We start from the raw sequence: 144,179 nt of genomic DNA, 5'->3' as shown, positions 1-144,179 counted from the left end.
GGTATCCTTGTGACATAGTACTTTTGTTCTCTATTGTACCTCTGAGGACTAAATACCTCCCTCTGCAACTGGATCCTGGACTTCCTGGTGGGCCGCCCCCAGGTGGTAAGGGTACTGTGGGTAACAACAAACCTGCCACGCTGATCCTCAACACGGGGGGCCCTCAAGGGTGCATGCTCAGTCCCCTCCTGTACTCCCTGTTCACTCATGACTTCATGGCCAGGTATGACTCCAACACCATTAAGTTTGCCGATGACACAACAGTGGTAGGAATGATCCCTGATAATGGCCGTGTGGTGCCAGGACAACAACCTCCCTCAACGTGATCAAGACAAAGGAGATAATTGTGGACTACAGGACTAGGAGGACCGAGCACGCACCCATTCTCATAGACTGGTTTGTAATGGAGCAGGTTGAGAGCTTCAAGTTCCTTGTTGTCCACATCAACAACAAACTAACATGGTCCAAGCACACCAAGACAGTTGTGAAGGGGGCACGACAAAACCTATTCCCCCTCAGGAGACTGAAAAGATTTGGCATGCATCCTTAGATCCTCAAAAGGTTCTACAGCTACACCATCGAGAGCATTCTGACTGGTTGCATCACTGCCTGGTATGGCAACTGCTTGGCCTCTGACAGCAAGGCACTACAGAGGGTAGTGCAAACAGCCCAGTACATCACTGGGGCCAAGCTTCCTGCCATCCAGGACCTGGAATTGTCAAAAATTGACTCAAAGACTCCTGCCACCCCAGTCATAGACTGTTCTCTCTGATACTGCACAGCAAGCGGTACTGGAGCTCCAAGTCAAGGTCCAAGGGGCTTCTAAACAGCTTCTACCCCCAAGCCATAAGTCTCCTGAACAGCTAATCAAATGGCTACCCAGACTATTTGATTTGCCCCCCTCTTTATGCTGCCGCTACTCTATTTATTATCTATGCATAGTTACTTTTATAACTCTACCTACATGTACATATTACCTCAAATACCTCGACTAACCTCTTCCTGTATATAGCCAAGCTATAAAAAGCCTCTCTTTTTACTTAGCAGGTATTTTGCTTAAAACTGCATTGTTGGTTAAGTGCTTCTAAGTAAGTATTTCACTGTAAGGTCTACAGTTGTTGTATTCGGCGCATGTAACAAATACAATTTTATTTGATTTATTGTTCCTCAAGCAGAGGGAGGCAGATGACATCACAAATCCCCATCAGACCAACTCCATGAATGCCCTTTCCTTGAAATGTGCAGTTGTGTCTATTTTGCCCCAAAACTGTTTTTTTTCCCTCTTTAGTGTGTGTACCACTAATATACTGTATTTATACTTGGGATATCGCTTTTCTACAGTAAAAGTTTAAAAAAATCGCTGGAGGTTGTCTTTAAATGACACAAACTGTCACTCATTAATCTATGTTTAAACATAAACGCACACGTTCTGCATCATCTTTTATACATGTCGAGAAATTACATTAGATAGACATGATCGAAATGGTAAATCCCGTTAACAACTAATGTTTTTATTACTGATGACTACTGAAGTACGGATGGTTATCTTAATTTGATCACTATTGTCGCAGAGAATTTTCCCTGCACAGCAGGAAATTCAAACTTGTATTGTATTCAAGGTTTAAAAAGGTTTCTAAAATGTGTAATTTCCACTTAAAAATGTCAGACAAAACTGTCCATTAATTATAATCCACATAATAATTCACATGTCCTGTTGCTGTAGGATTATTTTCCTGCTGTGAGAAACTGTTTTTTTTTTTTTTAGATATTACACCTGTACTGTTTTTTTAATCCCAGTAACAAGACACAACATGGGGGTGTGCATGTTTTAGTGGAATTTATTCAAAGATAACAAGCAATTATGATACATTATTGATCAGGGGAGTTATTACCTTCGGTTTCTGATTTAGGGATTTGACGTGAAAAGGAACTAATTGGAGCTATCTCCATACCACATGCACTAACGAGCAATCAACAGGAAAATAACATTTGATGGGATGAATACGATGAGAGGATGGGGACTATTCTGAAACAAAAACATCCACATGCAGTACAACCTGTCTCATGCAGTACAGTATAGAAGAAAAGGGAGTCGTTTTTGTCATTTGGATAGGTTCACTCAAATTTCCATCAAAGCTTCACCTGATAACACTTTATACAAGAAGACCATTTAACAACAATTTCCACTTAACAACCAAAGCAGCACCTAAGGACAATATCTAACATGACACAATTATTACAAATAGCTCGAAACTCTGTGTGAGGTGGATGTCAGTCTTATTTAAACTGAAAGCTACGAAACATACTTATCTAGAACAGTCCACCGACAAACTGCAATCTGGTAATGCAAACGTATCTCAAGATCACTTCTATACTATAGACAACCATATCATCGTCTTGCACTATTTTAGGTTACACATTATTTGGATAGTACATGGGTAGATGCTTTACAGACTATCAGTACATTTCAGCTAAGTATCTAGTCACTCGAACCTTAACCCTTACCCTTATTCTAAAACTAACCCTAACACTAACCGTAACCTTAGCTAGTAGCTGCTTATCAATAGATAGTTTGTTGATAATATCACCATCTGTAGATGCTATCCGGACTATCCGAATAAGCGTGACCCTCTTTTACTACTCCAATAGTTAAAGCAACATTCTGTAGAAGCTGCAAAAATAAATACACAAAAATATAGTGAGAATCACAAACACAGATAAAAACCTTTTTCACATTGTCAACACAACACTTTGATCTGTATTCATACACAGTCCACACCAACATCAACCTGTTTATGATTCAAGTTTACAAGCCCCCTGTTAGTGCAAGGGTTCTCAAACCTTTTGGTTCCGGGGACCCATTTTGTGATAGCAAATTCATCAGGGACCCCTCATAATCAGAATACAACTCAAGTAAATAATTACTCTGACTTTGGCAGTGCATGGAGAAAAAAAAAAACAAGTCTCCGGCCCTGTAAAGAAACATTTGAAAGGCCCACCTCTTGACATTGTAGAGAACATTTAGCAGTTGTCAACTAATTTCCTGCAATTCTGCACATTTAGCCATGGGCAGAGAGATTTTTTGTTGCTGCAGCTTTAAAGCTAATATCCTGAATTTCTACACGTTGCCATGAGGCAGAGAGAAAACGTTGCCGTTTTAAAGCCTAAATTACAGTGCATTTATGTCCCCCCAAAACTTGGAGGACTACAAGAAGTATTGAGTTGAAAATGCTATAACTGGTGGAGTACAGTGGATACCAACATCCCTGTAAGCCTCCCAGGCCTATGTTGCCCAGGGTTAAGAACCTAAATTGTAGATTCATAATATTATTAAGAACATCAATTTTAGATTCATAATACAACATTGTATAGTATTACACCCTCTAAACGTATTCCACTAATCCCTAAAATGTGTTTAATCTGTTGCTGTAGGTAATATTCATATAAACATTTGATCTGGTCGCGGACCCCCTGCAGTACCTCTGTGCACAGGAGGTTGGCGGCATCTTAATTGGGGAGGACGGGCTCATGGTAATGGCTGGAGCGGAATTGGTGGAATTGAATCAAATACATGGTTTTCATGTGTTTGATGCCATTCCATTTGCTCCATTCCAGCCAATATTATGAGCCGTCCTCCCCTCAGCAGCCTCCACTGCCTGTGGCCCCCACTTTGAGAACCCCTGTATTAGAGCATGTAAGGTTACACCAAGAAAACACACAATTGCATTACCGTTGCCAGTTAATTTCAGTTACTTTCTCGGCTTCATATCTGCTCTGCATTCTACCATCTGGAATAGGCTCATATATGGTTCACAAGACATCAATATTCATGCAGTAAGTAACAGCAAACATTGTGAACAGAATTTGTATAGTTTAACTCAAAGAAATGTTGCTATCATGGAATGTCATTCCTTGACCAGAAGAAATCAAACAACGTGCTATTTGCATGTGAAAATGTGATCTCCATTGTCTTTTTTTGTGGCCAACTCTTTCTTGGCTCTCTGGGGGAGTGTATTGGATATCAGCCATGAGGTCAACTCAAATGGTTAATGAATGTCAGTAATACCCAGTTAGTAGTAACATATGAATGTCCTCCTACATTACCTAAAGATTTCCCTAGACCATTATTTATCTAAGCAACCTGTAGAGAACAACTCCGTAGCTGGAGGACAATAAGCTGAGCTGGAGGACAGTAAGCTGAGCTGGAGGACAGTAAGCTGAGCTGGAAGACAGTAAGCTGAACTGGAGGACAGTAAGCTGAGCTGGAGGACAGTAAGCTGAGCTGGAGAACAGTAAACTGAGCTGGAGGACAGTAAACTGAGATGGAGGACAGTAAGCTGAGCTGGAGGACAGTAAGCTGAGATGGAGGACAGTAAGCTGAACTGGAGGACAGTAAGCTGAGCTGGAGAACAGTAAACTGAGATGGAGGACAGTAAGCTGAGCTGGAGAACAGTAAACTGAGCTGGAGGACAGTAAACTGAGCTGGAGGACAGTAAACTGAGATGGAGGACAGTAAGCTGAGCTGGAGAACAGTAAACTGAGCTGGAGGACAGTAAACTGAGCTGGAGGACAGTAAGATGAGCTGGAGAACAGTAAACTGAGCTGGAGGACAGTAAACTGAGATGGAGGACAGTAAGCTGAGCTGGAGGACAGTAAGCTGAGCTGGAGAACAGTAAACTGAACTGGAGGACAGTAAACTGAGATGGAGGACAGTAAGTTGAGCTGGAGGACAGTAAGCTGAGCTGGAGGACAGTAAACTGAGCTGGAGGACAGTAAACTGAGCTGGAGGACAGTAAACTGAGCTGGAGGACAGTAAACTGAGATGGAGGACAGTAAGCTGAGCTGGAGGACAGTAAACTGAGATGGAGGACAGTAAGCTGAGCTGGAGGACAGTAAGCTGAGCTGGAGGACAGTAAACTGAGCTGGAGAACAGTAAACTGAGCTGGAGAACAGTAAACTGAGCTGGAGGACAGTAAACTGAGATGGAGGACAGTAAGCTGAGCTGGAGGACAGTAAACTGAGCTGGAGGACAGTAAACTGAGCTGGAGGACAGTAAACTGAAATGGAGGACAGTAAACTGAGATGGAGGACAGTAAACTGAGATGGAGGACAGTAAGCTGAGCTGGAGAACAGTAAACTGAGCTGGAGGACAGTAAACTGAGATGGAGGACAGTAAGCTGAGCTGGAGAACAGTAAGCTGAGCTGGAGAACAGTAAACTGAGATGGAGGACAGTAAACTGAGATGGAGAACAGTAAACTGAGCTGGAGGACAGTAAACTGAGATGGAGGACAGTAAGCTGAGCTGGAGGATAGTAAGCTGAGCTGGTGGACAGTAAACTGAGCTGGAGGACAGTAAGCTGAGCTGGAGGACAGTAAGCTGAGCTGGAGGACAGTAAACTGAGATGGAGGACAGTAAGCTGAGCTGGAGAACAGTAAACTGAGCTGGAGGACAGTAAACTGAGCTGGAGGACAGTAAACTGAACTGGAGGACAGTAAGCTGAGCTGGAGGACAGTAAGCTGAGCTGGAGAACAGTAAACTGAGCTGGAGGACAGTAAACTGAGCTGGAGGACAGTAAACTGAGCTGGAGGACAGTAAACTGAGATGGAGGACAGTAAGCTGAGCTGGAGGATAGTAAGCTGAGCTGGAGGACAGTAAACTGAGCTGGAGGACAGTAAACTGAGCTGGAGGACAGTAAACTGAGCTGGAGGACAGTAAGCTGAGCTGGAGGACAGTAAACTGAGATGGAGGACAGACATGGAGGTGGTTCACTTTATTCTTCCCTCACATGTATTATATTATAATGGGTCTCTGTAATGACAGTTGATTTGAGGGCTCCTGTATAGGACATATCTAGCATTACAGTCAGGTGGAAAGAGCTCTTTCACAGTAAAATGTCTTATCCCCAACCTGTTCATTATCCAACTTCACCATGTATACACCCCACTATTGTTGTCCACCCCACTGTTGTTGTCCACCCCACTGTTGTTGTCCACCCCACTGTTGTTGTCCACCCCACTGTTGTTGTCCACCCCACTGTTGTCCACCCCACTGTTGTTGTCCACCCCACTGTTGTTGTCCACCCCACTGTTGTTGTCCACTCCACTGTTGTTGTCCACCCCACTGTTGTTGTCCACCCCACTGTTGTCCACCCCACTGTTGTCCACCCCACTGTTGTTGTCCACCCCACTGTTGTTGTCCACCCCACTGTTGTTGTCCACCCCACTGTTGTTGTCCACCCCACTGTTGTCCACCCCACTGTTGTTGTCCACCCCACTGTTGTTGTCCACCCCACTGTTGTTGTCCACTCCACTGTTGTTGTCCACCCCACTGTTGTTGTCCACCCCACTGTTGTCCACCCCACTGTTGTCCACCCCACTGTTGTTGTCCACCCCACTGTTGTTGTCCACCCCACTGTTGTTGTCCACCCCACTGTTGTCCACCTCACTGTTGTTGTCCACCCCACTGTTGTTGTCCACCCCACTGTTGTCCACCCCACTGTTTTTGTCCACCTCACTGTTGTTGTCAACCCCACTGTTGTTGTCCACCCCACTGTTGTCCACCCCACTGTTGTTGTCCACCCCACTGTTGTTGTCCACCCCACTGTTGTTGTCCACCTCACTGTTGTTGTCCACCCCAGTGTTGTCCACCCCACTGTTGTCCACCCCACTGTTGTCCACCCCACTGTTGTTGTCCACCTCACTGTTGTTGTCCACCCCACTGTTGTCCACCCCACTGTTGTTGTCCACCTCACTGTTGTTGTCCACCCCACTGTTGTCCACCCCACTGTTGTCCACCCCACTGTTGTTGTCCACCTCACTGTTGTTGTCCACCCCACTGTTGTCCACCCCACTGTTGTTGTCCACCTCACTGTTGTTGTCCACCTCACTGTTGTTGTCCACCCCACTGTTGTTGTCCACCCCACTGTTGTCCATCCCACTGTTGTTGTCCACCCCACTGTCATTGTCCACCCCACTGTTGTTGTCCACCCCACTGCCTTTCAATGCTCCCACGCCTGACACACAGCAACCCCTATTGGAGAGAGTCCATCGACATCCTCCGCATGAACACCCCTTTTTATTGACACTCCACCGTTACTGTTACTTCCCTCTGCCTCTGAGCCCCGCCAGCCTCCTGCCTCAGCCGAGCACTCTGCCTTCCTCTGCTCCATCTCTAGACACACGCAGCCAGTCAGGTCGCTGTCGGTGTGGATGCGGTTTCTCACCCCCCGGATGGTGAGAGGGTTGGCACTGAGGGCTGTGTCCCTGGTGGTTCTGGCCTTGCACCCCTGATGATCCTTGCTCACCGCCTGCTCCTGGGGGACCACGCTGCAACAGGATCCAGGACGACAGGCAGCCTGGAAGCCCTTCTTAAAGTTTTCATTGAAGTAGCCATAGATGATGGGGTTGATGCTGGAGTTGGAGAAGGCCAGCCAGTGGGAGAAGGGGAAGATGTAGCCTGTCAGAAGGTCCAGCTGGTCCCCTTCAGGTCTGGCGTAGTCTGTGAGGAGCATCAGGGTCCAGAGTGGCAGCCAGGACAGCATGAAGAGGAGAGCCACCACGATTAGCATTTTAACTACCTTGACCTTCCTCTGGGAGATAGGGGACTTAATATCTGGGTGCCCACTGTTGGATAGAACAGCTGTAGCAGAAAGCTTGGCTCCGATGCAGCCATACATGATCATGATAAGAGCTAAGGGCATCAGGTAGATGTGCGTAAACAGGACCATGGTGTAAACTTTCCTCATCTCAGGGTCAGGCCAGGTCTCATAGCAGTAGTAGAGAGGGTAGATTTTGTTGTCACTGGATACCATGAAGTGACCCTTCTCTTGATCCACCGTCAGCATCACAGCCGACGGAAGCATGATCACCAGTGCAAGAGCCCACACCAGCCCTATAGTTGCCTTAGCAACAAGAAGGGTTAGCTTGGGCTTAAAGGGGTAAACAATACAGCGGAATCTAATGGGAGAGAGAGAGAGAGGAGAGATAGGTGAGAAGTGATGAAGCGATTCATTTCACTAAGGATTCTTGCCGCATACAGATGTAGGATCTTCATTTGATCACTATTTTGTTGCTGAGCAGGAAATGCAAACTTGTAGTGTATTCAAGGGTTAAATGGCTTCTAAAGTTTGTAATTACTGCTTTAAAATTTCAGACTTGATTTTCCCTAATGAAAAATGTATCAACAAAAAAATGTTGATTCATTATAATTCATATTTCCTGTTGCTGCAGGATTGTTTTTCTGTTGTAGCAAACCGGCTCAAATTAAGATCCTAAATCTGTAGATTAAACAATTTACTGTAAAACACGAAGTGTTTAACATGCATACATGAAAGTGTTTCTTTCCCCTTCCAATTCACATGTGCAGATACTAACAAGTACCCTGCATGCCTAAAGGAGACAATGGGGGAGGGAAGAGGTGGGGGACTTACCTGTCCACGGCGATGGCAACCAAGGTGAAGACAGATGCAGCCACTGATATCCCCTGTACCAGGCCACTTAACTTACACACTGCATTGCTAAAGGGCCAGCCTGCCAAACAACAATAGCAACAATAACACTTTATTGGTGAGCTGCCAGACATGTCAATGAGAGTCAATAGCCATACTGTGAACAGGTGTTTTTGTCATTTTTGGTACACATGAGTGAGTTTGGTACACATGAGTTAGTTTGGTACACGTGGGTTAGTTTGGTACACATGAGTTAGTTTGGTACACGTGGGTTAGTTTGGTACACATGATTTGGTCACAAATAATAAACAACTTCAGGAGTACTGTACATTTAAAACCTGCATGAAAGATGCCAAAATACCTTTTTGCACAAGAGTGGATCAAGTATTTATATCTACCCAGCGTGAATATGTAGCCAACAAAAGCTGTGTTTTGAAAAAGTAATTACTGTAAGTTAAGACTTCCCGTCTGAGTGATTTTATGGCAATGATTATTTCACACTTTTGTACATTTGGGGTTTTCTAAAAGCACTTTTACTGCCTGGACTCAACTAATGTCTGTATTGAAGAGATGAAGAGATCGTGAAGAACTGTCTAAAAATGTAAAGCTATTCATCAGGCTGTCAAATGAAAGACAGCTGAAATCATCATGTTCAGACCTACTATTTTTCTCTCAGTTCTGAACTATTCAAACATGAATCTGCAATATCCAATTTACATTTACATTTTTGTCATTTAGCAGATGCTCTTATCCAGAGCGACTTACAGTTAGTGCATTCATCTTAAGATAACTAGGTGGGACAACCATATAGCACAGTCATGGTAAGTACATTTTCCTCAATAAAGTAGCTATCAGCAAAGTCAGAAATGTAAGTTTGAAAAGAGTCATGTGCGAGTGTTTTTTTTTTCAAGACAATGTTAAAAAGGATTGCTATTAATAATAGTACAAATTAAAATAATACCATTTAATAACAGACTGGCAATTCAGCTTGTGAGATGTGTGAAGATGTATTACTGTGATAATTAATTGAACTTATCTAAACCATTGCAAAGCTGGCTAGGCTGGGGCATGTGCAACTTCAGACATATATAAGACCCCTGCTGAAACAGAGTCATACAATACATGTGAATGACTACTGGGGATAGCTAGAATTATGTTTATTTCAAGGCACAAGATGAGTTTATGCTAATAATTGTTTGTAATCAATAGCTAAAGGAAACTGGCAAATCAGTTATAGAAATAACTGTCTTTTTCTAAAGGTTGCATCATTCTTTTCGTCAAAGCTAACAGCAATGAATACAGAGTATGGTGTTTTATTAATTTACAGAATCATTATAGCAGTAGGGTAAAACCAACTCAGTGGCTTTGTGGTAAGAGTTTCCTCCCTGAGATTGGAAGGTCATACCAAAAAGACTGAAAAATGGTAGGACTCTATGCCTCTCTGCTTGACACTCAGCATTAATGAGATGGATTGGAGGTAAGGCCCTGCGATAGACTAGCCTCCTGTCCAGTGGGTGTACTTGTCTCTGTAGTGTGAGGCAGCTTGATGTACAAGAGATTTGCTATGCTTCTATAAGGTATTACTGTACCTGTGATGAGGTTGTCCACCAGCGTGGTGGGGATGCAGAAGATGCCCACCAGCAGGTCACTGATAGCCAGGTTGAGGATGAAGAGGTTGGTAACTGTCCGCATGTGACGGTTCTTAACCACAATGAGGCACACCAGGCAATTACCCACCATGCATGGCATGAAGATGAACAGGTAGGCTAGGGTAAAGCTGGCTGCTATAGCCAAAGAGTGTTGGTAGTAAGGGGAGAGCTTGATGCTAGAGACGGTGCAGCTGGAGTTGGTGTTGGTGCAGTCGGTCAGGTTGGTGAGGTTTGTTGAGAGAATAAGGTCAGAGGTCATGTAATGAGTAGTGGTCAATTGAAGTTCCAATGTGTCCTCCATCTTGAACTCCTCTTATTAGACCAGGAGAACAGTCAGGCTAAAAATACCCCAAAAAACAATAACATATTTATTACACGGGAGTAAATCATTACAAATATTTGGCATCTTTAAAAAAAAAAGCTAAATCACATTAAGTCTTTCGTCACTTTGGTGAATTATATTTTTTGTTGACTTGTTTTATCGACTTCTGGTAGGTAGATATATATGGTTGTCCAGGTGATCAATTGAGAATGCAGTTTATGGTTTAGGCCAATCCACTGTAGGACCTCAGAATCCTGTATACAGTATGTTTCAGTAATCCACCAAAAAAGGTATGTTTGTTAGCTGTCTCCATGAAGCGACAATGATATGCATAAGAAGCATTACAATTAATTATGGGTAGTGAGGTGACAATGTTGTTGTAAGTATAGCAAGATGGTGAATGTCGATTAATGAATATCAGAACTTCTCTATGACAACCACTCAGCTTGGAGCGCTCAACAACCATTCTATTTGCCTGAATATATTCTGTTTTTCAAATGGGATGAGAGATGTTTGTGACAGTCATTGGCATTATGATAATATCCCAATGCCAATGATTGTCATAAGTAATACCAATGACTGTCACAAACATCTTTCATCCTCTTTGAAAGCAGACTGTCAACAAAGATGTTTTACATTCAACAACTCCAGTTAGTTCTGATATCTCTTATTTATTCAGCTTTGATAATGCTCTTTATACTATCATGTTTATGATATGCTTATAATGTGTATAAAGATTTCTAAACATACACAGCCAATGTTAAACCTTATTAAATACGGCAGTTTTGTACTTTTTTTGTACACCCTATACTATCATGCAAAAGCATTTAATTTAAATCAAACAATAAATAATACAATTAATTAATTATTTCTCACGTTATAATTTTAAAAATGCATAAAAGATATACAATATCATTATTTGGGGTTATTTATTAACACATTATCGAAACAAGTATTCACAGATGTTCTGATAGGAATGAATCTCAAGTCAATTTCAATTGAACTTTTAAATGGAATGGGATTTTTAAAAAACATCCTAATTAATTTTATTCGGATATACATTTGACATTCCAATAACGAGAATCTTACAGAGTTCTTTCATACTCTTTATTATTTCATTAACCTTACATTTCCCGAAATAAAGTGAAGGCGATCTCTCTATCTTATCAATGTCATTCAGTTGAGAAAGAAATCCCTATAAAGACTAATTGTAATACGTAGATTTGTAGAAGAAAGCCCATACCTTACGTGCCTTTTTAAAGACCTCCACGTGTTCGGTGAAATAAGAAGAAAGACAACAACATCTCAGATAGTCCCCACACTAAATTATGAAATAGATACAGAGAGAGCGACTGAACTTTTCCCAATGCACTAAAAGACCTTCAAATACTATTTAGCTTGTTTCATTCTCACATCCGATCCATACCGGTCTACGCATCCGGCGAATGAGGAGGCGTGCACCGTGCGCATGAACTGCTTTTATAGCTACAATGGCAGTCGCGCGTGCTCCACATGGAGACATTCTAGAGACCTCATACTCATGTGTTTTCGAAAATCTATGATCTAGATTATTACTTTACTTGACAATACCAATAAATCCCAACAATGAAATCAGCCTACCATGTCAGAATACTGTAGGCCTATAAAGATTGCTTCAAATAAGGAATTAATTGTGTTAGTTAGGCATACAGGGTTTACTCCACTGTCAGCATCAATAGGGGTCACAAGTCAACACTGATACTATATTTTTTTTTTAACCTTAGCTGTGACCCTAGCCATGACCCATGACAAGTGATAGTCTGCTGCTACTTGTGGTTGCACTTTTAAGAGCTAGTCTTAGCCTAAAACCCTTTCTACATCCAACTAAGATCCCCCTTTCCCCATGAAACCCAAGGCAATTGATTACCATGAGATCATATATACAGAAAGTATTCAGCCCCTTGACTTTTTCCATATTTTGTTAGGTTACAGCCTTATTCTAAAATTGATTTCTGATCAATATACATACAATACCCCATAACGACAAAGGTTCGCCCCAGTTTGAGGTCCTGAGCACTCTGGAGCAGGTTTTCATCAAGTCTCTCAGTACTTTGCTCAGTTCATCTTTCCCTCGATCCTGACTAGTCTCGCAGTCCCTGTTGCTGAAAAACATCCCCACAGCATGATGATGCCACCACCATGCTTCACCATAGGGATGGTGCCAGGTTTCCTCCAGACGTGACGCTTGGCAATCAGGCCAAAGAGTTCAATCTTGATTCATCAGACCAGAGAATATTGTTTCTCATAGTCTGAGAGTCTTTAGGTGCCTCATGGCAAACTCCAAGTAGCCTGTCGTGTGCCTTTTACTGAGGAGTGGCTTCCGTCTGGCCACTCTACCATAAAGGCCTGATTGGTGGAGTGCTGCAGAGATGGTTGTCCTCCTGGAAGGAGGAGAACTCTAGAGCTCTGTCAGAGTGACCATCGGGTTCTTGGTCACCTTCCTGACCAAGGCCCTTCTCCACCCAATTGCTCATTTTGGCCGGGCGGCTAGCTCTAGGAAGAGGCTTGGTGGTTCCAAACTTCTTCCATTTAAGAATGATTGAGGCCACTGTGTTCTTTGGGACCTTTAATGTTGCAAAAATTCAACACAATCCTGTCTCGGCGCTCTACAGACAATTTTTACTCTGACATGCACTGTCAACTGTGGGACCTTATATAGACAAATGTGTGCCTTTCCAAATCATGTCCAATCAATTGAATTTACCACAGGTGGACTCCAATCAAGTTGTAGAGACATCTCATGGATGATCAATGGAAACAGGATGCACCTGAACTCAATTCCGAGTCTCATAGCGCAGGGTCTGAATACTTATGGGGTATTGTGTGTAGATGGCTGAGGATTATTATTTTTTGAATAAGGCTGTAAAGTAACAAAATGTAGAAAAAGTCAAGGGATCTGACTACTTTCCGATGGCACTGTATATACACTGCATGAAAAGTATGTGGACAGCTGCTCGTCGAACATCTTATTCCAAATCATAGGCATTAATATGGAGATGGTTCTCCCTTTGCTGCTATAACAGCCTCCATCCACTCTTATGTGAATGATTTCCGCTAGATGTTGGAACATTACTGCAGAGACTTGCTTCCATTCAGCAACAGTAGCATTAGTGAGGTCAGGCACTAATGTTGGGTGATTAGGCCTGGCAACATTCCAATTCATTCCAAAGGTGTTCGATGGGGTTGAGGTCAGAGCCATGTGCAGGACAGTCAAGTTCTTCCACACTGATCTCAACAAACCATTTCTATATGGACCTCGCTTTGTACTGAAACAAGAAAGGGCCTTCCCCAATGTCACGCCCTGACCTTAGTTATCTTTGTTTTCTTTATTATTTTGGTTAGGTCAGGGTGTGACGAGGGTGATGTATGTGTTTTTGTCCTGTCTAGGGTTTTTGTATGTTTATGGGTTTTTCCAGTATAGGTGTTTTTATGTCTATGTTTGCCTAGATTGGTTCTCAATCAGAGGCAGCTGTTTTTCGTTGTCTCTGATTGGGGACCATATTTAGGTAGCCATATGCCTTGGATAGTTTGTGGGTTATTGTCTATGTATGGTTGCCTGTGTCAGCACTCGTTGTGCATAGCGTCACGATAGTTTTGTTGTTTTGTATAGTTTGTCAAGTGTTGTTTGTTTATTAAAAAAATGATGTATTCTAATCACGCTGCGCCTTGGTCTCCTCACTATGACGACCGTGACACCCAAACTGTTGACACAATGTTGGATGCACAGAATTGTCTAGAATGTTATTGTATGCCTTAGCATTAAGATTTCCCTTTACTGGAACTAAGGGGCCAAGCCCAAACCATGAAAAACAGCCCCAGAGTGTAGTGAGTGTTGCAACCGAGGACGCTCAGAGGTCCCGTTCTGTGAGCTTGTGTAGCCTACCACTTCACCATAGTTGCTCCTAGACGTTTCCACTTCACAATAGCAGCACTTACAGTTAACCGGGGCAGCTCTAGCAGGGCAAAAAAACTGACTTGTTGGAAAAGTGGCATCCTATGACAATGCTACGTTTAAAGTCATTGAGCTTTTCAGTAAAGCCATCCTACTGCCAATGTTTGTCTATGGAGATTGCATGGCAGTGTGTTCAATTGTATACACCTGCTAGCAACAGGTGTGGCTGAAATAGTGTGTCTACATACTTTGTACATATAAAAATATATATTTTATTGTCACATACACCAGATCTGTGCAGTGAAATGTGCTGTTTTATAGGGTCAGCCATGATAGTACTGCACCCCTGGCGCAAATGTGGGTTAAGTGCCTTACTCAAAGGCACATAGACAGATTCTTCACCTTATCTCAGTTATTAAAATCAGCAACCCTTCGGTTACTGGCCCAGCACTCTAACTGCTAAGCTACTTGCGCCCTATCATCAACTCATAGCCTATATCAATGTCTATTGCACAAACAGCTTCAGTGTAGGCGTCACGCATAAAGGCACAGTAACATGCTGACGAGACCGGACACATCGCAAAATAAATGTAAACATCCATGTTATTCAATTATTGCACCACACTGCTCGCTCACGCCAACTAGTGTCTGCGTTGCCAAGGGCTAAAATATAACTCCTTTCTATTTCTGAAGCAGATCGCGCTGAAAGTCCTGCCTCTCCCATCTCCTCATTGGTTTATAGAAGCAGGTACCCACGTGCCATCTCCTCATTGGTTATACCCACGTGGTAGATTGAAAGACGAACTGTTTTGACGGATGTTGTGGTAATACTATGAACGTTTAGATGCCAATCACCATATAAATTCAAAGATGAAAAAGCCTGGAAGGAGGAGAGATGACTAGAAACGATTCGATTGGCCGTTTTATGTGTGGATTGATTGGCGGAGTAGAGGAGCTTGTGCATTTCACGTAAATTAACAACTCAATGTTTATATCCCGGGACAAATTAGCTAGCAACAGCAAGCTAGCTAAATAGGATAAATTACCTAGCAAGTGCAAGCTAACTAGCTACATTTCCATGTTTAATGCTTTTCGACGTGTCCCCAAATTAATGTCATTGGTTCAGAGTTTGTTTTGATATTTTAACCTGCCTGTGGTGATCGCGTTTGGTGTAGGGGGACAAAATAAATGCATGATAGCGCACGATGGCGCATGCGCGCAGCTGGTTTTAAGAACGTACTGTCATACATAGTATGACTGGGTGATGAAAGTTGTTCAAATACATGTAGCCATTAGTTTCCAAATGAGAAAAACAGTTGTGTGGGCTATTCTTCAAGGGGAATTCAGACCTGAGTAATGCACACAACTGAATTCCCTTTTTATGCACCTTTTTCTCTACCCTTATTCTGACCTTCAATTTAAGCATGTGGTAAAGTATATGCCAGCCAGCTATTCGTTTGGGGTGGAGATCATTACAGTTTTTCTCAGTCACTTTGGTGCATTTTTCACATCATCCCTAACATGTGCAAAATAATAAGTGCATTTCTCAGAACAATTTGTACAAACTGCAATATACAATAGATATGTTTCTAAAGCTAGTCAGTCACTAAAAATCCTTAGTACATCTCTCAAAAGTAAATATTCATGCCAATGATCATGTCAGTGTCATCAGAATGATAAGTCATTGAGTCATTGTTCACGAACAAGGTCATCAAAATGTTTAGGCATGTTGTCAATGTAACTGTGTACTTTGACAGTATTACCTGATGTAAACTTAGGCTACAGTTTGGATGACAGTTACTGTATTGAAAATGCACAAGGCTGCACTTCTATGGCATATATCAATTTCAACAGTACTATTTACATATTACTGTATGTGGGTTATTGATTGAAAGAGACTGGACAACCCAAGGGACACAAAGGGGAAAAAAACTCAATTAGAAAGAAACACAGGAAACCACACCTAAGGCACAACTTTGCCCGCAGCACTGTTGTGCTGTCTCTACACATCCAGACATTCCTGTCTGTCAGCCCACATATTCTCATCCACATCACACCAGATATTTTCCCTTCCAATGCAACTTGGAAAGAATCTTTTGGAATGCCTTATCCATCCTCTGCAGGCGTCTACTGTGATGTCCTCACATGCTGCATCCATTGCAGCCAGCAGGGTCATCTGTGTGTGTGGCTGACGATCGTACACCTTCCACCTCCATGCTGAAAATAACTCCTCAATTGGGTTAAGGAATGGTGAATAAGGTGGGAGGAATTCTATGAGCGTCCTCGGGTGGGTCACAAACCAATACCTTATGATGTTTGATCGATGGAAACTCACATTATCACAAATGACCACATACTTTGGCAAATCCTCTCTAAACAGACCCCTCTCATCATCAGGGATGAGAGCCCCGTAGAGAGTCTCTAAAAAGTTGAGTAGATGCTGGGTGTTGTATCGCCCTATAAGGGGGATATGGATTAGGACACCATGCTCCGAAATAGCAGCACACATGGTGATATTTCCTCCCCGTTGGCCTGGCAAATCCACAGTAGCTCTGTGACCGATGATATTCCGACCCCACCTTCTGCATTTGGTCAGGTTGAAGCCAGCCTCATCCACGTATACAAAGTTGTGAGAGGGTTCACTTGATTCCAACTCCATTATATGCTATATCCCAGAACACACAGTTGAATTTGTTTTGGTAAGGAAGAGTGACATAAAATGTACATATATTGCATGTTCCTTCCACAGCAATGGAAATGTGTGCAGTTTATGCTTACTGTACTATGTATCACTATAAAATGTTGCTGTAAAGTAGTTACATAGATATATGTTTTACCTGTACATACTGGTACCGTAGCGCCTTAATTCTGTCCTCATTCCTTTGGAATGGTACACGGTACAGCTGTTTCATACTCATCTGGTTTCTATGCAGCACCCTGTCGGTGGTTGAGATGCTAACCGTATGGATGTTTTCAAAGACATCGTTGTCTTCTATAATGGTCCTTTGTATTTCCCTGAGTCTCGTGGCATTGTTTACTCGGACCATGGTGCAAATAGCCTCCTCCTGTTGAGGTGTGAAAAGGCGTCCTCTGCCACCGGTTTGAGGTAATCTTGCACTCCTATGTGGGGAAAAATGCAGTGATGCATCGCACACTTTCACATAGATTTTATAAAAACTATGCGAACACACATTTTACTGTAAAACAGGCAGGTGGGTGCATGTAAGGTGCAGTATGTATCTGTATAGAGTATATTTCTGTATGCTGTGAAATACAAGTGGACTACTGTAATATGAAGCATTGTAGGAAGTATACAGTATACTGCTTATATACAGTAACAGTGCACTGGACATTGATGGACATATCTGTTCTCTCTTCGAAACGTTTGAACTATTGAGGACACGGTTGATCTCCCAATATTCGGCTGCACCCTTCGACCCGCCTCAGCCATTGTAAGGCCATGATTGACAACATGGTCTACAATAGTGGCCCTTATGTCATCAGATATGCGCCTATGTCATCTTCTGCCTCTTCCTCTGTTTTGCCTTCCACCACGCATCCTTGCTCCTCTTCTTCCTCCTCTTGGCTGTTGACCCTGTTCGTTTCCTGGTCCATCCATTATTGGAAAATTGCAACTCTGTGTTGTGGTATGTCTATACTGTATATGCTTGCCAATTGATTCTTCATGAGATGCAACTTTGAGCAATTTAGACAACTGGTTGATTGTTGGTTGAACTAACACTTTACATTCCTTCATGAGTGAGGGTCAATTTCACCTGCAAGATTCATCAATTCACGTTTTTGTACAAAAGGTCTAATAGAAATGTGTAAAACTATGCTTGACAGTTTATGACAAATAGTTCAACAATTTTGCATGTAATGGCTTATGCAAGGATCTAATGCCTAGATGTTTTGAGGGGTAAGACTATTCAACAGAGAACCATCTACTATATTTTGATCAACATGACATGAGCAATTGATAATGTGGAAAAAAGCTGACACTTGTACATTATCAATTGCAATTTGTTCAAAGGAATAAGAAATTGCTTTAATGGTGTGCACAAGTGACTAGATGATTTGGAATTTGTACAAGTAGTATCAAGAATTGCACTTTTGATCTAAGAAATGCACCAAAGCGACTGAGGAAAAACTGTAAGATTGAGGTGTGGCAGAGATGTGTCTACAGATAAACTGTATTTTGACCTTGACTTAATTCCCTCATAATTCCATAACATTTAAGCCCAGGAAACCATGAATAAGGTCGCGCAAAGTGGAAAAGCTCAACTTTATTTTTTCCAAATAAAAATAACACCAATCTCCATGCACTGTAATTGATAATTTGATAAAAGCATGTCAAAATGACAGGTATTTCGGCCTCTTTCCCACAGTGAAGAAATGCACCAAAGCGACTGAGGAAAAACTGTAAGATTGAGGTGTGGCAGAGATGTGTCTACAGATAAACTGTATTTTGACCTTGACTTAATTCCCTCATAATTCCATAACATTTAAGCCCAGGAAACCATGAATAAGGTCGCGCAAAGTGGAAAAGCTCAACTTTATTTTTTCCAAATAAAAATAACACCAATCTCCATGCACTGTAATTGATAATTTGATAAAAGCATGTCAAAATGACAGGTATTTCGGCCTCTTTCCCACAGTGAAGTATAAATAGCTGTGTCTTTATTGTAGGACTATGGTTTCATAATTTGTCATTTGACATTTGGAGACACAAGCCTATGCTGTAGCCTATGGAATTGGATTGCTGAAATAGGCTGGGTTTAGCCATTATTATGACTTTGCGGCAGTGATGACCAATAATTTGAGACATGTAGCCTATTTGAATCATTATGGAAGTTAGACCATACATGCTGCAGCAGATTGAACTTTGAGCCTGGACCACTGTTCATGACAACTGGACAATTGTCATCACAGTTCCGTGATTAATGAGGATTAGGGTAGATATATATATATAGGACTATTATTCAACCCCTATTGTACACATTTCTCACCTTCCAATATTTCATGGCTTGAACAATTGAATATGGCAACTTTCAGGATGAATCAAAACGCAGTGTTTTTTGATTCCTTCAATACATTTTGTGCTTAGAGGATCTCCCACCCTGTTCATGTATGATTCATACATACTTTCTTAAGACTAAGTAATCTACAAGATCAGATAATTTTTTAAATCTACCAATTGGTCCTGAAATTGAGTCAAATATGCGCGTATTTAGATGGCTTTCTTTCCTTGATGCCTATTCTGAACCTGTCTCTCGATATATATTCTAGTGAGTCTGTCGAGAAAATTCTAATTAAAGGTACACCATATTTAAAGATTTAGCTTTAGATGAGTAAATATTATATTTATTGGCTGGTCCCCTCTTAGGACCTGCTAAGTCTGTGTGTGTGTGTGTGTGTGTGCCACCTTGTCAATGAGGTTGCTGTGCTTTGCTGCCTGATTGGTGATCTTCATCATGTCTGTTTCCGCCAACCAGATGGACCTGGAGAGAGGGAGAAGGCACCATGTCCTTGACAGGTTAGAAACTGAGATGATTCCCTGCACTTTTGACATTAACTCATTATATACACCTGACCTTACACATATTATCTTCCATCATATTTTTTAAAGAAATAGTTATTTTACTTTACTCTTAAGTTTTATTGGTCCTAAGGGTTTAGAAGAGAGGGGTAGAGGAGGAGGGAGACAACCATTTGAAGACAGGATGAGGTTGAATGAATGAATACTCACCCTGGCCAGTGAGCAGAGGTAAGCAGAGTAGCTCAACTCCAGGAAGGCAATGTGAGGGAGAGGTCCTAGACAAACTTTCAGCCATCAGGCTCTCCTCCATTAGGGACATGTTGGCAGTGACCTCATCAGGGAGGAACACAGACATGCTGAAATCATACTGCATCAGAACAATCTGCAGAGAGAGGGAAGAAACAAGAGGCAGGGCGAAAATGGAGAAGAGGAGAGATCAGATGAATTGGAAAGAATGTTTATGAAAAATATTACGTTTTTTTTAAACTTTTTATACCAGGTAGTGGGAACAAAATAACTGTGTACTTACTGTGGAGCTCAGGTCTGAGTTGATGCCCAATTTCACTGGGTAATGGTCCTGGTTCATCATGGCAATGCAGGTGTGTCTCCCCATCTAGCTGAAAGTTCTCCATCCCTCCACCTTGACTGAACACGCTGCTGCTAGTGCTAGCCGCTACTAATGATGATGCAACAAAGGCAGTAATGAATGTGAGAGAAAAAATACATATTTTGCTGATTTGTTTGATATTTAACAATTATATATTTAACAATAGTAAGACATTTCTGTTCTACTAATGCTGTGTTTTTTTGGTCTCTACTCTAGCTCCCTGCAGCTAATCTGGGCGTATGGTCAAGAATAGGTTTTACTAGAGATAGTTTAGGAGAAGAAAAATCCTTAATTGTCGCAAAATCATCCTTGGATCTGGGAGACTAAACCGGGTGGGAGTTAACCACAATATTAACCCAAAGTTGCTTATGATGCCCCCGATCTGCATGGGTGGGGTGGAACCAGCCATGACTAAGCATTTTTAGTGTCCGCTATATAAGAACCAATATTTTCTGTAAAGGTTAGGCTCTCGGTCCAACACTCAAGAGTGTGGGGTCGACCAGTCTCATTATGGCATTAATTAATCAATATTAAATTAAGATAATTGTTTGAAGAAATGACAAAGTCTCTCTCACTTGATTAGAATATTCCACGTCATGCTACTGGTTGAAGTGCAAGCCAGGCTAATGCTAGTGGTTGTTGAAGTTCTAGCTAGGCCTGGAACTGTCTCTGGCCTCGTCGCCTTTATGGCTTATGTCCTCTGCCTCGCTGACGATGGAAGTATTATCAGCGGCCCTGTCTCTTTACAAAATAAATGTGTTAACTGTGGTAATTTTCTGAAAAAATGTAATTTTCTTTCTTATTTGTTTTCTCTTCCCTGCTCTGAAAGTGCCTCATTGCTGCAGCATTACTTTCAATGAGAGGGTGGAATCGTCCATTGTTAATATTAATGACACTTGTTTCTGCTATTATGAGAAAAATGTAATTATATTGATATGAAACATATATGTATGGAAATAAATTATTGATTTATTAAATAAAATATAATAAAAGTTTATGGGTTGCCTACACAGTTTTGCAGGTGCAGCAAAATGCTTATGTTTCTAGCTCTAACAGCGTAGCAATATCGAGCAGTACAATAACAAGAGAAAGAAGACTAACATTTTTCACAACATGGTCCAAACTTTGCATAAATACAGTATATCACAAAAGTGAGTACACCCCTCACATTTTTGTAAATATTTGAGTATATCTTTTCATGTGACAACACTGAAGAAATGACACTTTGCTACAATGTAAAGTAGTGAGTGTACAGCTTGTATAACAGTGTAAATTTGCTGACCCCTCAAAATAACTCAACACACAGCCATTAATGTCTAAACCACTGGCAACAAAAGTGAGTACACCCCTAAGTGAAAATGTTAGACTCTAGACTTGGTATAGAGACATTGACTGGAATCTAAATATGTATTTACATTTTTAAGTAATTTTTTTGTTAAAGTGGCTGCCTAAGGGCCAAATCGTGGGTGGCTCCATATCAATATATTTTCAGGGTACATACAGTTGAAGTCGGAAGCTTACATACACTTAAGTTAGAGTAATTAAAACTTGTTTTTAAACCACTCCACAAATACCTTGTTAACAAACTATAGTTTTGGCAAGTCGGTTAGGACATCTACTTTGTGCATGACACAAGTAATTTTTCCAACAATTGTTTACAAACAGATAATTAAACTTATAATTCACTGTATCACAATTCCAGTGGGTCAGAAGTTTACAAGTTTACATTACACACTAAGTTGACTGTGCCTTTACACAGCTTGAAAAATTCCAGAAAATGATGCCATGGCTTTAGAAGCTTCTGATAGGTTAATTGACATCACTTGAGTCAATTGGAGGTGTACCTGTGGATGTATTTCAAGGCCTACCTTCAAACTCAGTGCCTCTTTGCTTGACATCATGGGGAAATCAGCCAAGACCTCAGAAAAAAAATCGTAGACCACAAGTCTGGTTCATCCTTGGGAGCAATTTCCAAATGCCTGAAGCTACCACGTTCATATCGACAATTTCAAAGACAGGGAATTTTTACTCTGATTAAATGTCAGGAATTGTGAAAAACTGAGTTTAAATGTATTTGGCTAAGGTGTATGTAAACTTCCAACTTCAACTGTACATCTACCTCTGTGCAAAATGTGGTGCTTTTATCACAAAGTAAACCATTGAGTCAACATTTATCGCTTAGCAGCACACCACTAACATATACGAGAGGTGATTTTTCATTCCTCCGTAGTAACACAAAAATCATCGTAAATTGTAAACTAGTGGCTTGACAAATTCCTACAATTTCAGAAGGTCAAAATGTACCCCTGTTGGGCTTTTAGGATTCAAATGAATTTGTTTGCAATCAACTTGAAAATTGGTATATACCGGTACATAGCTAAATAATGTATGGAAAATTGTATTTACCCTCTATTATTCCTATTTAGCACTTCAAAATGATCCATTATGAAAATGATTTATTGCTAACAAAATGTTGTCATGGTATGTCAAACTTGAATGACTCGGAAGTGAAAGATGCGTTCAACTCCAATGTAAGGCGCTGAACATAAGACATGGTTCATTATCTGTAATGAGCTTTGTGTTGAGTTTTGAAAATATAGCACTGACATCTGAAAAATGTGCCAAAGTGATTGAGAGAAACTGTAAGAAAAGACAAAGCAGAACCCGTGTGGTATGTGTGTGTGTCCATTGCGCTATCTGACATAAGGAAATGTAGTGGACTCATGACTGAATGGTTAATAAAGGAACCTCTGACAAGAGTCTGTCTGTGCTGTAGGGTAAGCTTGCCATGTGGTAACTTTTATTTTACCAGGCAAGTCAGTTAAGAACAAATTCTTATTTTCAATGACGGCCTAGGAACAGTGGGTTGTTCAGGGGCAGAACGACAGATTTGTACCTTGTCAGCTCGGGGGTTCGACCTTGCAACCTACCGGTTACTAGTCCAACGCTCTAACCACTAGGCTACCCTGCCACTTATCATGCAAGCAAACAAATCTAAACAAAATGTTGCATAGATTTAGGGTCCTCAATAAGTCAAAAGTTTTATTGATGTTCAAAATTCACATAGAAATGATAAAAAATCAGTGTTTTGTACATCTGATTTCCTTTATCCCGTTTCATTATGACTAGGTCATGACATCTTTAGGTTGGCATGAGACTGCCCTCGTGTGGTCACATGTGCAACATTCAGCATGCCCAGTGTACTGTATTTTGAGGACAGGAAATAAAACATTATACTCTTCAGACTGCTTGTTAAAATGAAAGCAAGATCAAATCCGATCTCAAACTAAAGCAGTATCACAAGCATTAAAAGCATACATTCAAGGTGAACAACCAGTCCAGTGGAAAATATATAATTACAAAACATATTTGACTCTGCACTTATTCAATTATTCTATCCAAATACATCTCAAAGAACAGGTTAGAAACACAACCCAGGTGTATGAGCAGATGTTCAGCCTGTTGAAGTGAACTTCTTCTGTTTCCACCAGTTAGTCAGGCAAGTCCTGTCTCTGAACAGCTGCTTTCTGAATCCTTGCAGCTCCGCAGTGCTGCATGTTGTAGTCTTATCTTCATCCTAACCTCTCTCACCTGGGAATTCACAAAGACAATACTCCCCAAAAGATGAAATAAAGCTATGGTGAACACAGGGTTCATAGTCTATACCGTGTGGGTCTGCATGCACTACACCAGGGAAATATCTTACAGCCAGGGGTGGCTGTGTGTGTGTGTGTAAACATGTTTTGTGCAGCTAAAAGGCAGCATGTGTGACTCACATCTTTGTATTATTTTTCGGTGGTGGTGCCATTGATTGTGTCGATGTCTCTTCCCTCTGTATAGAGGGGGATCAATGTGAAAGCACACTGTCAAATGATTCATTTCAACGTAAGGACACTCAGGGTTAAAACAAAATCAACATTAGAGCAGAAAAAAGTGAGCGAAACAAGCATGATCACTAAATGCCTTCTTTCACCTGTCCTGTGTGTGTCGTCTAGTCTGGAGGGTAGCTGTGTGTGGTTGGGAAACTAAGGGTTGAACCCTTGGCTAGGCCTACTGAGTCTTTGCCGGAGGAGTCGTAGTTCTTCAGTCCATGGGGGCTGGCCAGGGTCCAAATGAAAAGATGAGTCAGTGGTGGAGGATATACCAGGGTCTTCAGGTGAAGGGCAGAGGCCAGGAGATGAGGATGTACCGGGGTCTTCAGGTGAACGGCAGAGGCCAGGGGTGGAGGATGTACCGGGGTCTTCAGGTGAAGGGCAGAGGCCAGGGGTGGAGGATATACCAGGGTATTCAGGTGAAGGGCAGAGGCCAGGGGTGGAGGATGTATCGGGGTCTTCAGGTGAAGGGCAGAGGCCAGGGGTGGTGGATGTACCAGGGTCTTCAGGTGAAGGGCAGAGGCCAGGGGTGGAGGATGTACCGGGGTCTTCAGGTGAAGGGCAGAGGCCAGGGGTGGAGGATGTACCGGGGTCTTCAGGTGAAGGGCAGAGGCCAGGGGTGGAGGATGTACCGGGGTCTTCAGGTGAAGGGCAGAGGCCAGGGGTGGAGGATGTACCGGGGTCTTCAGGTGAAGGGCAGAGGCCAGGGGTGGATGATGTACCGGGGTCTTCAGGTGAAGGACAGAGGCCAGGGGTGGAGGATGTACCGGGGTCTTCAGGTGAAGGGCAGAGGCCAGGGGTGGAGGATGTACCGGGGTCTTCAGGTGAAGGGCAGAGGCCAGGGGTGGAGGATGTACCGGGGTCTTCAGGAGAAGAGCAGAGGCCAGGGGTGGAGGATGTACCAGGGTCTTCAGGTGAAGGGCAGAGGCCAGGGGTGGAGGATGTACCGGGGTCTTCAGGTGAAGGGCAGAGGCCAGGAGTGGAGGATGTACCAGGGTCTTCAGGTGAAGGACAGAGGCCAGGGGTGGAGGATATACCAGGGTCTTCAGGTGAAGGGCAGAGGCCAGGGGTGGAGGATGTACCAGGGTCTTCAGGTGAAGGACAGAGGCCGGGGGTGGAGGATATACCAGGGTCTTCAGGTGAAGGGCAGAGGCCAGGGGTGGAGGATATACCAGGGTATTCAGGTGAAGGGCAGAGGCCAGGGGTGGAGGATGTATCGGGGTCTTCAGGTGAAGGGCAGAGGCCAGGGGTGGAGGATGTACCAGGGTCTTCAGGTGAAGGGCAGAGGCCAGGGGTGGAGGATGTACCGGGGTCTTCAGGTGAAGGGCAGAGGCCAGGGGTGGAGGATGTACCGGGGTCTTCAGGTGAAGGGCAGAGGCCAGGGGTGGAGGATGTACCGGGGTCTTCAGGTGAAGGGCAGAGGCCAGGGGTGGAGGATGTACCGGGGTCTTCAGGTGAAGGGCAGAGGCCAGGAGATGAGGATGTACCGGGGTCTTCAGGTGAAGGGCAGAGGCCAGGGGTGGAGGATGTACCGGGGTCTTCAGGTGAAGGGCAGAGGCCAGGGGTGGAGGATGTACCGGGGTCTTCAGGTGAAGGGCAGAGGCCAGGAGTGGAGGATGTACCAGGGTCTTCAGGTGAAGGACAGAGGCCAGGGGTGGAGGATATACCAGGGTCTTCAGGTGAAGGGCAGAGGCCAGGGGTGGAGGATATACCAGGGTCTTCAGGTGAAGGACAGAGGCCAGGGGTGGAGGATATACCAGGGTCTTCAGGTGAAGGGCAGAGGCCAGGGGTGGAGGATATACCAGGGTATTCAGGTGAAGGGCAGAGGCCAGGGGTGGAGGATGTATCGGGGTCTTCAGGTGAAGGGCAGAGGCCAGGGGTGGAGGATGTACCAGGGTCTTCAGGTGAAGGGCAGAGGCCAGGAGTGGAGGATGTACCAGGGTCTTCAGGTGAAGGACAGAGGCCAGGGGTGGAGGATATACCAGGGTCTTCAGGTGAAGGGCAGAGGCCAGGGGTGGAGGATATACCAGGGTCTTCAGGTGAAGGACAGAGGCCAGGGGTGGAGGATATACCAGGGTCTTCAGGTGAAGGGCAGAGGCCAGGGGTGGAGGATATACCAGGGTATTCAGGTGAAGGGCAGAGGCCAGGGGTGGAGGATGTATCGGGGTCTTCAGGTGAAGGGCAGAGGCCAGGGGTGGAGGATGTACCAGGGTCTTCAGGTGAAGGGCAGAGGCCAGGGGTGGAGGATGTACCGGGGTCTTCAGGTGAAGGGCAGAGGCCAGGGGTGGAGGATGTACCGGGGTCTTCAGGTGAAGGGCAGAGGCCAGGGGTGGAGGATGTACCGGGGTCTTCAGGTGAAGGGCAGAGGCCAGGGGTGGAGGATGTACCGGGGTCTTCAGGTGAAGGGCAGAGGCCAGGAGATGAGGATGTACCGGGGTCTTCAGGTGAAGGGCAGAGGCCAGGGGTGGAGGATGTACCGGGGTCTTCAGGTGAAGGGCAGAGGCCAGGGGTGGAGGATGTACCGGGGTCTTCAGGTGAAGGGCAGAGGCCAGGAGTGGAGGATGTACCAGGGTCTTCAGGTGAAGGACAGAGGCCAGGGGTGGAGGATATACCAGGGTCTTCAGGTGAAGGGCAGAGGCCAGGGGTGGAGGATATACCAGGGTCTTCAGGTGAAGGACAGAGGCCAGGGGTGGAGGATATACCAGGGTCTTCTGGTGAAGGGCAGAGGCCAGGGGTGGAGGATATACCAGGGTATTCAGGTGAAGGGCAGAGGCCAGGGGTGGAGGATGTATCGGGGTCTTCAGGTGAAGGGCAGAGGCCAGGGGTGGAGGATGTACCAGGGTCTTCAGGTGAAGGGCAGAGGCCAGGGGTGGAGGATGTACCGGGGTCTTCAGGTGAAGGGCAGAGGCCAGGGGTGGAGGATGTACCGGGGTCTTCAGGTGAAGGGCAGAGGCCAGGGGTGGAGGATGTACCGGGGTCTTCAGGTGAAGGGCAGAGGCCAGGGGTGGAGGATGTACCGGGGTCTTCAGGTGAAGGGCAGAGGCCAGGGGTGGATGATGTACCGGGGTCTTCAGGTGAAGGGCAGAGGCCAGGGGTGGAGGATGTACCGGGGTCTTCAGGTGAAGAGCAGAGGCCAGGGGTGGAGGATGTACCAGGGTCTTCAGGTGAAGGACAGAGGCCAGGGGTGAAGGATATACCAGGGTCTTCAGGTGAAGGGCAGAGGCCAGGGGTGGAGGATATACCAGGGTCTTCAGGTGAAGGGCAGAGGCCAGGGGTGGAGGATATACCAGGGTATTCAGGTGAAGGGCAGAGGCCAGGGGTGGAGGATGTATCGGGGTCTTCAGGTGAAGGGCAGAGGCCAGGGGTGGAGGATGTACCAGGGTCTTCAGGTGAAGGGCAGAGGCCAGGGGTGGAGGATGTACCGGGGTCTTCAGGTGAAGGGCAGAGGCCAGGGGTGGAGGATGTACCGGGGTCTTCAGGTGAAGGGCAGAGGCCAGGGGTGGAGGATGTACCGGGGTCTTCAGGTGAAGGGCAGAGGCCAGGGGTGGAGGATGTACCGGGGTCTTCAGGTGAAGGGCAGAGGCCAGGGGTGGATGATGTACCGGGGTCTTCAGGTGAAGGGCAGAGGCCAGGGGTGGAGGATGTACCGGGGTCTTCAGGTGAAGAGCAGAGGCCAGGGGTGGAGGATGTACCAGGGTCTTCAGGTGAAGGACAGAGGCCAGGGGTGAAGGATATACCAGGGTCTTCAGGTGAAGGGCAGAGGCCAGGGGTGGAGGATATACCAGGGTCTTCAGGTGAAGGACAGAGGCCAGGGGTGGAGGATATACCAGGGTCTTCAGGTGAAGGGCAGAGGCCAGGGGTGGAGGATATACCAGGGTATTCAGGTGAAGGGCAGAGGCCAGGGGTGGAGGATGTATCGGGGTCTTCAGGTGAAGGGCAGAGGCCAGGGGTGGAGGATGTACCAGGGTCTTCAGGTGAAGGGCAGAGGCCAGGGGTGGAGGATGTACCGGGGTCTTCAGGTGAAGGGCAGAGGCCAGGGGTGGAGGATGTACCGGGGTCTTCAGGTGAAGGGCAGAGGCCAGGGGTGGATGATGTACCGGGGTCTTCAGGTGAAGGGCAGAGGCCAGGGGTGGAGGATGTACCGGGGTCTTCAGATGAAGGGCAGAGGCCAGGGGTGGAGGATGTACCAGGGTCTTCAGGTGAAGGGCAGAGGCCAGGGGTGGAGGATATACCAGGGTCTTCAGGTGAAGGGCAGAGGCCAGGGGTGGAGGATATACCAGGGTCTTCAGGTGAAGGGCAGAGGCCAGGGGTGGAGGATGTACCGGGGTCTTCAGGTGAAGGGCAGAGGCCAGGGGTGGAGGATGTACCGGGGTCTTCAGGTGAAGGGCAGAGGCCAGGGGTGGAGGATGTACCGGGGTCTTCAGGTGAAGGGCAGAGGCCAGGGGTGGAGGATATACCAGGGTCTTCAGGTGAAGGGCAGAGGCCAGGGGTGGAGGATGTACCGGGGTCTTCAGGTGAAGGGCAGAGGCCAGGGGTGGAGGATGTACCGGGGTCTTCAGGTGAAGGGCAGAGGCCAGGGGTGGAGGATGTACCGGGGTCTTCAGGTGAAGGGCAGAGGCCAGGGGTGGAGGATGTACCGGGGTCTTCAGGTGAAGGGCAGAGGCCAGGGGTGGAGGATGTACCGGGGTCTTCAGGTGAAGGGCAGAGGCCAGGGGTGGAGGATGTACCAGGGTCTTCAGGTGAAGGGCAGAGGCCAGGGGTGGAGGATGTACCGGGGTCTTCAGGTGAAGGGCAGAGGCCAGGGGTGGAGGATGTACCGGGGTCTTCAGGTGAAGGGCAGAGGCCAGGGGTGGAGGATGTACCAGGGTCTTCAGGTGAAGGGCAGAGGCCAGGGGTGGAGGATGTACCGGGGTCTTCAGGTGAAGGGCAGAGGCCAGGGGTGGAGGATGTACCGGGGTCTTCAGGTGAAGGGCAGAGGCCAGGGGTGGAGGATGTACCGGGGTCTTCAGGTGAAGGGCAGAGTCCAGGGGTGGAGGGTGCACCAGGGTCTTCAGGTGAAGGGCAGAGGCCAGGGGTTGAGGATGTACCAGGGTCTCAGGTGAAGGGCAGAGGCCAGGGGTGGAAGGTGCACCAGGGTCTTCAGGTGAAGGGCAGAGGCCAGGGGTGGAGGATGTACCGGGGTCTTCAGGTGAAGGGCAGAGGCCAGGGGTGGAGGATGTACCGGGGTCTTCAGGTGAAGGGCAGAGGCCAGGGGTGGAGGATGTACCGGGGTCTTCAGGTGAAGGGCAGAGGCCAGGGGTGGAGGATGTACCGGGGTCTTCAGGTGAAGGGCAGAGGCCAGGGGTGGAGGATGTACCAGGGTCTTCAGGTGAAGGGCAGAGGCCAGGGGTGGAGGATGTACCGGGGTCTTCAGGTGAAGGGCAGAGGCCAGGGGTGGAGGATGTACCGGGGTCTTCAGGTGAAGGGCAGAGGCCAGGGGTGGAGGATGTACCGGGGTCTTCAGGTGAAGGGCAGAGTCCAGGGGTGGAGGGTGCACCAGGGTCTTCAGGTGAAGGGCAGAGGCCAGGGGTTGAGGATGTACCAGGGTCTCAGGTGAAGGGCAGAGGCCAGGGCTGGAAGGTGCACCAGGGTCTTCAGGTGAAGGGCAGAGGCCAGGGGTGGAGGATGTACCGGGGTCTTCAGGTGAAGGGCAGAGGCCAGGGGTGGAGGATGTACCGGGGTCTTCAGGTGAAGGGCAGAGGCCAGGGGTGGAGGATGTACCGGGGTCTTCAGGTGAAGGACAGAGGCCAGGGGTGGAGGATGTACCGGGGTCTTCAGGTGAAGGGCAGAGGCCAGGGGTGGAGGATGTACCGGGGTCTTCAGGTGAAGGGCAGAGTCCAGGGGTGGAGGGTGCACCAGGGTCTTCAGGTGAAGGGCAGAGGCCAGGGGTTGAGGATGTACCAGGGTCTCAGGTGAAGGGCAGAGGCCAGGGGTGGAGGGTGCACCAGGGTCTTCAGGTGAAGGGCAGAGGCCAGGGGTGGAGGATGTACCAGGGTCTTCAGGTGAAGGGCAGAGGCCAGGGGTGGAGGATGTACCAGGGTCTTCAGGTGAAGGGCAGAGGCCAGGGGTGGAGGATATACCAGGGTCTTCAGGTGAAGGGCAGAGGCCAGGGGTTGAGGATGTACCAGGGTCTTCAGGTGAAGGGCAGAGGCCAGGGCTGGAGGATATACCAAGGTCTTCAGGTGAAGGGCAGAGGCCAGGGGTTGAGGATGTACCAGGGTCTCAGGTGAAGGGCAGAGGCCAGGGGTTGAGGATGTACCAGGGTCTCAGGTGAAGGGTGGAGGGTGCACCAGGGTCTTCAGGTGAAGGGCAGAGGCCAGGGGTTGAGGATGTACCAGGGTCTTCAGGTGAAGGGCAGAGGCCAGGGGTGGAGGATATACCAGGGTATTCAGGTGAAGGGCAGAGGCCAGGGGTTGAGGATGTACCAGGGTCTTCAGGTGAAGGGCAGAGGCCAAGGGTGGAGGTGGGTGGCACACCAAGCAGATAGCTTATCCATGTCATTGAGTGCCATGGGCTCTGGACTACTGGGGCCAGGTCTGTAGCAGGGGGACAGGAGAGAGGACACTGGCTCCTGAGGTACCTGCTGTGGGGGAGGGGGGGGATCTGATATTCTGAAAGCCTGTCTTCTCTCCTGGTACTTTAGCTACAGTATGGAGTGAACAGAGGACATACAGTGGGACAAAAAAAGTATTTAGTCAGCCACCAATTGTGCAAGTTCTCCCACTTAAAAAGATGAGAGAGGCCTGTAATTTTCATCATAGCTTGGGTACATTTGTCCAACCCTTGTGCGAGTTAGAGGGTTTTTGAGTTGGTGCATTGTATTTTGACTTTAGAACTAAAGTCCTCCTGTCCTCTAGCAGTCTTGTTTTCTTTCTAAAGCCTTCTGTGTGAGGGTGGACACCTCTCTCTCTCTCTTTCTTTCCCCCCTGTGGTAGTGTGGCAGAATATGAGGCTTTACTCTGAGATGGACAGTCATGGGAGGTTGCCAGGCCCCTAGAGGTATGGGGTAGTTGTTAAATCCCCCTCACTTCCCCGGAAAGGAGTACCAGTACCTCTATAATTCAGGGATATTTTTTTGAGGGGGGTAGCTATTTGGCCTGGGTTTGTCCGGTGTCTAGAAACCATTTTTTTGCTCTGAACAGGATTGGGGCTGCAGGTCTCCTTTCTGGCTTGTTGGTTGTGCTGGAGGTGGGCCGCATAGACGAGCTCTGATCCTGGATCGGCTCTTGGATCCTCTGATCCTGGGTAGATCCGTGAAGACCTCTACTCTGAATCTTGGGTGAGGGGTTATTGGGGAAGGGGGTCTTGAACAGCCTCTGTGTGTCAGTCGGAGCCCTAGACAATCCGCTGGAGAGTTTAGCTACTACAGGCTGTAAAAGGGCTATACTTGTCTCTTTCATGTCTCTAATGCTAGGAAGGGAAGGTCTCTCTTTCCTCCCACTGTCCTCCTTTGACTTTGGCTCACAAGCTGTGATTGTAGAACCTTAAGTATTAAGACAAATGTCACTGGGAGGAAAACAACTGTCAACCAACAAGAGTTAAGTTCCCCAGTTTCTGTGTTGGAGCTTGTGTGTTTCAGGAGACGGCTTCCTGAATTCTCCCCAAGCAGCTGATGGGTCGACTCCACAACTAATTGGAGCTGACCCCGCCCCCTCGTCAAGTTACAGCTGTATCCCATTAGACTCCTTCTCCAGTTATAAAAGCCAGTATTCTGTTGTTCAGTAGAGAGATCATTGCTGGGAGGTCATTGCAGAAAGATCATGGCTGAGAGATCATGGCTGAGAGATCATGGCTGAGAGATCATGGCTGAGAGATCATGGCTGAGAGATCATGGCTGAGAGAGGAGGCTGAGAGAGGAGGCTGATGGTCATATTATGTTTGTTGTTTCTGAGAGTGATACAGGCTCTCAGAAACAGCAGGGGGACAGGAGAGGCTCCATTGTACTGTGTTAATTTGTTGCATTATCAGAGAGCTTATTTGATGTCCTTTTGTTTCTTAGTTTTTGTGAAATTGTTTAATATTCTGTCTCATTTGTTCCCAGGGGGGAAGGGGAAGGCACCTAGGGAGTGTTTAGGCAAGAGGCCCGCGGGCATACATATACCCATAGTGTATTCACTGTCTAGGCACACTAGGTAAGACCTGGGCGGAACTCCCCCGGTATTTTGGTTAGGACACCAGGTGGTGCTAAATTAGGTAAGTAGTGGGTAGGCAGGTAAGGTAGCAGAGAGGGCTTTGATATTTACTTTCTTTGCTTTGGTTCCGTCCAGCCCCTTTCCCCCATATTACCTACCGTGTGACGGAATAAATTCCTTGTAAACGGTACCACTCTTTCTGCCTTTGTCATCCTTACTCGCATCTACAGTTTTTTTTTTTTTTTTTTCCAAAACCTACTGATTTTGATTTACAGTCCCATACCTCTTTCACTTCACGGAGAATTGAGTTGTAGCAGGGTGTTGTGTTCCCTCTTCATAGAGGCGTGCGTAACAACCGTCTCCCTCCAGCACTCGGATTTGGTATTTTTGGTGGACAGAGCATGTTGTGACGCTACAGAGCCTGCCTTCCTACTGACAACACTCTGAGGTGATGTATTGAAATGACACTCAGTTTTGTCTGTCTGCTTCTCTGAAGATTGTGCAGGTGTTAATTTAGGTGAATCAGAGGTCTTGGTTTTAGGACTTTTCTTATCTTGAGGAGACTTGTGTTCCTGACGATCTGTAGTTGACTGAGGAGATGACTTACATGGCAGTTTCGGACTTTTTGAAAATAGAAGAGAGCCGCACAATCTAGGAGCTCAGATGCAAAAATTGAATTACCAACGTTTCGACAGCCAAGCTGTCTTCATCAGGGTATAATCACAAACACTGCGGGATGACTCGTTTATATAATGTCAAAAGACACAGGTGTCTGGAATCGTGACCAAGAGTGGCCTAATATCATTGGTTAATAATCAAATATTAAAATGTCATACAAATGGATAGCATACGATCATAGATTAATTTGACTACATGAGCTTACAAACAATTACAATGGCAAAGTCACAATCACAAGAATGGCTTCAGATCAAAGTCTACGTTGAGACCAAAGGGCGCAAGGGTCTTTAAATTAAAGATCCAGGCAGCCTCTTGTTTTAACAATAAATTGTCGAGGTCACCCTCTCTCCTAGGGAGGGTGACATGTTCGATGCCGATATAACGTAGGGACGAAATCGAGTGGCCTGTCTCCAAGAAGTGGGCCGCAACTGGATAAGTAAAGTTTTTACACCTAATGGTGCTACGATGCTCTGAGATACGTACTTTTAATTTGCGCTTTGTTTTACCTATATAATTTTTACCACAAGGACAAGTTATAAGATAAATAACTGCCTTAGTGGAGCGCGTAATAACACATTTGATTGGGATCGATTTCCCTGTTTGTGGGTGTTTGAAGGATCTACATTTATAAGTGCCATTGCATTGAGCACAACCATTACATTTGTAATTTCCATCCAGTAGTGGCGCAAATAGACATTGTTCAGGAATATCTTGGGGTGGTAAATCAGAGTTTACCAATTGGTCTCTGAGATTTCTGCCCCGCGAGAATACGACCAAGGGAAGGTCCGAAAACGCATTACCGAGACTATCATCGGATTTTAGAATGTGGCAATGTTTGAACAATTCCCTTAATTTGTTCAGAGCACTTTGAATAGCGGGTAGTTAGAATGCAAGAATAAGTATTTTTGCGAGACTGACCTTGAAAAAGGTCATGTCTCGTTTTGTTTTGAATTTTCTCAATGGCAATATTAATCTGATCATTCTTGTAGCCCCTCTCCTTGAACTTTTTTTGCATCTCAGCCATATTTCTGTCAACCTGATTGCTTTTTGCAAATTCTTTTGATTCGACAGAATTGGCTGTAGTGCAAACTATTTTTCAAGGGAAGTGGGTGACAACTGTCAGCCCTCAACAAACTGTTACGATCAGTAGGCTTCCTGTAAAGATCAGTGTATAGAACATTATCTTCACACAAGATCAGAAGATCAAGGAAACTGATTTGTCGTGTGTCAGATTGCATAGTAAATCTCAGATGCTCAGAACAGGAGTTAAGAAAAGCATGGAACGCCTGGAGCTGTTTTGCATCACCCCTCCATAGAACAAAAATGTCATCAATATTCCGTTTCCAATAATGATGTGAGGCAAGAAAACATTTTTGAGAGGATTTAGGACTTTTACCTGGAAATCTCTTGGTCTGTGGTATATCATTAGTGTAGAAAAAAATGAAGGTGAGTGTTGGCTTACTGCCTGGGATGGGTGTCCCAAGGTCTAGCTCAGTTGACGCAACATCGGGTGAGGCTGGTGGTTTCATTGGTTTCTGTAGTCGTGGGTCAGCTGGTGGAATCTTAAGATTCTTTCAGAGTGGGACTGGCATGTGATGATACGGAAGTCTTAGCTATGGCAGGAGAACATTTCTCAGTTATTTTCTTTGGTGTTGAAGTCTTCTTCATTTCACTGCTCCTTATCATATCAGAATTAGCTTCGCTGTATCCTCTATAATATTGAACATGTCTGTGCATGGAGTGTGACATCTAGCTACTTGACATCTAGCTTTAGGGATGGTTACAGAGTCTTTAGGGTTGGCACAGTTACTGTCCCTTTAGCTGCTGGTGGACAGCTCTCCAGCCCACAACATGTAGTCTTATTTCCTGAGATGTCGCTCCTGGTGTGGAGCATTGACTCCCTTCGAAAAGTCCCATGTTGTCGGGGTACAAGGGGCTTTTGAGGTGAATAACAGTGTGTGTACTGGGGTGCCAAGGGCACTGGAAGACATACTGAGAGAGAAGGAAGGGGAAAGTATTGGGGTGTTGAGACATGTGCTAGAAAGAGGAGCAGGGAGAGGAGGAACGCTGGTATCTGTGGGGGAGGAGTGGGTGTAGGGTGGGCTGAACATGACACTCGCATTAGATGCTGTGTTGAACGCACTATGGTGTTGAAAGCTGAGCTGTAGTCAATGAATAGCATTCTCACATAAGTGTTCCTTTTGTCCAGGTGAGAAAGGGCAGTGTGGAGTGCAATAGAGATTGCATCATCTGTGGATCTGTTTGAGTGGTATGCAAATTGGAGCGGGACCAGGGTTTATGGGATAATGGTGTTGTGAGCCATTACCAACCTTTCAAAGCACTTCATGGCTACGGACGTGAGTGCTACGGGTCTGTAGTCATTTAAGCAGGTCGCCTTTGTGTTCTTGGGCACAGGGACTATGGTGGTCTGCTTGAAACATGTTGGTATTAGACTCAATCAGGGACATGTTGAAAATGTCAGTGAAGACACCTGCCAGTTGGTCAGCACATGCCCGGAGCACACGTAAAACTTCTTCCGGCGCCATTTTAACTTCACTCCTGGGCACGGTTTAAAGACAGACATCCCCTCCCCAGAATCCAGAGTGGTGGTGGGTCTTGCCTGGATACCAGAGGGTCCTGCTAACAAATGGTAGGACAGGGAATAGGTCATTACAATTTAGGGTTGCAAAATTATGGGAACTTTCAATAAATTCCTTGGTTTTCCAGAAATCTTGGTTGGAGGATTCTGCATTTCATGCTTATTCCCTCCTAACTATGTGAATCCTCCAACTGGGATTTCTGGAAAACCAGGGAATTTATTGATATTTCCCATAATTGTGTAACCCTAATTACAATCATTAGTAGAGGGTATCTTGCAAAAGAGAATCACATTCATAGATAGAAGGGAATAAATTCAGGGCCTCCCGGGTGGCGCAGCGGTTAAGGGCGCTGTACTGCAGCGCCAGCTGTGCCATCAGAGTCCCTGGGTTCGCGCCCAGACTCTGTCGTAACCGGCTGCGACCGGGAGGTCTGTGGGGCAATGCACAATTGGCCCTAGCGTCGCCCGGGTTAGGGAGGGCTTGGTCGGTAGGGGTGTCCTTGTCTCATCGCACACCAGCGACTCCTGTGCTGGGCGCAGTGTGCGCTAACCAAGGTGGCCAGGTGCACGGTGTTTCCTCCCTTCTGATGTCTCATAATGGGGTAAAGTGAGAAAAAATTGCTTATGAGAGCCGATATTCAGATTTTGTTGACAAACCCACTTCCTGTTAGCCTGGAACTTTTTAAAAAGGCCTTTAAAATGATTGAGCAAATACTGAGCATAGGGATTACTTTATCACAAAGCTGCTCAAGCTTCTTCTTATGATGTTTGGTCTTCTCATTGCGCACGGCCTGGTACCATTTCAAACTATTCTGATAGCGGCGGATGAGGAAAGCAGGGGTGGTGCATCAGAACAGAGGCTCAAAGATCCCTGAGAACGGGATAGGGAGCCACCATCTCCTCTCCCTCCCCTGTCCTCACCTCCAGCAGCATGCACCTTAACAAGGGATCTGTGAGAGGAAAACGTCAAGGGGGCTCTGGTCTCCAGAGGGGGGGTTGCTTGGTGGGCCCTGGTCTGAGTCACTGGCCTAACCAGCTGACCACCAGGGAGGGTTCTCTGCCTGGTGAGCTTCTCTAAGTCTGGCCTCACTGAGATTAAACGGAGTGGGGCCTCTGGATGTTTGAACCACTCTTATCAGTCAGGTTGGGGATGGGTTGTTTTATTGGACAAAGTCTACAGTGGCGCATTTCAGGTAACATGAATTTAGCTAGCCACACGAGATTGATTGATAACTACCATCCAATTTGGTGGACAGCAATGTGTTGCTAGCAAGCTGTTAGTAAACACGATGTGCTGAACTTGAGACGTGTACTCAAACGTAGCTACCTTTTTTCACCTTTGGCTGAGAATATTTTGGTTTCATCTTGTAACAAATGTGTCATTCATTGGCGAAAGTAAACAAAGAAGTGATATCATCAATGGTATAATAAACCAAAAAAATGCATTACCCTTCAAACTTGCTGCACACTTATGGTTGGTAAATTCACTCTGGCGATCTACTTCAATTTCAGAGCACTCTTGCCTGAGTGTAGCAGAGCGCAGAATAACTGATGAATTTATGAACTCAAAACACCCATTGAATATGACCGGTGTCAGTAAATGTGACAACAAAGTAATTAAATTGTTGCCAGCAGCACAGTTAGTCACTAACGCTCTAGATAACATGAAAACACCATCTCTGCTAGGGCATAAAATGTTCAGAGTAAGGTGTTTTCTCACTTGACTGTAAGTGGCTAGTAAGCTAGCCAACTTTAGGCAGTTAGCTTGGGTGTGAAATGGCTAGCTAGTTAGCGGTGGTGCGCGCTAGTGGCGCGCGCTAGTGGCGTTTCAATCGGTGACGTCACTTGCTCTGAGACCTTGAAGTAATGGTTCCCCTTGCTCTGCAAGAGCCGCGGCTTTTGTGAAGCAATGGGTAACGATGCTTCGAGGGTGACTGTTGACGTGTGCAGTGCATCCCTGGTTAGCGCCCTGGTCGGGGCGAGGGGTAAAGTCTATACTGTTACAGGTGCTTGACTGCCGGGTTGAACGGTTCGAGATTAGCTAACTAATAATGCTGGAGACTTTACCCCTCGCCCCGACCAGGGCGCGAACCAGGGATGCACTGCACACGTCAACAGTCACTTCTCGGCCTGAATTTATGTAAGGGTATGAACGGACAATCTGACAATGCTCTGAATTTACGAAAGCGCACTCCGAACACACCCTTCATTTCGTTCGTGTTTCTCGTCTCTGTTCCAAGCACTGTAGTTTAGCAAGACAGCGATCAATACTGAAAGTAAAATAATGCTGAAAGTAAAATAACCACAGGACAACTGCTAAGCAACATGCTGCGTCAATGATACATTCCCTATTAAACTGTATGTGGAATACACAGGCCCTTGTCCTAATAGAAAAAGACGAGAACAAATATGATAAATTTAAGTCCATACAACATTGAGAAATTATGGATTTTATTTGCTTACATTTTCAGTTCAACATCGCGATGCAAGAACAAACACTGCATATAGCAAGTTCATCATGTCAGCTCCTGATAAAATGGCACTATTACTTGGTAGTGTATAATGTTAACGTATCCATTCCATTTTTGGTTACAAGATAACGTTCACAACTGTTAATAAATAACATGAATATTACAATATAAATGCCTTCATTTAGAATATGAATATTTTATTACACATTTACAATCCCATTTCCAACTTGTCTCTCACATGAAAGTAATGCACAAGTTGCAGGAGTGAAACAACACAGTATGGAAATACTGGAGGAAAAGGCAGGTCAAGAAAAAAAATTGTTTTGACAAATCCTAATTTCATAGAAAGTGTTAGTATTGTGTTTTTCATCCTGCACTACATTCAGCTGTGTCACTCCACTCATCCCACTGTCCAGTAAGTATCAAATATAGTAGAGGTTATGTTCAACTACAGCCAGAGTTTGAATAACACTTTGAACATGTAAATGTAAGATCCTATATTCACTCCATTCTGATTTTCTGGCGGGAGAATAACCATGTTGTCCTGAATGGTGAATTGACCTACAGAAAGTCTGTCTAAAGAATAAACACCACAATGACCTCCACAAATGTTGATGTTCCACTTGCTCTTTTACTGCCACGTCTCCTGTAAAGAAAAAGAACAATGATCATTTTTTTCGTAATCTATGACTCCCCCAATAGCAAAAGCAATGAACATGTGTATAACATCAATCCTAAAATGGTTAAGTGAAATGTAATTTACCTGCGCTATAATCCCTTCTGCCAACCTCAGACCCAGGAATCGAGGGGTGGAGGTTTGCGTTCCACCAGACCCACCGCAGGCCTTCCAGCCCTGATGAAGTGCTTCCTTTCTGGGATACTCTGCAACAAAATAGAACCATTATTTAGTTAAAGGTCCAATGCGGCTGTTTGTATCTCAATATCAAATCATTTATGAGTAACAGGTAAGTACCACACTGTGATTGTTTTCAATTAAAATTGTAAAAAAAAAATAAAAAAAACACAAAAATAGCTTCTTAGTAAAGAGCCATTTCTCAAGGAACAATTTTGTTAGGATTGTCTGGGAGTGGTCTGAGTGGGGAAACTGAAAAATAGCTGTTATTAGCAGAGAGGTTTAGAACTCTTTCTTATTGGTCTAACTAATTTACCTTCTGGTGATGTCACTAGGCAAGCCAAACCTCCATCCCACCAAAACTGGTAGGACTTTCAGTCTTTTAAAACAGCTCTTACAATAAAATGGAACTACAACAGTGTTATTCCAACCTCATAGTGTGGAAATAGATATAAAACACAAGAAAATCACATTTTTCACTGCGCTGGCCCTTAAAATCTTGTGAGTCACCATTGAAAAACTCCTGACCTTAGGTATAGTAAGGAGCTCATATGTACCGTGTTACTGACCTGGAGTAACCCATCACCCACTCTGTCACTCTGCTCCACGGTGGAGTATCCATCTGTGGGAAAAACAGACAGGATACAATAAACAAAGGTCATTTTGTGTTCAAATGACAAGAAACAGGCTCACACACAGATGTAGGATCTTCATTTAATCACTCTTTTGTTTCTGACAATTTTCCTGCACAGCAGGAAATGTAAACTTGTAGTGTATTTGAGTTTTAAAAAGGCTTATAAAATTTAAGTTTGTAATTTCCACTTTGAAATTTCAGAATTGATTTGCCCTAAAGAAACACAGACAAATGTCCATTCATTGCAATCCACATAATAATCCAAATGTCCTCTGGCTGCAGGATTATTTTCCTACTGTAGAAAACTGGCTCAAATGAAGATCCTACATCTGCATGAACACACACACTTTCAACAAGTTCTCACAGTCTCACTGCAGAATTAGACATTCATCCACGTTCTCTAAATGAGGAAAATTTCGAATTTGCTCCAAAGATCAAATATTGAAGTGTTTTTGAATCCCTGGGTTGACTCCTGCTGCCCTGTATGTTCCATTTCTCCAAACCGGAGTTAAGGGTAAAGTTTAGGCACTCATTCCAAATGGTTAAGGTAAAGGTTATTGTTTGGGATATGACAAAAAACAGTGTCCACGACTGGGATCAAACAACTAACCTGATCCAGAGTCATGGGATTACTCAAGTCTACTTGATAGTAATAGCGCTCACTGTTGCCCCTAGTGGCCGATTTTGAAGACATTTCCCGATGTCTTCAGGAATGGATAGACTTCCAATTTCGATGTCAATCTCCCTACACACACACACACACACACACACACACACACACACACACACACACTTATGCTGAAGCTACAGTCTCATGCTGACCTTGGTTTTTCTCCATCAGAGGGAGTGTGATGTCATCATAGGCTGCCTTTCCGCTCTTAGTTTTTTTGGGTATTCCACTAGTGGTTGACTGAAGGTAAAAAAGAAAGAAGACTCAGTATGCCCTTATGAACTAATTGTGTCCCATACAGTGCTCAATATCAGACTGTGTTTGTGCAACCCATTTGGACTGTGTAGTGAATGGGGAATACAGCCTTCTACAGCATGCCATGTGAAACCTTAAAGTGGCTCTTGTTCCAGCCTCCCTTATAGAGGCTATTTCTCAGGTCCTTGTAGGCCCACACTGTCTGTAGGACATGAGATGCTGCTTTGGTCTCCCGCACAGATTGGCTAGCAAAGAAACAACAGAATAAACCAGAGCTAGCATAAAGGAGAGAGTACAACACGGTGAACTGAGCATCTCGCCAATTGAAAGCATCTCCCATAACCAACACCAAAGATACTATGCTATGATAATCTACCTTGTCTTGTTGATGGCCACCAGTTTCTGGATGCCGTGACCCTGTATGAGACCACGGGCATTCTCAGGGCTGTCTGAGATGATCTCATGGATAGTGTTCAGAATGGCCACCACTGTGTCCCCTTCCAGGTTCTTGGCTGGTCGCTGCTGACCACTGGGCAGGTTACTGACCAGGTCCCTCATGGCATAGCTTCCTATGGGGCAAAGGGTAAAATTATGTATCGTGTGTGTGTGTGTGTGTGTGTGCATGCATTGATGTGTGCATACGTGTTTATGTGCATGTACCTATGAGGTCTTTGTTCCGTCGATCTATGGCCAGGTTGCGTAGAGCAATAGCTACAGCCCGGACCACTTTATCACCATCTGAACGCAGTAGCTCCACCAGGACAGGCAGACCTTTCTCCTTCCTAACTGTGGCCCGGATGTAACTGGACCACTGAGAAAAGGCACAGAGAGAGAATAATAGAAGGATGTCATGTATAAATTGCACACCCCTATTGTGCTACTTGTGAGGATTCACATATCATACTTTTATATACATGCTAGCTTTTCAACCTAATTTCATTACACCCATCACACAGAGAGGGGGGGGGGGGGGGGGGTAGAGAGGGGATGAGAAACAAATATTCTGTTCTCCCACAGCCTCAGATCAACTTCTCCCCCTTTGCCCTTCACTCACAGCCCAGTGACCTGCAGCAAGGTTCTGCAGAGCTCCAGCTGCTGCCTCCAGGGTGTTGTGGTTTTGACTGCGAGTGAGGAGAGACAGGTACAGCCTCACCACCTCTGGCTGGTACAGCAGCTCCAGACCTACAGAGAAAGAGGGAGAGAAACAGCACATCTGCAACCAGTAGAGAACTCTCATACACATTGGAACTGATATGATGAGACACAGTGGATTCTCAAGCCACCAATCAGCAACCAAACAGCACATATAGCGCTTATAAAGCTAGCACAGTTCAGACTTCATAGTGAAAAAACGATGTGATAGAACTGACGACTTGCACCCTACTGTTTCTTCTATGAAGTGGTAGAGTATACTTTTTCTGACAGCTTGGAGTTTTTAGGCCGAAGTGTGAAAATTTAGCGCAGGATGATAAAAAAAATGCAATAGTTGTTTCCTATGACATCAAAGACAAAATCTCAAAACACCTCTTCTTTCATAGTCATGGTTTTATGGTCCAGAACCATGAACAGATCACTGCAAGACAAGGAGCAAATATTTACCATCTATCAGATGCCTCCTCTAGAGAATATAGATAGGCTATGAAGCGCAAAGTCAGACTATGAAGCACAAAATTATCATTGGATTAGTATTGCATAAAGAATATATAATGTACACAAAATAGATAATAATCCCAATTAAAAGCTCAGCCATGCTTGTGTGTGCGCAAATTCAATATTCACACTGGTTTTATGTTGAAGGAATGTTCTGCCTGGCTACGGGATTTGGACTGTGCTTGAAATTACAAAATGTTTTCCCAACTTTCATTTTGTACAAACACCCACACAGCATGTAAACATGGATGTCTATTCTATTATTAACAACTGAATGCTGTAGGCTCCACATCTTATCAGCTCTCACAGAGCTCTTCTCCGCTAACAAATCCATCTGTGTACATACGGTATCCCCCACTAACTTCAGCCATATTCATTCACAGACTACTATTTTACTGGAGTGAGAGGCTTCTAGCTATACCCACATCCCCAGCAGCCTGGCTAGAGTACATAAGGAGTGAAAATACACAGGAACTCTGTTACAAGCTGTCTTCCAGATGCTTTCCATCCATATTCAGCCAGCTGAAGCTGCTGGGAAGCTGCTGCTGGCTGCGAGGCTTACATGCCGTCTAATCCTTACATGGGCTTGTAACCTGATTATCACAAGGATTGCATCCTCTGGCAGGAGCGCGGGAAGGCTCTACATCTGGACGCACAGGTTCTGTTGAGGGTATAGACTTGTGCTACCTGGATGGCTACCCAGTGTCATCAGTAATCCTCATACACACTCAGATGGGCTCTGGTGGGCCATGACCGAACTTTCCATTTGAACCTGTCGACTTCTACATCAGAAGACATCTACAATGCTAAGGGATTTTTTAAATATCTTGCCTTACATTGTGTTTCACTTAAAAATATGTATGTATCTGAACATATTCAAACCACAGCGGCAGAGCTGCTGCGATGATGTCAACGTCATAAAGAAGTGAGTTGTATAATCAATTCAGTTCTAACTCTCTTCTTTCCTAAGGTGTCATCTTCTGTCTGATCTTCTGAATGTCAATGACTAGTATAGAATCTTATCAACAGTCTGGGATATCACACATGCCTGCATAAATCACACATTATATTTCATACACAAAAAAAGAAAAAAAAGCCATAGTGCCTTATAATCACATCATGACACAAAATACTTAAAATCCTCACTTAATTTGATGCTGAATATAACCTATAATAGCTGTTCACACCCCTCCCTCCCTCCCCCCACCTCAAACACAAAAGCACATACAAACACTACATAAGGCGTTCAGAGAGTATTCACACCCCTTGACTTTGTGTTACAGCCTGAATTTAAAATTGATTAAATTGAGATTTGTGTCACTGGCTTTCAGACAATTCCCTACAATGTCAATGTGGAATTCTGTTTTTAGACATTTTTTTAATTAATAAAAATTAAAAGCTAAAATGTCTTGAGTCAATAACTATTCAACCCCTTTGTTATGGCAATCCTAAATAAGTTCAGGAGTAAAAATGTGCTTAACACATAAGTTGCATGGACTCACTCTGTGTGCAATAATAGTGTTTAACATTACTTTTGAATAACTACCTCATCTCTGTACCCCACACATACAATTATCTGTGAATTTCAAAATCAGATTCAACCACAAAGACCAGGGAGGTTTTCCAATGCCTCGCAAAGAAGGGCACCTATTGGTAGATGGGTAAAAAAAAAGCAGACATTGAACAATGCAAAGTTATTAATTACACTTTGGATGGTGTATCAATACACCCAGTCACTACAAAGATACAGGCATCCTTCCTAACTCAATTGCCTGAGAGGAAGGAAACTGCTCAGAGATTTCACCATGAGGCCAATGGTCACTTTTTTTAAAACAGTCACAGTTTAATGACTGTGATAGGAGAAAACTGTCAATGGATCAACAACATTGTAGTTACTCCACAATACTAACCCAAATGGTAGAGTGAAAAGAAGGAAGCCTGTACAGAATAAAAACATTCCCAAAATGAATCCTGTTTGCAATAAGACAATACAATACTGTAAAACTGCAATAAATGTGGCAAACACAATACATTACAGTACCACTCTACATATTTTCAAGTAGTGGTTGCATCATGTTATGGGTATGCTTGTCATCGGCAAGAACTAGGGAGTTTTTTAGGATACAAATAAATGGAATAGGGCTATGCACAGGCAGAATTCTAGAGGAAAAGCTGGTTCAGTCTGCTTTCCAACAGACACTGGGAGATAAATTCACCTTTCAGCAGGACAATAACCTAAAACACAAGGCCACTGGAGTTGCTTACCAAGATTACTTTGAATGTTACCGCGTGGCGTAGTTACAGTTTTTACTTAAAATCAGCTTGAAAATCTATGGAAAGACTTGGAAATGGCTGTCTAGCAATGATCAATAACCAACTTGACAGAGCTTGAAGACTTTTAAATAGAATGTGCAAATATTGTTTAATCCAGGTATGCAAAGCTCTTAGATTTACCCAGAAAGACTTACATTGGTAATCGCTGCCAAAGGTGATTCCAACATATATTGTCTCTGGGGTGTGAATACTTATGTAAATAAATACATTTGCAAACATTTCTAAAAACATGTTTTCACTTTGTCATTATGGAGTACTGTGTGTTGAGGGGTGAGGGGAAAAACAACAACAATTTAATCCATTTTGAATTGTAATACAACAGCTGACCACGACTCCATTTTGTTGCTCCCAGCCTATAGACAGAAACTAAAACAGAAAGCACCTGCGCTCAGGTCTGTTCAAAGCTGGTCCGACCAATTGGATTCCACGCTTCAAGATCGCTTCGATCACTTGGACTGGATTATGTTCCTCATAGCTTCCAACAACAACATTGATGAATACACTGATTCGGTGAGCGAGTTTATTAGCAAGTGCATCGGTGATGTTGTACCCACAGCGTCTATTAAAACATTCCTCAACCAGAAACGTGGATTGATGGCATCATTCGCGCAAAACTGAAAGCGCAAACCACTGCTTTTAATCAGGGCAAGGTGACCGGAAACATGACCGAATACCAACAGTGTAGCTATTCCCTCCGCAAGGCAATCAAACAAGCTAAGCGTCAGTATAGAGACATGTATGTGGCAATGTCTACAGTCAATCACTGACTACAAAAGAAAAACCAGCCCCGTCGCGGACCACAATGTCTTGCTGTCGCGGACCACGATGTCTTGCTCCCAGACAAACTAAACAACTTCTTTGCTCGCTTTGAGGACAATATAGTGCCACTGACACGGCCCGCAACCAAAACCTGCGGGCTCTCCTTCACTGCAGCCAACGTGAGTAAAACATTTAAACGTGTTAAAACCTGTTAAGGATATGGCAGACATACGCCCCCTTTGGAGAGATTGGGTACCCCTAGTAAACTGGAAAAAAAATCTGTCAAAAATTGCTAATATATGCAAATAAAAATTATTATTGGATAGAAAACACTCTAAAGATTCTAAAACCGTTGGAATTATGTCTGTAAGTATAGCAGAACTCACAGGGCAGGCATTCTTCCAAACTAGTTTTTGTGGCCATGAAAGTTGGAGCAACTTTGACGTCATGGCCCCCACCCTTCCCAACCAGTTATGATTCTGGGGACACTTTCTATCTCTTCCGCTAGATGTCCTCTTTCAGTAGAGCTTTGAATCGTTCAAATCCCGCGAGAATTGACCCTGAAATTAGTGCGTGCCACGAGAGAATAGGCTGTGCGTATGGGCGCGAATTGGTCCCAGCCATTCCTTTGTTCCAGCACTCAGGAGAAGGGCAGACGATGGCCGATTGAATTGAAGTTTGTTTTGCGTGTCTAAAACATCATAAAGCTTGCTTCTGCACTTAGTTTGACCTGTTTAGTCGACATATAATATGTAATTTTGAAGTTTTGATGCGCAACTTTACCGGACCAGAGGACGTTTTGGGTGCATTTCAGCTGATGTTATTAGCAGTAGCTAATACAAAGACGCAAGACTTGAAACCAAACGATGTATTGGGTAAGTATGAAGCCTTCCAGAACATTCTGAACGAAGACCATCGAAGGTAAGGGAATATTTATGCTTAAATCTGTGTTTCTGTTGACTCCAACATTACGTAGAAATGTAGCTTGGAACTGAGCGCTGTCTCAGCATATGGAATAGTGTGCGATTTCTGTAACGTTAAAAATAAATCTAACACAGCGGTTGCATAAAGAAGCAGTGTATCTTTCTAACTATATGTAGAACATGTATATTTAGTCAAAGTTTATGATGTCTATTTACGTTATCTTGCCGCGCTACATAGATTTCCTGCGGGCATTTTTGAGTAATTTCTGAACGTGAACTCACTGTAAATGGACATTTATGGATATAAATGGCATATTATTGAAAAAAAAAATATGTACTGTGTAACATGTCATATTACTGTCATCTGATGAAGATTTTTCAAAAGGTTAGTGAGCGATTTATTTTTTAATCCTGCGTTTGTTGATTGCATGTTTTGGCTATTCAAATGAGCTGTGTCTGGTGGTGGTTTTACATATATATGTGCTATGTTTTCGCCGTAAAACATTTTAGAAATCTGACTTGCTGGCTAGATGAACAAGGTGTTTATCTTTCATTTGAGCTATTGGACTTGTTAATGTGTGGAGGTTAAATATTTTTAAGAATATTTTTGCGTTCCATGCGCCACCGTTTCAGGTGAACGTGGGAGGGTTGATTCCCAATTGGGAACCAGTATCGTAGACAGGTTAACCCTCGCAAGGCTGCAGGCCCAGACGGCATCCCCAGCCGCGTCCTCAGAGCATGCGGAGACCAGCTGGCTGGTGTGTTTACGGACATATTCAATTAATCCTTATCCCAGTCTGCTGTTCCCACATGCTTCAAGAGGGCCACCATTGTTCCTGCTCCCAAGAAAGCTAAGGTAACTGAGCTAAACGACTACCGACCCGTAGCACTCACTTCCGTCATCATGAAGTGCTTTGAGAGACTAGTCAAGGACCATATCACCTCCACCCTACCTGACACCCTAGACCCACTCCAATTTGCTTACTACCCCAATAGGTCCACAGACGACGCAATCGCATCACACTGCACACTTCCCTAACCCATCTGGACAAGAGGAATATCTATGTAATAATACTGTTCATCAACTGCAGCTCAGCATTTAACACCATAGTACCCTCCAAACTCGTCATTAAGCTCGAGACCCTGGTTCTCGACCCCGCCCTGTGCAACTTGGTACTGGACTACCTGACGGGCCTCCCCCAGGTGGTGAGGGTAGGTAACAACATCTCCACCCCGCTGATCCTCAACACTGGGGCCCCACAACGGTGCGTTCTCAGCCCTCTCCTGAACTCCCTGTTCACCCAGGACTGCGTGGCCATGCATGCCTCCAACTCAATCATCAAGTTTGCAGATGACACTACAGTGGTAGGCTTGATTACCAACAACGACGAGACGGCCTACAGGGAGGAGGTGAGGGCCCTCAGAGTGTGCTGTCAGGAAAGTAACCTCATACTCGATGTCAACAAAACAAAGGAGATGATCATGGACTTCAGGAAACAGCAGAGGGAGCAGCCCCCTATCCACATCGACGGGACAATAGTGGAGAGGGTGTAAAGTTTTAAGTTCCTCGGCTTACACATCACGGACAAACTGAAATGGTCCACCCACACAGACAGCGTGGTGAAGAAGGAGCAGCAGCGCCTCTTCAACCTTAGGAGGCTGAAGAAATTTGGCTTGTCACCAAAACCACTCACAAACTTTTACAGATGCACAATCGAGGTCCATCAAAGCGGGGACCGAGAGACTGAAAAACAGCTTCTGTCTCAAGGCCATCAGACTGTTAAACAGCCATCACTAACATTGAGTGGCTGCTGCCAACATACTGACTCAACTCTAGCCGCTTTAATAATGGAAAAATGTATGTAATAAATGTATCACTAGCCACTTTAAACAATGCCACTTTATATAATGTTTACATACCCTACATTACTCACCTCATATGTATATACTGTACTCTATACCTGCATTTTGCCTATGTCGTTCGGTCATCACTCATTTATATATTTTTATGTACATATTCTTATTCATTCCTTTACACCTGTGTGTATAAGGTAGTTGTTGTGAAATTGTTAGGTTAGATATTACTGCATGGTCGGAACTAAAAGCACAAGCATTTCGCTACACTGGCATTAACATCTGCTAACCATGTGTATGTGACAAATCAAATTTGATTTGATTTGGGTATGAATACTTTCTGAAGGTACTGCAACCACAGAAACCACATCAAGCTATTCCATATTGTATTGTACTCATACAGTAACTGACATACAGCATTTGTATGGACCATGTGGTTCTATCAAAGCATTCAGACGGTCTACTTTTGTGTCTGATTGGTTCCCATACAATCCAGTCACTTCTTGACATTATAACACATTGGGAACTATTCTACATCATGCACAATACATTTTATAGTTGCCTCATGCCAAGGTTAAGGCTTTCCACACTGTAGGTCTTTGGAATGCAGATCCACAGATCACTAAAGATGCTACATATTTACCTTTCGTTGGTTGTGTGCGTTTGGGTAAATCCAGTGTACCATATTTTTTGTCACCTGGTCCGTTTCTCCAGCCTAGACAAAATACACACACGCAGGCACGCACACACAGACACACACAAACACACACACCGTGGTTAGCAAAAAGCACAATTGAAATCTCAAGGTATGACACACAGTAAATAGGAAATATCAAAACATGGGAAGTGTATAAAGACATGACGATGATAATGAGTCAGAAATACCAAGGTCTTCCATTGAAGCTCAAGACTTGAGGTAGACAACAGGGCAAGCAACCACAGAGAAGAGGTCCTGGAGTATCATAGTTGACTGAACATTATTATGTATTTGAAGAATTTATTTCCAAAACGCTATATGCACCAATTTTTTACATTTGTGTTTTTTTTCATCAGAATTGATTGCTTATGAGTACCTTCATGCGTGTGTAAAATATTACTGTTTTCTGATTTTTTTAGTCATTGATTTTAGATGTGAATGAAAATGTTGTTTTTGAAAACTGAAATCCGTTGTACCTCATTTCTACCCGTATGTCACTGTGCAGCTAGAGGCAAAAAAAAACTGTAGATCATCTTTACTCCACACACAGAGATGCATACAAAGCTCTCCCTCGCCCTCCATTTGGCAAATCTGAACATAACTCTATGGCTGGGATCATCAACTAAATTCAGCTGCGGGCTGATTTTTTTTTCTTGAACGGAAGGTCAGGGGGCCAGAATATAATTACAAATAATTTGTAGACTGCACATTAATCACAAGAAGCCCCATAGTTGCACATATGTGGTAATACAGATTTCCTAAATGAAAATCACTCAGAGCTGATATGCTAGAGTTTTTACAATATTTTAGGTCCAACAATTAAATCATTTTTTTTTTTGCTCTGAAAACTTTGGGGGGACAAATAAAATTGCTGCCAGTTGGGGAACCCTGCTCTATGGAATATGGAATACATTCAACGATTCATCCAATGGCATTGAGGAGTTTCCCACATCTGTCACCAGCTTCATTAATAAGTGCATCGACAACGTCGGCCCCACAGTGACAGTACGTACATATCCCAACAAGAGGCCATGGATTACAGGCAACATCCGCACTGAGCTAAAGGCTAGAGCTGCCGCTTTCAAGGAGTGGGACACTAATTGGACACTTATACGAAATCCTGCTACGCTTTCTGACTAACCATCAAACAGGCAAAGCATCCATAATGAACTAGAACTGTGGTTCTCAATCTGTGGGAATCCAGAATCCCTGAATCATGTCGTATTTTTTGAGTCACTCAAACATCACATGAATACACATTAGAAATGGCAAAATGCATAGAATTGCAAGAACATTAGCTTTAAAACTGCAAAATATCTTCTGCACTCCATGACAAAGTGCAAAATTGCTTCAAATATGCTTCAAACCTGAACAGTTTATGTCATGAACAGTGCTTGTGCCCATAGAAATAGATGTGGCGTGCAGGGTGGGCAAGGGATGTTCCCCAACGGTGGAAGGGGGGCCTGAGTGAAACAGTTTGGGAACCCCTGGACTAAAGAGTCAGTCGATAAGAGCTTCATGTTACTGTATTGACATTTTTTTTAACAAATTATTATATTGATGTCACCACACGGTCATGTCTCTGACCTCCCTATAGGCTGTCTCGTCATTGTCGGTGATCAGACCACTGTTGTGTCATCAGCAAACTTAATGATGGTGTTGGAGTTGTGCCCTCAAAGCTCATCACTGAGCTAAGGACCCTGAGACTAAACAGGTCCCTCTGCAACTGGATCCTGGACTTCCTGATAGGTCGCCCCTAGGTGGTAAGGGTAGGTAACAACACATCAGCCACGCTGATCCTCAACACAGGGGCCCCTCAGGGGTGCGTGCTCAGTCCCCTCCTGTACTCCCTGTTCACTCATGACTGCACGGCCAGGCACAACTCCAACACCATCATTAAGTTTGCCGATGGCCTGATCACCGACAATGACGAGACAGCCTATAGGGAGCAACTCCAACACCATCATTAAGTTTGCCGATGGCCTGATCACTGACAACGACGAGACAGCCTATAGGGAGGAGGTCAGAGACCTGACCATGTGGTGCAAGGATAACAACCTCTCCCTCAATGTGATCAAGACAAAGGAAATTATTTTGGACTACAGGAAATGGAGGGCCGAGCATGCCCCCATTCTCATCGACGTGGCTGTAGTGGAGCAGGTTGAGAGCTTCAAGTTCCTTGGCGTCTACATCACCAACAAACTAACATGGTCCAAGCACACCAAGACAGTCGTGAAGAGGGCACAACAAAACCTATTTCCCCCCCAGGAGACTGAAATTATTTGGCATGGGTCCTCAGATCCTCAAAACATTCTACAGCTGCACCATCGAGAGCATCCTGACGGGTTGCATCACTGCCTGGAAGGGCAACTGCTGATCGCACGTCACTACAGAGGGTAGTGCGTAAGGCACAGTACATCACTGGGGCGAAGCTTACTGCCATCCAGGACCTCTATACCAGTCTGTGTCAGAGGAAGGCCCTAAAAATTGTCAAAGACTCCTGCCACCCTAGTCATAGACTGTTCTCTCTGCTACCACAAGGCAAGTGGTACCGGAGCGCCAAATCTAGGTCCAAGAGGCTTCTAAACAGCTTCTACCCCCAAGCCATAAGACTCTTGAACATCTAATCAAATGGCTACCCAGTCTATTTGCATTGCCCCTATTTGCTCTTTAATTATTTGTACTTTTATTTCTTATTGTTTTGGTATTTCTTCTGAAAACTACATTGTTGGTTAAGTCCTTGTAAGTAAGCATTTCACTGTAAGGTCTACACTTGCTTGATAAATATATAATTTGTAAATTTCTTCATTAAAAATGTAGTTATTTATTATTTAACTGTGTAAAACCTAGAAATACAACTTATTTCTCTGAGAGTGAGGCAGATATATAGTATTATTTGTCTCTCTGAAATGAAACCAAGTAATAGATTTTAAACAAATACATGTCTGTCATTGAACAATACCATGCCAAATCTAATTTTTATTTGTCACATACACATGGTTAGCAGATGTTAATGCGAGTGTAGCCATAGTTAGATAGTGAGAAAACACACCAATCTCTTTCATAATTTATTTTACCAACATTTTTGAAAATATATACATATATAGCGTTTTGGAATTAAACTACATTTTTTGATTGTCAAATATAATTCATTTATTTAGACAGACTTACTTTGATTGAACCACTCCTCTTGTGAATGGTGATGGAAGGAAACAAATCAAAAGACAAATAAGGAAGACATTTTCAAATGGCAAATATAGCATTACAGCAATACAAACGACACACCAGAAATCACCCAATTCTACACCTATTACATGCTTGCCAAAGTATGTGGTACATTTCACAACTCTAAGCACAAAAATCTTAACAGATCATCAAAATGGCTCATTTTTAGAAACTCTAAGCACATTTTCAATTGACCGAGTACAACAAACAAATTCACAAAGGCACTTGTTCGCTGCACCTTTTCATTTGGATACATATTTAATCTATCTGCTTTTCAAAATGCAATATTCACTTAACTTTGTATATGATTTTCTTGTCGTTTGTTAACAATACAATGAACTGGATGTGGCCTTAATTACTGCATGATCATTCTTGATCAGCCAGTGTGCTTCAATAGGACAAAATGGAAAGAGTCACTCATGTGCTACCATTTGGAATTATATTGTAGTGTACAATGCACTGCTGAAATACCTGGGTTGTATGTATAACAATATGCTGTTTTCCATTCATTATCTGATTTCATTGATACACTGTAAGCAGAGAGACAGTAAATACTGTATCAGTTGACAAGTCACATAGAAAAGGTGATTTTGAACAGTGGTGAACTGTCATTCAGGGCAGGTGGGGCTCTGAGCCCTACCTGTTCATCCCCACCTGTTTTTTATGATATGTGACACACATTAATGTGTCACAAATCAGTTTGCAAACAATGTAAAAAAAAATATCTTTGAGTTAATAAAGCCACATACAAACATGGTCTCTTTTTTGCTTTCTTGACTAAGGCAGCTCCAAAATGCATGTATTTCAGCCTAGCTCAGTGCTTTCTGTGGTGGTGGGGCAGCCAGCGGAAAATACAGAGTGTAGCCATTGGTAAAGTTCTCTAGTGATTGGCTCAGTGTTCTGTTACTCATGAGGACACTACGTCACTGCAAAGTCTACAAGGAGAGCTCGAAAATTCAAGCCCCTTGGGTGCTGCCACAGAGTTAGAAGTGCCCATCCAAGAAGGCTCAAGGTCATTGGTCACAGATAAAATGGCATCAAATCACGTTATATTATATTACTGAAACTTTGATTGGACTGATCATGTCAACATCATACTTTCAAAATCTTAGCTAACAAGCTAGACAAGCAGTCATCATCATGAATCAAGTCAACAGTCTAGAGGCAAATCCTTTTCAGTCCTTGTCATATGAAGAGAAATTATAGATAAAAAGTACAGTTGAAGTCGGAAGTTTACATACACCTTAGCCAAATACATTTAAACTCAATTTTTCACACTTCCTGACATTTAATATACCTAGGTGTCTGGTTAGACTGTAAACTCTCCTTCCAGACTCACATCAAACATCTCCAATTCAAAGTTAAATCTAGAATTGGCTTCCTATTTCGCAACAAAGCATCTTTCACTCATGCTGCCAAACATACCCTTGTAAAACTTATCATCCTACCAATCCTCGACTTCGGTGATGTCATTTACAAAATAGCCTCCAATACCCTACTCAATAAATTGGATGCAGTCTATTACAGTGCCATCCGTTTTGTCACCAAAGCCCCATATACTACCCACCACTGCGACCTGTACGCTCTCGTTGGCTGACCCTCGCTTCATACTCGTCGCCAAACCCACTGGCTCTAGGTCATCTATAAGTCAGCAGGTATATCTCTCTGGTCACCCCCAAAACCAATTATTCCTTTGGCCGCCTCTCTTTCCAGTTCTCTGCTGCCAATGACTGGAACGAACTACAAAAATCTCTGAAACTGGAAACACATCTCCCTCACTAGCTTTAAGCACCAGCTGTCAGAGCAGCTCACAGATGACTGCACCTGTACATAGCCCATCTATAATTTAGCCCAAACAACTACCTCTTTCCTTACTGTATTTATTTAATTATTTTGCTCTTTCGCACCCCATTATTTCTATCTCTACTTTGCACATTCTTCCACTGCAAATCAACCATTCCAGTGTTTTACTTGCTATTTTGTATTTACTTCGCCACCATGGCCTTTTTTTGCCTTTACCTCGCTTCTCACCTCACTTGCTCACATTGTATATAGACTTATTTTTCTACTGTATTATTGACTGTATGTTTGTTTTACTCCATGTGTGACTCTGTGTTGTTGTATGTGTCGACCTGCTTTGCTATATATTGGCCAGGTCGCAATTGTAAATGAGAACTTGTTCTCAACTTGCCTACCTGGTTAAATAAAGGTGAAATAAATAAATAAATAATCAGAGTAACAATTCCCTGTTTTAGGTCAGTTAGGATAACCACTTTATTTTAAGAATGTGAAATGTCATAATAATAGTAGAGAGAATGATATATTTTAGCTTTTATTTCTTTCATCACATTCCCAGTGGGTCAGAAGTTTACATACACTCAATTAGTATTTGGGAGCATTTCCTTTAAATTGTTTAACTTGGGTCAAACGTTTCGGTAGCCTTCCACAAGCTTCCCACAATAAGTTGGGTGAATTTTGGCCCATTCCTCCTGACAGAGCTGGTGTAGAGTCAGGTTTGTATTCCTCCTTGCTCGCACACGCTTTTTCAGTTCTGCCCACACATTTTCTATGGGATTGAGGTCAGGGCTTTGTGATGGCCAATCCAATACCTTGACTTTGTTGTCCTTAAGCCATTTTGCCACGACTTTGGAAGTATGCCTGGGGTCATTGTCCATTTGGAAGACCAATTTGCGACCAAGCTCTAACTTCCTGACTGATGTCTTGAGATGTTGCTTCAATATATTCACATAATTTTCCTCCCTCATGTTGCCATCTATTTTGTGAAGTGCACCAGTCCCTCCTGCAGCAAAGCACCCCCACATCATGATGCTGCCATCCTCTGTGCTTCATGGCCTCCCCCTTTTTCAACCAAACATAACAATGGTCATTATGGCCAAACAGTTCTATTTTTATTTCATCAGACCAGAGGACATTTCTCCAAAAAGTACGATCTTTGTCCCCATGTACAGTCACAAACCGTAGTCTGGCTTTTTTATTTCAGTTTTGGAGCAGTAGCTTCTTCCTTGCTGAGCGGCCTTTCAGGTTATGACGATATAGGACTCCTTTTACTGTGGACATAGATACTTTTGTACCTGTTTCCTCCAGCATCTTCACAAGGTCCTTTGCTGTTGTTCTTGGATTGATTTGCACTTTTCACACGAAAGTACGTTCATCTCTAGGAGACAGAACGCGTCTCCTTCCTGAGCGGTATGACGGCTGCGTGGTCCCGTGTTGTTTATACTTGCGTACTATTATTTATACAGATGAACATTGTATCTTCAGGCGTTTGAAGATTGCTCCCAAGGATAAACCAGACTTGTGGAGGTCTACAATATTTTTTCTGAGGTCTTGTCTGATTTCTTTGGATTTTCCCATGATGTCAAGCAAAGAGGCACTGAGTTTACCTCCATCCACAGGTATACCTCCAATTGACTCAAGTGATGTAAATTAGCTTATCAGAAGCTTCTAAAGCCATTACATAATTTTATGGAATTTTCCAAGCTGTTTAAAGGCACAGTCAACTTAGTGTATGTAAACTTCTGACCCACTAGAATTGTGATACAGTGAAATAATCTGTCTGTTAGCAATTGTTGGAAAAAATACTTGTGTTATGCACAAAGTAGATGCCCTAACAGACTTGCCAAAACTATAGTTTGTCAACAATAAATTTGTGGAGTGGTTGAAAAACGAGTTTTAATGACTCCAACCTAAGTGTATGTAAACTTCAGACATCAGCTGTATCGGTGCTCATCGGCCATTGGACATAAACATTACACTACAAGTTGGAAATCGCAAATTCAACAATGAGTGGTTTGGAAGGAATCAGTGGCTAACTGCAAGCGTTGCAAAGCAATCACTAGCCTGCTATTCATTGGAGAAGGTGTGTGGTCCAAGTCTGGGTTTAAGGGTCTCTTTTCCAGGCTTAAAAGCATAAAGATTCACATGCAACACCATGGGCCAGAAAAGGTTGAATACATTGGCCATGCTGTCAATACAGCATGACTTCTGCCGCATTCAAAATAACTGGAAACTCGGAACTAGGAAATCTCAGACTTCACTGAGATTACTGGGAACTCAAGAGAAAAACAAGCTCTGACAGGGAAATACGTTTTGAATGGTCATCCAAATCAGACATCTAAATCGGGAACTCTGGCCTCTTTCTAGAGCTCCAACCTGAAGATCACCGACATTATGATTAGACCTTGTTTTTTGTTTTTGTTTCCAGTTGTCTTGAAATCCAGAGAATGCTAGACTTTGATGGCAAAGTTTGATGACAAACTCTTGCCACAAGAAGGACAGCCATGCCACATTCCTGTTCAAGTGAGCACAGCACAACAAGAGTCCCAAAATATATTGTATGCTGCTGCGTAAATTATGTAATTTGCCAGGGAGATATGTATAGTATAGCTAAGAAAGTAATACTATGTTGTGTAGTAAGATGTTAGTATCCCATGTGCCTCACCCTAATAATTTGGTCCCTTTCCCACTCATAATTTCAGGCTAGGGTCTATTTTTCTTCAATTCCTGTCTGACTGACATTCCCAAGGTAAACTGCCTGTTACTCAGGCACAGAAGCCAGGATATGCATATAACTGGTACCATTGGATATAAAACACTTTGAAGTTTTTATAAATGTTAAAATATTAAAATGTAGTTAAAATGACCGACTGTTGAGCCTAACATTATCTGATGTATTGGTGACTAAACAAAATGTGCTCATGGTATTTCACAGAACTTTGATATTGCATGAATGACTAAACCCCAATGAATGCACAATCAAAGATTCTGAACATAAGATAGGGGAATTAAGTGTTATCAGTTAAGAGTTTTGTACTCAGAGTTTATTTAATATACCACTTACATCTGAAAAATTTGCCAAAGTCATTGAAAAAAAAAATGTTAACTGACCCTTGGGCTTTTTCCCTCCAAAACAGTCTGCCTCATTCTTCTTCTTCCCTCCTGATCCTGACCGTGGCACCTGATTAGCTACGGGTTCCTGAAATCGCTCTGCTCCTGGCACCTCTTTGTGGACGTGGTAGGAGAGGTTTCTCAGGATACAGACGCAGTTCTCTACTGACTGAGAGAGAGGAGCACAAACAACACAGATGTTTATCAAAGACAGAAGATGCATAGAATATAGGTAGGATCTGATTCACACATGTGATCCAGAATACTTTTGGTTAATGTAACGTAAACTCGCCTTGGTCCGTACAATTGCCCTTATTTTAGCGCCCCAAAAACGTAATACTTCCAGATCAACTGTAATGTCAATACTATTGTAAAGCACAATTTCTCCCCTTTCCAACAGAATTAATTACATGACCTTAACACTGCCCGTTTCTGCATAATTCAAGCAGGCAATGAGCCCCGTAGGGTATTTTAAAAAATTGTCGGGTGGGAAAGTGAAACTAACGCGTGATAGTGAGAAGGAGAGATGTCGTGTGGGAAAATTTCTTTTTTTCACTCGATCTGTCCAACTTATCACCTTATCGCCTCTAAAATGTAAATAGAACACTATAAAGAGTTTATATAATGTGTCATTACATACCTATTTGAAGGTTTGAGTCGAATTTGAATCAGGTTTTTAGGGCGGCGCTAAAGTGATCTTAGAAGTAAACAGCGGCTTTGAGAATGATGGCATGCAATGATGACGAAAAAAATGACTAGGTATCCCCCCCTTACACCCGTCACTGTCCATTTCTTGTTTTTAAAGGATGATAGAAGTGCTACACCTGGTGGAGAGAGATTGTAAGACAGAAATAGTTGCTTTATGCGTGCTGTACGTTACAACATGACACGTCACGATGTAACGGAGGGTCCGTTTTTTAAAACTTTTCTCCAATACTATAGAGCCATTACCATGTCGATCAACGCTTGAATAGAAACATAGTTCACACCCCCGATTTGGAAGTCAACACAGTTGCTACAGTCCCATTAGTTTTCTTTGTAGCCTCGTTTGAATGTTGCGGTAGCGCACATTTGTACGGAATGGGGTGAGTTTACCTTACTGATTCGCACTCCCACCATAGTGTTTTAGTTGGAATTTACATGTGCTCAACCATGTCTGCGGTCACCTTATTGTCTGTCTCCTTGTTGGCAACCGCTGACTGTAGGGCATGGAGGAGAGCGTCCACCAGCCCCTCACACTCCCTCAGCCTCTGGCGGGCCTCTGCCCCATCTGAGCTCACATTCCTGGGACAACACAGGTCTATTAGTGGAGCGGATTAAGTTAGCATAGCGTCACTATTAGTTAGCATAGCGTCACTATTAGCAAGCTGTCAGTAACTAATTTACCATTACGTTCAATTTAGAAATGTCCTATTAATGGAGCAATAAACCCTCAATTACTCTTGTGTAAGGTTCCATGACCTTGTCATCTATGTAGCTGCTATATTGTACCTGAGACACCCTGAGGTGTTCTTGAACACGGTTGTCCACTCTGTCTCCTGGGGTCTTGAGTGCTCAGTGAGGTCTCTCCTCCAGCCAGAGTGGGGGATGATGACCTCATCAGTCAGCGTCTGGAGCCCGTGATTGATGACCATCATCTTCAGAGGCTCATGGGAGGACAGATTCCACAGGGTTCCTATACGTAAAATAATATGGATATGTAAGTTACTGTTAGTCAAGTGAGGTGTTTGGGTAATAATCAGGGTGACTCATGACCATTGCAGAGATGTTTGTACAGGAATTCTGTCATAGGCTCACTGTACCTGTGACCAACTCTGTGACCTCCATGTTACTGGACTTCCTCAGCAGTCTGACCAGGGCCGGGATGCCGTCACAGTTCTTGATGGCCACCTTGTTGTGGTGGTCTTTCCCGTAGGAGATGTTCCTCAGGGCTCCACAGGCCTTGCGGTGAACCTCGGCTTTAGGGTGGTCCAGGAGGCCCACCAGTACTGGAACCCCCTTTAGCTGCCTGACGTCCTGCTTTATGCGGTCGTTCTCGTAGCACAGGTGCTGCAAGTAGGCGGCGGCGTTGGACTTGACCGGGTCCATGGGGTGGCTGAGCATGGTGATGACCTCACTCAGGTTGGGGTCCCTCCAGCGGGGGTCCTTACGGATGCTGTCCAGGCTGACCATGCTACTGCGCTTGTGGGGGAACTGTAGCATCTGGGCCCTGGACATGGCCTGGAAGAAGGAGATGGGATCCCCATCCACCTGGGACATGAGAGCCTCCTCGTATCCACCTCTGAAAAAATATAAAGGGATGGAGGGGTTAAGTGGGGAGGGGGGGCTGAGACAAGGGAAAGAGAGAGGCCTATATGTAGAGAGAGACAGACAGAAAGCACAGAAAACAATTTGATTTTATTTGTTGAACAATCACTGTTATTTGCTCAGGTATTTTCTCTGAACAGTTGTGCAAACAGATATTTTATCTTCACATCCTGAGTTCCTGGTATATGGAGAGAAAGAGAGAGAGCAAAAGATATGGAAAGAGAGACAGAGGTAGAGGGAGGAGAGAGGGTGTCCAGTAGCCTCTGTAAACAGCTCATTCACAGCTTATGAGCTGAGGAAAGTGCTGCTGTCAGTCAGTAATACAGGTGAAACCTTATTTATCGACTGGTGGCAGGCAGCTTCCCCTGATTGATACCACATGCTCCTAAACCGCTGGTCATCTGTCTCGCCCTACTCACCATGTTGACACTACAGGGACTGCTGCAGCTAGCAGCTCCTACTGGGGCACACTGCTATGGAATGCAATATGGACATTGACAGGTTCTAATCCATATTGAGCTGAAATAATGTGTTGAGTTGTATGGTATGATTCTCTAGTCTCTGCTTTTGGAAATGTGTTCATAAACTACATACAAGCAATTGAATCAGATTGAGAGGGTCAGTATGTATGATGAAGAGTTCTCTCTTCACTGAAAACAGCATTTATGCAGATAATGATAGAGTACATGACTCCTCTTCTATTTGTCAGTAGCAAACATTACACAGAATATGCCCTCATTTTCCGAATGACTACATACACACAGCGAAAATCAATGCCCTGTCTTGAAGAAAGCATTAGCTTTTGTTAAGGGTAAACTCATTTACAGAGAGGGTATTGATATTTGTGTGGTAAAAATGTAATGTCCTTTTACTATTGTCCATCCTCTGAGTTTAAGTAACTCACCAGTCTTATTAGCTTGGATCTGCTGCTATGGAGTTCTGCTGTCATGCTTGTGCCTAACTAGCTAGCCCATATCCTAACCTGGTTCTGGAAGGTTCCCTCAGGAGCTCCATGGTAGTGATGGGTCTGAGCTGGTGAATTCCACCCAGGGTGTCATCCCCTGGTCCTTCCCTCTCGGTTTGGTTGGTCAGGCCCACCTGGCTGTAGATGTCCCTGGGGAGGGGCAGGGTGTAGTGACCCCCAAGCTGGGGCTGGTAGTTCCTGGAGGGCCAGTAGGTGTGGAGGGAGCTCTGGTGGACACCACCACGAGACAGGCTGCCATACCCAGCACACATGCTACCACCCAGGCCAGGAAAGGGAGGGTCAGGGAGGGTGTAGGCGCTGTTCTGCCCTTCAGGCTTCTCTGTCTGGGGCTCACTGTTGGTGTTGTTGTAGGGAGGAGGGAGAGTGTTGGTGGTAACAGTGGTTGTGATAGGGGTTGTGAGGGACTCAGAGGAGTGTTGGCTGTTGGTTAGAGGACTGGGCTTCAGAGATGGGTCGTCTGAAACCAAGGGGATCTGGGGAACCGAGGGAGGCTGCAGGGCTGGGGGAAGCTGAAGGGCGGTGGTGTCTGGAGTGCCCGGAGTGTCTGCCTGGTCATTCCCCAGTTCAACAGCCTTGGGGTCCTGTAGAGAGGAAGTTAAACAGTTCATCTCAGTACATCTGTCAGACTCAGTCTCAATATAGGATCTAATAATCCCATCTCCAGTCCAACCAATGAGAATACATTCTCAACCAGTGCTTAGTGCCTTAAACTATGTTTATCACTATTACGATACCACTAGTACATCTACCAACAAAACTACTACTATAATTATTTTCCCACCAGCAGAGAACACAAAATGGCACAGTTTGATAAACATTTAACTCTCCATTAAACAAAACAAAAATCCCCCACCAGCTCTTGTCTCACAGGAATGATCCATCATTTTTATTCCAGCAGATTTCTGGCTTTGAGGTGGGCCAGTAAATAAAGAATTCTGTTTGACTGCCAGTGAAATTGTATTTCCCTAGAGTTTAGATTGGACCGTGATGAAACAAGCTGAGGTCCAGCTAGTACTGTTGAGAACTACAGTAAACTGCAGAAAATGTAAATGATCTGTTTGATAGAATAAGGTCAACACATAATGAGTGTATTTTTCTTGCACCACTACAAATATGATGTAAATATGTATGAAGTCAGATGACTCAAATAGTCTGACTCAGATGTATAGTACACCACATGGCCAAAAGTATATGGACATTGCTTCAAATTAGTGGATTTGGCTACTTCAGCCACACCCGTTGCTGACAGGTGTATAAAATCGAGCACACAGCCATGCAATCTCCATAGACAAACACTAGCAGTAGAATGGCCCGTACTGAAGAGCTCAGTGACTTTCAACATAGCACCATCATAGGATGCCACTTTTCCAACAAGTCCGTTTTTAACATTTCTGCCCTGCTAGAGCTATCCCGGTCAACTGTAAGTGTTGTCATTGTGAAGCGTAAACTTCTAGGAGCAACAACGGCTCAGCCGCGAAGTGGTAGTCCACACAAGCTCACAGAACTGGACCGCCGAGTGCTGAAGCGCGTAGCTCGGTTGCAACACTCACTACCAGTTCCAAACTCCCTCTGGAAGCAACGTCAGCACAAGAACTGTTCATCGGGAGCTTCATGAAATGGGTTTCCATGGCCGAGCAGCCGCACACAAGCCTAAGATCACCATGCGCAATGCCAAGCGTCGGCTGGAGGGGTGTAAAGCTCGCCGCCATTAGACTCTGGAGCAGTGGAAACACATTCTCTGGAGTGATGGATCACGCTTCACCGTCTGGCAGTCCGACGGACAAATCTGGGCTTGGCAGACACCAGGAGAACGCTACCTGCCCCAATGTATAGTGCCAACTGTAAAGTTTGGTGTAGGAGGAATAATGGTCTGAAGCTGTTTTTCATGTTTCGGGCTCGGCCCCTTAGTTCCAGTGAAGGGAAATCCTAATGCTACAGCATTCAATGACATTCAAGACGATTCTATGCTTCCAACTTTGTGGCAACAGTTTGGGGAAGGCCCTTTCCTGTTTCAGCATGACAATGCCCCGTGCACATAGTGAGGTCCATACAGAAATATTTAGTCGGGAACAGTGTGGAAGAACTTGACTGGCCTGCACAGAGCCATGACTTCAACCCCATCAAACACCTTTGGGAGGAGTTGGAATGCAGACTGCGAGCCAGGCCTAATCGCCCAACATCAGTGGCCAACCTCACTAATGTTCTTGTGGCTGAATAGTAGCAAGTCCTTGCAGCAATGTTCCAACACCTAGTGGAAAGCCTTCACATAAGAGTGGAGGCTGTTATAGCGGCAAAGGGGTGACCAACTCCATATTAATGCCCATGATTTTGGAATGAGATGTTCGACAAGCAGGTGTCCACATACTTTTGGTCATGTAGTGTATGAATGTGGAAATAGTAACCACTAGCCATTCTCTACACTAGGATAAGCTTTGGGTCTTTCTCTGTTGGCTGCTACTTCCCCAAGAAAAATTCTGTCATCCTGGCACACACCAGCCTTCAGTTCAAAAAGATATGGCCATTAAATGTACATTCTGTTGAATTGCAATTAGTCTCTAGCGGGTGGCTCAGATTAAAATCATGGCTCGCCAGGGCTGCAGATGAAAAACACAGTCCAACAGGAAATGGTTTATTATTGTTTCCCATTGTTCTGGGAGAAATCTTAATGCACAGAGAGAGGGAGTTTTATAGGAGATATGATGAAGGAGTAATCCATGCTTCAGATTACAGTGGAGCAGAGAATGATTACAGCATGATCCTGGGGGAGATGACGGCTGATTGCTAAATAAGGTAATTAAAGCAAGCATTATATAGGGGATATGGGTGATAAATTAAGTAATTGAAGCGTTATATAAAGGATATGGGTGATAAATGAAGAAATTAAAGTAAGCATTATATAGGGGATATGGGTGATAAATGAAGAAATTAAAGTAAGCATTATATAGGGGATATGGGTGATAAATTAAGTTGTTGGAGTAAGCGTTATATAAAGGATATGGGTCATAAATTAAGTCATTATATTAGGCATTATATAGGGGATAAAGACCTCTGGCTCTGAGTATTGTGTCTCTGTAGTGGAACTGCCATTGGTGGAGGTGACCACGGAGGTGTTGGAGGTGGGTGTGTCCAGGTCATCATCTGCAGGCAATGGATGCTCCACCGGGGGCTCCTTGGGCTCCAGGATCATGGCCCCCAGAGAGGAGGGCCCCTCTGGGATCTGCTCCTACACAACAGGAGAAAGAGTTAGCTACACACTCAGACTCCTACACAACAGACATGGCACGCACAGCAAAGGGAAGAGATTTAGTTAGAGACGTCCTACTCCTACAGACCAAGTGCAGAAGAGAAAGTTTCACAGAGAGAGAGAAAGGGCCCAGTACCCTTTGTAAAGAGAGGGAGAAATAAAGACATGAACTAAAGGTGACAGGCCCGGTGAGAGCCGGAGAGGGTATTATCTAAATGTGAGAATGAGCTCCACCTGTTTAATTAAAGTGCGGTGGTTTGATTTCTCCTGAGACCCTCTCACCCCGTGGACCAATCTGCTACTGCCATTCTGCTGACCTTTCACTTCCCCTGCTGACTGCTCGCAATTGTTCATTTTTAAGCCCTCGCTTTCAAACACCCACCTCACTGTATAGGCTATAGAGCAAGGCCATAAAACTATTCAGAATTTCCACACTGATGTGTGGCCATGTATGGGGAATGGAAAAGAGTAGAGAAGGCTGTAGTAATCAGGGTTGGCACTAGCCCACCAACTCGTGGGCAAAACATTTTAGTGGCCCCCCTCTTGACAGCAGAGAGAAAAAATTTATGTTTTCAAGTTAATTTCCTGCAATTCTACACATTTTGTCATGGAGTGGAGAGACATTTTTGCCATTTTAAAGCTAAATTTCTCCATTACTTATGCCATGTTAATATGATATCTGAGTGTGAGTAACTAAGAAAATCAAAGGGGGTCCCCTGGAGGTCAGTGCCCCTGGGCACATGCCCTTCGTGCCATGATTACTACAAGTTTAGATAGTTGGGTAGACTACCTTACCAATCAAAAAATAGCTGACATGAGCTAATTGAGTGACTGACATAACAAGAGGAACTGCTGATGAACAACCATTTTTTTTATTGCACCTTGTGAATTCTATTATTCTTTTTTTACCCCTATTTCTCCCCATTTGGTAGTTAGTCTTGTCCCACCACTCACTGCCATGCGTCCTCCGAAACATGACCCTGCCAAGCCACACTGCTCACTTAACCCGGAAGCCAGCCCCACCAATGTGTCGAACGAATCACCATACAACTGGTGATACGAATCAGTGTGCATGCACCCGGCCTTCCACAAGGAGTTTCTAGAGCAAGATGGGACAAGGACATCCTGGCTGGCCAAACCCTCCCCCAACCCGGACAACTCTGTGGCAATTGTACACCACTTCATGGGTCTCCTGGTTGCGGCCGGCTGTGACACAGTCCGGGATCGAACCCAGATCTGTAGTGATGCAGTGCCTTAGAACGCTGCGCCACTCGGTAGGCCGTATTCTACTATTCTAACGCTCAACAGTCGGGGGCCACCTAGCAGCCGGGAGCCCTAGCCATCCCCCTATGTCACTTGTGCCTAGGGCTGGCCCGGGTAGTAATTGTGGAGGTTCAGATGCTGATAGAGTTGATGTGTTAAAAGATTAATGAGGATAAATATTTTGGCATAATTACTGAGATATAACAATGTCCTGCCTTTAATCAGTCCTTTCCATCCAGCAGCTAGCCTCAGGCATACAGGGTAATTTAGTTATGTATGCTTATTTACTTCAAGAAGAAACTAACACACTGGTTTAACAATGTTATTTCCACGTCATTTCAACTAAATAACGTTGAACCAACGTGGAATAGATGTTGAATTGACATCTGTGCCCAGTGGGATTGTAGTTTTCCCCAAAACAAGGATTTATTAAATATACAACATAAACACTTAAAATGTGTCTATAAATAGACTAAATAGGCATAAAATAAGAACACAATGATCCATAATAAATGTTTCTATGTTTTTGCTTAATACTCTTTAGACAAGGACAATTCGGTTTTGATCACATACTAAAGACCAAGAGTGTCTGAATCTGAGATCTTAGTCAATAGGATCATCATTAGAACCGCATTCACCATGAGGGACAATTTAGATTTATGTGCCAATATCTGTTGCAAGCCAGCAGATAATCTGTCAACATAAAATTCACTGCATCATATCTCGCCATACTAAATGAAAGTGCTCTCAATCCTACTGTGCAGAAACAAATGAGAATACCAAGTTGCTTGTCTTATTGAAACATACTAGAACTGAATTCAGGGGTATTCCAACTTCATTGAGCAATATGTAAAATAGTCCACATAAAATCCAAAGGGTTAATAGTAGGGGCCTGAATGTAAAATAGTCCACAGAATGTGGAGCAGGAGGTATAATAATAATAATGGATAACTCATTAATGCAATGGGAGAGCTCGATTCACTCGCAGCCTCCATTTCCCAAACATACAATGTCAAACATGAGAGCCCTCATCTTCATGCAAATACGTTTGTCAGAGTAGAGAGAGAGAAGGAGAGATGAAAGCCCAATGGTTGTCACACAGCAGAGAGAGAGAGGGAAAGAGAGAGCGAGAGAAAGAGAAAGAGAGAGCGAGAGTGAAAGAAAGAAAGAGAGCGAGAGAAAGAGAGAGAGAGCGAAAGAGAGGAAAGGACAGGAGATGATGCAGGCTTAAACAGCCTTGGAGGGATGAATGACTGGAGGTATTGCAAAGCAGAGGTAAATGAATAGCTGCGTGGCTAGAATAGGCAGGGTATCTCTGTTCTCTAAAGGAAGGCTTGATGGAGGGCTTGAGCGATGGTAATAGGGTTTGAAAGCGGGATAGAGGGATAGATAGTGAGGTTAGGGACTTGTGAAAAAAAATCACACCTGGCCCTGTTTTTAGATTAGACTTCCAACAAATCTTTCAGACACTGTGCAGCCATACCTCCATTTGACCAGCCATCACTTATCATCAAACACTCAAAGCACTCATCCATCCATAGAACACTGTTCAACTACCCTCATATCTTTTCCTCCATCACATCAAATAAATATCCTCATATTCCTTCATCTACAGCCTGTATTTGCTGTTTACCAATGAGATGAATTAGATAGATGTTAGAGGCACTGAAGCAGGGGACAAAGTGACACGATTAGTGTGTTGTTACATTCAGCTGTCCAATGGGGGCTGACTGCACGACAGTATAGCGGAAAGGCCCACAGTCTGATCTTCTGCTGAGTGAGTTCAGATTTAGTCGCCAGGTCAAGGGCACTTCAGACGCAAGCCACATTTAATACTTGTCACAAGCTCATTTTGATAGATGAATCATGCTGCCCTCTATCCAGGTATTAATGCAGATCAGAGGAGAAACTGTGATCCTGTTGGAATTAACACTGACAATGCAATCAATTTGTGTTCATCAGATAGAGGAGAGAGGAATGTGTATTGCTCCAGTACTTGATGTCAAATGAACGTGTGCTCAAAATGTATGTAGATACAGTAATCATCTGTCATAATAGATCTACTCCCAGGGTTCATAATTAGACAGGATCAGAGCAAGAAGTTACTTGTTTTTGTGCTGTAACGCAGTCAAACATTTTATAATGTGGACATTTTCTGTCCACATTACACAAACACAGCATTGTCCAATCTCCCAGCACAGCGATGCGTAAGCCATTTATGAAATTCTCTTATCCAGAGCAATTAGGGTTAAGTGCCTTGCTCAAGGGTACAATGACAGATTATTGGAGATTCAAACAAGCAATCTTTTGGTTACTAGCCCAACACACTTAATTGCTAGGTGATCTGCCGCCATTAGGATTTCCCATCTTATTCACTGCGGTGCCAAGACTAATTACCATTGAAAATGAGGACAGGACACCTCTCATCCCTTGTGTTTGTCTGTGCAGGATGCAGGAAACAGGAAGCAGGTGGCAGGAAGCCCCCTGGTGCACAAACAATGAAATACTGCATGGTCATATTTAATGTCATTCTAACTTGCAGTTTCTGGCTGGCCAACCTGGTCTCAGAGCATTTTGTATTATTCTGTATGTTAATCCAAGACACTGTTACGTTTGTTATGGTTACATAAAACAGATAAAAACGGCTGCATTGGACCTTTTACTTAAGGCAATACCGAAAGTAGGTTGGTTGGTCGGGATGGATGGGTGGACATATAACCTGAACATCTAGCAAACCGGGGTGGATGGGTAGGTGTATAACACAAATGTCTAGCAACCCAAAGGTTATAAGTTCAAATCTCATCACGGGCAACTTTAGCTAATTAGCAACTTTGCAACTAGATAGCATGTTAGCTAACCTTAACCCTTTTACCTTCCCCTAACCATAACTTTAACCCCTTAACCTAACTGCTAAACTTAACCCTAATCTTAACCCTAACATTAACGAGCTAGCTAGAATTCGTAACATATCACAAAGTCGTAACATATCATACGTTTTGCAAATTCGTAACATATTGTACGTTTCACAAATTCATAACATATAATACCAATAATTTACAACATATCATATGAAATAGGTGATGGACATCCATATGAAACGTAACATATCATATTAAATGGAGTGTCTCGAATTTACATTCAGAATAATGCAAAATTCTCTGAGACCAGGTTGGGCTGGCGGTGTGCTGGGTGGTTGGCTGGCTGGCTGGCTGGCGGTGTGCTGGGTGGTTGGCTGGCTGGCGGTGTGCTGGGTGGGTGGTTGGCTGGCTGGCTGGCTGGCGGTGTGCTGGGTGGTTGGCTGGCTGGCTGGCGGTGTGCTGGGTGGTTGGCTGTCTGGCTGGCTGGCGGTGTGCTGGGTGGTTGGCTGGCTGGCTGGTGGTGTGCTGGGTGGTTGGCTGGCTGGCTGGCGGTGTGCTGGGTGGTTGGCTGGCTGGCTGGCGGTGTGCTGGGTGGTTGGCTGGCTGGCTGGTGGTGTGCTGGGTGGTTGGCTGGCTTGCTGGCGGTGTGCTGGGTGGTTGGCTGGCTGGCTGGAGGTGTGCTGGGTGGTTGGCTGGCTGGCTGGAGGTGTGCTGGGTGGTTGGCTGGCTGGCTGGCGGTGTGCTGGGTGGTTGGCTGGCTGGCTGGCGGTGTGCTGGGTGGTTGGCTGGCTGGCTGGCGGTGTGCTGGGTGGTTGGCTGGCTGGCTGGCGGTGTGCTGGGTGTAAAAGCGTATGAAGCAGCAGCAGCACATTCCCCTGTGGGTGGTTATCACTCAGCCTCCTCTCATAATGTTACCATGATTAACAGCCTCTCCATATGGCCTGCAGTATACACACTGAGCAGAGGTGTTAACAGCATGTCCCTGAGCACACACGAGGAATGGGAAACTGCAACACACTGATCTGAGAGGAGAAAATAATGCTTTCCCCTTCATGAAACAAGCATAGCATACAGAATACAGCGCAGCTGCGGATGGGGCTCCTGTAGGGAAAGCATCAGAGGGAAAATAGGGAGGCTAGAGAAGAGAAAACAAATACTAAATCAAAACACTTACCCCTTTCACCTCTGCAGGCATTGCCAAATCCCTTTGATTAGCTTCCCCAACAAATGATGGACAGAATCAGTCCTCTGTGAGATGAGACCACTGCGTCTGTTTCCCCCCTTCTGCTATTTTCTGCCTTGACTTTCCCTGCGAGTGTGGAGGCAGTTCAGACATGAGCAACCATCCTTCCTCCCGGGCTCTCAATAACGCACATACGCGCGCAGGCACATGCACACGCTCTCTCTCTCTCTCTCTCTCTCTCACACACACACAGACACACACATATGGACACACTGGCACACACTCTCTCACACATTCACACAGTGGGCTCAGATGAATGCTGCACTTTCCCTTGTGAAAGAGATGCTGAATCAACAACAAAAAGGCAACCTCATCACTACACAACCCTCTCTGTTGTCATAGAAACAAACAGCTGTATCCAAGTTCTGGGTTAGTAGCAAGATGGTGGTTAAATCACACCAAAAGAAACACTGCTAAATACTGCTATATAAACGCTGTTTACATAGTTGTAAAGACCAGTAATCTGTATGCTCTGTATACTCTCTCGCCCAAGCAGAGAGAAACAGTGAAACACACACACACACATTTCCCTCTGGGCTGACAAACAGATGCAGCTGGAGCAAGGAGAAGACTGCACTAGCCCAGCCCTGTCACCCACGTGCAGGACAGACCGAGGGAGGGATATAGGGAAAAAGGGGCTGGAGGGAGAGAAGGATGGAGGAATGGAGGAGAGGAGGAGAGGAAGGACACTCTGGGTACAGCAGGAAAAGAGAGCCCCGCATACTGAGATAACAGCCTCCAGTAAAACTAGACATTTGCATGTAATTAAATGATACAACATTACATTTGAATATTAAACCCACTCATCTAAAGAGACACTAAAATCCTATAGTGCTCTGTGAAAACATACCTTGCACCATAGAGTGATGTAAGCTCCAACTCATGGTCAATGAAATGCAAATGCAAAACAGAAAGCTACACATAGTGAACAAAATATGTTTGTCATTGATTTGAATATTACAGTAATATGATTTTTTAAATGTAACCTTTATTTAACTAGGCAGTAATAGGATGGCTTAAAGGTCCAATGCAGCCATTTTTTATCTCAATATCAAATAACTTCTGGATATCTATTAAGTACCTTGGGTCTCCTGAGTGGCGAAGTGGTCTAAGGCACTGCATCGCAGCGCTAGCGGCGTCACTGCAAATCTTGGTTCGATACCAGGCATGAGGCAACGCACAACTGGCCCAGTGTCATCTGGGTTAGGTGAGGGTTTGGCTGGCTGGGGTGTCTTTGTCCCATCTCGCTCTAATGACTCTTGTGGTGGGCTGGGTACATACACAGTTGCCAGGTGTCCAGTGTTTCCTCTGACACATTGGTGCGGTTGGCTTCTGCGTGTGTCAAGAAGCAGTGCAGCTTGGCTGGTTGGATTTTGGGGAACACATGGCTCTCAACCATCGCCTCTCCTGAGTTGATACAAGAGTTGCAGCGATGGGACATGTCACGCCTTGACCATGGAGAGCTGTTTATTCTCTATGTTGGTTAGGTTGGGGTGTGATTAGGGGTGGGTTATCTAGGGGAATTAGATATCTATGTTGGCCTGGTATGGTTCCCAATCAGATGCAGGCAGCTGTTTATCTTTGTCTCTGATTGGGGATCATATTTAGGTAGCCATTTCCCCATTGTGATTTGTGGGATCTTGACTATGTTTTTGTGTAGCTGCCTGTGAGCAACCCAGAACGTCACGTTTAGTTTTTTCTTCTGTTTTGTTTGGTGAGTTTATTCTTTATTAATCATGTGGAATTCTATGCACGCTGCGCCTTGGTCCAATCATTATAACGATCATGACAGGACAAGATTGTAACTACCAATTGGATATCATGAAAAAGTACAACAAAAAATAAAAACAAAATAAAAACATTTTTAAAGCACCTTACTGTGATTGCTTTAAATTAAAATGGTCAAAAATTGCCAATAATAGCTTCTTAGCAAAGAGCAATTTCTCAAGCTAGAATCTTGCTAGAACTGTCTAGGAGTGGTCTGAGTGGGGAGGGGAAAAGTGACAACTAGTTGTTTTGGGCAGAGAGGTTTGGAGCTCTCTTTCTTATTGGTCTATTAACTAATTTATCGCCTAGTGATGTCACCAAGTAGGCCAAAACTCCATTCAACCAAAACAGGCTGAATATATCCGGCAGTCTTTTCATACAGCCCTTGCACTATCATCATCATTTTCACAATTTCACAGTAATATTCCAACCTCATAGTGTGGAAATATATATAAAACAGAGGAAAAATCACATGTTTGACTGCACTGGGCCTTTAAGAATTTATTTAACCATGTAGGCCAGTTGAGAACCAGTTCTCATTTACAACTGCGACCTGGCCAAGATAAAGCAAAGCAGTGCAACACAAACAGCATAGAGTTACACATGGAATAAACAAACGTACAGTCAATAACACAATAGAAAATAATCTATATACAGTGTGTGTAAATGAGGTAAGATTAGGGAGGTAAGGCAATAAATAGGCCGTAGTGGCAAAGTAATTTCAATTTAGCAAATAAACACTGGAGTGAAAAATGTGCAAGTAGAGATACTGGGGTTGCAAAGGAGCAAAAAAATAAATAACAATATGGGGAGGAGGTTGTTGGATGAGCTATTTACAGATGGGCTATGTACAGGTGCAATGATCTGTGAGCTGCTCTGACAGCTGATGCTTAAAGTTAGTGAGGGAGATATGAGTCTCCAGCTTCAGTGGTTTTTGCAATTCGTTCCAGTCATTGGCAGCAGAGAACTGGAAGGAAAGGCGGCCAAAGTAAGAATTGGCTTTGGGGGTGACCAGTGAGATATACCTGCTGGAGCGTGTGATATTGGTGGGTGCTGCTATGGTGACCAGTGAGCTGAGATAAGACGTGGCTTTACCTAGCAAAGACTTATAGATGACCTGGAGCCAGTGGGTCTGATGACGAATATGAAGCGAGGGCCAGCCAACGAGAGCATACAGGTCGCAGTAGTGGGTAGTATATGGGGCTTTGGTGACAAAACGGATGGCACTGTGATAGACTGCATCCAATTTGCTGAGTAGAGTGTTGGAGGCTATTTTGTAAATGACATCGCCGAAGTCACGGATCGGTAGGATAGTCAGTTTTACTGGGGGGGTATGTTTGGCAGCATGAGTGATGGAGGACTTGTTGTGAAATAGGAAGCCGATTCTAGATTTAATTTTGGATTGGAGATACTTAATGTTAGTCTGGAAGGAGAGTTTACAGTCTAACCAGACACCTAGGTATTTGTAGTTGTCCACATATTCTAAGTCAGAACCGTCCAGAGTAGTGATGTTGGACGGGCGGGCAGGTGCGGGCAGCGATCGGTTGAAGAGCATGCATTTAGTTTTACTTGCATTTAAGAGCAGTTAGAGGCCATGGAAGGAGAGTTGTATGGCATTGAAGCTCGAGGTTAGTTAACACAGTGTCCAACGAAGGGCCAGAAGTATACAGAATGGTGGGGTCTGCATAGAGGTGGATCAGAGAATCATCAGCAGCAAGAGCGACATCATTGATGTATACAGAGAAAAGAGTCGGCCCGAGAATTGAACCCTGTGGCATCCCCATAGAGACTGCCAGAGGTCTGGACAACAGGCCCTCCGATTTGACACACTGAACTCTATCTGAGAAGTATTTGGTGAACCAAGCGAGGCAGTCATTTGAGAAACCAAGGCTGTTGAGTCTGCCGATAAGAATGTGGTGATTGACAGAGTCGAAAGACTTGGCCAGTTCGATGAATACGGCTACACAGTATTGTCTTTTATCGATGGCGTTTATGATATCGTTTAGGACCTTGAGCATGGCTGAGGTGCACTCATGACCAGCTCGGAAACCAGATTGCATATGGTCGGTGATCTGTTTGGCTTGGCTTTCGAAGACCTTAGAAAGGCAGGGTAGGATGGATATAGGTCCGTAAAAGTTTGGGTCTAGAGTGTCATCATGACCGCGGCAGCTTTGGGGAACTCAGATGATATGAAAGAGAGGTTGAACAGGCTAGTACTAGGGGTTTCAACAGTTGCGGTGGATAATTTTTGAAAGAGAGGGTCCAGACTGTCTAGCCCAGCTGATTTGTATGGGTCCAGATTTTTCAACTCTTTCAGAACATCAGCTGTCTGGATTTGGGTGAAAGACAAATGGGGAGGCTTGGGCAAGTTGCTGTCGGGGGTGCAGGGCTGTTGATCGGGGTAGGGGTAGCCAGGTGGAAAGCATGGCCAGCCGTAGAAAAATGCTTATTGAAATTCTCAATTATCGTGGATTTATCGGTGGTGATAGTGTTTCCTAGACTCAGAGCAGTGGGCAGCTGGGAGGAGGTGCTCTTATTCTCCATGGACTTTACAGTGTCCCAGAATCTTTCGGAGTTTGTGCTACAGGATGCAAATTTCTGTTAGGAAAGCAAAGGCTAGCTTTTTCAAACTGCCTGTGTATATTGGTTCCTAACTTCCTTGAAAGGTTGCATATCGGGGGCTAAGAATGCCAGCCTCTACATATAAAGATGATAATACATGAGAACAAGGGGCACAGCTCGTAAGAAACATGCCAATAGACCTACACATACGAGCATGTTCATGCATCCGGGATCCCACACAGAAATACTGTACGTATGTTATGGACATTGTACAGTACAGTAGAGTAATCATTTGCTCAAATAGACACAAATCCTGTCATGCTCAGCATTGCATTCCTCCACATCCACTCATGCCTGCAGCATACCACCCTGCTTAACACTGCTGGCTTGCTTCTGAAGCTAAGCAGGGTTGGTCCTGGTCAGTCCCTGGCTGGGAGACCAGATGCTGCTGGAACTGGTGTTGAAGGGCCAGTAGGAGGCACTCTTTCCTCTAGTCTAAAAAACTATTCCAATGCCACAGGGCTGTGATTGGGGACACTGCCCTGTGTAGGGTGCCATCTTTCAGATGGGAGGTTAAACAGGTGTCCTGACTCTCTAAGGTCATTAAAGATCCCATGGCACTTATCGTAAGAGTAGGGGTGTTAACCCCGGTGTCTTGGCTAAATTTCCAATCTGGCCCTCAAACCATCACGGTCACCTAATAATCCCCAGTTTACAATTGGCTCATTCATCCCTCTCCTCTCCCCTGTAGCTATTCCCCAGGTCGTTGCTGTAAATGAGAATGTGTTCTGAGTCAACTTACCTGGTAAAATAATGGATAAATAAAAATAAAATTCCCACATTCACAGAGACACATTCAATGCCTCCCGTTCATCCTGTTCATCCCTACTAAACCCTCCTTCCCACACACACCTCTGTGAAAGTCTGATGTGACCAAGGCTAATTTATTAGTGGAGTTAACATCACAACACAGCTAGTTTAATCAGCAGAGCAGTTCGCGTCTAAGGATGGCTAAAATACACAATTATAAACTGTGACCAAGGAGATTAAAGTGAATTGGTAGATCTTGTTGACTCAGCAGCAGCGTAGTCCATTGAAATTAAGCTGTATCTGGAAATACCAACAAAGGTCAACAATGAGCTATAACACAGGATAATGTTCTGTATTTAGTCCTCGACACAGTTGGAAGTACAGCAGTACCTGCCAATCAGAATAATCCACAAAAAAACAGGAAAAAGAAAAAAGGAAAAGGAATGGAAATTCAGACAAGACAACAAAGCACCAATGGGATGCTAAAGTTCTACAGATGTAGGATTTTCATTTGAGCCAGTTTGCTAAAACAGGAAAAGAATCCTGCAGCAACATAAAATGTTAAGTATTATGTGGATAATAATGGACATTTTAGCAGGGGTTGATACATTTTTCATAAAGGAAAATCAAATAAATTCTAATGTCAGAAGCCTTTTTAAACCTCTGATACACTACATATCATGACACTAGGCGAGACCCAAATGCAGACACAAGAGGCAGATGATTGGAGTTTAAAATGTTTAATAAATTAAAAGGGGATAGGCAAGAGAATGGTCGTGGACAGGCAAAAGGTCATAACCAGTTCAGAATCCAGGAGGTACAGAGTGGCAGGCAGGCTGGAGGTCAGGGCAGGTAGAATGGTCAGGCAGGCGGGTACAGAGTCCAGAACAGGCAAGGGTCAAAAGCAGGAGGACTAGAAAAAGGAGACAAGGCAAAGCAGGAAAATGTGAAAAACTGCTGGTAGGCTTGGACATACAAGGCAAACTGGCACATAGAGACAGTAAACACAGGGATAAATACACTGGGGAAAACAAGCAACACCTGGAGGGGGTGGAGACAATAACGAGGACAGGTGAAACAGATCAGGATGTGATGCTCCAAGTTTTACTTTTCCTGCATTGCAGGAACGTTCTCCTGCAACAGGGTGGTCAAATTAAGATCCTATACCTGTATAATAGCTAATACATGATATATAAGTCTCCTTGAATTGTGATAAATAATGAATGTAAACCAGGGCCCCCCAGAGACCTGAACTACCCAGAGTGTTGTGATTTATACTGATCCTTCCTGTCAAGTGTCACCACAGGAAACCCTTCATCATAAGCAACCCAGGGAGAAAATTAAACGCATCAGCTCCACGGTAATCTGAACCTGGCAATCAGCAAGGCACTAATGAACCTGATCGATTTGGCATATCAATTAGGAGGAGGGTGTGTGAGTGTGTGTGTGTGTGGTGCGCCTCTGAAATAACTTTATCACCATTGGTCACCGAAACATAACCATAACATGGTGTAAGATGGTGTGCTCCGCTGACACCACTTCACTTCACACAGTCAACAAACCACAAACCCTCTTTTTCACAGCAGCCTTCCTCATTAGCATATTACCCCAGGCTACAGAAACAGAGACGAGAGAGAGAGTGTGTGTGTGTGTGTGTGTGTGTGTGTGTGGGGGGGGGGGGGTGAGGTGAGTTGAGGGGTTTAATAGTATCAAAACTACATCAAAACCAGAAGCTCAGAGATCTGTAACTGGGCCAATGCTAAAAACACACGTGAACAGAAAACCAAGATTAATATTTGATTAACAGATTTTAAAGCGATCCCATTGCTAGACTTCAGACAGTTGATGTGCCAATCATGATTCCTACAAGCTTGGTGAAGATCAAAAGCGCTCATTCACACTGGTGATTAGACACAGTAGGGTTGCAGTGAGCACCACCTCATAATCAGGGGGGATGCAGAGAAGAACAAAGAGAAGAAGAAGAAAATGAAAGGATGAACCAAAGTCTGAAGAACAGTAGAATTTTACATACAACAATTGATAGGTAAAATGAAGGGGGGGGAACAGAGGAGACCAGGAGCTGTTGTCATGTGATGTTCTAGCCCTAAGAAGAGATGAATGGCCATGAATAGTGCATTGGTTGGGACTCCCAGACACATGCATCTACAAAACACATGTTCTGTGAAGCCACACGGTTCTGTGATAAAAGGATGAGAAAAAAGACTGCTGCCAACTGCAGAACCGTAGAAACGGAAAGATTGCAGCAGGGATAGTCTACTGTTAAAAAAGCCTGTTCATTCCACTTTCTTGTGTATTATGAGCACCTGACCCTGTGTAACCGCTTGATGATGTTGTCAGTACTTCTCAGTGCAGTCCTACAGTTCTGGAATACTGCCTCAATCTCTCTGTGGCTATGGCAACCATCACTGGCAGTCAGAGAAATATCACAGCATCAGAATGCTAGTGTAAAATACAATCTCAGTGGAATTACAGTACCTCAATCCTGAAGGCTTAATTTGTTTAGGATATACAATACATACTTCTCTGAAATCCTTAGTTGAGCTCAGCAAGTCGACAATCAAAAGAGTAGAACCTATAGGTTTTCCCACTCAAATTCTCTTGTGGAATTTTTCTATATTCTACTCACAGGTAAATCCAGTAGGGGGTGCCAATTTGTTGTACTATCTGTACAAATGTTGATTTGAGCTGGATTCCAACACCTTGTGTCAAAGGGAGAGCCAGGTGGAGCAGAGCTCCAGCACCTTACGGTCCAAAGACAAATGAAGGATAAAAAGTAAGATAAGCCGAGGTTAGGGTTGGAGTTGTGGTTGTGGTTGAGGCAAGAATTAGGGTCAAACTGGAATGTGGATATGAAGCTAGGGTTAGCGTTGAACTGGGATGTCGATTGAAGCTAGGGTTAGGTTTGAACTAGGATGTGGACATGAAGCTAGGGTTAGCGTTGAACTGGGATGTCGATTGAAGCTAGGGTTAGGTTTGAACTAGGATGTGGACATGAAGCTAGGGTTAGGGTTAGGGTTAGGGTCAAACTGGGATGTTGATATGAAGCTAGGGTTAGGGTTAGGGTTGAACTGGGATATGGACATGAAGCTAGGGTTAGGGTTAGGGTTGAACTGGGATGTGTACATGAAGCTAGGGTTAGGGTTAGGGTTGAACTGAGATGTTGATATGAAGCTAGGGTTTTGTTTGAACTGGGATGTGTACATGAAGCTAAGGTTAGGGTTAGGGTTGAATTGGGATGTGTACATGAAGCTAGGGTTAGGGTTGAACTGGGATGTGGACATGAAGCTAGGGTTAGGGTTGAACTGGGATGTGGACATGAAGCTAGGGTTAGGGTTTAGGGATGAACTAGGATGTGGACATGAAGCTAGGGTTACGCTTGAACTGGGATGTGGACATGAAGCTAGTTTTAGGATATAACTGGGATGTGGACATGGAGTAGGACATGGACTAGGGTTAGGGTTGAACTGGGATGTGGACATGAAGCTAGGGTTATGGTTAGGGTTGAACTGGGATGTTAACATAAAGCTAGGGTTAGGGTTAGGGTTGAACTGGGATGTTGAAATTAAGCTAGGGTTAGGGTTAGGATTGAACTGGGATGTGGACATGAAGCTAGGGTTAGCGTTGAACTGGGATGTGGATATGAAGCTAGGGTTAGCGTTGAACTGGGATGGGGACATGAAGCTAGGGTTAGGATTGAACTGGGATGTGGACGTGAAGCTAGTTTTAGGATATAACTGGGATGTGGACATGGAGTAGGACATGGACTAGGGTTAGGGTTGAACTGGGATGAGGACATGAAGCTAGGGTTATGGTTAGGGTTGAACTGGGATGTTAACATAAAGCTAGGGTTAGGGTTAGGGTTGAACTGGGATGTTGAAATGAAGCTAGGGTTAGGGTTAGGGTTGAACTGGGATGTGGACATGAAGCTAGGGTTAGCGTTGAACTGGGATGTGGACATGAAGCTAGGGTTTGGTTTGAACTGGGATGTGTACATGAAGCTAGGGTTTGGTTTGAACTGGGATGGGGACATGAAGCTAGGGTTAGGGTTGAACTGGGATTTGGAAATGAAGCTAGGGTTAGGGTTATGATTGAACTGGAATGTGGACATGAAGCTAGGGTTAGGGTTGAACTGGGATGAGGACATGAAGCTAGGGTTATGGTTAGGGTTGAACTGGGATGTTAAAATAAAGCTAGGGTTAGGGTTAGGGTTGAACTGGGATGTTGAAATTAAGCTAGGGTTAGGGTTAGGGTTGAACTGGGATGTGGACATGAAGCTAGGGTTAGCGTTGAACTGGGATGTGGATATGAAGCTAGGGTTAGCGTTGAACTGGGATGTGGACATGAAGCTAGGGTTAGGGTTGAACTGGGATGTGGACATGAAGCTAGGGTTTGGTTTGAACTGGGATGTGTACATGAAGCTAGGGTTTGGTTTGAACTGGGATGTGGACATGAAGCTAGGGTTAGGGTTGAACTGGGATTCGGAAATGAAGCTAGGGTTAGGGTTATGATTGAACTGGAATGTGGACATGAAGCTAGGGTTAGGGTTGAACTGGGATGTGGACATGAAGCTAGGGTTAGGGTTATAGTTGAACTGGGATTTGGACATGAAGCTAGGGTTAGGGTTAGGATTGAAGTGGGATGTGGACAGGAAGCTAGGGTTAGGGTTAGGGTTGAACTGGGATGTGGACATGAAGGTAGGGTTCGGGTTCAACTGGGATGTCGACATGAAGCTAGGGTTAGCGTTTAGGGATGAACTAGGATGTGGACATGAAGCTAGGGTTAGGCTTGAACTGGGATGTGGACATGAAGCTAGTTTTAGGATATAACTGGGATGTGGACATGGACTAGGGTTAGGGTTGAACTGTGATGTGGACATGAAGCTAGGGTTATGGTTAGGGTTGAACTGGGATCTTAACATAAAGCTAGGGTTAGGGTTAGGGTTGAACTGGGATGTGGACATGAAGCTAGGGTTAGGGTTAGGGTTGAACTGGGATGTGGACATGAAGCTAGGGTTAGCGTTGAACTGGGATGTGGATATGAAGCTAGGGTTAGGGTTGAACTGGGATGTAGACATGAAGCTAGGGTTTGGTTAGAACTGGGATGTGTACATGAAGCTAGGGTTTGGTTTGAACTGGGATGTGGACATGAAGCTAGGGTTAGGGTTGAACTGGGATTTAGACATGAAGCTAGGGTTAGGGTTATGATTGAACTGGAATGTGGACATGAAGCTAGGGTTACGGTTGAACTGGGATGTGGACATGAAGCTAGGGTTAGGGTTAAACTGGGATTTGGAAATGAAGCTAGGGTTAGGGTTATGATTGAAATGGAATGTGGACATGAAGCTAGGGTTAGGGTTGAACTGGGATGTGGACATAAAGCTAGGGTTAGGGTTAGGATTGAACTGGGATGTGGACATGAAGCTAGGGTTAGGGTTAGGGTTGAACTGGGATGTGGACATGAAGCTAGGGTTAGGGTTAGGGTTGAACTGGGATTTGGACATGAAGCTAGGGTTAGGGTTAGGATTGAACTGGGATGTGGACATGAAGCTAGGGTTAGGGTTAGGGTTGAACTGGGATGTGGACATGAAGGTAGGGTTCGGGTTCAACTGGGACGTCGACATGAAGCTAGGGTTAGGGTTTAGGGATGAACTAGGATGTGGACATGAAGCTAGGGTTAGGATTGAACTGGGATGTGGACATGAAGCTAGTTTTAGGATATAACTGGGATGTGGACATGGAGTAGGACATGGACTAGGGTTAGGGTTGAACTGGGATGTAGACATGAAGCTAGGGTTCGGTTAGACCTGGGATGTATACATGAAGCTAGGGTTTGGTTTGAACTGGGATGTGGACATGAAGCTAGGGTTAGGGTTGAACTGGGATTTAGACATGAAGCTAGGGTTAGGGTTATGATTGAACTGGAATGTGGCCATGAAGCTAGGGTTACGGTTGAACTGGGATGTGGACATGAAGCTAGGGTTAGGGTTAAACTGGGATTTGAAAATGAAGCTAGGGTTAGGGTTATGATTGAAATGGAATGTGGACATGAAGCTAGGGTTAGGGTTGAACTGGGATTTAGACATGAAGCTAGGGTTAGGGTTATAATTGAACTGGAATGTGGACATGAAGCTAGGGTTACGGTTGAACTGGGATGTGGACATGAAGCTAGGGTTAGGGTTAAACTGGGATGTCGACATGAAGCTAGGGTTAGGGTTTAGGGATGAACTAGGATGTGGACATGAAGCTAGGGTTAGGATTGAACTGGGATGTGGACATGAAGCTAGTTTTAGGATATAACTGGGATGTGGACATGGAGTAGGACATGGACTAGGGTTAGGGTTGAACTGGGATGTGGACATGAAGCTAGGGTTAGGGTTGAACTGGGATGTGGACATGAAGCTAGGGTTTGGTTTGAACTGGGATGTGTACATGAAGCTAGGGTTTGGTTTGAACTGGGATGTGGACATGAAGCTAGGGTTAGGGTTGAACTGGGATTTAGACATGAAGCTAGGGTTAGGGTTATGATTGAACTGGAATGTGGACATGAAGCTAGGGTTAGGGTTGAACTGGGATGTAGACATGAAGCTAGGGTTAGGGTTGAACTGGGATTTGGAAATGAAGCTAGGGTTAGGGTTATGATTTAAATGGAATGTGGACATGAAGCTAGGGTTAGGGTTGAACTGGGATGTGGACATGAAGCTAGGGTTAGGGTTAAACTGGGATTTGGAAATGAAGCTAGGGTTAGGGTTATGATTGAAATGGAATGTGGACATGAAGCTAGGGTTAGGGTTGAACTGGGATGTGGACATGAAGCTAGGGTTAGGATTGAACTGGGATGTGGACATGAAGCTAGGGTTAGGGTTAGGGTTGAACTGGGATGTGGACATGAAGCTAGGGTTAGGGTTAGGGTTAGGGTTGAACTGGGATTTGGACATGAAGCTAGGGTTAGGGTTAGGATTGAACTGGGATGTGGACATGAAGCTAGGGTTAGGGTTAGGGTTGAACTGGGATGTGGACATGAAGGTAGGGTTCGGGTTCAACTGGGACGTCGACATGAAGCTAGGGTTAGGGTTTAGGGATGAACTAGGATGTGGACATGAAGCTAGGGTTAGGATTGAACTGGGATGTGGACATGAAGCTAGTTTTAGGATATAACTGGGATGTGGACATGGAGTAGGACATGGACTAGGGTTAGGGTTGAACTGGGATGTAGACATGAAGCTAGGGTTCGGTTAGACCTGGGATGTGTACATGAAGCTAGGGTTTGGTTTGAACTGGGATGTGGACATGAAGCTAGGGTTAGGGTTGAACTGGGATTTAGACATGAAGCTAGGGTTAGGGTTATGATTGAACTGGAATGTGGCCATGAAGCTAGGGTTACGGTTGAACTGGGATGTGGACATGAAGCTAGGGTTAGGGTTAAACTGGGATTTGAAAATGAAGCTAGGGTTAGGGTTATGATTGAAATGGAATGTGGACATGAAGCTAGGGTTAGGGTTGAACTGGGATTTAGACATGAAGCTAGGGTTAGGGTTATAATTGAACTGGAATGTGGACATGAAGCTAGGGTTACGGTTGAACTGGGATGTGGACATGAAGCTAGGGTTAGGGTTAAACTGGGATGTCGACATGAAGCTAGGGTTAGGGTTTAGGGATGAACTAGGATGTGGACATGAAGCTAGGGTTAGGATTGAACTGGGATGTGGACATGAAGCTAGTTTTAGGATATAACTGGGATGTGGACATGGAGTAGGACATGGACTAGGGTTAGGGTTGAACTGGGATGTGGACATGAAGCTAGGGTTATGGTTAGGGTTGAACTGGGATGTTAAAATAAAGTTAGGGTTAGGGTTAGGGTTGAACTGGGATGTTGAAATGAAGCTAGGGTTAGGGTTAGGGTTGAACTGGGATGTGGACATGAAGCTAGGGTTAGCGTTGAACTGGGATGTGGATATGAAGCTAGGGTTAGCGTTGAACTGGGATGTGGACATGAAGCTAGGGTTAGGGTTAAACTGGGATTTGGAAATGAAGCTAGGGTTAGGGTTATGATTGAAATGGAATGTGGACATGAAGCTAGGGTTAGGGTTGAACTGGGATGTGGACATGAAGCTAGGGTTAGGGTTAGGATTGAACTGGGATGTGGACATGAAGCTAGGGTTAGGGTTAGGGTTGAACTGGGATGTGGACATGAAGCTAGGGTTAGGGTTAGGGTTGAACTGGGATTTGGACATGAAGCTAGGGTTAGGGTTAGGATTGAACTGGGATGTGGACATGAAGCTAGGGTTAGGGTTAGGGTTGAACTGGGATGTGGACATGAAGGTAGGGTTCGGGTTCAACTGGGACGTCGACATGAAGCTAGGGTTAGGGTTTAGGGATGAACTAGGATGTGGACATGAAGCTAGGGTTAGGATTGAACTGGGATGTGGACATGAAGCTAGTTTTAGGATATAACTGGGATGTGGACATGGAGTAGGACATGGACTAGGGTTAGGGTTGAACTGGGATGTAGACATGAAGCTAGGGTTCGGTTAGACCTGGGATGTATACATGAAGCTAGGGTTTGGTTTGAACTGGGATGTGGACATGAAGCTAGGGTTAGGGTTGAACTGGGATTTAGACATGAAGCTAGGGTTAGGGTTATGATTGAACTGGAATGTGGCCATGAAGCTAGGGTTACGGTTGAACTGGGATGTGGACATGAAGCTAGGGTTAGGGTTAAACTGGGATTTGAAAATGAAGCTAGGGTTAGGGTTATGATTGAAATGGAATGTGGACATGGACTAGGGTTAGGGTTGAACTGGGATGTGGACATGAAGCTAGGGTTATGGTTAGGGTTGAACTGGGATGTTAAAATAAAGATAGGGTTAGGGTTAGGGTTGAACTGGGATGTGGACATGAAGCTAGGGTTAGCGTTGAACTGGGATGTGGATATGAAGCTAGGGTTAGCGTTGAACTGGGATGTGGACATGAAGCTAGGGTTAGCGTTGAACTGGGATGTGGATATGAAGCTAGGGTTAGCGTTGAACTGGGATGTGGACATGAAGCTAGGGTTAGGGTTGAACTGGGATGTGGACATGAAGCTAGGGTTTGGTTTGAACTGGGATGTGTACATGAAGCTAGGGTTTGGTTTGAACTGGGATGTGGACATGAAGCTAGGGTTAGGGTTGAACTGGGATTTAGACATGAAGCTAGGGTTAGGGTTATGATTGAACTGGAATGTGGACATGAAGCTAGGGTTAGGGTTGAACTGGGATGTAGACATGAAGCTGGGGTTAGGGTTGAACTGGGATTTGGAAATGAAGCTAGGGTTAGGGTTATGATTTAAATGGAATGTGGACATGAAGCTAGGGTTAGGGTTGAACTGGGATGTGGACATGAAGCTAGGGTTAGGGTTAGAGTTGAACTGGGATTTGGACATGAAGCTAGGGTTAGGGATAGGGTTGAACTGGGATGTGGACATGAAGCTAGGGTTAGGGTTAGGGTTGAACTGGGATGTGGACATGAAGGTAGGGTTCGGGTTCAACTGGGATATCGACATGAAGCTAGGGTTAGGGTTTACGGATGAACTAGGATGTGGACATGAAGCTAGGGTTAGGATTGAACTGGGATGTGGACATGAGGCTAGTTTTAGGATATAACTGGGATGTGGACATGGAGCTAGGGTTAGGGTTAGAGTTGAACTGGGATGTGGACATGAAGCTAGGGTTAGGGTTAGGATTGAACTGGGATGTGGACATGAAGCTAGGGTTAGGGTTAGGGTTGAACTGGGATGTGGACATGAATGTAGGGTTCGGGTTCAACTGGGATATCGACATGAAGCTAGGGTTAGCTTTTAGCGATGAACTAGGATGTGGACATGAAGCTAGGGTTAGGCTTGAACTGGGATGTGGACATGAAGCTAGTTTTAGGATATAACTGGGATGTGGACATGGAGTAGGACATGGACTAGGGTTAGGGTTGAACTGGGATGTGGACATGAAGCTAGGGTTATGGTTAGGGTTGAACTGGGATGTTAACATAAAGCTAGGGTTAGGGTTAGGGTTGAACTGGGATGTGGACATGAAGCTAGGGTTAGGGTTAGGGTTGAACTGGGATGTGGACATGAAGCTAGGGTTAGCGTTGAACTGGGATGTGGATATGAAGCTAGGGTTAGGGTTGAACTGGGATGTGGACATGAAGCTAGGGTTTGGTTAGAACTGGGATGTGTACATGAAGCTAGGGTTCTGTTTGAACTGGGATTTAGACATGAAGCTAGGGTTAGGGTTATGATTGAACTGGAATGTGGACATGAAGCTAGTGTTACGGTTGAACTGGGATGTGGACATGAAGCTAGGGTTAGGGTTAAACTGGGATTTGGAAATGAAGCTAGGGTTAGGGTTATGATTGAAATGGAATGTGGACATGAAGCTAGGGTTAGGGTTGAACTGGGATGTGGACATGAAGCTAGGGTTAGGGTTAGGTTTGAACTGGGATGTGGACATGAAGCTAGGGTTAGGGTTAGGGTTGAACTGGGATTTGGACATGAAGCTAGGGTTAGGGTTAGGATTGAACTGGGATGTGGACATGAAGCTAGGGTTAGGGTTAGGGTTGAACTGGGATGTGGACATGAAGGTAGGGTTCGGGTTCAACTGGGACGTCGACATGAAGCTAGGGTTAGGGTTTAGGGATGAACTAGGATGTGGACATGAAGCTAGGGTTAGGATTGAACTGGGATGTGGACATGAAGCTAGTTTTAGGATATAACTGGGATGTGGACATGGAGTAGGACATGGACTAGGGTTAGGGTTGAACTGGGATGTAGACATGAAGCTAGGGTTCGGTTAGACCTGGGATGTGTACATGAAGCTAGGGTTTGGTTTGAACTGGGATGTGGACATGAAGCTAGGGTTAGGGTTGAACTGGGATTTAGACATGAAGCTAGGGTTAGGGTTATGATTGAACTGGAATGTGGACATGAAGCTAGGGTTACGGTTGAACTGGGATGTGGACATGAAGCTAGGGTTAGGGTTAAACTGGGATTTGAAAATGAAGCTAGGGTTAGGGTTATGATTGAAATGGAATGTGGACATGAAGCTAGGGTTAGGGTTGAACTGGGATGTGGACATGAAGCTAGGGTTAGGGTTGAACTGGGATTTAGACATGAAGCTAGGGTTAGGGTTATGATTGAACTGGAATGTGGACATGAAGCTAGGGTTAGGGTTGAACTGGGATGTGGACATGAAGCTAGGGTTAGGGTTAAACTGGGATGTCGACATGAAGCTAGGGTTAGGGTTTAGGGATGAACTAGGATGTGGACATGAAGCTAGGGTTAGGATTGAACTGGGATGTGGACATGAAGCTAGTTTTAGGATATAACTGGGATGTGGACATGGAGTAGGACATGGACTAGGGTTAGGGTTGAACTGGGATGTGGACATGAAGCTAGGGTTATGGTTAGGGTTGAACTGGGATCTTAACATAAAGCTAGGGTTAGGGTTAGGGTTGAACTGGGATGTGGACATGAAGCTAGGGTTAGCGTTGAACTGGGATGTGGATATGAAGCTAGGGTTAGGGTTGAACTGGGATGTAGACATGACGCTAGGGTTCGGTTAGACCTGGGATGTGTACATGAAGCTAGGGTTTGGTTTGAACTGGGATGTGGACATGAAGCTAGGGTTAGGGTTGAACTGGGATTTAGACATGAAGCTAGGGTTAGGGTTATGATTGAACTGGAATGTGGACATGAAGCTAGGGTTACGGTTGAACTGGGATGTGGACATGAAGCTAGGGTTAGGGTTAAACTGGGATTTGAAAATGAAGCTAGGGTTAGGGTTATGATTGAAATGGAATGTGGACATGAAGCTAGGGTTAGGGTTGAACTGGGATGTGGACATGAAGCTAGGGTTAGGGTTTAGGGATGAACTAGGATGTGGACATGAAGCTAGGGTTAGGCTTGAACTGGGATGTGGACATGAGGCTAGTTTTAGGATACAACTGGGATGTGGACATGGAGTAGGACATGGACTAGGGTTAGGGTTGAACTGTGATGTGGACATGAAGCTAGGGTTATGGTTAGGGTTGAACTGGGATCTTAACATAAAGCTAGGGTTAGGGTTAGGGTTGAACTGGGATGTGGACATGAAGCTAGGGTTAGGGTTAGGGTTGAACTGGGATGTGGACATGAAGCTAGGGTTAGCGTTGAACTGGGATGTGGATATGAAGCTAGGGTTAGGGTTGAACTGGGATGTAGACATGAAGCTAGGGTTTGGTTAGAACTGGGATGTGTACACGAAGCTAGGGTTTGGTTTGAACTGGGATGTGGACATGAAGCTAGGGTTAGGGTTGACCTGGGATTTAGACATGAAGCTAGGGTTAGGGTTATGATTGAACTGGAATGTGGACATGAAGCTAGGGTTAGGGTTAAACTGGGATGTGGACATGAAGTTAGGGTTAGAGTTGAACTGGGATTTGGACATGAAGCTAGGGTTAGGGATAGGGTTGAACTGGGATGTGGACATGAAGCTAGGGATAGGGTTAGGGTTGAACTGGGATGTGGACATGAAGGTAGGGTTATGGTTCAACTGGGATATCGACATGAAGCTAGGGTTAGGGTTTAGGGATGAACTAGGATGTGGACATGAAGCTAGGGTTAGGATTGAACTGGGATGTGGACATGAGGCTAGCTTTAGGATATAACTGGGATGTGGACATGGAGCTAGGGTTAGGGTTAGAGTTGAACTGGGATTTGGACATGAAGCTAGGGTTAGGGTTAGGATTGAACTGGGATGTGGACATGAAGCTAGGGTTAGGGTTAGGGTTGAACTGGGATGTGGACATGAAGGTAGGGTTCGGGTTCAACTGGGATGTCGACATGAAGCTAGGGTTAGGATTGAACTGGGATGTGGACATGAGGCTAGTTTTAGGATATAACTGGGATGTGGACATGAAGCTAGGATTTGGTTTGAACTGGGATGTGTACATGAAGCTAGGGTTAGGGTTGAACTGGGATGTGGACATGAAGCTAGGGTTTGGTTTGAACTGGGATGTGTACATGAAGCTAGGGTTTGGTTTGAACTGGGATGTGTACATGAAGCTAGGGTTATGTTTGAACTGGGATGTGGACATGAAGGTATGGTTAGGATTAAACTGGGATGTGGACATGAAGCTAGGGTTAGGATTGAACTGGGATATGGACATGAAGCTAGGGTCAGGATTAAACTGGGATGTGGACATGAAGCTAGGGTTAGGGTTGAACTGGGATGTGGACATGAAGCTAGGGTCAGGATTAAACTGGGATGTGGACATGAAGCTAGGGTTAGGGTTGAACTGGGATGTGGACATGAAGCTAGGGTTAGGGTTGAACTGGGATGTGGACAAGAAGCTAGGGTTAGGGTTGAACTGGGATGTGGACATGAAGCTAGGGTTAGGATTAAACTGGGATGTGGACATGAAGCTAGGGTTAGGGTTTAACTGGGATGTGAACATGAAGCTAGGTTTCGGTTTGAACTGGGATGTGTACATGAAGCCTGGTTTAGGGTTGAACTGGGATGTGGACATGAAGCTTGTGGCAAAAACAACAACTAATACAAAAAAAGGAACAAAACAGTCACTTTTTTATTTGTCAAAACAACTACAAAATATTAATAAAGCATGACTTCAACAGACGCAAAATAATAGAATGTCTCATCATCATCACATGACATTCTTTCTCAAAAGCATTATCAAACACATATATCAAAACACATATATCAAAACACATATATCAAAACACATATTTCAAAACACATATACCAAACACATACACTACCAGTCAAAAGTTTGGACACACCTTCACATTCCAGGGTTTTTCTTTATTTGGACTATTTTTGACATAATAGTGAAGACATCAACATTATGAAATAACACATATGGAATCATGTAGTAACCAAAAAATTGTTAAACAAATCAGAATATGTTTTATATTTGAGATTATTCAAAGTAGCCACCCTTTGCCTTGATGGCAGCATTGCACACTCTTGGCATTCTCTCAACCAGCATCATGAGGAATGCTTTTCTAGCAGTTTTGAAGGAGTTCCCACATATGCTGAGCACTTGTTGGCTGCCTTGCCTTCATTCTGTGGTCCAACTCATCCCACACCATTTCAACTGGGTTGAGGTCGGGTGATTGTGGAGGCCAGGTCACTTGATGCAGCATTCCATCACTCTCCTTATTGGTCAAATAGCCCTGACTCATTGCCCTGTTGAAAAACAAATGATAGTCCCACTAAGCTCAAACCAGATGGGATGGCGTATCACTGCAGAATGCTGTGGTAGTCATGCTGGTTAAATGTGCCTTGAATTCTAAATAAAACACAAACATTCACCAGAAAAGCACCCCCACACCATCACAACTTCTCCTCCATGCTTCACGGTGGGAACCTCACATGCGGAGATCATCCGTTCACCTACTCTGCATCTCACAAAGACACGACGGTTGGATCCAAAAATCTCACATTTCGACTCGTCAGACCAAATTAGACGGATTTCCACCAGTCTAATGTCCATTGCTCGGGTTTCTTGGCCCAAGCAAGTCTCTTCTTATTATTGGTGTCCTTTAGTAGTGGTTTGTTTGCAGCAATTCAACCATGAAGGCCTGATTCACACAGTCTCCTCTGAACAGTTGATGTTGAGATCTGTCTGTTACTTGAACTCTGTGAAGCATTCATTTGGGCTGCAATCTGAGGTGCAGTTAACTCTAATGAATTAATCCTCTGCAGCAGAGGTAACTCTGGGTCTTCCTTTCCTGTGGCGGTCCTCAAGAGAGCCAGTTTCATCATAGCGTTTGATGGTTTTTGTGACTGCACTTAAAGAAACTTTCAAAGTTTTTGAAATGTTCTGGATTGACTGACCTTCATCTCTTAAAGTAATGATGGACTGTCATTATTTGAGCTGTTCTTGCCATAATATGGACTTGGTATTTTACCAAATAGGGCTATCTTCTATATACCACCCCTACCTTGTCACAACACAACTGATTGGCTCAAACACATTATGAAGGAAAGAAATTCCACAAATGAACTTTTAACAAGGCACAACTGTTAATTGAAATGCATTAGAGGTGACTTGTAACGAATCTCCTCTTCGTCTGAGGAAGAGTAGTCAAGATCGGACCAACAAGCAGCGTGGTAAGTGTTCATGTTAATATTTTAATATAACAGAACACGAAACAAAAATAACAACGAGAATGTAAGAAACGAAACAGTCCTGTCAGGTGAAACAAAACAAAACAGGAAACAACTACCCACCAACACAGGTGGGAACAGGCTACCTAAGTATGGTTCTCAATCAGAGACAACGATTGACAGCTGCTTCTGATTGGGAACCATACCAGGCCAAACACATAGAAGTACAAAACCTAGAACAAAACATAGAATGCCCACCCAAACTCACGCCCTGACCAAACCAAAATAGAGACATAAAAAAGGAACTAAGGTCAGGACGTGACATGATTCCCTCATGAAGCTGGTTGAGAGAATGCCAAAAGTGTGCAAAGGGTGACTACTTTGAAGAATCTCAAATATAAAATATATTTGTTTAACACTTTTTTGGTTACTACATGATTGCATATGTGTTATTTCATAGTTTCGATGTCTTCACTATTATTCTACAATGTAGAAAATAGTCAAAATAAAGAAAAACACTTGAATGAGTAGGTGTGTCCAAACTTTTGACTGGTACTGTATATCAACAATCAAAGATAAGTATTCTGAACTCTGTTCTAGTTGAGCTTATTGGTTCCTTTGACTACATGAGGAGGCACAACTGTCTGCCAATTGGCCACTGTCCTGAGAATCAGATATCTGCATATGGTGTTGGTTAACACTCCGTCTTTATTCAAAACACACCCTTGTCTAGCAAGAGGACCAAGTATAAATATCTGTACAAAATTATTCCCATAACTGCATATTGATGTCCTCTCGACTCCCACACAGACACACTTACACCGTGCTGGGAAGTTGTGGATATACAGGCTAACACTGCAGAGTGGTGTGGCTGACTGGCTGCATACACCCTCAAGGAGACTTAGTGTTTCCTACTTGGATAGAGCCAGGGGTGCTGAGTCCTTACCCTCCATGGTGTATATGAGTGAGGGGCGTTTTGGGGGGACGCATGGGGCAGAGGAAGAGGAGGGGGTGTGGGGAAGGGTGGAGGAGGAGGGTGAGGGCTTGGCCTGCCTGTCTGTGGGGAGGTAAGATGGGGAGGGTGAACGACCCTTACTCTGTAGGCTACTGTTGCTCTGCAGGGGGGAGCTGGAAGTCCTGGGGGCTCGGGTCAGAGAGGATGATGAGGCGCTGGAGAGGGGCGACCTCGTACCTGCGTACCCCAAAATACCCGTGCTCATCATGAACTCCCTGGAGCCGTATGAGGGCGGGGTGGGGGCGCGGGAACCCGGGGGGCGCATGCTGTCTGCAGGGAGGCTGCGTCTGCTGGGGATGTCGTAGACCCCCATGTCTGGGCAGCCATATAGGGCCTGGGACCTGGCCTGCATCAGCAGCATCCTGTCCTTCGCCTCCATCTCCTGTCGCTCCTTAATGGAGGCCATGATGGACTTGGAGAGGTTATCGTAGCGGACCGGAGAGGCCTCCCGATGGATCAAGGTCTGTGGGGAGAGGTCCCTGTGTATCAGGGCCTGAGGGTTGAGGTCCCGTAGAGAGGGGTCCCTGGGTAAAGTGTCCCTTGTCTGGGGAGATTGTCTGCTGACCCCCATGAACACGGGGCTGTAGGCATGTGAAGGGGACTCCTGCAGCACACTGCCATCGAGGCCCAGGGTCAAGAATTGGGGGTGGTAGTGAAGTGGCGGTCCCCCTCGCTGGGGCAGGTAGTTAGGGTCACCTGGGTTCACCAGGTTGCTGTAGGAGAAGCTGCTGCGGCTGGACAGGGGGTTGTGAGGGGGGAACCCGCCCGTAGACACCTGGTGGGAGATCAGACCCTCTGAGTGCAAGGCCGGCAACTTGTTTCCATGTCTATAGGCGTGTTTATGGGAGAGGAAGCGGGAGTTAAGGGTGAGAGAGTTGAGCTGGTGTGGAGAGGACATGGGACCCGACTGGAAGGTTAGCTGCTGGTCCACTCTGGCCAGGATGGGTTCTGATGACAAGTAATGACCTCTACTGCTGCCCCCCTGTTGCTCTGGTGCCACCTAGACGTAACCACAACCACAACATATAACAGACCGTCAGAGAGCTCTCAAACCACAACCACGATCTGTGAAAACGGCTGCACAATGTATCTGATGTCATTATTGCGAATTATATGACTGACCTGTTGGACAGATAAGGGGGGTGTTGGCTTGGTGGGGGACTGCGGTGCTGGCCTGAGCTGCTGCAGGATCTGCCCAGGGGGAGGGCTCAATGGTTTGGGATGAAGACTACTCTCTGGAACTGAAACACAGAGGAATGAGGATTAATATTCACCAAAATAAATGTGAAATAAATGACAATCATATCTAGTGGGACTGAGCTAGTCCAGAGAGAGACAGTAATGTATGTGGAATCTAACACAAGCCTTTCATGGTACATTAAATAATGTCACCACTATGATGCAGTGTTGAGAGCAGTGGATGACCGTTTGAGGGGTTTCTGGACTGTTTCAATTTTCTTCATGATAATTTCCTCAAGTCATCTATAATACGAGGTGCATAAATACAGGTACTGTATGCTTGTTTGTCAGATTAGTAGCGTGACCCTACCCTCTAGGGCTGCTAGGTGGCTCTTCAGCAGGTTGGGGTCTGGTTTGGGGTGCAGCGGGGGTGGGGTGTTCAGGCGTTTAATATCTGGCTCGTCCATACCGTCAGCAGACGGGCGCTGAGAGCGGAAGAGAAGGAAATACAGTTCATTATATCTGATCTGCTGATGAAGTCTAATAACGATGCTGTGTGTGTGAATAGAGGATCTTCCCTACTGAGGGTATTTGGGGTGGACAGGCTTACTTTATTTTGGAGATCATGACGCTGGACACCGTTATCCCTGACCCTAATAATTGGGATCTGTCTGTCAGTCTCTGGTTTCAGGAAAGGAGGCATGATGCGAACTGCTGATTTCTTAATGGGCCTCGCTGTATACCTGGTATGGTCCAAGCAAATAGATGAGTTAATGAGCTCCAATTTAGGGTCCGTTTACAATATATTATACTGTACATGATGTTTACATAAAACATGAAATGTTTCTTACTTTGGAGAGATGGGACTACATATGAGATACTCCAAGTTGCCACAGCAACCTAGAGTGAAAGGGTTGACCCCTCCTTGAAACTTCCCAGTAACCTGTGAAAAAGTAACCAACAATTTCCTAATTAAAGTGAGGACTCAACCTAGAGTCACCACATTATATAGTACAGAAACCTTTTATCTAGTCATTTAAAAGCATGAGTAACATGGAATGAAGTACAGCCCAGGGTTTGTCTGACCTGTTCATTGGTGGTTCTGCCCCTAGATACCAGATAGAGGTGGAACCCTGTGAGGCCCAGGACAGGAATGAAGAACAGGCCTGATACACTCATCACCACCAAGCTGGACGAAGCAGTAAAGGAGACTCAACAGCTCTCTTTAGGAAGCTTTGCAAATGAATGACCATGATCATACTGCACATACTGTATGAAAACACACACACACACACACACACACACACACACACACACACACACACACACACACACACACACACACACACACACACACACACACACACACACACACACACACACACACACACACACAGAGCACACAGAGTACACAGAGTGTGTGTAAGTAAGGATACGTGACAGTACAGTGCAGCTTCAACAGGTCTTCCTGATGGTGTAGAATGTAGAGCAGGCCACCGGAGAACACGCCCACCATGTGCATCGTGAGTGACAGCAGAAACAGGAAGAAGTAGCGGTAGTTCCGCCTCCCGATACAGTTGTTCACCCAGGGACAGTGGTGGTCAAAGTCCTGCATGCGATTATGACACAATGGAATACAACATTAGATAACACATTCAATCACTCTGAGAATTATGACGACATATTGTAGCAGCCTACTTTACATGACTCTGTCCAACATTGTGTATCCATGCTACAAACAGTATTTTGGAGTGGTATAGCTAGCCACTTACACATGGTATTGATAATGATTGGACAATGAAAAAACATTATCATCAGAAGTCAAATATCATACAAATGTTGATATGCACTTAGCTGTCTTAATATACCTCAGTGTACCCACACAGATTGTCCCAACCCTTTTAAAATCTCTCTCTCCGCTCCAGGGACAATAAAGGATTGGGGGAAAGGGATTAACCTGATTAATGTGATCCCTCTCTCACCCCTCCCCCTCTATCCCTCCATCATTCTCTCTCCCCCATCCACCATTACCCTACAGCCACACACACATCACAGACAAACTGAATTGGTCCACCCACACAGACAGCATCGTGAAGAAGGCGCAGCAGCACCTCTTCAACCGAGGGGGGCTGAAGAAATACGGCTTGTCACCAAAAGCACTCACAAACTTCTACAGATGCACAATCGAGAGCATCCTGTCGGGCTGTATCACCGCCTGGTACGGCAACTGCTCCGCCCACAACCGTAAAGCTCTCCAGAGGGTAGTGAGGTCTGCACAACGCATCACCGGGGGCAAACTACCTGCCCTCCAGGACACCTACACCACCCGATGTCACAGGAAGGCCATAAAGATCATCAAGGACAACAACCACCCAAGCCACTGCCTGTTCACCCCGCTATCATCCAGAAGGCGAGGTCAGTACAGGTGCATCAAAGCAGGGACCGAGAGACTGAAAAACAGCTTCTATCTCAAGGCCATCAGACTGTTAAACAGCCACCACTAACATTGAGTGGCTGCTGCCAACACACCGACTCAACTCCAGCCACTTTAATAATGGGAATTGATGGGAAATGATGTAAAATATATCACTAGCCACTTTAAACAATGCTACCTAATATAATGTTTACATACCCTACATTATTCATCTCATATGTATACGTATATACTGTACTCTATATCATCTACTGCATCTTTATGTAATACATGTATCACTAGCCACTTTGACTATGCCACTTTGTTTACATACTCATCTCATATGTATATACTGTACTCAATACCATCTACTGTATCTTGCCTATGCCGCTCTGTACCATCACTCATTCATATATCTTTATGTACAGTGCCTTGCGAAAGTATTCGGCCCCCTTGAACTTTGCGACCTTTTGCCACATTTCAAGCTTCAAACATAAAGATATAAAACTGTATTTTTTTGTGAAGAATCAACAACAAGTGGGACACAATCATGAAGTGGAACGACATTTATTGGATATTTCAAACTTTTTTAACAAATCAAAAACTGAAAAATTGGGCGTGCAAAATTATTCAGCCCCTTTACTTTCAGTGCAGCAAACTCTCTCCAGAAGTTCAGTGAGGATCTCTGAATGATCCAATGTTGACCTAAATGACTAATGATGATAAATACAATCCACCTGTGTGTAATCAAGTCTCCGTATAAATGCACCTGCACTGTGATAGTCTCAGAGGTCCGTTAAAAGCGCAGAGAGCATCATGAAGAACAAGGAACACACCAGGCAGGTCCGAGATACTGTTGTGAAGAAGTTTAAAGCCGGATTTGGATACAAAAAGATTTCCCAAGCTTTAAACATCCCAAGGAGCACTGTGCAAGCGATAATATTGAAATGGAAGGAGTATCAGACCACTGCAAATCTACCAAGACCTGGCCGTCCCTCTAAACTTTCAGCTCATACAAGGAGAAGACTGATCAGAGATGCAGCCAAGAGGCCCATGATCACTCTGGATGAACTGCAGAGATCTACAGCTGAGGTGGGAGACTCTGTCCATAGGACAACAATCAGTCGTATATTGCACAAATCTGTCCTTTATGGAAGAGTGGCAAGAAGAAAGCCATTTCTTAAAGATATCCATAAAAAGTGTCATTTAAAGTTTGCCACAAGCCACCTGGGAGACACACCAAACGTGTGGAAGAAGGTGCTCTTGTCAGATGAAACCAAAACAAACTTTTTGGCAACAATGCAAAACATTATGTTTGGCGTAAAAGCAACACAGCTGAACACACCATCCCCACTGTCAAACATGGTGGTGGCAGCATCATGGTTTGGGCCTGCTTTTCTTCAGCAGGGACAGGGAAGATGGTTAAAATTGATGGGAAGATGGATGGAGCCAAATACAGGACCATTCTGGAAGAAAACCTGATGGAGTCTGCAAAAGACCTGAGACTGGGACGGATATTTGTCTTCCAACAAGACAATGATCCAAAACATAAAGCAAAATCTACAATGGAATGGTTCAAAAATAAACATAACCAGGTGTTAGAATGGCCAAGTCAAAGTCCAGACCTGAATCCAATCGAGAATCTGTGGAAAGAACTGAAAACTGCTGTTCACAAATGCTCTCCATCCAACCTCACTGAGCTCGAGCTGTTTTGCAAGGAGGAATGGGAAAAAATGTCAGTCTCTCGATGTGCAAAACTGATAGAGACATACCCCAAGCGACTTACAGCTGTAATCGCAGCAAAAGGTGGCGCTACAAAGTATTAACTTAAGGGGGCTGAATAATTTTGCACGCCCAATTTTTCAGTTTTTGATTTGTTAAAAAAGTTTGAAATATCCAATAAATGTTGTTCCACTTCATGATTGTGTCCCACTTGTTGTTGATTCTTCACAAAAAAATACAGTTTTATATCTTTATGTTTGAAGCCTGAAATGTGGCAAAAGGTCGCAAAGTTCAAGGGGGCCGAATACTTTCGCAAGGCACTGTACATATTCTTTATCCCCTTACACTTGTGTCTATAAGGTAGTAGTTTTGGAATTGTTAGCTAGATTACTTGTTGGTTCTTACTGCATTGTCGGAACTAGAAGCACAAGCATTTCGCTACATTCGCATTAACATCTGCTAACCATGTGTATGTGACAAATCAATTTGATTTGACTATTGACCCTACTCAGACCCACCCTCCCCCTCAACAACTACAGCACACCCTCCCTCCCCTCCCTCCACCCTCCCTCATCACCCTCTCCTCCACCCCTCCTACCCTTCTCCCTAACCCTTCCTCCCCACCACCCCTTTCTCCCCCTCTCCTCCCCACCACCCCTTCCTCTCTCCCCACCACCCCGTCCTCCCCCTCTCCACTACCCCTTGCTTGTTCTGTTTCCCTTTCCTCCCTCTCTCCCTTTATCACTTTCTAACCCATCCTCCCTTTCTCCTCCTTCCCTCTCCCTCTCTCACCTCCCTCTCCCCTCCCTCTCACCTCTACACAGTGGTCACAGACACTGCAGTGGGAGCATCGTGGAGGTCTGTAAAAGTGGCAGGAGGCACACCACTTCAGCCTGACCTGGACACCCTTCACATCCACATTCTTGTAGAGCGGAGCGCGGAGGTCATCGTCCTTGTCCTCGTCCTCATTAGCTGAAACACAAACACACAGCTCAACATGAACTACAGATCAATGGCACAACACTGGGAGTGGGGTAACACTAGACATACACTACCGTTCGAAAGTTTGGGGTCATTAGAAATGTCCTTGTTTTTGAAGGAAAAGCACATTTTATGTCCATTTAAAATAACGTCAAATTGATCAGAAATACAATGTAGACATTGTTAATGTTGTAAATGACTATCGTAGTTGGAAACTGATTATTATTTTATGGAATATCTACATAGGCGTACAGAGGCCCATTATATGCAACTCCTGTGTTCCAATGTCACGTTGTGTTAGCTAATCCAAGTTTATCATTTTAAAAGGCTCATTGATCATTAGAAAACCCTTTTGCAATTATGTTAGCACAGCTGAAATGTGTTGTTCTGATTAAAGAAGCAATAAAAACTGGCCCTCTTTGGACAAGTTGAGTATCTGGAGCATCAGCATTTGTCGGTTCGATGACAGACAAATGACAGACTCAGGATTCATTTAATAGTAGCCGCAAAACACCAGTCTCAAAGTCAACAGTGAAGAGGCGACTCCGGGATGCTGGCCTTCTAGGCAGAGTTCCTCTGTCCAGTGTCTGTGTTCTTTTGCCCATCTTAATCTTTTATTTTTATTGGCAAGTCTGAGATATGGCTTTTTCATTTGTAACTCTGCCTACAAGGCCAGAATCCCAGAGTCGCCTCTTCACTGTTGACGTTTGTCACGCCCTGACCGCAGAGATCTTTTTATTCTCTATGTTTGGTTGGTCAGGGTGTGACTCGGGTGGGAAACTCTATGTTCTTTATTTTGGCCGGGTATGGTTCTCAACGATAGACAGCTGTCTATCGTTGTCTCTGATTGGGAATCATACTTAGGCAGCCTGTTTTGCCACCTTAGCCCAGGCTCTGCCGTAACCGGCCGTGACCGAGAGGTCCGTGGGGCGACGCACAATTGGCCTAGTGTCGTCCGGGTTAGGGAGGGTTTGCCGGTAGGGAAATCCTTGTCTCATCGCGCACCAGTGACTCCTGTGGCGGGCCGGGGACAGTGCGCGCTAACCAAGGTTGCCAGGTGCACGGTGTTTCCTCCGACACATTGGTGCAGCTGGCTTCCAGGTTGGATGGCGCTGTGTTAAGAAGCAGTGCGGCTTGGTTGGGTTGTGTATCGGAGGACGCTTGACTTTCAACCTTTGTCTCTCCCGAGCCCGTAGGGGAGTTGTAGCGATGAGACAAGATAGTAGCTACTAAAAACAATTGGATATCACAAAATTGGGGAGAAAAAGGGGTAAAAAAAAAGAAGAAATGATCGGACCAAGGTGCAGCGTGGTTGGCGTACATTTTATCTTTATTAAAAATGAACACCTAAAAACAACAAAAGGAAAATGGACGTAACATTCAGTAGGCTACACAGAGCACCCCACACAGAACATCCCACAAAACTAAGGTGGCAAAACAGGCTGCCTAAGTATGATTCCCAATCAGAGACGAGCGTAACAGAACATCCCACCAAAGAAGGACCAAGCAGCTTGGACAGGACGAGTGGATGTGGGAAGAGATCCTGGACGGTAAAGGACCCTGGACGCAGGCTGGAGAATATCGCCGTCCAAAGAAAGAGATAGAGGTAGCGAAGGAGGAGCGGCGACGATATGAGGAGGAAAGCCATCGATGGAAGTCAGAGAAGCCACTCCTCCAAAAATTGGGGGAGGGCCACAAGGGGAGGTTGGCGGAGCTAACTCACGGCAAGTAGCGTGGTACTGGTCAGGCACCGTGTCTCCAGTGCGTGTGCACAGCCAGGTGCGCTCGGAGCCAGCTCTCCGCAAGTGCCACGCTAGAGTGGGCATCCAGCCAGGGCAGATTGTGCCAGCTCAGCGCTCTTGGTCTCCGGTGCGCCGGTTCGGCCCAGGGTATTCTGCTCTTGGTCTCCGGTGCGCTGTGACAGCTCAGTGAGTCCTGTGCCTGCGCTCCGCACGTGCCAGGCTAAAGTGGGCGGCAGGGTAGCCTAGTGGTTAGAGCGTTGGACTAGTAACCGGAAGGTTGCAAGTTCAAACCCCCGAGCTAACAAGGAACAAATCTGTCTTTCTGCCCCTGAACAGGCACTGTTCCTAGGCCGTCATTGAAAATAAGAATTTGTTCTTAACTGACTTGCCTAGTAAAAAAAATAATAAAAAAAAACATTTAAAAAGTGGGCATTCAGCCACGAAGAGCGGTGCAAGTTATAAGCACCAGATCTCCAATGCTCCCCCACAGCCCGGTTCGACCTGATCCTGCGCTCTGGAGGTGCCGGGCTAAAGTGGGCATTCAGCCTGGAGGAGTGGTGCCAAAGCTGAATCCAGTGCTCCCCCACAGCCTGGTTCATCCTGTGCCTGCTCCACTGTCCAGGCCTCCAGTTGGTCTCCCCAGCCGGGTCAGTCCGGAGCCTGCAGCGAGGGTCCCCAGTCCTGGGCCTGCAGAGAGGGTCTCCAGTCCAGTTCTTTGTTTCTGGCCATTTTGAGCCTGTAATCGAACCCACAAATGCTGATGCTCCAGATACTCAACTTGTCTAAAGAAGGACAGTTTTATTGCTTCTTTAATCAGAACAACAGTTTTCAGCTGTGCTAACATAATTGCAAAAGGGTTTTCTAACAATCAATTAGCCTTTTAAAATGATCAACTTTGATTAGCTAACACGTGCTAAACGTGCCATTGGAACACAGGAGTGATGGTTGCTGATAATGGGCCTCTGTACGCCTATATAGATATTCCATAAAAAATCAGCCGTTTCCAGCTACAATAGTCATTTACAACATTAACAATGTCTACATTGTATTTCTGATCAATATGATGTTATTTTAACGGACAGAAAATGTGCTTTTCTTTCAACAACAAGGACTTTTCTATGTGACCCCAAACTTTTGAATGGTAGTGTACATCTGTGTGTAGTTTATCATTCTATTCAAGAATAAATCCAATGCACTAGCTAGTATGTTATAACTAGTAGACAATAATTCAATACAGTTGAACAACTACATGCCCACCAACTGTAATTTACAGTACTGAATAGACTTGTGCATAGTATAGTAGTTATTCACCCATGGGGAGAACGCCTGCATCCATAAAGGTTGCCATGGTGAAGTTGGCCAAGACAAGGAAGAACAGGATGGCACTGCATGGTGGTACGTAGGTTGACACGGTCACTGCCAGCCACGGGCACCTGGGACAGAGACAAGATGCAGATCAGTGGACTCACAATACACACACATTACACTCACAGTACACACACATTACACTCACAGTACACACACATTACACTCACAGTACACACACATTACACTCACAGTACACACACATTACACTCACAGTACACACACATTACACTCACAGTATACACACATTACACTCACAGTACACACACATTACACTCACAGTACACACACATTACACTCACAGTACACACACATTACACTCACAGTATACACACAGCACACACACAGTATACACACATTACACTCACAGTACACACACATTACACTCACAGTACACACACATTACACTCACAGTACACACACATTACAGTCACAGTACACACACATTACACTCACAGTATACACACATTACACTCACAGTATACACACATTACACTCAAAGTACACACATTACACTCACAGTACACACACATTATACTCACAGTACACACACATTACACTCACAGTATACACACAGCACACACACAGTAATATACCTAGGTTGAATGTGTTCAAAGGGGCATAAATCTATAGCTCTCTGGCTCAGTGTAAGAATAAATCAACAGTCATTATCATAAATATTTGGTTGCCTCAGCAGGAAAATGTAATTGAATACATTTATATTGTTTTACTGTCCAAAACTTACACTAGTTTCCGAACTCGGCAATGCCAAATTCAGTCTGATCTCGAACTTCATGGCGTTTGCACTGCCATAAAGCAAATATGTTTAAAACTAGAGAATTAGATTTGCTGTGAGGATTCCATGATTATATATCTGCAGTGTGAGATGAAATAGAGGCTCTGTACATTAATCAGGGTTCCTGAAGGAGACACAGATAAAAGCACAGTGAATTACAGTATAATGATTACATTTCAGCATGAGTAACCTATGCATTATCTGCATTTTAAGAACAAATGTATTGTACAGTGGAATTGAGTTAAAATCTTCACAGCAGCATGGCTTTGATCTTCACTTGAAAAACTTTGGGCCTCTTACATTATCACAACTGGTATTAGCATCTCCTTCCTGTGGGTATTTTATTTTTAGGGACAATAACAACAGCAGTAGTGTGGTGTGCCATTGAAGTGCAGACTGTGTATTAATGACCATGAACGTAACAGTGACTGTAACAGGACCGTGATCAGTGTGAAAACAGAAACTGGCACCTCCACCCCACATGACCCAAAGCTACAAATGTCAAGGGTCAGGATGTGACGAGGGCAGAACATGTACAGTGCATTTGGAAGGTATTCAGACCCCTTCCCTTTTTCCAGATTTTGTTACGTTGCAGCCTTATTCTAAAATTGATTAAATTGTTTTTTTCACCCTCATCAATCTACACACAATACCCCATAATGACAAAGCAAAAACAGGTTTTTAGACACTTTTGCAAATGTATAAAAATAAACATCACATTTACATAAGTATTCAGACCCTTTACTCAGTACTTTGTTGAAGCACCTTTGGCAGCGATTACAGCCTCGAGTCTTATTGGGTATGACTATGTACTTTGTTCCATTCATCTTTCCCTCAATCCTGACTAGTCTTCCAGTCTCTACCGCTGAAAAACATCCCCACAGCATGATGCTGCCACCACCTTGCTTCACTATAGCGATGGTATTGGCCAGGTGATGAGTAATGCCTGGTTTCCTCCATGTGATGCTTGACATTCACATTACAAAGTTCAATCTTGGTTTCATTAGAGCAGAGAATCTTGTTTCTCATGGTCTGAGAGTCCTTTAGGTGCCTTTTGGCAAACTCCAAATGGGCTGTCATGTGCCTTTTTCTGAGGAGTGGCTTCCGTCTGGCCACTCTACCATAAAGGCCTGATTGATGGAGTGCTGCAGAAATGGTTGTCCTTCTGGAAGGTTCTCCCATCTCCAAAGAGGAACTCTGGAGCTCTGTCAGAGTGATCATCGGGTTCTTGGCCCTTCTCCTCCGATTGCTCAGTTTGGCCGGTCAGCCAGCTCTAGGAAGAGTCTTGGTGGTTCTAAACTTTTTCCATTTAAGAACGATGGCGGCCCCAGTGTTCTTCGACCTCATGGCTGGCTTTTTGCTCTGACATGCACTGTCAACTGTGGGACCTTATATAGACAGGTGTGTGCCTTTCCAAATCATGTCCAACCAATGGAATTTACCACATGTGGACTTCAATTTCGTGTCACATAGCAAATATATTTGCAAACATTTATAAAAACCTGTTTTCGCTTTGACATTATGGGGTATTATGTGTAGATTGATGAGGGACATGTTTTTATTTGATCAATTTTAGAATAAGGCTGTAACGTAACAAAATGTGGAAAAAGTTAAGGGGTCTGAATACTTTCTGAATGCACTGTATGTGTGAAATGAACTCCAATGGAATGTCTTTAGACTGACCGTGACTGTGAAACAGACAACATTTTGACCAAATTTAGAGTCCCTTCCCCAGCTCTAGCTCCAGCCCAGCGTAGTGCAAGATCCCCAACCCATACAGAACAGCCCCAGTTAGGATGAGTGTGGGGGAAGGTGGTTACCCCGGAAGGAATGCCTGGTAAAGAAATGCCAGCTGCAATCCCAATAATCCCAGGATTATGGACTCTGGATTACAGACCACTCTGCCAGCCCACAATGGTGGCATCCTCGCATCAGACGCCAAACACACAGAACCTGCTGTCAGCGGCCAGCAGCACACACAGCCCAAAAGACCCCATTCCATGCATATAGAATAAAATAAACCATACATACTCCATCACCTATACAGCTGCAACAGACATGCCTGCCTTTAAAGACAAACAGCCTTCAAATGCAAGTACAGTATAGTTATGTACTGGAGAAACAGCTGTGTCTGAAGATCTGTCAGAGTAATGCTCCTCTATAAGGATTTACTTAAAGGCCCAACGCAGCAGTTTTTTATCTCAATATCAAATTATCTCTGGGTAGCAACTAAGTACCTTACTGTGATTGTTTTCAATTAAAATGGACAAAAAAACTAAACAAAAAAAAGAGCCCTTTAGCAAAGAGATATTTCTCAAGCAAGAATTTTGCTAGGACTGTCTAGGAGTGGTCTGAGTGGGTAGGGGAAAACGGAAAAGTAGACATTATTGGCAGAGATGTTTGGAACTCTCTTTCTTATTGGTCTATAAACTAATTTACCGCCTGGTGATGGCACCAGGCAGGCCAAAACTCCATTCCACCAAAACAGGCTGACATTTTAGTCGGTCTTTGCAAACAGCTCTTACACTAAAAAGGCATTATCATAATTTTCACAATTTAACAGTATTATTACAACCTCATAGTGTGTAAATATATATAGATGTTTTTGACTGCACTGGGCCTTTAATTGAAACAGATTAACACCTAATTGTACTACTGAGTAAGCCAGATTAATGAGGGGAACAGAACAGTAGGTTCCCAAAACTGGAGGAGGGGATTCATATCTATGTCTTCTCTGAATAAACATTTCACTAAATGTTGTCATGTTTGAGATGTACTTAAATTGTCATAACAGAGCTAGATTACATGGATATGTGCATTATACTGTACCCTTGTACTACACATTATACTGTACCCTTGTACTACACAGAGTCCATACTGTACTTGTCCCAGTATATCTACAGTATACTGTACTTGTCCCAGTATATCTACAGTATACTGTACTTGTCCCAGTATATCTACAGTATACTGTACTTGCAAGTCTAGCCACCCTACAGTATAAATAGGAAATGTGGATTAAGTTGGCAGATTCAGGGGTAGCTGCCAGCTGGGCAGCACTAAATAGTAGGGATCAAGCCCAGCCAGTCTGGAGTGGTGTTCATGTGCCTGCATACCACTTTCACTGCCCTCCTATACCAGCAAGACCAATGGGTAGTGGGGAAAACAAGGAGCCAAAAAGGCAATTAGGAATAAGGATACTGGCACTGTTCATCTTTTTAAAACAAATGATTTATCTGGTTGATTCCCTTACCCCTTCAACCATCTGTCAAATAATGGATACATCACCTAAAAATACTACATGAGCACAGTATGGAAGATAATGATATTGGATTCCAAATAAGTAGAAATCAGTCAAACTCATTTGGGATGAGTGCGGAGGGTCGGCCCGCGACTGATTGTTTTCTTATCAAAGGGATTATTCCTGTGGAAGCCTTTGCATGAGTGGCCCTGCTGCCTGGACCATCATTGGTTTGTGACCATCTGGAGCAACTGCACATGGAGAGTTCCTCACGCTGCAGTGTGGCCAGGCGGGTAGACAAGCCCTTGCCCTGCGCCTAATGAAACAGACAGCAGAGCTGTATTAAATCATCCAGAAGGGTAAACCGCTGCTGAGACTGTCCAATCTGCACACTGCCATGCCTGAGAAGAGCCCAGCTGTTGGTCAGCGAGTCAACACCACCACTGTCGCATCGGTCAAGCAGCAAGCAGAGGAGAGCATTAGAGATTCTCACAACTACAGATCCTTGAACATTTCATGGATGTTAGACATGTTGAACAAGATATGATCATCAGACCTATGGAAGGTACTGTATGACTTGGCTTTAGCCACAATGAATGAACACATAACACTGTTATAAGATGGTTTGGAGAGACTACTTCATTGAACTATAAAAACTACGGCTTGAATATCAACGACATATTTCTATTACATATAATAATGTTGTATGTGTAGGGATCGATGTGTAGGTGGGAAAAAAACAAAATGTTTGTTTGGGTGGGGAGGGAGGGATAGAGAGGAGTGTAATTCTATAAATATCTGACCCACTACGGGTGTGTATCACATCTGACCTCCTCCCCTCTGCACATGGTCCCATAATTAACTCAGAATGAAAGGTCAAGAAGGCTTCTACGTACAGAACTTTGCAACATCTCAGCTACATTAAATGTTGAGATTAACTGACAAATCGTTACTAGGAAACACCCTTGACGTTACCATTTGTAAGAATCTTTGCTTGTTTGTGGTTCTACCCTTCGTACCAAACACTATAAGTGTTTAGTGATGCTTGAATGTCCAACGAATGTAGCTTTATAAAAAAAACTAGCTTTATAAAAAAACTACATTAATTCTACTGCACCAACAATCAAACATACAAAATGACATTCTGTAGATTTATCCAGGGCCCTTTGGCCTTTGTATGCCTTTTGTGAATAGGATAAAAGCAGAAGTCAAATGTCCATCTCACGTGGAGTAATTAAGCAATAAGGCCAGAGGGGGGTGTGGTATATGGCCAATATACCACGGCTAAGGGCTGTTCTTATGCACAACGCAACACGGAGTGCCTGGATATAGCCCTTAGTCGTGGTATATTAGCCATATAGCACAAACCCCGAGGTGCCCAATTGCACCCTCACCCTCACCTCCCCACCCCTTGGCTGTACCAAGGTTGATTTTATGACGGGAGACAACCAATGTCCCTTTTCCTCAGTGGTACTAAGGTGGGCTTGTATTTGGTCAAGACACTGGCAGGAGCTGTCATCTGTCCATCCCTGCTTTTAAAGGAACTAAGTAAAGGCCTGTCTAACAGTAATGTAGGCCTACATATGATGTAATGGCAAAAGATTGTCCCTCCAGATTCCATTTCTTCTGCTGCTGCCAAATAATTACATAATTTACAGCAAAGGGTGGTTCCCAAAGATCTGGGGTCATGTCCAAATAAATAAATGTGCTTCCTGCAAAGTGTTGATGAAACGGGCCTCCACTGCTTCCTGAGTGAAAGGGGAAACAAAGAGCTTGTGTGATTGGGCTGGACTGCTCTGTTTCAACATGACCTTATCTATGAGTAATGGCTGTTCATGGAATAGACGATTTCAGACATACAGTGCCTTCGGAAACTATTCAGACTCCTTGACTTTTTCCAAATGTTGTTAGGTTACAGCCTTCTTCTAAGATTGATGAAATGGTTTTTTCCATCATCTATCTACTCACAATACCCCATAATGACAAAGCAGAAACAGGTTTTAAGAAATGTTTGCTAATTTATAAAAAATTAAAACGGGTATATCACATTTACATAAGTATTCAGACTCTTTACTCAGTACTTTGTTGAAGCACCTTTGGCAGCAATTATAGCCTTGAGTCTTCTTGGGTATGATGCACTCTGGAGCAGGTTTTCATCAAGGATCTCTCTGTACTTTGCTCCGTTCTTCTTTGCCTCGATCCTGACTAGTCTCCCAGTCCCTGGCGCTGAAAAACCTCCCCACAGCATGATGCTGCCACCACCATGTTTCACCGTAGGGATGGTGCCAGGTCTCTTCCAGATGTGACGCTTGGTATTCAGGCCAAAGAGTTCAATCTTGGTTTCATCAAACCAGAGAACCTTGTTTCTCATGGTCTGAGAGTCTTTAGGGGCCTTTTGGGCACATAACAGCAAGCGGGCTGTTATGTGCCTTTTACTGAGGAGTGGCTTCTGTCTGGCCACTCTACCATAAAGGCCTGATTGGTGGAGTGCTGCAGAGATGGTTGTCCTTCTGAAAGGTTCTCCCATCTCCACAGAGGAACTCCAAAGCTCTGTCAGAGTGACCATCGGGTTCTTGGTCACCACCCTGACCAAGGCCCTCCTCCCCCGATTGCTCAGTTTGGCTGGGCAGCCAGCTCTAGGAAGAGTCTTGGTGGTTCCGAACTTCATCCATTTAAGAATGATGGAGGCCACTGTGTTCTTGGGGACCATCAATACCGCAGACATTTTTGGGTACCCTTCACCAGTTCTGTGCCTCGACACAATCCTGTCTCTGAGCTTTAAGGACAATTCCTTCAACCTCATGGCTTGGTTTTTGCTCTGACATGCACTGTCAACTGTGGGACCTTATATAGGCAGGTGTGTGCCTTTCCAAATCATGTCCAATCAATTGAATTTACCCCAGGTGGACTCTCAGAGCAAAGGGTCTGAATACTTATTTAAATAAGGTACTTTTGTTTTTTATCCTTAATACATTTGCAAACATTTCTAAAAACCTGATTTCACTTTTGTCATTATGGGGTATTGTGTGTAGATTGTTGAGGATTCTTTATATCCATTTTAGAATAAGGCTGTAACGTAACAAAATGTGTCAAAAGTGAATGGGTCTGAATACTTTCTGTCGACACTATGCTTTATTATAGTGAAATCTCTCACTGGGAACGTTTTCAGAAAATTATATTCTCTCTTGTTGGTGATCTTCAATCTTCAGAGAATTCTGCAATATTAACCACAGTGCAGTAGCCCTAGCGTTTAAGAGCATTGGGCCGGCCAGAAACCGAAAGGTCACTAGTTCGAATCCCAATCCGGCAAGTTGGAAAAAACCTGCCGTTCGCCCTTGAGCAAGGCAGTTAACCCCAAACAACTGCTCCCGGGCGATAATGACATAGATTTTGATTAAGGCAGCCCCCCGCACCGCTTTGATTTACATTTGATTGAGATGTCAACTAAGGTGATTTCAATGTTAAATCAACCAAAAATTGCACCCTGTCATTGGATTTAAGATAGGTGAAAAAAAGATGAAATTCCCCTACGTTGATGACTTTTAACAAATCCAATCAGTTTTCCATGTTGATTCAACATCATCACATTGATTTTAATGATTTTTTTATGAAGTAGAAACAATGTTGATTCAACCAGTTTTTGCCCAGAAGGGTGCCACCCACATACAGCAGCAGCATACTGATGCCAATCACTCACACACACATAAACACTTCCACACTCACCGCTGCTGCTACTATTTATTATCTATCCTGTTGCCTAGTCACTTTACCCCGACCTACATGTACATTCACTCTTAGAAAAAAAGGGGCTATCTAGAACCTAAAAGGGTTCTTTGGCTGCTTTGAATAACCCATTTTGGTTCCAGGTAGAACCATTTTCACAGAGGGATCTCCATGGAACCCAGAAGGGTTGTACATGGAACCAAAAAATGTTCTCCTATGAGGACAACCGAAGAACCCGTTTGAAATCCTTTTTTCTAAGGGTGTAGGTACCTCAATTACCTCGTACCCCTACACAGATCGCCTCAGTACTGGTACTCCCTGTATATAGCCATGTTATTTTTTACTCGTTATTCGTTTTTTCACTGTGTATTTATTCCTTGTGTCACTATTTCTACTCTGCATTGCTGTAAAAGGACCCGTAATAAGCAACCAGTAATAAACAACACCTGTTGTTTACAAAGTTTACAAAGCATGTGACAAATAAGATTTGATTTGACCAGAAGACAACGGTCTCTAGTCCTCTTGCCAGATTCCAAGATTCAGGAGCCTTAGTTTCAACACTACTTCCACAGATGGGGGAATCAAAGGGCATCGACCAGAAAATCGTGATCCTAATCCGAAACTTCACATATGCTAGAGCACCTGGTATTCAAAGTTAGGGTTGTGGGTTAATAATACTATTTGGAGGGAACCAAACATTAAGAGTAGTTTCTTTTATGGGACAATACACAAATGCTTTTTTTTATTGAGGTTCCCTTTATTTTGATAAGAGAGATGAAAGTGTAATGAATTAAAGGTTATTTGTTGATGTGAAAATCTAAATGTACTGATGTTGAGCTTGTGTCATTAGATTTGTGGTGGGGTAGGAATCCCAGATATTATTGTGAAAGAAATGGGTCCCCGCTGAAATTTTTTGAATACCACTTTGCTAGAGGACCCAATTGAAACTTTGCTTGAAAAACAACAGAGGAGGAAACTTGGACATGTCTGGCTACAGGGGTCAGGGTTCAGTGGACTTAGTTAACAGCTGTTATGGTATTAGGTCTACTCACCAAGGCTCTATTAGCAATCTAAGGGATAATGTTGGCAGTGATCCTCACATTACTAAAAGGTAGTTTTGAGAATACAAGGGATTCATTCGGGAACCCGTTGTGCTCTAAACTGACCCAGTCTGACTTCTAGGAAATATACCTGACTCTAAGTTCTCAGCATCATTGCACTCTGGAAGAAGTTAACATAGTTTTTATACCAAATTCAAATAGCCTACAGTAGCTCAGATTAAGAGGATCAACATGATATTAGGCAATGAAATGTAACTACCAGTGGCGTAAAATACTTTAAAGTACTACTTAAGTCTTTTTTTTGAGGGTTCTTGTACTTTACAATTTATATTTTGGACAATTTATACGCTATATATACAAATGCATGTTTCTGTTTCAGCCACACCTGTTGCTGACAGGTGTATAAAATCGAGCACACCGCCATGCAATCTCCTTAGACAAAAATTGTCAGTACAATAGCCTTACTGAAGAGCTCAGTGACTTTCAACGTGGCACTGTCATAGGATGTGACCTTTCCAGCAAGTCAGTTTGTCAAATTACTGCCCTGCTAGAGCTGCCCCGGTCAACTGTAAGTGCTGTGAAGTGTGAAGTGGAAACATCCAGGAGCAACAACGGCTCAGCCGCGAAATGGTAGGCCACACAAGCTCACAGAACGGGACAGCTGAGTGCTGAAGTGTGTAGCGCGTAAAAAACATCTGTCCTCAGTTGCAGCACTCACTACCGAGTTCCAAACTGCCTCTGGAAGCAACGTCAGCACAAGAACTGTTTCCGTCATGAAATGTGTTTCCTTGGCTGAGCAGCCGCGCACAACCTTAGATCACCATGCGCAATGCCAAGCATCGGCTGGAGTGGTGCAAAGCTCGCCGCAATTGGACTCTGGAGCAGTGGAAACGTGTTCTCTGGAGTGACGAATCACGCTTCATCCTCTGGCAGTCCGACGATGAATCTGGGTTTGGTGGATGCCAGAACACTGTCAGTGAAGGGAAGTCTTAACGCTAAATGACACAATGGTATTTTAGACGATTCTGTGGTTCCAACTTTGTGGCAACAGTTTGTGGAAGGCCCTTTCCTTTATCAGCATGACAATGTCCTGTGCACAAAGCAAGGTCCATACAGAAATGGTTTATCGACATTGGCATGGAAGAACTTGACTGGCCTGCACAGAGCCCTGACCTCAACCCCATCGAACATCTTTGGGGTGAATTGGAACGCCGACTGCGAGCCAGGCCTAATGGCCTAACATTAGTGCCCGACCTCACTAAAGCGCTTGTGGCTGCAGCAATGTTCCCACATCTAGTGTAAAGCCTTCCCAGAAGAGTGGAGGCAGTTATAGCAGCAAAGGGGGCACCAACTCCATATTAATGCCCATGATGTTGAAATGAGATGTTCGACGAGCAGGTGTCCACATATTTTTGGTCAAGTAGTGTACTTTTACTTCATTACATTCCTAAAAAAAAAATGTACTTTTTACTCCATACATTTTCCCTGACACCCAAAAGTTACACTTTGAATGTTGGCAGCACAAGAAAATGGTCCAATTCACACACTTATCAAGAGAACATCCCTCCCTGGTCATCCCTACTGCCTCTGATCTGGCTGACTCACTAAACACACATGACTCTTTGGTCAATTATGTCTGAGTGTGGAGTGTGCCCCTGGTTATATGTAAACAAATAAAAAACGAGAAAATAGTGCCTTCAGGCTTGCTTAATATAAAGAATTTGAAATTATATATACTTTTACTTTGATACTTATGTATATTTTACCAATTACATTTTCTTTTGATACTTAGGTATATTTAAAACCAAATGCTTGTAGACTTTTACTCATGTAGTATTTTACTGGGTGACTTTTCAGTCTTACTTGAGTCACTTTCTATTTAAGGTATCTTTACTTTTATTCAAGTATGACAAATGGGTAATTTTTCCACCACTGGTAACTACTAATGGACAGCTTTGGGTACAGTATTGCTGAACTGTTTTATGAATAATATTGCATATTGATATGCAAATAAAATTACACCAGAATATTTTTGGGGGTCTTTTTAATAAATTGCTTATTCTCGCCCCCAAAAATGGTGTCATCGTTACACTTCTGTCCGATTGAACGCTACAAAAACACTGGGGAATGTTCTAAATTCCGAATGTGAAAAATGTTTATACTAGTTTGCATAGTGCGTGAGCAACATAACCTATTTTATCACAATATTTCACTGGAGAAAGCTAGTTTGGAGTAAACGTGCACGCTCATTGCCTTATCCATTGAATTCTCTTTAAATCTCCAGACCACTTCATGTATGGAATAGTATACTGTAGTTTCGAAAGGGTAGGCCTACATTCGTGTCTGTTTTTAACTACTTTTCCTGAAGGAGACATAGTGGTCAACTTACGTAAATACGAAGAATAAAGTGGTGGACCCAACGAGGAGTACGGCAGCGGTGGACACTGGAATAAACGCGCTGGCTTTAATTCTCTCATCGCCGCTGGTGGGCATTCTGTAGCCTACTTTCCACAAACATCAGCAGTTTATTCTAACGAAACGATTACACCAAGATAAAATAATGATCCACGATACGATGTATTCCCACTCTTCTATGTCCCGATCTCTGTCCTGGTTTTCGATGGATCAAATGCAAACGAATGCATGGTGAAAAAGTCCAATGAACTGGGACCGTCTTGGAAATCCCACAGTCCCGACTGGTCCCGAAAAATGTAGAGAAGCCGCGCAGCTTACTGGTCAGGGCTCTGTTTGTGGGGGTTTCGCCGAATTACGTAAACTACACTATAGCAGGCTAGACCACGTTGTGCTGTATGTTAACCAAAAAAATACAACAATTATTTAATTTCATATTAATTTATTTTTTTAATCATACTCTTGATTAAAAATGTAATTTGCTTTACCATGGAAATGCATTTGTGTCATTAGAAATTGACAATAATGTTGCACTATAGTCAGAGATAGAATATTACACATTTGTACATAATTGAATGCTAACAACCTAAACAGGCTATTCACACCCTGGTACAGTATATGGTGGTCAGGTTACTCCTTTACACTGATCCAAGTTAAGTTAGGTTTTTCTCTTCTGTATTGGGATACAATGAGCCTCATGTGTTCTCCAAGTACTGAAGACAAGAAATGTATAGCAAATGTGAGGTTGAGTCTCTAAGGACTTGTTGTGGGGTTGGACCTGAAGCATGATATTAACATCCCTTATACATGTTGAGCCATCAAATAAGGCTCAGACATAGATGCCTCAGGTGTGATGGATACAAAGGATTGGATCGAAGCCTTAACCCGAGGGCTGATGTGCCTCGTAGGGATCCTGGGGAACAACTGGCTGGGTCTCCGCTCTCTCCCTGGACCTAAGTCCCATCTCCGCACCAACGAGCTCCTCTTCATCAACCTGGCCGTCTCCAACCTCATCACCAACTACCTGGTGGACCTCCCTGATACCATGGCTGACTTTGCTGGCCGCTGGTTCCTGGGGGAAGCCTACTGCGGTGTGTTCCGGTTCTGCTCGGACCTGTCGGAGACCAGCAGTATCTTCTCTACCTTGTTTATTAGTGTGTTCTGGTACCAGAAGCTGGTGGGCTCTCTGAAACGCGGAGGAGCTCCGGTCCAGCTGGACAGCCTCCGTCTCGTAGCCTGTCTCCTGGCTGGCAGCTGGACAGTGGCTGGGGTCTTCAGTGTTCCACACTTCTTCTTTGTCCAGGTGGACAGTGGGAATGAGAGCCACGAGGACTGTATAGAAGTATTTCCCTCCCAAACTGCAAGGCAGACCTATGAGACATTGTATCTGACCCTTGCTAACGCCCTCCCCATCGCTGGTATAGTGTTCTCCAGCATCCAGATTGTGATCACTCTGCTAAGGAACCAGATGCGTATCAAGGGCCTGACTTCTGACCATCACAAGGGGACAGATAATGCTCTACCTAACCAGCGGGAGAAGATGGACATCTCAGAGAAATATGATGAAACAGGCATCAAGACATCTGATAAAGAGGCAGATTTACCAATAGTTGCTTCTCCAGATTTCCCTCAGAGTTCTAGAAACCAGAGGATTTCAGACATCTGCCCCAACCTGCCTGGTGTCTCCTGCTCTGTCCTACCTTGTGCAGGACCCTCTGTTGTACACAGCTCAATCAGTTCCCCCCTCTACCAGGTTGAGGTTGGTGAGAACAGAGTCAGAGCTTCACCCGATCTCCAGAGGACCTCCCAGCCTCCAGCTAAACTCAGCCCAGGCACGCAGGTGAAGGCAGCCAAGAGTGTGGTGGCTGTGGCCACTGTGTTTGTGGTGTGCTGGGTGACCCACCTCTTACTGAGGATATCCAGCAACATCCACACGTCCTCCGTAGTGGTGGAGGTGGCCAGCTACATCGCATCCTCTTACACCTGCATCATACCTTACATCTTCCTCTATGGAGTAAAGAAACTGTCTTGCTCCTGCAGAATGTAGATAGATATGGTTATACACACATTGCTAATTTACTGGCATCAACCCAGACCCACTGATACGTAGAACTGCTGCTTTTTAGGACATCTGTGTTGTCTGAAAATAAATTGAAATTAGATTGGCTAATCACCATGATTTCATTAGTGTAATTATACTACTGTAAACAAACAGGCAGTATATTCACATTTTTCTGGTCATGGCTGCTCTGGTCTACTTATTGCCCCTGCCCAGCGGAGGGGTGGCTGACAACGCCTGGGTAGACGAACACACCCTATAAGTAGATAAGAGCTGGCTGTTCCCTCTCGATTGAGCATGCCAGTGATCATGAAGGAACGAGAAAGCATGCTCACGTAACAGGGAACGCCCACTTACGCAGACAGGAAACATGACCATTCTTTTCAATGGTAAACAGCCTGAGTGAACTATATTATTTATCCATCTTTGATGTATATACTGTCACATCTAAGTGAATATCAGCAAACTCTAACTACTCTCTGAAAGATACAGCTAGGGTGGCAGGTAGCCTAGCAGTTAGAACGTTGGCCCAGCAACTGAAAGGTCGTTGGTTTGAATATCTGAACCGACAACGTGAAAAATCTGTCAGTGTGCCGTTGAGCAAGACACAACCCTATAAAACACATTTCACTGCACCTATCTGGTGTGTGACAAAACCTATTTTTGGCAATGGTGACAATCACAAGAATGTTAATGTTGTCAAACCTGCAGAATGTAAGCTACATAAAATACACTATAGATATTACATACAATAAAGTTTTTGTTAACAGCATTTCAACTTCAGGTGAGTTTAATTTAAGTGCATCATGAGGTTGGGAAATCAATTCTGCATCTCTGGAGCAGAAGCTACTTTAATTATTTTGTTTCCAGCAAATTAAAATCAAAGGCCCGTGCCTGAGTACTTGGGAGAAAAACATCCAACAATAATTACTACGTTGCAGTGACAGCAACCTGCCTTGAGGTACAATTATCCTCCATTAAGGGTAATTATGTCAACAAAAACAGCAGGGACACAAAGTATGAACCTTTAAGCTGGGGAACTTTGTTAATTGACAACTATGATGTTGGTCCTGCAGTCAAATCACTACAGTTACCATAAAATGGATCTCTGAAAATTCACTTGTACAAAAAGTGTTTTTATTATACTGAACAGGTTGCAGGTTTTATTATACTTAGAAATTATACAAAACTTTCAACCAAAGAAACTTGACAAATTTTAATGATTCAATTTGTAAAATATATTGCATGCCTAAGTTGTCAGACTAAAGTCATTTGAACAGCACCATTATACGAGGCATGGATCAAGAACTTCTGGCATAACCACGAAATCTCAGTTGAATACAAGATACATAAATCAGACAAACACTCAAATGCTACTTGACTAGTCAGCCCAAAGCAAACAGAATGTTCAAGGTGTCTGGTCATTTAGAAAAAGAGAAAATACAAACAAAAACATGTAAAAGGGTTTAGTTGTCATTGTTGTTATAAGCCTTTGGCAGAAGAGAAGGCCTTCTGAGCGGAATATTTGGAGTACAAATATTCCCCTTTGTATTAGAGAGGTTGATTTGTACAGACAAACCCAAATCCAAACAGCTTAACAAAGTCTTCTTGACATCTAAACTGGAGGGGGGGGGGGAATTAAAAGGGGCTTAAATGAGTGGAGGATGCTGTCTTAATCACAATGTCCATGTTACATCCTCAAATCACAATGTCCATGTAACATCCTCAAATCACAATGTCCATGTAACATCCTCAAATCACAATGTCCATGTAACACACGGCAATACTTATGACTCAATCATGGCATGTAGAGGGAAAGACATCAGCATATGGATTTAAGTTCAAACAAAATGACCAAGCCATCTGAGAGCAATCATGTAAGTGCATTTCTCCTCAACATACGTACATTCAATACTTTACCCACATGAGAAGAACAGTAACTCCATGATGTGGATTTAAATGAAGATCCCATCCTTGTAAAGTATTGTACTCTCATTCGGTGTCTGAACAACAGTTCATGTTGTTTTCCCAACATACATTTTTGTGAGAACAATACAATTCCCTCAGCCACCAATAAGTGGTTGTCCTAACCTCTTAACATAACTTCTAGGCTTTTGTTCAAAACAAAATGCATACTGTACTTATTTTATAAGTTAAAAACAGGATGTAAAACATCTGAAGATAGGGGTGTAGAGCGAGCTGGTCAATACACCCCTCTTCATGAGAAATGTGGGGGTGTTAATCCTTCGAGATGTAACTGCAGTCAGAGGCCAAACTGTTCAATGTCACGCCACTATCAGAAATCAGCCACAACAGAAGATATAGAGAGGAAGGGAAACGTTCAAATCATGTTATTCACAACTTTAAACCTCTATCAATCTTGAGCTCTGTATTTAGCACTCCAAAAGTTGCAGTGTCTCAATCTGTCCCTTTAATTGAGGATCCTCCTGTGACCCCTGGAGACCTCCTTAGTGAACTTTCTCCAGCTTGGCCTGCAGGGCCTTGAAGTTGCCGATGGTGAGCTGCAGGGCAGAGTTCAGACTCAGGGACTGCAGCTCCACCAGGTAACCACAGATGTTATCCAGACACATTAGTGAACCGCCGTCTGAAAGGGACAGAGAGAAATATGAGTAAGACAGTGCATATTAAAACACATTTCACAAACACTCACATTCTCATTACTATGTAAACAGGTTGATATGTTTCCAAATAAGGAGCATTTCTAATGGAGACAGGAGAAAAGGTTAACACTTGGTGGTGGGTTAGTTACCGGTCATATGTTGGTACTTTGCTGGGATCCTCCACGTATCCTGACAGCAGCACATGGATACACTCTACCAGGTGGACAGGTTTCTTTAGACGCTGCCAACACGTATCCTGACAGCAGCACATGGATACACTCTACCAGGTGGACAGGTTTCTTTAGACGCTGCCAACACGTATCCTGACAGCAGCACATGGATACACTCTACCAGGTGGACAGGCTTCTTTAGACGCTGCCAACACGTATCCTGACAGCAGCACATGGATACACTCTACCAGGTGGACAGGCTTCTTTAGACGCTGCCAACACGTATCCTGAACGCAGCACATGGATACACTCTACCAGGTGGACAGGCTTCTTTAGACGCTGCCAACACGTATCCTGGGATACACACAGCCAGAGTTGGAGACATCCAGTATTAAGTGTACAGCGCCATTCCTTATTAAATAATGCTAAATCTGAAATTCATTATAACCCTTTATTATTAAGGGCATCTATTCATATCAAGGGGGGGGGGGGGGGGGTAGCATATGAACATGTTATAAGCCCTGATTTTATATACATTTTATTACAGGAAATTACCCTTAGCCTCCTGGCAAAATGTGTAGAATAGCAGGAAATTAGCTATGAAATAGCAACAACAACAAAAAAACTCTGCCCCAAAGCGACAAAATAATCCAATAAATAAAATAATTGGGTGGAGCTGTGCTCAGACCTTGCAGGGTACACCGCAAAACTGCACTACGCTACTGCTCGTATCCTATGCCTGCCCCACTGCTCGTATCCTATGCCTGCCCCACTGCTCGTATCCTATGCCTGCCCCACTGCTCGTATCCTATGCCTGCCCCACTGCTCGTATCCTATGCCTGCCAGCTGTAATTGCCACTCAGGGATGAATAAAGTTTATGAAATTGAATTGAGAGATATACACCCGTGTCTTGAAGATTGGGTCGTAGACCTCCAGCAGACAGGGCAGCTGTAAGCCTATCTCCTGCATGGTGAACGTGACGAAGCCCACGTCCCAGTTCAGACGACACACCTCCTGTTCCAAAACCGTCACCAGAAATTCTGGGTGCACAAGACAGACTAGCGACATTAAACAATTTGCACATGCAACAGATCTCTGTAGTCCAATAGCAGACAAGCTACGACAGGCCACAGCGTTAGTGGACAATTAGGCAAAACACAGATTACACTTCCAGTCCTTACAGAGACACACCGTAGAGACATACTATGCATGTTGACTTCATGAATTGCTGATGTAATTACACTAAGTGGGGATGTTTTACATACAGGAAAATCTGTAGAGAAATCATGGAGTAAATAGATGGAAAGTAGACCTGGGGTTTTACCTAGAGGGAAGTATCTGGGTGTTCCAGCATAGATCTTTCCAAGAGACACCAGTTTGAGATTCAGAGCTCTCATTCTGTCAGCTGGACTCATGGCCAAACTGTCACCAAGCTCTGGAACAAATAGAAAAAGTAATTTTGGGTATTTGGAAATGGAAGCCCTTTATCTACTTCCCCTGAGTTAGATCATCTCATGGATATTTATTATTTTTATTTATCTGTTATTTTACCAGGTAAGTTGACTGAGAACACATTCTCATTTGCAGCAACGACCTGGGGAATAGTTACAGGGGAGAGGAGGGGGATGAATGAGCCGATTGTAAACTGGGGATTATTAGGTGACCGTGATGGTTTGAGGTTCAGATTGGGAATTTAGCCAGGACACCGGGGTTAACACCCCTACTCTCACGATAAGTGCAATGGGATCTTTAATGACCGCAGAGAGTCAGGACACCCGTTTAACATCCCATCCGAAAGACGGCACCCTACACAGGGCAGTGTCCCCAATCACTGGCCAGGGGCATTGGGATATTTTTTTAGACCAGAGGAAAGAGTGCCTCCTACTGGCCCTCCAACACCACTTCCAGCAGCATCTGGTCTCCCATCCAGGACAAACCCTGCTTAGCTTCAGAAGCAAGCCAGCAGTGGTATGCAGGGTGGTATGCTGCTGGCATCTAATTTTGATGGTTTACAGGAACAGCTAGCATTCTGCAATTGCACTAACGTTAGTTAGCAACTTCCTTCAAACTGCATGCATAGACATAAAAATGGTATCCACGATGCCAAAATCCTGAATTGTCCCTTTAAGAAATAGTTCAGAATGCAATAGAAGGTTCTAAAAGACCAAAGTGTCAGAGATAAACAAGTGGGATGGCATCAGGTGCTACCATGTGTATTTGTCTGTACACACCTTTCTCCATGACCTCCTGCCACAGAGAGTGCACCAGGACTCTGGTGCATGATGGCCAGCTTGCATTCAGACAACCGGAAGTGATCTGCAAACTCCCTATATAGCTAGATTGGAGGACAAAGGATAGAGTATTAAAAAAAAACTATTAGAGTCAAGGATAATGTTAGATATTCATGCACTGTTACCTTGGTGATGTCCATAAGCTCTGAATCCAGTTGTGACACGGCTCCCTGTACAGAGGGATGCTGGGTGTACTGTCTGCTCAGAGTATCCTGGATCTGGACCTGAATACGGACCACCTGGGAGGGATGAAACCATATCAGCTTGAGTAAAAAAAAAAAAAATACATCCAAGCTGTATCAAAGGGTGAAAAATCTAAAAACCTAATACATTTCAAGAATAGAGCTAGAATCTCCCCTCCCCGTACCTCCATCTTCTCCTCCAGTTGGTGCAGGAACTCCCCCTCAGCTCCCTGGGCAGAGATGCAGGAGGAGCTCTTAGCTGACAGGATGGCCTTGGAGATGTACTCCAGCCTCTGCTTCAGTGAGATCTCAGTACTGAACAAACAGAAACGACACATTTAACATTGCTCAGAATCAACAAGAATGAGGACATTTTCATGACTGTTGGAGAGGATAAAAATAAAAGCCATTTAGCCGACACTTATCCAAAAGGACTTAAATCACGTGTCTACATGTTTTTTTTTTTTTGTTATGCGTGTCCCCAGAGGGAATCGATCCTTAGCCTTGTTAGCACCGTGCTCTACCAACTGAGCAACACAGGACCAGTGTGTGCAAATGGCCCATCATGTATAAAGACTCAGCCTGTTAGGCCTTTCACCTGAGCATGTCCGCAAGCCTAGCCAGGACGTGAGCTGCCTTCCCAAAGCTGCGACTCTTCTCATAGTATCTCCACAGCAGGTCCATGTTCCACACCTTACTCTGCTCCTGTTTGATCATGTGCATCAGGTGTTCCTCCAGGTAAGGAGAGTTCACCTGGATAGACCACACAGACAGAGTGTGAGGATAATATTAAACCACCAGGCCACACAATAAAAGACCAGTTAAATGAAATACAAAAACAATTCAGAACTAGGCATCTCAGGCTGTGACTGCAGGACAATGCCAGAAGGTTCTTACCTCCAGAAGCTTGTCAGTGAGGTCAGCCTGTATAAGCCAGTTGTAGAGGGCTTTGTGGAAGAGTTCATCCTGTGACCTCTGGGCCAGACAAATAATCTGCTCAAACTACCAGGGAGAAAGAACATCATGATCAGCTTATTCATGAATCGAGGCCAAAATCTTGGAACTAACACACATTCACATAAAAAAAAAAAAATAAGTAAACAAAATCTTGCTATTGCCATTGGGGGGGCAAGTCTCCTCCCAGCAGCACTCACATGGGCGGTGGCATCCTTGTTGCTCAGCATGTTAGGGTCAGAGGTCAGGACAGGGGGTCCTGGCTGCTTAGGGACGCTGGGAGACTGAGGTGCAGCTTTACTTTGGTTCACCAGCTCCTGTATGGTGTCTGTGATACACTTATAACATGACAATCTACATGAGGAGAGGAGGGGGTGGTCAGTCGATGTAAGCACAAAGGAGAAAATAAAGGGCCAGGATATCCCTTAACAGATATCTATTACCACAGTATTTCATATTCAATGTGAACAGGTAGTAGGTTACCTCTCCTGGAAGGCCAGTGCTCCAGTCTGATCCTCCTCTGGCTCTCCGTTCTTATAGAAGTGAGGTCCCAGCCTCTGAGGATCCTTCTTATCCACTGCAGTTAGGCACAGCTCCAGCACTCCCTCATAGAAACGCACTGAGAGGGAGAGAAACATTGTTAGCATCCATCCACACAGTAAGCATTAAGAGTAATATTTGCATGGTCCAATGTTAAAGGGAAATTTCTAAGTTCCAAATGTATGTTCATCTCCAGCCCCAGCCCAAAATCAACATATGTGAAAATGGCATATTTCTGTGTTTGTGGGGGGGGGGGTAGATAAGCGTTGTGATTTTAACCAATGATGTGTAGGCATTGTCTACTAATTGGTTAATGATGTCATTGGAAACACTTATCTTCCTCTATCTTTTTGACTACAAAACATAGAAACATGCCATTCTCACATGTTTATGTTTGGGTGGTCCTGGAGATTATGACTATGGAGATGAAAAATCGTTACAATTTTCCTTCATCTTATTTTCTTACTGGTCTGGTCATACTGGACCAAAAATAATTTCTACTGGCCCGGACATGGTGTAGTTTCTAAATACATTGGGGTCATGCAGGGTCTCTAGGTTGGCATGCTCTCTCTCTATATGCAGCTATTATTGGCTACATTTAGTTATTATGATATGTATAAAAAGCTGCGTAGTATAATTGTGCAATGGAAGGCATTAGTCTATTCTTTAGAATTGCATTAGTTTGTTTAAGTGTCATTTCAAGAATATTTTTTTATACATCTCATATTAGGACACTGCCCCTTTAAGACAACTGTGTTCCAAAAGAGCTAGACCTAGCTACAGTAGGCTAGCTGAGACAAATGCTAGATGTCTTTTTACAGCTTTCATTTGCAGACCAGCAACAGTAGCATGTTCACTATTGAAGGTTTACTTTTGTAAATACCTTTCCTTAACTAAAATAAATAAGCTGAGCGAGTAGATTGATGGCATCAACTCATGTACGGCTCGAGAAGTTGTGACTCGGGGAAGCGTGGTGGTGCTTGAATGAACAGCCAATCATATTGCTCAAATAGAAATAGCATGACTTTGTTTTTACTGGCTCCGGGCCAGTATGATGGCAGCCTTACCCTGTCTGTACTGGGAGCAGACCAGTAGCAGGTCTGTGTGATGGCTGATCAGCTGGTAGAGCTGTAGTGACTCTCTCAGTGTTCTCTCCTTATCTGTCCTAGTCTGGATCTGTCTGGAGCCCTGCAGCAACTCATTAGCCTGGGAGGGAGACATTCAGTTCTCAGGTACTGTTATACAGGGAGAAACGAGGGTAGTGGATGCTACCAAAGTCTACCCACAGACTAAAATCTGATGCAATGTCTGTTGTACATCATCCGTCATATAGGGAAGAAAAAAAAAACGGGTGTGAGTATACTCTACCTTTGAGCAGATGCTGTCGTCACTGCTGTACAATAGGGGGCAGATGTCTCTGAGGTGGGTGCTTATGGCATCTACAGAGGCAAAGTCTTTGATGTAGACGTTGATGAGGCCTGTGATCAGGGCTCCGGTCAGCACCCGACCCCGGATCACCACGTCCTTAAAACTCACCCCCTTCATCTGGTCCTGGAACTCCTAGAACACAAGGCATAGGGGTTATAAACAGGATACAAGAGAAACATCTTGACTAAATACTTGGACGATTAAACAATGGGATGAATCAGTCAGTGATTGTGCTATCAAATATTCCTGCACATCCTGAACATCCAGCGCTGGTTTCCCCGGGCACAGATTAAACCTAGTCTTAGATTAAAAATCAATCCCAATGGAGAGTACCTTGGGTAGTTCAGAGACAATGAGGCTGAACTGGTGGTCACACAGCAGCTTCCACAGGGCCAGGGTCTGACAGGAGCGATGCACCAGCTGCTGGATACCCTACATCTTCTCATAGACCTGAGCCTCGGCTGGGGAAGGGGAAAGGATAAAAATAAGGATTAGACAGTCGGAGACCATAAAATAATTCAAGAACAGTGTGTTCTTAATAGTGTTATGATTATACTCAGACCCTGCTGTAATTCTGGTTGCTCCTTGATGTGGATGGCAGTTTACCTTTAACACCCACACATTACTTGCCGTGGTACTTCCTCTGGAGTTCCTGCTGAACTTGCTGAGAACTGGCTCCTCCATCAGGCTGCATGAACCCTAGCAGCCGCTGCTGCAGATTGGCTGGTGAGCTAAAACTGTAGAGCATCAGATGCCATTCAAACCATATTTATTTCACCCGATGACCATAGAAGTGTAGCTATATTTTCTATAAAGTAGCCAGCCCAGGGCTTGGCCACAGGGAGAAGCAGGGCCCAAGGGTCTGTCTTACCTGGCTGTACCCAGAGACGAGGGGCTGAACTGGAAGTTCTTATCCAGGAAGTCCTTCAGACCACGGAGCTCCAGATCAGATGAGCTGGCTGTGCTCTCCAACTGGGAGAGCAAGATTGACCGTCATCATCAAATTAACTTGCAAAGGAAGACTAATTTGCGGTTTATGTAATACTCACAATACTGACAGCCTGATTTCCTTTCATGACGATCTTCTCAATAGCAAGACTCCCGTCCCAGATATTACTGTTAATCAATAAGTTAACTTAATCAAGTGACTCAAGCCATAAGTGACACATTAATGTTTGAGTCCAGTACAAAAAGGTAAAGAGATAGTTCACCCAAATAAAAATGATAATATCAGTAACATGACTTGAATAGGATTTGTGCCACAAATGCTAATAAACCAAAGCATGGATTGATGTCATACCTAGTCCAAAGACTGCTTACAGGGTAAGGACACCAACATACAGTGCCTTGCGAAAGTATTCGGCCCCCTTGAACTTTGCGACCTTTTGCCACATTTCAGGCTTCAAACAAAGATATAAAACTGTATTTTTTTGTGAAGAATCAACAACAAGTGGGACACAATCATGAAGTGGAACGACATTTATTGGATATTTCAAACTTTAACAAATCAAAAACTGAAAAATTGGGCATGCAAAATTATTCAGCCCCTTTACATTCATTGCAGCAAACTCTCTCCAGAAGTTCAGTGAGGATCTCTGAATGATCCAATGTTGACCTAAATGACTAATGAGGATAAATACAATCCACCTGTGTGTAATCAAGTCTCCGTATAAATGCACCTGCACTGTGATAGTCTCAGAGGTCCGTTAAAAGCGCAGAGAGCATCATGAAGAACAAGGAACACACCAGGCAGGTCCGAGATACTGTTGTGAAGAAGTTTAAAGCCGGATTTGGATACAAAAAGATTTCCCAAGCGTTAAACATCCCAAGGAGCACTGTGCAAGCGATAATATTGAAATGGAAGGAATATCAGACCACTGCAAATCTACCAAGACCTGGCCGTCCCTCTAAACTTTCAGCTCATACAAGTAGAAGACTGATCAGAGATGCAGCCAAGAGATCTACAGCTGAGGTGGGAGACTCTGTCCATAGGACAACAATCAGTCGTATATTGCACAAATCTGGCCTTTATGGAAGAGTGGCAAGAAGAAAGCCATTTCTTAAAGATATCCATAAAAAGTGTTGTTTAAAGTTTGCCACAAGCCACCTGGGAGACACACCACCTGGGAGACACACCAAACATGTGGAAGAAGGTGCTCTTGAAATTGAACTTTTTGGCAACAATGCAAAACGTTATGTTTGGCGTAAAAGCAACACAGCTGAACACACCATCCCCACTGTCAAACATGGTGGTGGCAGCATCATGGTTTGGGCCTGCTTTTCTTCAGCAGGGACAGGGAAGATGGTTAAAATTGATGGGAAGATGGATGGAGCCAAATACAGGACCATTCTGGAAGAAAACCTGATGGAGCCTGCAAAAGACCTGAGACTGGGACGGAGATTTGTCTTCCAACAAGACAATGATCCAAAACATAAAGCAAAATCTACAATGGAATGGTTCAAAAATAAACATATCCAGGTGTTAGAATGGCCAAGTCAAAGTCCAGACCTGAATCCAATCGAGAATCTGTGGAAAGAACTGAAAACTGCTGTTCACAAATGCTCTCCATCCAACCTCACTGAGCTCGAGCTGTTTTGCAAGGAGGAATGGGAAAAAATGTCAGTCTCTCGATGTGCAAAACTGATAGAGACATACCCCAAGCGACTTACAGCTGTAATCGCAGCAAAAGGTGGCGCTACAAAGTATTAACTTAAGGGGGCTGAATAATTTTGCACGCCCAATTTTTCAGTTTTTGATTTGTTAAAAAAGTTTGAAATATCCAATAAATGTCGTTCCACTTCATGATTGTGTCCCACTTGTTGTTGATTCTTCACAAAAAAATACAGTTTTATATCTTTATGTTTGAAGCCTGAAATGTGGCAAAAGGTCGCAAAGTTCAAGGGGGCCGAATACTTTCGCAAGGCACTGTATCATTTTGTAATTTGGGTAAACTATCCGTTTAAACATGCCAGAAAATTGTATTTCCCCAGTTGGAGGTGAGGCCCGAGTACCATACAGTGCGTTGTCCAGCTGAGGTGACTCACCCCAGTATGGAGGTGACTCACCCCAGTATGGAGGTGACTCACCCCAGTATGGAGGTGAGACCTGAGCAACGTACTAGTGAGGTGACTCACCCCAGTATACGTGTGAAGTAGACACTGATGCCGTTGTGCTTCCCTGAGAAGACCACCTCTGGCCCAGAGGACAAGCCAGCGATGGGGGCGGAGGGCATGTCTGGTACATGGGGCGTAGACACACTCTGGGGCATCATACCTGAGATATTGTTGTCAATGGCAAAAAACACACACACATTAAAAACACTCAAATGTTCTTAAGTAATTCACTCAATGTTGCCAATATTCAGTGGGTGAATGTGTCAGTGGAGGCTGCTGAGGGGAGGAATAATGCTTGGAATGGAGTCAATGGAATGGTAACAAACACAAAATGTGGTTGATACCATTCCATTGACTGTTTAGTACTGTTGACTGCAAGGTACTCTGCAATCATATGGAGGAAAATGAGGGTAGTGTACCTGGAGCCGGTGTAGTTAGGAAACTAGGGTTAGGAATGGGGCTGCTACCAACAGACATATGGGATCCTATAAAAACAACAGGCAGGGAGTCAGACAAGTGATGCAGACAGACAACTTCTCCTTCAAATCTGTACAACTTACACAAGGGATTTCCACTACGACATTGCCATGTTACAACAAATGGGAATTCATATAATGCTGAAGTGCTACAAGTACAAATCCTTCCTCAGATGCCCCTCACCTGGTACAGGAGAGCCGAACAGCGCTCCAATGCTGCTAGGAGCAGAATGAGCCGAGGGGAACCTCATCTGAGCCTCTCCTCCATACCTAAAGAAGGCTCTGGTGGCCCACTGAGACACCTCTCTGTCACAGGCAGCACTGGAACAGGACAGAATCAGAGCAGTGGCACATGCCTGGTCCTCCTGAGGAGAGAGGATTAGATCAATGAACAGAGAAATAAAGACAGTGTGTTTAGGGGTACTTGCACTAACAAGACATTGAGTAATGAGATTCATACCCTGTGCAGTTTGAAGAAGCGTTCGACTTCTTCACTCTCTCCACCAGTACCGCACACCAGTAGGTGGCGCAGCTGGTCCACCGGCCGCAACTTGTGGAATATGTGACTTCCCTGGAAGACCATGATTAACAACAAGTTTATAGATTTTTGCCTTTGTTCACAAAATTACAGACAGGACTGAACAAGTTTCATCAACTGTGTGAATTTACAGTGCCATTCACACGGTATAAAATAAACTGTAAAATCTTGACTGTACCTTGGAAGAGATAAGGACAAACTTCTGTGGAGGGACATTGTGTTGCTGCACCACGACAGGAGTGTCAGTGAGGGGAACCTGGTCCTTATTCAGGGGGGTAGAGATTTTAGGTGCTTTCTCCTCCTCGATGGCACATAGCGCCCAGGAGTGGCCATCTACATTGGACATCTGAAATGAAATACAGACAATATGCGCTACAATATTAATATAAGTCAAAATGCATTTAAAAAAAATCTAAATCAAAGCATATGCATCGCAAATAGGGTTCAGAGGTGGAAACTTTCCGTGGGAATATATGGGAATTAACAGAAATATGCAAATTAATATGAATACCATTTAAAACGTAGATTTTCGCATTCAATATATTTACCATATGGAGACAGAAACAAACCTTTACCTTACCATAAGTAGACATAATTGTAAGTCAATCCTTCCAATAGAAATAAACAATTTAGTTATGAATTGAACTTTAATTAAATGAGTTGACTTCACATGGGATGATTTCACTGAACAAAATAAATGGAATATTGAACGATCCATCGCATCTCCCAAAAATGTTTTCAACATACATCTAAAATAATAGTCTCGAAAATTAAGCTTTGGTTGTCTTCTCTCTGGACCTCCTCAATGTCCACCTCTTGAACATCAGACTCTGAAGCCTCACCGTCACTTTCCAACCTTGTTGATGATGGCTCATTGTCAGGCTCAAAAAGCCTCAAATTTGCCCGGATAGCCACCAATTTTTCCACCCTTGTATTGATCAGCCTATTGTGTGCTTTGGTATGAGTGTTCCCAAACAAGCAGAGTCTGAACATCAGACAGGATGGCATCATCTCCCTCAATCCGTGCAATGGCTACTGCTATAGGTTTCAGGAGTTTCAGGCTGCTTACCACTCTCTCCCAAAAAACATCATCCAGGAGGATCCTCTTGATGGGGCTGTCCACGTCGGCAGAGTGGGGTATGGCCATTTCTTGGAGAGACTCCTTCCTCTCCTGGAGACTGTCAAACATGATGACACCACACCAACAGGTGTTGTTGGGCAGCTTCAATGTGGTGCTCTTATTCTTCACTTTGCTTGGCGAGGTAGATTGCTGCTTTAACTTGATTACCCTTCACATACCTAACCATTTCCTTGGCGCTCTTGTGGAGTGTACCCATTGTTTTCAGTGCTATGATGTCCTTGAAGAGCAGATTCAATGCATTAACAGCACAGCTAATGGGTGTGATGTGAGGGTAGGAATCCTCCACTTTAGACCAAGCAGCCTTCATGGTCGCAGCATTGTCGGTCACCAGTGCAAATACCTTCTGTGGTCAAAGATCATTGATGACGGCCTTCAGCTCATCTGCAATGTAGAGAACTGGTATGTCTGTTGTCCCTTGTGTCTGTGCTCTTGTAGAATACTGGTTGAGGGGTGGAGATTTAGTTAATTATTCCTTGCCCACAAACATTTGACCACCCATCAGAGCTGATTGCGATACAGTCCGCTTTCTCTATGATTTGCTTGACCTTCACTTGAACTCTGCATCCAGCAAATTAGTAGATAAAGCATGTGTGTAAGAGGAGTTATGCTGGGCGAAGAACATTCAGAAATCTCTTCCAATACACATCGCTTGTGAGCATCAGAGGTGAACCAGTTGCATACACAGCTCGAGTAAGACATTCATCAGCATCTCTGACTACGTTCCTCCATTGAGTCAAAAAAAACTTCTGATTCCAGGAGGACCATGAGCTGTTGCTATCAATAAGGTGTCTGATTCATCATTTTCACCTCGAATAGAAGTAGAGGGACTTTTGACAGAGGTTGCTTGTTGTGAATGCTGAGGGAACTTTATGCACTTGGCCAGTTGATTCTGCATCTTCGTTGCATTCTTCACATATGATTTGCACAGTATTTGCAAATGTACACAGCTTTTCCTCCTACATTAGCTGCAGTGAAATGTCTCCACACATCAGATAGTGCTCATAGCACTTTCCTGTAAAGACTAGAAAAAAAACGAGTAAAACAAACAATTCCATGTACAGACAAATAGTTAAGCAGTTAGATTAAACAACTCCTTTGTAAGAAATGTTTTAAAATGAAACATGTATACTAACATTCCTCAGTTAGCAGACTCAAGCAAGCTAAAACCCACATGGTAGCAAAAACTAACTAGCAGAAATTGTTGATAAGTTAGACTTCGCTGTAGGCTACTATTTACTAGTTAACAGAAACGTCATATAAAATATATTCACCCCACACAGTATTGTAATCAAAACTTACCAGAAAGCATTGACTCAGCTTTGACTCAGACAGTGTAGTAGTGTGGGCTCAATAGCATCTCATTAGTGTGCAAGATCTTGAGAATCAGCTGTACATGTGATGGAAGAGTGCACTGCACATGTGATGGAAGAGTGCACTGTGCATGCAGAGGGTTGCAATTCCATTGAATTGGGGATAGTTTAACCAAAATATGCCACAAGACCTAGAATTGCCTTATGCGTACCCCACAAAAAAGGTTCACTGTTATAAGCTGACTTTTTGATGAATTTAAGTAAAATTCCCTGGCATAACTTCCCATGGACATTTACCGGAAAGTTTACGAACCTTTGCAACCCTAATCGCAAAGTAAGCTCGGTTTTGACATGACATCAAAGTGTGTGGGGATCTGGTGTAATACTGCTTAGTATGACCCTAACTGTCAGCTCCCACCTGTGCCTCCATCAGGGGTTTCTTAAAGGGGAAGGAGTTGTAGTTGATACACCACAGGATGTTACTGTCCTCAGTCTCAGAAGCTGCCATGAGGAGAACGCCTGTAGGGATCATCACCAGAGAGACACGAGTAAACTTTTGTTTTTTTAAAGGGGGCAATCTGCTATTGAATCACTAACAAAGCAGCCACCCTGTCTCTGTTTTGGTAAAATTCTGAGGGATGGGCTTGGAGAGATGGATAGACAGAGGTAAGGATAGAAGGACTGACCATCCATAATATTACAATTATAGTTTTACGCATGTTTTGAGGCTACACAGTGTTTATTTACAAACAGCGGAAAAAAACAACCTTAGATATTTTGGGTTCTGATGGGGTACAACAGTTGAACTAAGTTCATGGGGCATTTATACAGTGGATTCGGAAAGTATTCAGATCCCTTGACTTTATCCACATTTTGTTACGTTACAGCCTTATTCTAAAATTGATTAAAATTGCCCCCCCCCTCAATCTACACACAATACACCATAATGACAAAGCAAAAACAGGATTAGACATTCTTGCAAACATAATTTTTTTTTAAAGTACTCAAACCCTTTACTCAGTACTTTGTTGAAGCACCTTTGGCAGTGCTTACAGCCTCGGGTCTTCTTGGGTATGAAGCTACAACCTTGGCACACCTGTATTTGGGGAGTTTCTTCCATTCTTCTCTGAGGATCCTCTCAAGCTTTGTCAGGTTGGATGGGGAGCATCGCTGCATAGCTATTTTCAGGTCACTACAGAGATGTTCGATTGGATTCAAGTCTAGGCTCAGGCTGGGCCACTCAAGGACATTGGGAGACTTGTCCAGAAGCCACGCCTGCACTGTCTTGGCTGTGTACTCAGGCTCATTATCCTGTTGGAAGGTGAACCGTCGCCCCAGTCTGAGGTACTTAGCACTCTGGAGCAGATTTTCATCAAGGATCTCTGTTCATCTTTCCCTCGATCCTGACTAGTCTCCCAGTCCCTGCCTCTGAAAAACACCCCCACAGCATGATACTGCCACCATCAGGCTTGGGATGGTGTCAAGTTTCCTCCAGACATAACGCTTGGCATTCAGGACAGAGTTCAATCTTGGTTTCATCAGACCAGAAAATCTTGTTTCTCACGGTCTGAGTCCTTTAGGTGCCTCTTAGCAAACTCCAAGCGGGCTGTCGTTCCTTTTAGTAAGGAGTGGCTTCCGTCTGGCCACTCTACCATAATGACCTGATTGGTGGAATGCTGCAGAGATGGGAGAACCTTCCAGAAGCACAACCATCTCTACAGAGGAACTCCAGAGCTCTGTCAGAGTGAACAGGTTCTTGGTCACATCCATGACCAAGGCCCTGCTCCCCCGATTTGGCCGGGCAGACAGCTCAAGGAAGAGTATTGGTGGTTCCAAAAAGCTTCCATTTAAGCATGATGGCAGCCACCGTGTTCTTGGGGGACCTTTTTGGTACCCTTCCCCAGACCTGTGCTAGGACACAATTCTGTTTCAGAGCTCTACAGACAATTCCTTCAAACTCATGGTTTGGTTTTTGCTCTGACATGCACTGTCAATTGTGAGATCTTATATGGACAGGTGGTACCTTCACAAATCATGTGCAATCAATTGAATTTACCGCAGGTGGACTCCAATCAAGTTGTAGAAACATCAAGGATGATCAATGGAAACAGGATGCACCTGAGCTCAATTTCAAGTCTCATAGCTAAGGATCTGAATACTTCTGTAAATAAGGTATGTTTAGATTTCAAATACATTGTCAAAAATAAAACCTGTTTTCGTGTTGTCATTATGGGGTATTTTGTGCAGATTTATGGAGATATATATATTATTTAGAATAAGGCTGTAACGTAACAAAATGTGGAAAAAGTCAAGCATTCTGAATACACTGTAGGTGGTATTTTTCAAAAATCAAAATGGGTATATTCTACATGTAAGTAACAAATTTAAATAGCAACTGCAGATTGACCATTTAACTAGGGCGATGCTCGAGAATCAATTATAAAAGGATCGCATTGGAGGCTCGTGGGAGGAGCTATAGGAGGATGGGCTCATTGTAAATGGCTGGAATGGAATTAATAGAACTGATTGGAAATCACACGTTTCATAGGTTTGATACCATTCCAGCCATAACAATGAGCCAGTCCTCCTATAGCTCCTCCCACCAGACTCCACTGCAGGATAGCATACAGACTTCAGTGGCTTTACCTTTGATGTACAGAGCCTTGTGGACCTTAGCAGGTTTCTGCAGGGTGGAGGAGGCAGAGAAGCCTGGAGGCAGACGGACATGGACCAGAGCTAGCAGACTAGGGTGTGCCGCTGGGTGCTTGGCATGCGGTGGGGCAAAGGGAGTAGTGCTGAAGTAGAGACGCACTCCTAGAAGCACAGATAGAGAGCTACAGTAAGGTCATCATAAGGTCTTTGTTTTCATTACAGGATAAGTGTCTACAATGTCAGTCCGTCTCCTTACCGGTGTGAGTGACAGCCAACAGGTGGCAGTCGGAGGACTCAAATCTGTCTATCACAGAGATCTATCACAAACGATGGGTTTAAACACAGAGCGATCAATGTTCCTATAGAGAGATATAAAATAAATTGATTAATTTGACCTGTTCTTAAGCAGTGATAACCTTTGACCAGGGAGTTTTTCTACATCTGCATTGCTTGCTCTTTTAGGCTGGGTTTCTGTATAGCACTTTGTGACATTGGCTGATGTAAAAAGGGCTTGAAGTACATTGTATTGATTGACCATTCACTAGCCCTCCGGATATTATCCAGAGGTGAGGAGTAGCAGAACGACCTGGCAAAGTTTCCTGCTGCAGCCGCGATGGAGCTCTGTGACATGGCCGCCACACGGCTCAGACCCTGGCCATCTGCACCCATGTCATACACCTGGAACACGCAGCAGCTTTATACTCAAGGTCCTATTCAGAAGAACCTTTTCAAATGTCTGACAAAGTTCTAACCAATGCAATGTCATTCTGCAAATACTCACACATCTGGATATTTACTACAGTGCTACCATTCAAATTGTTAAACTCTTATGGGTTATATACCTGTAGAACCCCCTTCTCTGAGCAGGTGAAGAGAGTGTTACGGGAGTTGTCAATGGCAATCTGCACTACCGGGTCCTGTGGAGCACAAAGATAGAAATGTGATGTCAAATTTAATTTAAGAACTAGAGCATAACACAAGAACTTTCCAACTCCACAAGGAGCCTGAAAACTATCCTTACCATCCTCAGAGAAGGAGAACTGGAGCAGAGAGGGGACGAGGAAGGACAGGCTGCTTTTGGAATGGTTAATCTTCCTGCAGCATTGGCTGAACCAGCCTGCCTCGGCCTGGTAGGCTACCTCATATAGGCAGCCATCTTTCCCTGCCAGGAAGATGCGTCCCAGATCAGTGGAGGTGATGGCCAGGTGGTAGGTGTTGTCTGTGGGGATGGAGTACAGCGGGTCTGGGAGCAACTGTATCCCTCCAGACATGCTGTCATTTAACACAGAGAGGGAGAGGAAAAAGATGAGATGAAAGACATTTCTGAAGTAGCCCATGGTGGGTCAATACGAATACCAACAACACAACCATGTCAATATAAACCAAATCAACCAATTTCATAACTGTTGCTGAATTGATGACACCAGGGATATTGTATTATGTCTAGCGTGTGTGGTTCAGGTATAAGGGTCATCATTACTCACCTGCCTGAGCTTTAGGGAAGCTGAGCCCCAGGATCACCACATCCACAGGAGTGGCTAAGACCAACAGGAAGTGGATGTGTGGCTGGAAAATCCCTGCAGGAAAATGTTTATCCTGTGGGTTAAGTTAAGCCAAACACCTACAAAGCTGATGTGACTTCGAATACAGGAAACACAGCTCAGGTAAGAGTTATGCAATTTGACCTGCTTTAGGTTTGACCAGCCCCACGGACAGGGTGTTTCACTGAGCCCGTCAAAATATGCAACATCCCCCCTGTAGCACAGACAAGAGACAGTGAAAATGGGTCCATGTTTTCTGCTACTGCATAAAGTGACTTTATTTAGGAGTGCTTGGTACTCACCCATCCTCATAATTCCACATGAAGATATCGTTGTCAATGGTGAGCCACGCCCGACAGATTTCAGGAAAAACTCCCATCATACAATTGCACTGCATATCTGTTAGGGGGAGGTTAAGGGCTAGGCAACTTGTCTGAAGTGGTAGTTAGTTCATATAACCCTGCACCGGCACTTCTGAGTTCAGCTGGTGAGACCTAGGGAGAATCTCAATTGCATACTCATCGCATCCTCGCCCCATTCTCAAAACCCATTGGAGAAGTTCAGAGAAGAGGAACCTCTGGCTTTCTAGTCCAATGGGTTTTGAGAAGGAGATGAGGAGAGAGGACGCAAGGAGTATGCAATTGAGATCTTTCCCAAGACACAGCTCCCTCTGTATATTCTCTGAAAAGGATACGGCTGAATTGCTCCACCAGCTCAGGTGGTAGGGGAACCCTGCGGACTGCACTGAGCTCAGGGAGGTTTGGCAAACTGAGCAGCCCAGGTTCCTGAAGAGGGCAGTCCATGTCCGACCCCCCAGACAAAGATGGCATGTCTGCAACAGAGGGGGGAGAGAAAAAAAAGAAAAAAAAAAAATCACCTTAGCACAATTTGGAAAGTGATGTAAGCGTCGAAACGTGGCTGTAGTCTCCCTAGAGACAGTAAGAAGGTTACAGCCAAGTATTATGGCTAGAATGACCTGTGAGATATATCGATTTGACAAACTTGAACAACATACAAACTTGCACCATTGATCACTTGACCTACTGTGACAGGGGACATTAAGAAGCTCTGAGAGGTCAGGGAAGCAGCGGTCTTCCTGAAGGTGTCGGTCTATGATCTGACCAGAGCGTCGGCAAGGGCAGCAGCAGGACTGCTGGGTCCTAAGGCGGACGGCATCTGACACTGAGCGACTGATGAGATTCACCTGAGAAGATGGAAAGAATATTTCAAATCAAATGTCTCACATGCACCGAATACAACAGGTTACACCTTACAGGGAAATGACTACTTACAAGCCCTGAACCAACAATGCAGTTACAAAAATCTAGAATTTTTTAGAAATAACAAGTAATTAAAGAGCTGCAGTAAATAATTGTGGGGCTATACACAGATGGGTACAGGTACAGAGTCAATGTGTGGGGGCACTGGTGTCGAGGTAATATGTACACATAGGTAGAGTGATTCAAGTGAATATGCGTCGACAATAACAGAGTAGCAGCAGCAGCGTAGGAGGAGGGGGGGGACAATGCAAATAATCTGGGTAGCCATTTGATTAGTTGTTCAGGAGTCTTATAGCTTGGGGATAGAAGCTGTTTAGAAGCCTCTTGGACTTAGACTTGGTGCTCCGGTACCGCTTGCTGTGCGGTAGCAGAGCGAACAGTCTATGACTTGGCTATTTTTAGGGTCTTCCTCTGACACCGCCTGATAGAGGTCCTGTATTGGGCCGTACGCACTACTTTCTGTAGTGTGTTGCGGTCGGAGGCCGAGCAGTTGCCATACCAGGCAGTGATGCTACCTGTCAGGATGCTCTCGATGGTGCAGGTGTAGAACCTTTTGAGGATCTAAGGACCCATGCCAAATATTTTCAGTCTCCTGAGTGGGAATAGGTTTTGTTGTGCCGTCTTCACAACTGTCTTGGTGTGCTTGGACCATGTTAGTTTGTTGGTGATGTGGCCGCCGATGAGAAAGGTGGCGTGCTCAGTCCTTTTCCAGTAGTGCACAATCATCTTTGTTTTGATCACGTTGAGGGAGAGGTTGTTATCCTGGCACCACACAGTCAGGTCTCTGACCGCCTCACTATAGGCGGTCTCGTCATTGTCGGTGATCAGGCCTACCACTGTTGTGTCACCGGCAAACTTAATGGTGTTGGAGTCGTGCAGTCATGAGTGACCAGGGAGTACAGGATGGGACTGAGCACCCATGCCTGTTGAGGATCAGCGTGGCGGATGTTGTGACCTACCCTTACCACCTGGGGGCAGCCCGTCAAGAAGTCCAGGATCCAGTTGCAGAGGGAGGCGTTTAGTCCCAGGGTCCTTAGCTTAGTGAATCGATTTGAGGGCACTATGTGGTTGAACGCTGAGCTGTAGTCAATGAACAGCATTCTCACATAGGTGTTCCTTTTGTCCAGGTGTGAAAGGGGTAGTGTGCAATAGAGATTGCATCATCTGTGGATCTGTTGGTGTGTGCGGTATGGAAATTGGAGTGGCTCTAGGGTTTCTGGGATAATGGTGTTGATGTGAGCCATGACTAGCCTTTCAAAGCACTTCATGGCTACAGATGTGAGTGCTACAGGTAGGAAGCAGTCATTTAGGCAGGTAACCTTAGTGTTTAGGCACAGAGAATGTTGGTATTACAAACTCAAGACAGGGAGAGGTTGAAAATGTCAATGAAGACACTTGCCAGTTGGTCAGCGAAAGCGTCCTGGTAATATGTCTGGCCCTGCGGCCTTGTGAATGTTGACCTGTTTAAAAGGTGTTACGGACGTCGGCTGTGGTGAGCTTGATCAGTCTTCCGGAACAGCTGGTGCTCTCATGCATGTGTCAGTGTTACTTGCCTAGAAGCGAGCATAGAAGTTATTTAGCTTGTCTTGTAGGCTCGCGTCACTGGGCAGCTCTCGGCTGTGCTTCCCTTTGTAGTCTAATAGTTTGCAAGCCCTGCCACATCCGACGAGCGTCGGAGCCGGTGTAGTAGGATTTGATCTTAGTCCTCTATTGATGCTTTGCTTGTTTGATGGTTCAGAGGGCATAGCGGGATTTCTTATAAGCTTCCGGGTTAGAGCTCCTTGAAAGCGCAGCTCTACCCATTAGCTCAGTGCAAATGTTGTCTGGAATCCATGGCTTCTGGTTGGGGTATGTACATAGTCACTGTGTGGACGACGTCGTCGATGCACTTATTGATGAAGCCAGTGACTGATGTGGTGTACTCCTCAATGCCACCAGAAGAATCCAAGAACATATTCCAGTCTGTGATAGCAAAACAGTCCTGTAGTTTAGCATCTGCGTCATCTGACCACTTTAGACCGAGTCACTGATGCTTCCTGCTTTAAATTTGATTGTAATCAGGAGAGAATTGTCGTCAGATTTTCCAAATGGAGGGCGAGCTTTGTACGCGTCTCTGTGTGTGGAGTAAAGGTGGCCTAGTTTCTTTCCCCTCTATCAGCATGTTAAATGTGCAACCAATTAGGTAACTGATTAAAGTTTCCCTGCATTAAAGTCCATGGCCACTTGGCGCGCCGCCTCTGGATGAGTGTTTTCCTGTTTGCTGTACAGTATACAGCTCATTGAGTGCGATGGTATGTAGACCGCTACAAAAAAATACAGATGAAAACTCTAGGTAGATCGTGTGGTCTACACCTTATCATGAGACACTACCTCAGGCGAGCAGAACCTCGAGACTTCCTTAGATATCTTGTACCAGGTATTGTGTGTAGATTGATGAGCGAAAACAGATAAAAAAAAATTTAAAAAACAAGGCTGTAATGTAACAAAATGTAGAAGTGAAGGCATCTTATACTTTCCGAATGCATTGTATGACAGCTGAAAGACAGTAGGGACCATAAAATTAGAATGGACATTATAGAAGGTCAGCCATTTTGGTAAGGGAGTAGGTAAGCCAGTGCTGTGAAATTGTAAAAAAACATGAATTTTAAGATTATCTGCACAGTATATTTGTTAGCTAGCCAGACAGTGTAAGTGGAATTACTCAAATGAACTGCCAATGTCCTAGCTAGCAGATTGTAATGGGCTTATGTGATGCTCATGCTCCATTAGCAAAGATAAATTGACCAACCTTGACAACACTTCCTCAATTCCTGACTTGGAAGACAACCAAAGTCTACTCAAAATCCATTTCTAGTTGCAGGGGGTTTGCTTGAATTTAGATAAAATGTTCTGCTCCATGAAGTAATCGAACAATGTGTACACCACCATCTTGTCTATTTCAAATCTTCTCTCATTGAGATAGGTGAGTATCATGACATGTGGCACTTTGCGTGGACACTAGGAATGTAACAATTCACAGATACATCCCCAATTCAAAATGTTTAATATACATGTGCATCGGTCTGCGAACCCCAAACTAATCCAAATAAAGCATACATCCAATAGAAAATTGACTGAAACTTTACGAAATCGCCAGTTCACTAAAATGTTTTGCTCATATTAAATTCTTTCTACCCTCATCTTTTGTGACAACTTATGAGTCCTCTCCTTCAGGTGTCAAACTCAACGTAACTGTGTTGACAGTCATTTTGCATGACAAACTCCTCCAGGCAATAATCAGTAGCCTAGTCGAACCAGACGCTGGGTACAGCGTCGCGGGCTCTGACCAATGTGGGGTAGACCTTGCACGTCTGCACGGCACCTTCAGCATTAAAATGCTTAACTCTCATCTGGCTATACCTGCTGAATGGGGATAACAATAGAATTTATATTGATTGTTGAGGTTAACCAAGGGAAATAGTTTAGGTAGTTATGCTTTAAAACAATCCGTGTATAATGGTCATTTTTAAATATGAAATTATCAGCTTTACCATGTATAACGAGGACAGTAAATCAATTTTGCACACTCCATGGCCGAAGCGAAAAAAGATCCAAATAAAAACTTCAAAAACAATCAAAATCATTCGACTTGGAGATGGGCTGAAATCCAAAGTTCTATATTCATTGTCGATGCAATACCTAATTTATAAACGCTAAATATTGCTCAAACACTTAAATCTGCAAAAATGACACGTTTATTAGTGGGCAATGGTGATTTCAGAACCAAAGTGGGAGGACAAAAGACACGGGCTACATTGCCCACACCCCCAAATTTGATGGCGGTAGATGCCTAGTCTCCCTTATGGCTCAGCTCAGGTAGCGACATACAGTTGAAGTTGGAAGTTTACAAACACCCCTTTTTCCTCCAAACTTAACGATGGTCATTATGACCAAACAGTACTCATCAGACCAGAGGACATTTCTTCAAAAAGTAGGATCTTTGTCCCCATGTGCAGTTGCAAACCGTAGTCTCGCTTTTTTTAATGGCGGTTTTGGAGCAGTGGCTTCTTCCTTGCGGAGCGGCCTTTCAGGTTGTCGATATAGGACTAACTTTACTGTAGATATAGATACTTTTGTACCTGTTTCCTCCAGCATCTTCACAAGGTCCTTTGCTGTTATTATGGGATTGATTTGCACTTTTCGCACCAAAGTACGTTCATCCCTAGGAGACAGAATGCGTCTCCTTCCTGAGCAGTATGATGGCTGCGTAGTCCCATGGTGTTTGTACAGATGAACATGATACCTTCAGGCGTTTGGAAATTGCTCCCAAGGATGAACCAGACTTGTGGAGGTCAACATTTTTTTCTGAGACCTTGTCTGATTTCTTTTGATATTCCCATGATGTCAAGCAAAGAGGCACTGCGTTTGAAGGTAGGCCTTGAAATATATCCACAGGTACACCTCCAATTGACTCAAATGATGTCAATTAGCCTATCAGAAGCTTTAAAATCATGACATCATTTTCTGGAATTTTCCAAGCTGTTTAAAAGGCACAGTCAACTTAGTGTATGTAAACTTCTGACCCACTGAAATTGTGATAGTGAAATAATCTGTCTAAACAATTGTTGGAAAAATTACTTATATCATACACAAAGTAGATGTCCTAACCGACTTGCCAAAACTATAGTTAGTTAACAAGAAATTTGTGGAGTGGTTGAAAAACCAGTTAATGACTCTAACCTAAGTGTATCTAAACTTCTGACTTCAACTGTACATCATAGACATACATCATTTACACACAAGTCACCTCAGAGGCCCAGCTCCATAAGCAGCAGATTGTAATTCAGAATGGAAAATGAATGTATGCAACAAATGTTAATACATCAAATCCATTAGTTCTTTAATCAAACCGAATAGCTTCAACTAAGCGTATTGTTCCTGTATTGCATCCCTTGTACCTAGTAGACATATCGAATTGTCTTGAAAGGGAAAAGATGCTTATTTGTCACATGCTTCGTAAACAACAGGTGTAAGCTAACAGTGAAATGCTTATGTACAGCCCTTCCCAACAATTTAGAGAAAAAAAAAAAGGAATAAAGACAATGAGTAGCGATAACTAGGCTATATGCTGGGATACAAGGTAATTAAGGTAGATATAGGTAGGGTTAAAGGGACTATGCAACAGGATAGATAAACAGTAACAGCAGCGTATGAGATGAATCAAAAGTAGTGCAAAAAAAGGGTAAATGCAGATTGCTAAATAGCCTGGGTAGCTATTGGTTAACTATTTAACACTTATGGCTTGAGGATAGAAGCTGCTCAGAGTTCTGTTGCTTCCAGACTTGATGCATCGGTACCGATCAATGATGGGATTCTATTAATCAGGTATGCTTGTTTTGCACCAGGTGAGAGTTGATTGCATTCGTATTGGAACCACGCTGCCAATGTGAAGTTGGGAGAAAACAAAAATGACAATTAAAAGGGATACTTCAGCATTTTGGCAATGAGTCAGATGAAATTGAGTATATCATTTGTATGTCTCGGTGTCCAGGATGATGGACGTTAAGAGGTAGTTTTGTGAGCCAATGCCAACTAGCGTTAGTGCAATTACTGGAAGTCTATGGTATCGTCTAGCATTGCGCTAATGCTAGTTAGCAACTTCCTTCAAACTGCACGCGGAGACAAATTTTATCCACGAATTGATCGGACTCTGGGAAAGTAGATAAAAGCAGTTTTGTCACAACACAATGCCACAGATGTCAAGTTGAAGGAGCTTGCAATTTGCATGCTACCTGCAGGAATGTCCACTAGAGCTTTTGCCAGATAATTGTAATGTTAATTTCTCTAAGATAAGCTTGTTTTAGAGAACTTGGGAGTATGTCGAACCGGCCACAAACGCAGACCACGTGTAACCACGCCAGCCCAGGACCTCCACATCCAGGTTCTTCACCTGGGGGATTGTCTGAGAACAGCCACCTGGACAGCTGATAAAACTTTGGGTTTGCACAATCAAAGAATTTGTGCACTAACTGTCAGAGACCGTCTCAGGGAAGCTCATCTGCATGCTCGTTGTCCTTACCAGGGTCTTGACCTGACTGCAGTTCGGTGTGGTAACCGACTTCAGTGGGAAAATGCTCACCTTCGATGGCCACTGGCACACTGGAGAACTGTGCTCTTCACGGATTAATCCCGGTTTCAATTAACACAATTGCATTTTATCGATGGCAAATGCACAGAAATAGCATGACGAGATCCTGAAGCCCATTGTCGTGCCCTTCATCCGCCGCCATCACCAAGTACATGTTTTTTTCCAAATCATGTAATAATGTAACTGATGATTTGTGCATAAGTACATTAGATGGTGCCCCCATTGATTGTGTCTCCGCCTATAAACATCTGGGCATCTAGATTGATGAAAAGCTGTCTTTTAAAAAGCATGTTGACGACTTAGTCAAGAAATTAAGAATTAAGTTGGGCTTCTTCTATAGTAGAAAACAGATAATCTGTAAACAGGAATACATGTAGACTGAATTATGGAGATATTATATACATGAATTCAGCTACTATTGTTTTGAAGACCTTGGGCCAATATATCAAAGCACACTTAGTTTCATAACATCTGACAGTTGACACTCACCACTGCATAGTTTATCATAAAGTTGGTTTGACGTCGCTAAAAACACATAGGTCACTTCATTATTCTGTTTATAAAGCCTTACTCAATAAACTAACAATTTACTTATCACTGTTGAAATATAGACACTAGGATTACAACACTAGGTCACAGGGTTGGTTAATGCTGGAGACTCCACATGTATCCACAGAGTTGGGTAAATCTGCCTTTTCCTACCAGGCCCCTCATGTGGAATAATCTCCAAGTAACGTTTCATTTGGATGCATTGTGGTCTCTGGGTCAGTTTAGGAGAAAGGCTAGGGATTTCTATATTTATTAATGTGTTTGTTTTGTTTGATGGTTTATTGCATGAATATTATTAGCTATTTATTTAATGTGTATTAAATTGTGCATAATTGAATTTGTCTTCTTCCCAGGGCACATTTGCAAATGGCTGGTTAAATAAACGTTTCAACATGATAATACAGACCCCATTTTACAAGGATCTGTACACAATTCCTGGAAGCTGAAAATGTCCCAGTTCCCCTGCGCAAGGCAGTTAACCCACTGTTCCCCGGGCACCGATGACGCAGTTGTCGATTAAGGCAGCACCCCACACCTCTCTGATTCAGAGGGGTTGAGTTAAATATGTTTCCCTTTCTTCCAAGGCCTGCATACTCAGACATGTCAACCATTGAGCATTTTTTGGGATGCTCAGGATCTCCATGTACAACAGCATGTTCCAGTTCCGGCCAATATCCAGCAACTTAGCTCAGGCATTTTAGAGGAGTGGGACAACATTCCACAATCAACAGCCTGATCAAATCTCTGCAAAGGAGATGTGAAGCGCCGCATGAGGGAAATGGTGGTCAAACCAGACTGGTTTTCTGATCCACGCCCCTACTTTACATTTTTCTATAAGTTATCTGTGACTAACAGATGCATATCTGTATTCCCAGTCATGTGAAATCCATAGATTTGGGCCTAATGAATTGATTTCAATTGACTGATTTCATTATTTGAAACTTCCTTATATGAAACTCAATAAAATATTTGAAATTGTTGCATGTTGCGTTTACATTTTCGTTCAGTATAATAAAGTGTACCAGCCAACTGAAACAAATTAACGGTCTGACCATGCGATATTTTTAAATAGCTACCAATGCGCCGACATTCCATACAAACAATGCAGTCAACCCATAGCCATACAATGCTCTTGAGTGGCACAGCGGTCTAAGGCACTGCATCTCAGTACTAGAGGCATCACTACAGACCCTGGTTCAATTCCAGGCTGTATCACAACAGCCTGGAACACAATTGGGCGGCACACAATTGGCCCAGCGTCGTCCGGGTTAGCGTTTGGCCAAATAAGAATTTGTTCTTAAAACCTCTTAGAGCTACCCCCTACTTTTTTCAATTTCCGCCTGAAGACATACCAAAATCTAACTGCCTGCAGAGAGCTGGGACCAAAGTAACAAAGCCTACCATCAGTAACATACTACGCCGTCAGGGACTCAAATCCTGCAGTGCCGGACGTGTCCCCCTGCTTAAGCCAGTACATGTCCAGGCCCGTCTGAAGTTTGCTAGAGAGCATTTGGATGATCCAGAAGATTGGGAGAATGTCATATGGTCAGATGAAACCAAAATATAACTTTTTGGTAAAAACTCAACTCGTCGTGTTTGGAGGACAAAGAATGCTGAGTTACATCCAAAGAACACCATACCACGACCGGGAGGTCTGTGGGGCGACACACAATTGGCCTAGCGTCATCCGAGTTAGGGAGGGCTTGGCCGGTAGGGATATACTTGTCTCATCACGCACCAGCGACTCCTGTGGCGGGCCGGGCGCAGTGCGCGCTAACCAAGGTTGCCAGGTGCACGGTGTTTCCTCTGACACATTGGTGCGGCTGGCTTCCGGGTTGGATGCGCGCTGTGTTAAGAAGCAGTGCGGCTTGGTTGGGTTGTGTATCGGAGGACGCATGACTTTCAACCTTCGTCTCTCCCGAGCCCGTACGGGAGTTGTAGCGATGAGACAAGATAGTAGCTACTACAACAATTGGATACCATGAAATTGGGGAGAAAAAGGGCTAAAATAAAAAAAAAGGGGATGTGTGTCTTTGTCAATAACAGCTGGTGCGCGATGTCTAATATTAAAGAAGTCTCTAGGTATTGCTCGCCTGAGGTAGAGTAACTTATAAGCTGTCGGCCACACTATCTGTATTACCCGTAGCCGTCTATTTACCACCACAAAGTGAAGCTGGCACTAAGACCAGTCTCAACCAACTCTATAAGGCCATAAGCAAAGAAGACAACGCTCACCCAGAAGCAGCACTCCTAGTGGCTGGGGACTTTAATGCTGGCTAACTTAAAATCAGTTTTACCACATTTTTACCAGCATGTCACATGTGCAACCAGGAAAAAAAAAATCCTAGACCACCTTGACTCCACACAGAGATGCATACAAAGCTCTCCCCCGCCCTCCATTTGGCAAGTCTGACCATAATTCTATCCTTCTGATTCCTGCTTACAAGCAAAAACTAAAGCAGGAAGTACCAGTAACTCGCGCAATACGGAAGTGGTCAGATGACACGGATGCTACACTACAGGACTGTTTTGCTAGCACAGACTGGAATATGTTCCGGGATTCATCCAATGGCACCACCTCAATCATTGGCTTCATCAATAAGTGCATCGATGGCATCGTCCCCACAGTGACTGTACGTACATATCCCAACCAGAAGCCAGGGATTACAGGCAACATCCGCATCGGGCTGAAGGCTAGAGCTGCCGCTTTCAAGGAGCGTGAGACGCATCCGGACTCTTATAAGTAATCCTGCAATGCCCTTAGACGAAGCATCAAAAAAGCAAAGCGTCAATACAGGATTAATATCGAATCCTACTACACCGGCTCTGACGCTCATCGGAAGTGGCAGGGATTGAAAACTATTATGGACTACAAAGGGAAACCTAGAAGCAGGCTTACCAGACAAGCAAAATGCCTTTTATGCCCACGTCGAGGCAAGCAACACTGAAGCATGCACGAGAGCACCAGCTGTTCTGGATTACTGTGTGATAACACTCTCGGTAGCCGATGTGAACAAAACTTTTAAAACAGGTCAACATTCAAAGCTGCCGGGCCAGACGGATTACCAAGACATGTACTCAAAGCATGCACGGACCAACTGTCAAGTGTCTTTACTGACATTTTCAACCTCTCCCTGACCAAGTACGTAATACCCACATGTTTCAAGCAGACCACCATAGTCCCTGAGCCCAAGGAAGCAAAGGTAACCTGACTAAATTATTACCACCCCGTGGCACTCACGTCGGTAGCCATGAAGTGCTTTGAAAGGCAGGTCATGGCGCACATCAACAGCATCCTCCCAGACACCCAAGACCCACTCCAATGTGCATACCGCCCAACAGATGACTCAATCGCAATCCACTCTGCCCTTTCTCACCTGGACAAAAGGAACACCTATGTGAGAATGCTGTTCATTGACTACAGCTTAGCATTCAACACCATAGTGCCCACAAAGCTCATTACTAAACTAAGGACTCTGGGACTAAACACCTCCCTCTGCAATTAGATCTTGGACTTCCTGACGGGCCGCACCCAGGTGGTAAGAGTAGGCAATAACACATCTGCCACGTTGATCCTTAACACTGGGGCCCCTCAGGGGTGTCTACTTAGTCCCCTCCTGTATTCCCTGTTCACCTCTCATCCCTGAAGCTGGAAACTTACCTCCCTCACTAGCTTTAAGCACCAGCTGTCAGAACAGCTCACAGATCACTGCACCTGTACATAGCTCATCTGTAAAAAGCCCATCCAATCTACCTCATCTCCATACTGTATTTATTTATTTATCTTGCTCATTTGCACCCCAGTATCTCAACTTGCACATTCATCCTCTGTACATCCTACCATTCCAGTGTTTATTTGCTATATTGTAATTACTTTGCCACCATGGCCTATTTATTGCCTTACCTCTCTTATCCTACCTCATTTGCACATGCTGTATATAGATTTTCCTACTGTATTATTGATTGTATGTTTGTTTATTCCATGTGTACTCTGTGTTGTTGTATGTGTCGAACAGCTTTGCTTTATCTTGGCCAGGTCGCAGTTGTAAATGAGAACTTGTTCTCAACTAGCCTACCTGGTTAAATAATGGTGAAATAAAATAAAAAATAACATTCACCCACGACTGCGTGGCCAAACACGACTCCAACACCATTAAGTTTGCTTATGACAACAGTGGTAGGCCTGATCACCAACAACGAACAGACGGCCTAACGGGAGGTTGTCAGAGAACTGGCCTTGTGGTGCCAGGACAACAACCTCTCCGAAAATGTGAGCAAAACTAAGGATCTTGGACTTCAGGAAAAGGCGGG

The 144,179-nt window shown here is 44.3% G+C and overlaps 4 protein-coding genes and 1 pseudogene across 7 annotated transcripts; 1 reads left to right on the top strand and 4 right to left on the bottom strand.

The window, feature by feature from the left end:
• Window positions 1-6,956: 6,956 nt before the first annotated feature.
• LOC110536813 (neuropeptide FF receptor 1-like) lies at window positions 6,957-11,837 on the bottom strand. Its single transcript, XM_021622491.2, has 4 exons — window positions 11,662-11,837; window positions 10,037-10,434; window positions 8,430-8,529; window positions 6,957-7,956 (listed from the first exon to the last, which is right to left on the bottom strand). The coding sequence occupies exons 2-4, from the start codon at window positions 10,395-10,397 to the stop codon at window positions 6,999-7,001; spliced, it is 1,419 nt and encodes a 472-aa protein (XP_021478166.2). The 5' UTR covers window positions 10,398-10,434; window positions 11,662-11,837; the 3' UTR covers window positions 6,957-6,998.
• Window positions 11,838-38,243: 26,406 nt separating this feature from the next.
• On the bottom strand, window positions 38,244-69,236 carry LOC110537150 (armadillo repeat protein deleted in velo-cardio-facial syndrome homolog). Of its 3 annotated transcripts, none has more exons than XM_036937146.1 (17): window positions 68,880-69,235; window positions 63,387-63,563; window positions 60,338-60,921; window positions 58,851-59,329; window positions 58,540-58,723; window positions 58,215-58,332; window positions 57,049-57,217; window positions 52,087-52,104; window positions 48,862-48,933; window positions 41,753-41,880; window positions 41,359-41,509; window positions 41,075-41,267; window positions 40,832-40,943; window positions 40,596-40,683; window positions 39,697-39,761; window positions 39,050-39,168; window positions 38,244-38,932 (listed from the first exon to the last, which is right to left on the bottom strand). In XM_036937146.1, exons 1-16 carry the CDS (start codon window positions 68,898-68,900, stop codon window positions 39,076-39,078), a joined length of 2,652 nt encoding a protein of 883 aa, XP_036793041.1. In that variant the 5' UTR covers window positions 68,901-69,235; the 3' UTR covers window positions 38,244-38,932; window positions 39,050-39,075. The 3 variants fall into 3 exon arrangements, with proteins under 3 accessions (XP_036793041.1, XP_036793042.1, XP_036793043.1); XM_036937147.1 differs by having other exon boundaries at window positions 39,709-39,761; window positions 68,880-69,231; XM_036937148.1 differs by lacking the exon at window positions 52,087-52,104 and having other exon boundaries at window positions 68,880-69,236.
• A 20,470-nt stretch (window positions 69,237-89,706) lies between these two features.
• Window positions 89,707-111,211, bottom strand: LOC110536812 (palmitoyltransferase ZDHHC8B). Of its 2 annotated transcripts, none has more exons than XM_036937144.1 (10): window positions 110,872-111,211; window positions 99,611-99,732; window positions 96,391-96,548; window positions 92,878-93,050; window positions 92,528-92,630; window positions 92,293-92,384; window positions 92,052-92,184; window positions 91,812-91,926; window positions 91,385-91,503; window positions 89,707-91,262 (listed from the first exon to the last, which is right to left on the bottom strand). In XM_036937144.1, exons 1-10 carry the CDS (start codon window positions 110,973-110,975, stop codon window positions 90,159-90,161), a joined length of 2,223 nt encoding a protein of 740 aa, XP_036793039.1. In that variant the 5' UTR covers window positions 110,976-111,211; the 3' UTR covers window positions 89,707-90,158. The 2 variants fall into 2 exon arrangements, with proteins under 2 accessions (XP_036793039.1, XP_036793040.1); XM_036937145.1 differs by lacking the exon at window positions 110,872-111,211 and adding an exon at window positions 100,410-101,039.
• A 536-nt stretch (window positions 111,212-111,747) lies between these two features.
• Window positions 111,748-112,941, top strand: LOC110539128 (rhodopsin-like). Its single transcript, XM_021626098.2, has one exon. The coding sequence runs from the start codon at window positions 111,748-111,750 to the stop codon at window positions 112,939-112,941; it is 1,194 nt and encodes a 397-aa protein (XP_021481773.1).
• Window positions 112,942-114,079: 1,138 nt separating this feature from the next.
• Window positions 114,080-133,088, bottom strand: LOC110536811 (annotated as a pseudogene).
• Between the last annotated feature and the right edge of the window lie 11,091 nt (window positions 133,089-144,179).

This window comes from Oncorhynchus mykiss, chromosome 12 (assembly GCF_013265735.2).
Source record: "Oncorhynchus mykiss isolate Arlee chromosome 12, USDA_OmykA_1.1, whole genome shotgun sequence".
In the NCBI taxonomy this organism is placed as follows: domain Eukaryota; kingdom Metazoa; phylum Chordata; class Actinopteri; order Salmoniformes; family Salmonidae; genus Oncorhynchus; species Oncorhynchus mykiss.
This window is presented reverse-complemented; position numbering and strand designations above follow the sequence as displayed.

What these genes read in the sequence shown, in the direction of transcription:
- LOC110539128 (XM_021626098.2), top strand. Translation starts at nt 111,748, where the DNA reads ATGGATACAAAGGATTGGATCGAAGCCTTAACCCGAGGGCTGATGTGC.
- LOC110536812 (XM_036937144.1), bottom strand. Translation starts at nt 110,975, where the DNA reads ATGCCCACCAGCGGCGATGAGAGAATTAAAGCCAGCGCGTTTATTCCA. An exon ending in AAGCTGCACTGTACTGTCAC is followed by an intron (nt 92,631 to 92,877) that starts GTATCCTTACTT and finishes TGCTTCGTCCAG; the next exon opens with CTTGGTGGTGATGAGTGTAT. An exon ending in GCAGAACCACCAATGAACAG is followed by an intron (nt 92,385 to 92,527) that starts GTCAGACAAACC and finishes ACTTTTTCACAG; the next exon opens with GTTACTGGGAAGTTTCAAGG.
- LOC110536813 (XM_021622491.2), bottom strand. Translation starts at nt 10,397, where the DNA reads ATGGAGGACACATTGGAACTTCAATTGACCACTACTCATTACATGACC. An exon ending in GGTGGACAACCTCATCACAG is followed by an intron (nt 8,530 to 10,036) that starts GTACAGTAATAC and finishes GTTGTTTGGCAG; the next exon opens with GCTGGCCCTTTAGCAATGCA. An exon ending in GTTGCCATCGCCGTGGACAG is followed by an intron (nt 7,957 to 8,429) that starts GTAAGTCCCCCA and finishes CTCTCCCATTAG; the next exon opens with ATTCCGCTGTATTGTTTACC.
- LOC110537150 (XM_036937146.1), bottom strand. Translation starts at nt 68,900, where the DNA reads ATGCCTGCAGAGGTGAAAGGG. An exon ending in ACGGAACAAAGACCTCATAG is followed by an intron (nt 41,268 to 41,358) that starts GTACATGCACAT and finishes TTTGCCCCATAG; the next exon opens with GAAGCTATGCCATGAGGGAC. An exon ending in TCTGATGGAGAAAAACCAAG is followed by an intron (nt 39,762 to 40,595) that starts GTCAGCATGAGA and finishes TTTTTCCCACAG; the next exon opens with ATGGATACTCCACCGTGGAG.